The sequence below is a fragment of the Xenopus laevis genome, chromosome 8L, assembly GCF_017654675.1.
Source record: "Xenopus laevis strain J_2021 chromosome 8L, Xenopus_laevis_v10.1, whole genome shotgun sequence".
In the NCBI taxonomy this organism is placed as follows: Eukaryota; Metazoa; Chordata; class Amphibia; order Anura; family Pipidae; genus Xenopus; species Xenopus laevis.
This window is the reverse complement of record NC_054385.1, coordinates 32,413,725-32,557,903: the sequence shown is the minus strand read 5'-3', so window position 1 is coordinate 32,557,903 and position 144,179 is coordinate 32,413,725. Positions and strand designations below refer to the sequence as shown.

At 41.8% G+C, this 144,179-nt stretch overlaps 2 long non-coding RNA genes across 2 annotated transcripts; both read right to left on the bottom strand.

Moving 5' to 3' along the window:
• Positions 1-41,582: 41,582 nt before the first annotated feature.
• LOC108705513 lies at positions 41,583-132,808 on the bottom strand. Its single transcript, XR_005963299.1, has 16 exons — positions 132,783-132,808; positions 125,647-125,703; positions 125,253-125,361; positions 117,116-117,193; positions 115,304-115,458; positions 115,138-115,189; positions 103,698-103,814; positions 102,094-102,199; positions 101,117-101,219; positions 98,258-98,383; positions 95,750-95,843; positions 95,593-95,646; positions 95,421-95,474; positions 94,445-94,557; positions 89,306-89,452; positions 41,583-41,990 (listed from the first exon to the last, which is right to left on the bottom strand). It is a non-coding gene; the product is annotated as an uncharacterized LOC108705513 (long non-coding RNA).
• On the bottom strand, positions 63,644-82,244 carry LOC121396995. Its single transcript, XR_005963315.1, has 5 exons — positions 82,204-82,244; positions 81,883-81,960; positions 80,468-80,626; positions 79,776-79,938; positions 63,644-63,679 (listed from the first exon to the last, which is right to left on the bottom strand). It is a non-coding gene; the product is annotated as an uncharacterized LOC121396995 (long non-coding RNA).
• Positions 132,809-144,179: the final 11,371 nt, after the last annotated feature.

The following is a 144,179-nucleotide window of genomic DNA, read 5'->3' as shown; positions in this document are numbered from 1 at the left end:
CCTGTAGAGCTTACTAAAAAACTGAATAAATAAAAAATCACAAATAATAAAAAATGAAAACCAATAGCATATTGTCTCATAATATCACTCATCTTACTAAAAGTCAATTTAAAGGTGAACAACCCCTATAATGCTTTAATTGTTTTTTTAGTAGACTTATATGCTAACTACCACATTAAAGGGGTTGTTCACCTTTGAGAACTTTTAGTATGATGTAGAGAATGATATTCTGAGACAATTTGCAGTTAGTTTTCATTTTTAATTATTTGTGGTTTTTGAGTTATTTAGCTTTTTATTCAGCAGCTCTTCAATTTGAATTTTAAACAATCTGGTAGCTAGGGTGCAAATGACATGGAATATGAATAGGAGTGTGCCTGAATAGAAAGATGAGTAATAAAATGTAGCAATAACAATACATTTGTAGCCTCACAGAGCATTTGTTTCTTAGAAGGGGTCAGCGACCCCCATTTGAAATCTGCAAAGAAAAAGGCAAATAATTATAAAACTATAAAAAAAAAAATAATGAAGGCAATTTGAAAAGTTGACTAGAATTGGCCATTCTATAACATACTTAAAGTAGATGAACCACCCCTTTAAGTACCAGGTGAGAAAAAGCAGCAGCAAATGTTTCTTATATGAAGATGGGTATTTCACCCAATGCAGCATCTATTTAGAGCCCTAAATCTTCCATTTTTCTCTTTCAAAACGGCCAGTTCTTTTCTATAGAATGGGATATTAGATGAGAAGGAATAGAGGCTAAATAGTAAAATCTAAACACAATGGTGAATTACTGAGAAGGCAGTCCCAGAGCTAGAAACTCTAAAGGTGGCCATACACGGGCAGATAAAGCTGCCGATATCGGTCCTTTATGGGGGCTTCCGACAGGTCTTCCAGATCCATATCTGGCCACAATATCGATCATGAAGGTTTAATTGTTCCACCGACTGACCTGTCGGAAACCCATTGTTCCCCTAGGGCCGGATGTTCAGATTACCCCAATATAGCCCTGCCGTTGGTGGGAATATCGGTGAAAGATCCGCTCATTTGGCGATGTCTCCAGATGAGCAATCTCTTCATGTATGGCCAGCTTGAGAATGGATTACATTGCTGACTTGTAGGGGACTTGCTGGATACTGCCGGGTACATATTTCACCCTTGCAACACTTTAAATATTGAATAAATACACGCAGCATAGCTCTACATCAGTATCTATAGCTCATTTAATGCCTTGGATTCTAAGGGATTGCATTCCTTCACCTAATCCCTCGGGAGGGAGACAAGAAGAGGTAGAACTGTTTTGTGTAGCAAATAAAACAAAAGCCTCCATTCTCCCTATTTTACTCTCCGTTTAAGCAGCCAAGGAAATAGAGTATCCCACTTCCCTTTGACTATAGGAAGTGAAAAGCAGAGCTTGTCATACTGCAATGTACTGTCCTCAGGCTCCATCTTGGCAGGGGTGAAGGGTTACCTTTGAACAGACAACTGTTTAATGTTTGTTGGGGCAGGAGCTTCCGATGGCAGGAGCTCTGGCACATATTAGATTAGAAGTACTTCTATGGGAAGGGAAGCCGCAGATATCCTGAGCAATAAGCTGCCATTTCTCCAAAGGTGAACATGAAAGTAAATATTTGTACTAAAGTACAATAAAAGAAACAGTTATTTTATCATGGACACCGGCAAAAGCTCTGCATCAGGTTTAGGTTACACTGTAGCATAAACATATGCTGTAGGTTTATGAGATCGGGGGGTTATGTCTAGCCCTTATTGTTCTAACAACTCCCATCATCCCCCTAAGTAATGAACTTGGGTTGACGTCCTTGCCTTTATCTATTTTATTCATAATTTTGTTCACCGGTTTGCCAGACCATAAATCAGCATTTATGCTCAACATGCATTGCCGTGAGAAAGTGCTCCTTCGCCCTCCTTTACATAAGCGAGTCTGACAGAATTTGCGGTGGGTCAAGTGGGATCGTTTGCGTTTAGATTTGTAGGGAACGCCAGGGAAGAAAATTCAATTTGTTTGGATGTAACTTGCAACAGATTTGATCTGCGAATAATAAGGTCTTGTTTACACCAGATTTTTTTTTTGGGGGGGGGGGGGATTTAGAAAACAGATCAGACCAACTTCATATCGAAATAAAATTCAGGGAGGAGGGTGGGGGTTTGGAAAATCCCCTTGCGAGTAGCTCAGTTGGATAACGTACAAGATCAGTCCATGTATGGCTGCCTTAATATGAGCCACAAAAAACACTGGTGCAAACAAGACCTAACAGACATATCTAGTTCAGGTTTATTTTAAGGACAAACTGAGTGACAACTTATTAGGCACCTCCAAGAGACTATGGCCTCTGTTATGATCCAATCACTGATCTGGGTCCAAGTGATTGGATCAGCGGATATGGCCGAGCACATAGATGTCCATATCAGGCAAGGGTTGTCTTCTTTGGAGACCTGTCCAAAGGAATGAATCGCTTGGTCACCCAAAGGCACAGGGAATACCTGGGAAGATGGGAGAAGGTAGTAGTGGTGGCCTGTCCTGCAGAAAACTACCCCAGGGGGATAATCCTGCATCAGGTCAGGTACTGATGGAATACCCACAAAGTGGTCAGGTTTTGGGCAGAATTTCCAGATTCCCTTATCATGTGAGTAGCTTGTGGGTGGTTGACCCGCCTGGGAACCCGGCTAAGGTGCAGAACTGGTCCCTCCCGCCATGCCCAGAGGTTAGTGCTCAGTTTGTCCCATAATCCGAATTAGGCTCTGGAGTGAGGTCACTTCAGATTTTGCGGGCCCTGGGTCAGAAGCTGAGCTATTTGTGGGCTGGGTAGCAGGTCGAAGTAGGGGAACATACTGGGTTGTGGGTGCAAGTCAGGTCCATGGTCAGCAGTTCTGGGTCGGGCACGGGTCTTTCACTTTCCTATAATGGTATCACCTAATATATAAATTAATTTGTTGCATACATTTATTAAAGGGATTGGACAGAAATAGTGACCTTTCTCCTTGCACATGAGTGTTCATTATTAGTTAATGGGCCCCACCAAACTATGACCAGCCTTAAATTCCTGCCATTTCCAAGCTAATTCGTGACAATTATTACTTTTATTACTATTTTTTATTACTTTTTTTTTATTACTTTTTATCTATTTAACAACTGCAGGGCATCCTGGGAAGTTTCAGTCACCCATTAAGGGGTTAACGTCACAGCATCTGCTACACAGCCAAAAGAATCCACAAATCTTTCTGTTGGCCAGGTTTGACTTTTTGTTTTTGTTAAGAAAAAGGGGGGGGTATTGTTTGGGTTAAAATAAACTAAATTGAATTATGTTCTCAGAACGATGTTACAGATAGGAATCAAAGATGCAGGGGGAACCAGTAAGCTGATCTGTGTCTCTAGTAGGAGATCCCAGATCTGACCTGGTCTAGACTCCACTTATTGTCTTAATTAACGTCCCTAGATCTTTCCCTTCCCACTCACTGCGCTACACTGGCCCTTAATAGTGGACAATCATGTAGAGAGGCATTCAGTAAGAACTCACAATAATAGAATCAGTTATGCTGATAATGTTGATAATGCTGATAATACTGATTATCAACAAATACGACCCGGTTGCACTTGCAACAACTCAACTGAACATTTCACATGTCACACCCAGGCTGTCAGCACTGCTTTGTGCATCAATATGCATGAGGTGCTCGCACACATGGGTGCCCATAAGCCTGCCACCTGCCCATACCCAATCCAGTATTAGGGTTGCCATTTGCCCGGATTTGACCCGGACAGCCCAGTTTTCAGAAGGGTTGCCCGGGTCAAGACAGTCTGGCCGGTTTTCCAAAAAAGGAAAACCAACAGGATCTCCATCATAGCCAGGCACACGCAGGGGCGCTCTGACAATGAGGCAAGTTGAGGTACTTGCCTCAGGCGGCAGCGCCCCCCTGGTTGCCAGGGGCGGCAAAAATGCCGCTCCTGGTAACTAAGAGTCAAATTTCTGGTTTTCAAACCTGAAATTGGGCTATTCTAGTGGATGTGGACCCCCCCCCACACCCCTGTCCGAGGGGAGTACCGTGGGGGAGGCGGGGGCAGCAAAAACAAAGGCCGCCTCGGCGGCAAATTGGGCAGGATCACCCCTTGGCACACGAGAAATAGCAAACCCCCACCTGCAATGACACTGACCTGCCCCAGTGACATCATGGCCCCGTCCAGATTGTGAGCCGCACAAAGGTGGCAACCCTATCCCATACCTCCCAACTGTCCCTTTTTTGGAGGGACAGTCCCTCTTTTTGACAGCTCAACCTGCAGTCCCTCATTTGTACTGGAAAGTTCCTATTTTCTCTGGACTGAACAGCCAGAAAAAGAAACAAAGTTTCTAACTTAATTGGCTTTTAGCATAGAGCACAGAACAGCTAACAGGTGCAAATAAGATACTTTGTAACAATTTTGAGACACAAAAAAAACAGTTTAGATAAGGAGAATTATTTTCAAACTTTCATAACCTGCCAAATTTTGTAAAATTAACATGGTAATTAGGGGGGTGTGGCCACAGAAAGGGGCATGACCAAAAATTTCACTGCGCTACGTGCAAAAAAATATTGTTGTCCCTCTTTTTACTTCCAAAATGTTGGGAGGTATGCTATCCGGTAACCACCTCCCTGCAAGGTGAGAAAAAAAAAAAAGACCCTGAGCATATGGGTGCTACCCATTTTATACACTGCCATCTGCTGGTCAGTTCTTGAACTAGTCTCCAAATACTCTGACCCTGAAAGAAAAGTCACTTGCTAGGGTTTAAAAGGGTTGTTCAACTTTCAGTATTATATAGAGCCAGAGTGCCCATACTTTACTAATGATCTACATTCATAAAAGCATTGTTACAATTAATGTTCCATGGAAAATATTACTTAAATATTGATTTATGAGAAAATGTATATTGTTATATTTAACAACTATTTATGTAACCTTAACGGAAAAATCTGAATGAAAACATGAATCAGAAGGCAATTTAGACAAGTTGTTTGTTGACAGTGTCTTGAGATCTACTGATCACCAGCTAAAGGTCTACTGGTAGACCCTGATCTACCTTTTGGCCACCCCTGACGTACAGAGTGATATCCTGAAACAATTTGCATTTGGTGTTCGTGTTTTATTATTTGTGGTTTTCCAGTTATTTAGCAGCTCTCCAGTTTGCAATTTCAGCAATCTGGTTGCTAGGGTCCAAATTACCCTAGCAACCATGCCTTATAGAGCATTTGTTTTTTAGATGGGGGTAAGTGACTGGAATGAGTTAGGAGAAAGCAATTACTTAAAACTATCAAAACAAATAATGAAGACCAGTTGAAAGTTGTTTAGAACCGACCTTTCTATAACATATGTAAAGTTAACTTAAATGAACCACCCATTTAACAAAGGACCGCCTATGGTGACCAAACTATTGGGGAACTACCTGAGAAAAATGCAGCTAAATTCTTAGAGTCTCTATGCAACAAAGTTATAATTATGCACTCACACAACTAGTCATGGACTGCAGAGAGAACTTTGTCTGCACACTGATGTAGTTCTTGCTTGGACAACATACACACTGAGCACACAGCCACAAGGGGAGGATTTACTAAGAGCAGTTACCTGCACCAACCAAGTGGACTTTGCTTTCAGTTTTTATTATGTTGCAGTCTGATCAAAACTAATTTCTGATTGGTTCTCATGCACACACGGATTACAAGATGTTAAAAATAACCCTACCTACACACACATGTATCCTTGTAAAGCAGGTGCACTCAACCACGTGGTTGACAACTCTCTAAAACTTTATTCGAACTTGCAGTGCCATAGACAATATAGCCAATTCCCCACTGATAAACATGGTTGCAACAACGAGAGGACACTCTTCCTCAAGCATCTCCTTTATAATCAGGGAGATTTGCTCTGATGAGCAGTCATACTTCAAAACACTGCCACCAAAATGGCAATACACCTCCTATACTATTACCCCTGACTACATTAAGATGGCCTAAGAAGCCTATGCAAAATGGAGTCAACCCAGATACCACCAACACTGCCAACCCCAAATGACAACAACCACATGAACCATAATAAAGACTACTTGCCCCATAGCACATAATGAAATCTGTAGTAAGATACAACTAGTAGCTGCTAATCTGGAGGTGTGACAACTCTAAGTACTGTACATTCAGTTAACTGCAATTTTTTTGGCGTGGCACAAGCCCAGGGAGTTCACTGTTGCAGAATCTAGATTTCTCTAATTCTCTGGCATTTTAGTTATGGGTTACAGGACTGGGACTGGCTGCATTTATACTGTACAATCGCTCATGTTATGTCATTCACAGGGGAAAGTCTCCCTGACTTGCTGGAAGAGACCTTGGCAGAAGTAAGCCAGACTAGGAAGGTTTCCCAGTTAGCTCAGTATTTTAGAAACATTAAAAATGGTAAGAGGTCGAGTTTTATTCTAAATTTAAAATGGAAAAAATATGGTAATGTTTCAGCAGCTTATTCTTCGGTGTATGAGCCAAATGTAGGGCACAGCTGATCATGATCTAATGTGATCATTGTAGTTCTTGCTTGGACAACACACACAACCACAGGGGATCATCATGATCTAATGTGATCCCATCATTGTACCAGAGACAAAAGAAGTGCAAAGAAGTGCTAGCTTCAGCAAACAAATTAATTTGCTAGTGTATGGGCAGCTTTAGGTACATGAAAAGTGGGGCAATTATAAGGGATGCCAATGGGAGTTGGGTCCAATACAGGGTCCTATGGCAGAAGGGATTCACCATCCATAGATAAGTTGGGGTTCAGGCAGATGGTGGTGTGTGTGGACCAAGGTGGATTGGAGTGTGGCCAAGCATGCAGTTTAATTAGTGGGCATTTTCTTTTCATGTGGTCCCCATTCTACTTAGTTGGCAGGGCACTTACCCAGGGGGTTCCAGACCACTGGTGGGGTAATAAATTGGGCTGCCTAGAAGGGAAAACAGCCTGCTAACTAAATAGTACAGAATCGAAAATAGCCACTTGCCTGGGACTTTTGCTGCCTGGCTGGTTAAAAATGATGCTTGAGTTTAATGCAAATAGGAAGAACAATAACAATATAGGAAGAAGCTGTTTTCTTCCAGACATGGTGGCAACTTTGAGTCATCCTGCCCATGGGGTACGCTTGTTTGACAGGAGCAGTGAGGGTTAAAAACTAACCTTTCAGCAACCTGCAGTATGTCCAGTGTTGCCCCTCCACTGACTGCTGTGGTCAGGCCCGGATTTGTGGAAAGGCCACCAAGGCCCGGGCCTAGGGTGGCAGCAATTTAGGGGGCAGCATGCGGTCGAACCACACCCACATTGGTTCAGAAACACTGGAGATCCGCAGGAAATACAATAGTTTTTTAAATTTCCTGTGCCCCAATACCCATTGCTCTAGTCCCAATGATGAAAATTTGCACGAATAAAGGGGAGGGGACAGGGGCGGCAAATGACAGTGGGCCTAGGGGCGCCTGCTTTGTAAATCCGGCCCTGGCTGTGGTTTCATTGCTGGCACCCTGAGCCCACTATGTTCCAGAAGAAGGGATACCTGCAGGCTACAATATTTGCAGTGTAATCCCTGCAGCCTCTGAAGAGGTGGAGATGGTCAGGTGAGGTGAGACCAAGCAGTTAGAGAGAGATGCACAGATCATTATCATGGGGCACCTGTATATGTCCCAGCATGGCAGGATCTACTTATCAAACACTGCTTTGCTACTGGCACTTTATTCCTTTAATACAGTAAATGTGTCTCCTGCCAAACATCAAAAAATTTTGCGGTAAATGGGTAGTGGGAATTACAGTATAAAATCTCTTGGAAACCAGGCCCAGAGTTTAAATGAATCTTTATTACCTGGGCCAGGTTTCCACGGCAGTTAGTGGTAACCCTGTAACACTCATAAGGTATTTATTGCTATTTTGTCCTGTATCCACAGAAACGCTCCACCCACAGCCTATGCAAATCAAGACAAGTAACCCACATGTACAGTACAGGGGTAGGTTTAGTGTAGGGAAGAGAGGGGGGGGAACAGTTAAAGGTACAGTACATACTATAAGCTATACTGTGAAGCAGCAGTTATGTCCAGCTGTTGTTCATTGGGGCAGGGACTGAAAGATGGACAATTTCTAACTATAAATATGTGGAAGTTGCCATATTGCTATTTCTTGGCACTTGACAGTTATTCAATGGGGAACAGTTAATACCAATGGCAGAGTGCGCCAGCAAAAATGTTCTAAGGACCCCAAAAACGCAGGGGTGCCTGGAGTGGATTGCGGGGGGCAGTGTAGAGTAAGCTGCAACTGCATATGGGGGGGTTCATAGTTACATAGTTAAATTGGGTTGAAAAAAGACAAAGTCTATCATGTCCAAACCCTCCAAATGAAAACCCAGCATCCATACACACACCCCTCCCTACTTTCACATAAATTCAACATACCCATACTTATACTAACTATAGAGCTTAGTATAATTCATGTACACCAAGTGATGGGTTGGTTGGTGAGTGGGGCAAATGGCATTACCTTGGGTATCAGTTCTACTGCTGCTAATCAATCAGGGCCAAACAAGGCCTTCTTTAATCCTGGATACCCTACCAACTTCAGGGTCCTCACAGTAGTCACCACCATAGGGGGTAGACATGGGCAATTTTGTGGTTCTGCTTTCAAATCCACCCAAGCCACAACCCACTGTGCATATTATTTTCTCTTCTTGCGGCCATTATTGGAGCCAGGGGGAGTTCAGGGTGCAGCGCCAGGGTTTCGGGGATCTGATCTGGGTTGGCAGGGCCACAGGGTTTTTTCCTCGACCCTGAACTGGACATAGCATGTGTGATAGACCTGGGGCCCTGACCAATAGAAATGATGTATAATCTGCCATGTATTATACAATACCTTGATGCTATATAATAAATAGATAATAATAATGTGAGGCTGATATGATTTTTACACCTGGAGGTATTCAAGTCTAAAATGGGGCAGTGCCTGCAAATATGTCTATAGCTAGAGACTGTATAATTATATCTATCTATCTATCTATATATCTATATATCTATATATCTATATATACACACACACATATATATACATATATACATCATCCTTGATAAAGGCCCAAATGGGGGCCGAAATGTTGGAAATGCATCTAAGAATAAAATAACACTGTTTTATTCACTTAAAAATTGTGTGCGAGTCCTTTTATCTTCACATATATATATATACATATACATACACACACACGCAAGAATTCCAAAAAGATTCACACTCACAGGTCTTATTTATATAAATAAAAAAAAGTTTTTATTGCAGAGCTTACAGCCTAATGGCATCGTCCCGCCAGTTTATGTATATAATGCATCCATGTTTGTGATAAATACACTTTGAGAAAGGCCTCTGAGGAGAGGCTGTAAGCTCTGCAATAAAAACTTTTTTTTATTTATATAAATAAGACCTGTGAGTGTGGATCTTCTTTGAATTCTTGTGGATAAAATTACGGATACTGCACCCAGGCATATGAACTTTTTATTCGAGAGTGCCGGCTTCCCTATCAGTCCAGATGAAGAAAGTTATAAAATAAAATAGTCATTATATTACATATCCCCCATATTGCCCCTTACAGGGAAGGATTGGAATCTCATCCCTTCCATACCATCTAGATATTACAAGGGATAAAATGTAAGCAGCAAAAAAACATTATTCCCAATACAATGGTTTAGTATGAGGATGTCATAGATATAGAGTAAGTACAGAAGGGGCGAGTTGGCAACCTCTGTAATGAACTTCCAGCTACCATATTCCGCAGTTTATAATGGCTAACCACCAATCTACCCTTTAAAATAACTTTTTGTGCCTATAAACTCCCCAAACTCCATTTGATTGACGATTAAACAAACACACACAACATCAGAAGTCTCAGCGCCTAACCATTAATCTCCCTAAGAATATACAGATGGTTTTTTAAGTGTTAACAATTGTCTCTTGCATTCTCACACATGTGCTTTCTATTAGGGCTGTGAGCCTTTGCCCAAGAACTCATAATCCTTAATCCCGCAATTTATGAGGCAATCGCCGGAGTGCAGGTGACAGCATCGGGAACTACAAGTGTTCTGTGTACTTATTTGTATTTTCATTTATTTCAGGTTGGGGGGTTAAATGAAGGAGCAGCAGATTCCCATAGTATGAAAACACAGGCATTGCGAATATTCTGTTCCAAACACACATAAAGAAAAGCTTCAACAGATTCTAAGAAAAGCACATTAAATTTATATAAAATGATTTAAATCACTTTATAGCTTTCATTAGCATACTCCATCGTTTAACGTCTGGTGTGTGCCCCCTAAAATATTTGCAGGTAACATGGGCTAAATAGGTTTCAATCTTTGTTATAGGGTGCACTACATGGGCATTGTAGTACAGGTATAAGACCTCTTATCCAGAAAGCTTCAGGTTTTCCAGATAAGGAATCTTTCCGTAATTTGGATCTTCATACCTGAAGTCTACTAGAAAAGCATGTAAACAGTAAATAAACCCAACAGGTTTGTTTTGCTTCCAAAAAGGATTAATTATATCTCAGTTGGGATCAAGTAAAAGGTACAGGTATAGGACCTATTATCCAGAATGCTTGGGACCTGGGGTTTTCCGGATAAGGGATCTTTCTGTAAATTGGATCTTCACACCTTAAGTGTACTAGAGGATCATTTAAACATTACATAAACCCAATAGGCTGGTTTTGCCTCCAATAGGGATTAATTATATCCAAGTTTGGATCAAGTACAAGCTACTGTTTTATTATTACAGAGAAAAAGGAAATACTTTTTTAAATTATGCATTATTTGCTTAAAATGGAGTCTACAAACTTTCTGGATAGCGGGTTTCCAGATAACGGACCCCAAACATGTACAGATAGCTCCAATAAATAAATTTAATAAAATGATTGATTGTTAATCTGTTGCATACAGACAGTTACAAGTTACCCACGTGGCATCACTTTCAGTTCATGTATGCCTCCCCATCTCCAGCTCTAGCTCAGGTTAGCTGGTTGCTATATTCAGACTTCTATAGCAACTGTAGAAATCTAAGCACTCCCATATTAGATGTTATTTGCTGCCTTCATAAAAAGTAAATGTTGTAAAGCAGGGATCATTAACCTATGGGCTATTTAGGGTGGGTTTCCATAATCTCATTTAACGCCCTCATACAAAAGACAGTACAGGTATGGGATCTATTATCCAGAAAGTTTCAAATTACGGAAAGACCATCTCCCAAAGGCTCCATTATAATCAAATAATACATATTTTTAGTAGCTTGTTCTTGATCCAAACTCAGATATAATTAATCCTTATTGGAAGCAAAACAATCCTATTGGGTTTGTTTAATGTTTTCATGATTTTCTAGTAGACAAGGTATGAAGCTCCAAATTATGGAATGATAGGTTATCCGGAAAACCCCAGGTCTTAAACATTCTGGATAACAGGTCCCATACCTGTAACCGTATTAATTACATTAAGACCATCTCCCATAGACTCCATTTTATTCAGATTTTTAAAAATGACTTCCCTTTTCTCTGACCTGCAGCTTTCATGAGCCACAGGGTATGTTTTTGTAGGTACAGGTATGGGATCCTTTATCCAGAAACCAATTATCCAGCAAGCTCCGATTTACAAAAAGACCATCTCCAGTAATAATAATAAAAACAGTACTTGATCCCAACTTGGATACAGTATAATGAATCCTTATTAGAGGTAAAGCAGTCCTATTTGGTTTAATGAAGGTTTAAATTATTTTTTAGTTGACTAAACAAATGGAGATCCAAATTAGATAAAGATCCCTTATCTGGAAAACCCAAGGCATTCTGGATAACAGATCCCATACCTGTATATAGAACCCATGATGACGACTCAACCTGACAGGGAGAGACTGACTGCAGGATCTGAGATACAGTTATTATTCTGTGCCATTGCATCTCCTGTAACTACTCATTCAGCCGACTACCTTTAGTATATAATGGAGATGCTCCCTGTGCCAAACATTTTCCTACAATGTGCAAATGGGACAGCAGCTCACTAAGGGAAGGGGGTTCACAAAAAAGTCATTAAGGCAAATTTGTAGTCAAATGTTCATTTACACCAGAAAATAATTAAATGCCACATTCACAATAATCAGAACTTTAGCTTTTCTTTTACTCCACTCTATTACTCCAAATTGTGTTAGCTCAGCTTTTACTACACTGAAAAGCTGGGGTATAGTGATTTCACCACCATTATGCTGTGTTCTACATTATTAATGCCAGCAAATGGGTTTAATAACTCCAAAAAACATACATCAAATTAGTGTAAGCTGCACTCCAGCTGTGATGTTCTGAAACAATTTTCTAAAACCACTGTATCATACCTCCCAACATTTTGGAAGTAAAAAGAGGGACAAAATTATTTTTTTTTGCACGTAGCGCAGCAATTTTTGACCACACCCCTTTCTGTGGCCACACCCCCTAATTACCATGTTTGTTTTGCAAAATTTGGCAGGTTATGAAAGTTTGAACATATTTCTCCTTATCTAAACTGTGTTTTTGTGTCTCAAAATTGTTACAAAGTATCTTATTTGCACCTGTTAGCTGTTCTGTGCTCTCTGCTAAAAGCCAATTAAGTGAGAAACTTTGTTTCTTTTTCTGGCTGTTCAGTGCATAGAAAAGAGGGACTTTCCAGTACAAATGAGGGACTGCGGGTTGAGCTGTCAAAAGAGGGACTGTCCCTCCGAAAAAGGGACAGTTGGGAGGTATGCTGTATTCACAAGTGTTGTTCACCTTTAAATGATCTTTTAGGGCTCTTACAGACGATCGTTTGAAGCTGCGCTCCCCTGCGTTGCGTTTTTCTGCGTTCAACCGCAGGGGAGTGCAGGAGTAGACGCATTCTCAATGGGGCTGTACTCACACAGGCGCATGTAGGCGCCGAACGCAGGAAAAATGCAGCATGTTGCGTCTCAACCTGCGTTCGGCTCCTATATGCGCCTGTGTGAGGACAGCCCCATTGCAAAAAACTGAATGCGTCTACTCCTGCGACTGAAGGCATAAAAACAGAACACAGGGGAGCGCAGCTTCAAACGCGCGTCTGTAAGAGCCCTTAGTATGATGTAGTGAGTGATATTCTAAGACAATTTGCAATTGGTTATCAATTGTTATTATCTACGGTTATCGTGAGCGTTTTATTCAGCAGCTCTCCAGATTGTAATGTCAGCTATCTGGTTGCTAGGCCCAAATTACCATAGCAACCATGCAATGATTCAAATAAGAGACTGGAATATGAATAGGAGAGGCCTGAATAGAAAGACGAATAATATTAAGTAGCAATAACAATAAACGTGTAGCCTTACAGAGCATTTGTTTTTAGATGGGGTCAGTGACCCCCCAATATGAAGGTTGGAGTCAGAAGAAGAAGGCAAGTAATTTAAAAACTGTAAAAAAAAAAAATTAAAAAAAAGGCAAATTGAAAAGTCACTTTATAACATACTAAAAGTTAACTTAAAGGTAAATCACCCCTTTAAGAGTTTGATATACTGTAATTCCCATGTAGCTCCAATAATACTGTCTTACTCCAGTTTTACTCCATTTTAAGAATTCCCCCCAGTAGGCTCAAAAGCATTAGGTACCTAGCCATAGGGGCAGTGTTCTCAGATTTCCCAGACTCCCCTGTGAGACTCACCTGTAATCCTTGTGAGGCCCAAGTAGACTCCATGCTTCCCATACACTACAGGATCAGCCATTGCTTCTTCACAGAGTCTTTTCTTTATCATTCACATTAATGTCTTGTAGCAACTCTGCACAATCTGTGTTTTCCACTTAAAAATTAAGCTCAGGGTGATGGATACATCTGTGTGTTCATATCACATTGGTGTTGTGCATGCTTGTGTTGTCGTGTTTCCATATACACTTGTGAGTACAGGTTAGAGAGAACAGTGTTCCATTTCAAACTGAAAGCCAAGGTTGTGTTCTACAACCCAATCATCCCTTAATAACAGCCACCTGTGAAATCCACATGCCCAGTGACTGATCACTAATCAACAGAGGTGCCTGCTGCAGGCTGCAATGAGTTCTAGGAGGCCATGGATTGTGCATCTGAAAAAGAAGTCATGGCAGTACATAAATGATTATACCCAAAGGCATTTGTATTTTTTGCACACAGCAAATACATGTACAAACAGCCCTGCCCATGAACCTATATACATGGATGTTCATATCTACATTCCTGTATAGGTATAGGACCCATTGTCTGGAAACCCATTATACAGAAAGCTCCCATAGACTCAATTTAATCCAAAGTTTTAAAAATGATTTCCCTTTTCTCTGTAGTAATAAAACAGTACCTTGTAATTGATCCAAACTTAGATATAATGAATCCTTATTGGAACCAAAAGCAGGGTTTATTTAATGTTTACATGCTTTTTAAGGTATGAAGATCCAAACTATGGAAAGATCCATTATCTGGAAAACCCCAGCATTCTGGATAACAGGTCCCATACCTGTACAGTGTTTTATGAGTTCCACTGCACTAAAAGGCAGGAGTTAACAGGCCCCATTCTACTCTATGGGGAATGTACCCAGGGGAGCACACTGAAATGGTGAACACAGATACAAATGGACAGGAAGAAAGAGCAAGAATTATACAGGTATAGAATATGTTATCCAGAATGCTTGTGACCTGGGGTTTTCTGGATAAGGGATCTTTCCATGATTTGGATCTTGTCTCCAAGAAAATCATGTAAACATTAAATAAACCCAATAGGCTGGTTTTGCTTTCAATAAGGATTAATTATATCTTAGTTGGGATCAAGTACAAGAAGGGTTGCCACCTGGCCAATAAAAATGATGGTTGATCCCAATGTTATTAATAGGAAAAAAAGATAAATATATATAAATGCCGGTATTTTTTTCCGGAAAAGGTGCCAACCCTAAGTACAAGGTACAGGTTTATTATTACAGAGAAAAAGGAAATCATTTAAAACATTTGGATTATTTGGATAAAATGGAATTCTAGGATTAGAAATCAGTTTAAGATACAATAGAACACTACCAGTACTTCCTTATCTGATAACACAGAGCAACTGGACTGGGGAAGAGATAAAGAGGAGCACAGTGTGTAACTGCTTTGCCTGGCAGATGTGATATACAATGTGGCACCAGGTGGTTGGAATTGGCAGAAATCTGCAGATTTACAGGAAGGCCACTTCCATTGCATATTGATCTCTGTGCCCACCAGCAACATAAGTAGTTTTGATTATGGGGCCCTAAAATGACTTTGAGGGCCCAGTAACCTGTATATTCTTATTCAGCACAGCAGGTGCACTTTATACATATGCTGCACCCTTTCTGCTCCTGCCCCGTCCTCTTACATCACCAATACTTAAATGCCAGTTTCCAGACTGCCAGCTTATCAGTCGTAAATGAGATTTTCCTTAGAAACAGGGCTTGTGTGGCTTTAGCCATAATGAAGAACTATGTCTGTTTTTCCTCTCCTGTATTGACATGCTATGAGGGCTGAATACGCAGGTGCACAGCGTCCAAAGCAAATAAAACTGCTAGTTCTAGCGTTTGTAGAGCCGACAGGTGTGCCCACTGTCCCAATCAGTTCCGCCAAGCAGAGAAATCTCATTTATGCTTCCTTTTTAGCCATAATCAAAACATATGAAACATCCACTTTAGATGCGAGGGCTCTGTTCCTATTTAGACAGCTAACAGCAGGAAGGTAAGGCCGTCGGTCACGGTTAAATCCAGCTGAGTCTGCTTTTAGCTCCCCCACATACCTACAGGTCACTACAATAAACATTTGTCCTTATACGGTCTCCTGGGGCCACAGCTTTTCCTTGGTATTGCTAACAAGCTTTCAGAAAACCAGATGAGTGAAAAAGAAATCCCAGTGCCTTTCATATTTCTGATGGAATAAAAGCTTTGGCGCAGCAGGGTGGGGGCCACCAAATGCATTTCCTACCCCACCAAATCACACTATGTTAACTGAGCTCATTCCCTAACCTAATTCAGGTCTCCTGTGCTGAAAATTACAACAAATCAGGGAAATGTCCTAAATCAAGCCCGGAGCTGTAAACCCTTGAATCAAATCAAAATGTGATGCTTGGCTGCTAAGTGCCACGGGCACAGACAGCAACAAGTATTTATCCAGTCTTTATCCAATGCTGTGTTATCACCAAGTACCATGTTCAGTCTGCGGTCAGTCTGCAGCCCTGAAAGCCATGGCCTCTTATCTTGTCCTGTCCCGCTGGACAACTACATTATACTGGTTGTCAGGGACATTTAATCCACACTGCTCCAATTACAGCTTCCAGCATCCCAGAAAAACCTTTAGCTGCTTGGAGCTTGGAGTTCTGAAACAGCTGGATGTCGACAGGTTGGATACCCCACATTAAAGAATAATTCTATGCACCTTTCCAACATATATTTATTAAACATTTGTTTATATTTTGGAGGATCTTACTACCAACACCAGGGTATGAGTAGTCAGGGAAAGCAGTGGAGGGAATAGTAAGACAGACACTACTTGTTTTGATAGCAACTGAAGCCATTGCTGGAGTTGGGGGGGTGCAATGTTTGATAACTGCATTGGATTAGTCAAAACCAACAGCTGATGGGGCATCTGAAGGTGGCACAATTATATGGATACGCACAGGGAATGTTGGGAGGCTGATGCACAAATGGGCCTTATATACCCAGTCTTCACAATGGCATACCCTGATCAATTCCCTGATCAATGGCCATTCTATCTTGGTCTTGCAAAGGGAATGTAAAGGCCTGTAGGGTATGGATTTTATTATTCTACTCTCCATCAGTGCTGCTGGCTCTTTAAAATCTGATGATTATTAGTAGCCCTTTGTCATCACTGGGCACATTTGCACCTGGGCAGTAACCCATGGCAACCGGTAACATATTTGATTTCTTTGTTCTACCTGCAACTGTCTGAAAATATCTACTCACTGCCCAGGTGCTAATTTGCCCACTAGTATGTTCTGTATTAAACGAAAGAGGTTCAAACACCTGCCCAGTTCTTGGCTTACGCACTGGGCCCCATGAGCAGCAGTTATAGGGCTGCAGAGTGAGGGGCTGTATTTGTAGGGCAAGGTGGGACCAGTAGCACCTTATACAAATTTAAAGTACAACTCCCAGTCCCATTAAGACTGATGTTTTTGGGAGTTTAACCGTAATTTGAAAAGTCTGTGTTTCAGTAATAGTAGCCTGTCACCCGTCAAAGTCAGCTTTCCTCCAGGCAATATCAAAACTCAAGACAAACCTACTAGGAAGGGAAGACTCCCCCACCATAATGAATAATTAAAAGAAAACATTTGTCTTGGAGAATTAGGTCAGGATTAGTCTGTTATCCAACCCATCCAGTGTACAGCTCTGGGAATTGCCTTCTGCTGAAAGGAACAATATAGCAGCAGAGGGGTTAACGTTTCACCCAGGGAAACGGCCCCATTATCTGAGGCTGGCATCTCTCCTCCGCTGGCTGCAGCCTCCCAGCACAATGCAGATCTGTGTAATCAGCAGAGGGAGAACATATGGGCCCCATTGAGAGCCAGCAGCCCATCCAAAGGGGCCTGTGTTGTTCTTGGCATCCTAACCACTGACCACAGCACTGCCTGCAATGAGCGGCCTCCTGCGGGGAGGGAAGCCTGGGGATCAGGCCGTCACTAGAAAATGCTGTGCTATACAATTGATATCTAATGGAGCTGCAGCACATTAACAGCATTTCTACATTGAAATTGACAACTTGCTGTAGTGGGTTCTATTTAACAATGGCAACTTATCATTAAGGGTCAGTCCACACAAGCAGATTCGGGGAGATTAGTCGCCCCAGCAACAAATCGCCTCTTCCTCGGGGCAACAATCTCCCCGAACTGCCTACCCCCTGCCCTCCGCCGGCTAAAATGAAAATCGCCTGCGGCAATGCACACGCAGCGTTTTCCGAAGGAAACTTCGCCCGACTTTGGAAAATGAAGCGCCATGTGCGCATTACCGCAAGTGATTTTCATTTTAGCCGGCGAAGGGAAGGAGGAAGGCAGTTCGGGGAGATTATCACTCCAAAGAAGAGTCTATTTGGCGCTGGGGCGACTAATCTCCCCGAATCTGCTCGTATGGACTGAACCTAAAGCTGGCCATAGACGCAAAGATTTTCGGAACGTGTGTGGAAAGTCCGGGGGAGATCAGTCGTTTGGTTGATCGGACAGTTTAGAAAATGAAACGTTGAGACGCAACATGCTGCATTTTTCCTGCGTTCGGCGCCTACACGCGCCTGTGTGAGTACATCTATTCCTGCGCTCCCCTGTGGCTGAACGCAGAAAAACGGAACGCAGGGGAGCGCAGCTTCAACCGCTCGTCAATAAGAGCCCTTAGGGAGAAGGCACACAGAGCTACCAATAGCTGCTACTTGTTTGTGGCTACAAAATAACATAGGTAGTGTCTTAGTAAAGCGAATTATCACTATTGTCTATTTTGTAGCCATGACAAGTAGCTGCTAATAGTAGCTCTGTGTGACTTTGTGCTTACAGGGCTGCTGTACCAATTCTCAGCTACAGCAGCAGACAATGTTGTTCCACTCCTCTCCTACTTCAAAGCATAAAGCTCCTGCACAGTGTTCTGCCCTGAGCTTCAAGCTATTTGGGAGGAATATGCTTCTCTACAGCAGTTTACCTGGAAATCAATGCAGAAGGCCTGTGCTTTCAGATTGACAAAGTGTTTTAAATCCCCGCTTCTGCTGCAGTCTCTAAAGCCAGGTAATGTGTGAAGGGATATTAAAATAGCTTTGTAAGTAGGCCCCTCTTTGTGTTTGCTTGTGTGAGCTTAGTTCTGCTAATTATGTCACTTACATGCTTCCTGTTATTAAACCTCAGCAGGTTGGTATGTGGCTACGGAGCTCCTTACATAATCCCATCACTGTCCTTCCATGTCAAAGGATCTCTGTGATGATCCAGTCGTGAGTCATGCTAAATAAGGGCTTCACAGATTGAAAGGAGCATTAATAGCCGGCCACAAATTAGCCCTGTATGGAAAGGCAGGCTGGAATGTTCATGTATAAACAAACCCGGGACATATGAAATTGGGCACTTCTACAGCAGAGAGAAGGGCAGATGATGTGTGTTTTTCCAGCCGCTGTATGATATGATAGAGGAGGGAAGGGAGGTCAGCCTGGTGGGATTTTGTTTTTGGACACAGGGCCTATGAGGGGAAGAATTTGGGAATCCCCAAAATGAGAAAAAAATCCTATGTAAAATTTGGTTAGCTCAACGTGCTACAAAACTAATGTTAAACTGCAACAACTTCCATCCTCTAAACACTACCACTTGTAAGCAGGGCTCGGGACCTTGTGTTTTCTGGATAATGGATCTTTCCATAATTTGGATCATCATACATTAATGTGAACTTTTAGTACGTTACAGAATGGCCAGTTCTACGCAATTTTTCAATTGGTCTTTATTATTTCTTTTTTATAGCTTTCAAATGATTTGCCTTCTTCTTCTGGCTCTGTACAGCTTTCAATTGGGGGTCACTGAAAAACAAATTCTCTGTAAGGCTACAAATGTGTTGTTATTGCTACTTTTTATTACCCATCATCTCATTGTTGGGTAGAGACTCTGAGAATTAAGCTGCATTTTTCTCAGGCAGTTCCCCAATCGTTTGGACACCATAGGGGGTCCTTTGTTAAAGGGGTGATTCCCATTTAAAACTTTTAGTATAGCATGGCTGATTCTAAGCAACTTTCCAATTGGTCTTCATTTTTAAAGTTTAAGCATTTGCCTTCTTCTAACTCTTTCCAGTCACTGACCCATCTAAAAAACAAATGCTCTGTAAGGCTACAAATTTATTGTTATTGTTACTTTTTACTACTCCTATTTTATTATATTATTCAGGCCTTTTTCTATTCATATTCCAGTCTCTTGTTCAAATTAGTGCATGGTTACTAGGGTAATTTGTACCCTAGCAACTATTTTGCTGAAACTGCAAATTTGAGAGCACTTAATAAAAAGCCAAATAATAATAAAAAACTACAAATAATAAAAACCAATTGCAAATTGTCACTCTACATCATACTAAAAGTAAACTCAAAGGTGAACAGCCCCTTTAAATCTACTAGAAAATCATATCAACATTAAATAAATCCAATAGGCTGGTTTTTCTTCCATTTATTTAATTATATCTTAGTTTGGATCAAGTGCAAGATACTGTTTTATTATTGTAATGTGCTCTGTGCTGGAATTGTAAATGCCCTTGATCAGCATGTCTTTCTAATAAATTCAGATGCACAATCCATGGCAGCCTAGAATTTATTGTAGCCTGCAGCAGGCACCTCTGCTGGAAATCATTTTTTAAAATTTGGATTATTTGGATAAAATGGAATCTATGGGAGACGGCCTTCTGGACAGGTAATGTGCAGATTCTGGCAAATACTGCTGTGAGATGCCATAGACATGAATAGACATGCTTTAAGACATGCCATAGGATATCAACAAGACATTAATGATGTCACATTTCTGCAGTGGACAAGGTAAGATTTACAATTGATTCAGAATCTATCATGTGACGTGAAAGTGGCAAATGAAAGTGGATCCTGGATGTCAGTGTCTCTGGTGAAGAGGCTGGATTTAAGGGTCAGTTTCCTTACTAATATTAAAGAGGTTGTTCATCTTTGAGTTAACTTTTAGGGGCAGGTTTATCTTTCGAATGAAAAAAAGTGAATTTTGAGCTATTTTTTGTGTACTTCAAATAGGTAATAGTCCAAATTCGATTCAAATTTGAAAGAAATTTAAAAAATCGAATTTCGAAAATGTACGGTCTCTTTAAAAATTCGACTTCAACCATTCGCCATCGAAAACCTGCCGAATTGCTGTTTTAGCCTATGGGGGACCACCTAGAACCTATTTGGAGTCAATTGGTGGACTTTGAAAAATCAAAGTTTTTTTGGGGATCAACCGGAAAAAACTTCAACTTAATTTCGGTTGGTCTTTTTGAATTCGAATTTAGAAGTTTTTTCAATTCAAAATTCGATCCTTGATAAATATGCCCCTAAATGTGATGTAGGCAATTTCAGCAAATTCCCCTAGCAACCATCCATTGATTGAAAGAAAAGACTGGAACATGAATAGGAGAGGGCCAGGATAGAAAGATGAGGAATAAAAAGCAGCAATAACAATTAATTCTTTTGTACCCTTACAGAGCATTTGTTTTTAGATTGGGTCAGTGACCCCCACTTGAAAGCAGGAAAAAAAGGCAAATAATTAAAAAACTTCAAAAATGAAAAAATAAAGGACGATTGAAAGTTGCTTAGAATGAATCATTCTATAACATACTAAGGGGCAGATTTATCAAGGGTCGAAGTGAATTTGAGGGAATTTTCATAGTAAAAAAATTCGAAGTAATTTTTTGGATACTTCGACCATCGAATAGGATACTACGACTTCAAATTTACTTCGAATTCGATTTGAAGTAAAAATAGTTTGAATATTCGACCATTCGATAATCAAAGTACTGTCTCTTTAAAAAAAACTTCGACTTCAATACTAATTAAACCTGCCGAAGTGCTATGTTAGCCTATGGGGACCTTCTACAACCATTTTCTAAGTCTTTACACATCGAAGTAAAATCGTTTGATCATACGCTAAAATCGTTCAATTCAAATGATTTAATCGTTCGATCGAACGATTTTACTTCGATCGTTCGATGGCCAAATTCGGTGAAAAATACTTTGACTTCGATATTCAAAGTATTTTAATTTGATGGTCGAATTTTGAAGTATTTTACACTTCGAAATTCGACCCTTGATAAATCTGCCCCTAAAAGTTAAGTTGAAGGTGAACCACCTCTTTAAGTGTATAGGAGCAGTACCCATGCGTAATACTCATTTAAAAAGTTATCAATTTAACATTTCACCATTACCGCTGAGCACTAACACCCACTAGAGCCGATAGATTTGTTCCACTGCTCCAAGCAGTCGAATAAATGTTCCCGAATTTCATTGAATCGGAGAAATGTCGAAACGTTCCTGCCAGTTCTAAAAGTTTAAAGGGATCCTGTCATTGGAAAACATGTTTTTTTCAAAATGCATCAGTTAATAGTGCTACTCCAGCAGACTTCTGCACTGAAATCCATTTCTCAAAAGAGCAAACAGATTTTTTAATATTCAATTTTGAAATCTGACATGAGGCTAGACATTTTGTCAATTTCCCAGCTGCCCCTGGTCATGTGACTTGTGCCTGCACTTTAGGAGAGAAATGCTTTCTGGCAGGCTGCTGTTTTTCCTTCTCAATGTAACTGAAGGAGTCTCAGTGGGACATGGGTTTTTACTATTGAGTGTTCTTGTTGAGTTCTTTATTGAGTGTTGTGTTGTGTTGTTGATGTACCAGGCAGCTGTTAGCTTGTGTTAGGGAGCTGTTATCTGGTTACCTACCCATTGTTCTTTTGTTCGGCTGCTGGGGGGGAAGGGAGGGGATGATATAACTCTAACTTGCAGTACAGCAGTAAAGAGTGATTGAAGTTTATCAGAGCACAAGTCACATGACTTGGGGCAGCTGGGAAATTGACAATATGTCTAGCCCCATGTCAGATTTCAAAATTGAATATAAAAAAATCTGTTTGCTCTTTTGAGAAATGGATTTCAGTGCAGAATTCTGCTGGAGCAGCACTATTAACTGATTCATTAAAAATTGATTTCCCATGACAGTATCCCTTTAAATCAAACTGTAGCTTGGACTCTTTTCAGGATTCCCCAGTTCCATCTTTGATAAATCAGCCCCTTTACTTGTTATGTCAGCTAGAGGCAAACATAGTCGATCCATGTGAGAATTTCCCCATTGTGATAATCAGAGCTGCCAAAATAAAATTATGAGCTCATTCGTATGTTTTAAAATGACACAGATGAAAATAATTGAATGGTTATTACGGCATAACCATATGGCGCTCACGCTGCCCCTGCAATGTGAACATACAATCTGAGAACAAAGCTGTTTTACTCAGATGCATTAACTGTAAAATTTGCTCCTAAACTTGCTGTAGCCAGGCCGTCATGCAATCCCACCGAGAGGAAATGTGTTTATATAACATCATTTTTATTTTCAGGTCCTTGCTATTACCATGTAATTAAACCATGAGCGGCGGTGTTTAAGAAACATTCTTTTTGACGTTCAGATACGCTGTGTATAAAATGCTGCTCAAAAATTCCTTTCGCTGAGAACACATTTTTTTGGAGGGGGGGGGCGGGGTGATATTGAATGTTTGCAGATTTTATTTTAAAAACATTTTCAATTTTCAAGATGTAAATATTTTCCCCAAGTGCATGAAATATATACACTGCATTTTTTCCATTACAGAAAAGGCTGGAAAATGCACTAAATCCTGAACTTTTTATGACACAGAAAAATAAATCATGAAAATTTCAAAAGTTTTCTTTGTAGTGTGGAAATAAAATGTTTTTTTTTTTTAAAGAGTAAAAGACGCTATTTTGTCACGCATATATTAAAGGGATCCTGTCATGGGAAAACATGTTTTTTTGAAAACGCATCAGTTAATAGTGCTGCTCCAGCAGAATTCTGCACTGAAATCTATTTTTCAAAAGAGCAAACATATGACTTGTGCTCTGATAAACTTCAATCACTCTTTACTGCTGTACTGCAAGTTGGAGTGATATCGCCCCTTCCCTCCAGCCTAACAACAGAACAATGGGAAGGTAACAAGATAGAAACTCCCTAACACAAGATATCAGCTCCCTGGAAGATATAACAGCACTAAATAGTAAAAGCCAAGTCCCACTGAGACACATTCAGGAGAAATAACCTGCCAGAAAGTAATTCCATCCTAAAGTGCAGAAACAAGTCACATGACTGGGGCAGCTGGGAAACTGACAAAATGTCTAGCCCCATGTGAGATTTCAAAATTGAATAAAAAAAAAAAATCTGTTTGCTCTTTTGAGAAATGGATTTCAGTGCAGAACTCTGCTGGAGCAGCACTATTAACTGTTTTGGAAAAAAACATGTTTTTCCATGATAGTATCCCTTTAAGGTAGGTTTAAGAGGAACTTTCCTGTTTAAAATGAACGTTTACGGCTTTGGATCCTGATAAGAAAAATTTACAGAAATAATATTTGCTTTCTTATTAAAGAGCAACTTTTTGGTCTTCTGATGTGTTGACATTCTTGCTAAATCCTCAGCGCTTGCCCATAGTGATATATGTATAGGAATTACTCCATGTAGGGACTGTAAAAAAAAAAAAAAAAAAGAAAGAAACGTAAAATCCAGGGGTACATAAAAGCCGTATAAAAATATATTTCACATTTACTACACAAAACTGGTGAAAATATGCAGAAAATTCAACAAGGAAAATTCGCCAGCTCTGAAGTGGTGGCATTTCGCAACAAAAAGTCATTAAAATATTTTTCACTTCAAAATAACTGTAAGTAAAAGACTTTTCTTGGGAAATGTCTCAAAATAAATTTGCCAATTGTCTCCCCCAACAAAAGATTTGTCAGAGGTCAAGTCTTGCCACAACATTGTGGCACCCCTTCAAAACCACACCTCTTCCCTCCCTCCCACTCCTCGCATGCTCTGCTTCTCCCAGGAGAACACTGGTCATGTGCACCAGCAAAGAATATTTCACTTTAAGTAACCAGGAGTGCACTGCGCTAAAATTGTGAGGCACATATATCAGGAGCTGAAGTGCCCCATACAGAAGCCCAGCCTGCCAACTGCAAGTACCAGTCCTGTTCCTTGTACAGTATATGTTTCATTGCTGGCAAGAACACTGCCACTCAACCCCTAATATCCTACCTCTAACCCAGTGATCCCCAACCAGTAGCTCATGAGCAACATGTTGCTCTCCAACCTCTTGGATGTTGCTCCGAGTGGCCTCAAAGTAGGTGCTTATTTTTGAATTTCAGGCTTGGAGGCAAGTTTTGGTTGCATAAAAAACAGATGTACTGCCAAACAGAGCCTCAATGTAGGTTTATAATCCACATAAGGGCTACTAAATGGCCAATCACAGCCCTTATTTGGCAGCCCAAGAAAATTTCTCATGCTAGCGTTGCTCCCCAACTCCTTTTACTTCTAAATGTTGCTCACAGGTTCAAAAGGTTTGGGATTCCTGCTCTAACCTATGGCTGCTATAGATTTGCTAGGCCATCCTAAGTGGCTTCTGAGCACTTGGGGAACTAGCGCCACATATTGCCAAGGGTTTTTTTTCACTTTGGTAACCTGAGACCTAAAAATAGAGCATTTGTAAAGAAAAAATGTTATCCGAGACCAAAAAACAGAGTTTTGTAAAGAAAAACTGTATCCAAATTATTTGCACTAACATACCTCATTTTCATCTGTCTTTTTTGTGATAGAACTGAGAAGTGGCCCTTGCCTAAACTGAACAGGAGCTGCCAGTATCCGACTAGGGTACGTAAATACATAACCATTGACAGCACTCCAATTTTCATTAAAACCGCCTTTAATATTTGCAAAAATTTGCATAGCAGTACAGCAACATGGTGCAATGTTTTGAGTGGCACTCCACTCTTTATCAAGCTTTATCAGACTAGGGTACAACAGACCAACCAGAAAACAACACCAAGGTCCCACCACCCCATAGCCCCCTGACCAACACTACACACCACTGCCTAATGGCCATTACCCCCCTGCTGCACCACATCATGGCAGCCACCACCAACCTCCCCACTGACAAGTCCAGGCGGTGAAGTAGAGCCCAATAGGATCAGGGTCCCATGGAATTTCTCCCCAGTACAGCTGATACATTCAGAATATTATTAATGTAAACTGCAAAAGTGCTCAGAAGAATGAATCATTCTACATGAATTTATGCAGTAGAGTTTTACTGAGCAGAAACGTCACTACCAAATAAACAGATACAAGCTTTTTGCAATGCACTCATATCTGAAATGCTGAGAATCCCCAGTTAATCAACCTGCCGTTGCTTTTTTCCCACTTTGAGCAGAAATGAAGCTGTTTCATATATTGGTGATCGCGGGAAACATACACTGGATAATCAGAGTTATACTCATTAAAGCTTGAAATGTCAATTAGTCAAAGGAAAAATGTGCAATTTCTGGTTCACTTGCAGGTTGTGGCTAATAAATGCCAGACAATACTGTTTCTTGGCAGACTTAAGGACATAGTTCTTTTCAGTCAGCATATGTACATTATTCGGTAAAATGTGAGAATGGACAAATGTGCACTTATCCTTATTAAAGTGAAAGCCAGCCATCCAATCATTTAATATCTGCTGCACCAGAAAAGGGGGTATCACTGGGAACAATAGTTCTTGTTAGAGCACTCCAAACCTTCAGAAAACAGCTTCCATTACAGGCATGAAAATGAATCAGGGTCCTAAAGGGCCACTCTTGGGCCCCCACCAGTTCTATTCTTGCCCTTTTGGGTACTGGCGCTGTGCTCCTCCCAATGACTAGTTTACTACTGACATCTGGTCTGTGCCTGAGCAGCGGCAGGACCGGCCCAAACACCTGTGTTTATCCTCAGCATCACTTCATTTTATATTGGAACATTTTACGTTTACAACACCATCTCTAAACAACTTCATAAACTTGGAGTTCCTTGGGAAAATATTCAGAGGTCCTGACGTAAGATCCGCAGAACTCCCTTGTGATATGCAATGCGCTTATTTGTGTGCACTGACAATACTGAAAATATGATAAATGGAGTTGAAACCATTATTACTTTGCATCCGCTTGATTTTAAAGGGACATGGGGATTATAGGCAGCATCTGCCACTTGTTTCCAGGCATGCCTTGCAATTATCATCCAAAAACTAAATTGTTGGCACAAATACACCTACTACTAAAGACTCACCAAGTAAAGGGATGGCCCAGGTGCTCCAGCCCCAAGCTCTCAGCTCAAGGGAGCAGATATAAACCGTATAGCAACAAAAGATTAAGGGTGTAGGGCACACTGGAAACCACAACAGCTCAGACCAAAAGTTAAAAAAAAGGAAAATACTTTATTGAATAATCATCTCAAGCCTGACGCGTTTCGTGTCCACCTGACACTTAATCATTAACAATTAACCTGGGTTGTAGGTAGGTGCCATTAGGGTTGCCACTTGTCCTTTTTTGACCTAGACAGCCCGTTTTTTTGTCCGGTTTTGTCTGCCCGGTTTTCCAGGAAGGATTCCCTATGATTGACGAGGAGATGGCCAATCACTGATCACCACATTATAGCCTTGCCCTTGACGGCACAATTCTGCCCCATTGCATCACGCCCCACCCCTGGAGTTAGACAGAGCAAAAGGTGGCAACCCTAGGCGCCATGTTCTTTGCCAGTGTCGGACTGGCCCACTGGGATACCAGGAAAACTCCCGGTGGGCCCAGGTGTCAGTGGGGCCCTCTTGCTTCTATTTATTTGGCCTATTTTTTCATGGCCATTTGCTATTTAAGAGGTTTAATAATGGAAGAATTGAGTATAGTATGTAGAGATAAAAGACTAGGAGAATAAAAAGGATGAGTGAGGAGAGGAGGAATAATAGTTTAGAAAGTGGGCCCACGGTCTAAGGTTTTCTGGTGGGCCCCTGGCATCCCAGTCCGACACTGTTCTTTGCACATCATCTGCTGCTCCCCTTTTAATAAACATCAGTAAGGTGTATGGAAGGCTCAAGTGATTTCACCTTTGAGCTAATATCTACTGGTATGACATGGAGATTGATATTCTGAGACCGTTTGCAATTAGTTTTCGTTTATTATTATCTGTGGTTTTTCAGTTATTTAGCAGCTCTCCAGTTTGCATTTGAAGCAATCTGTTTGCTAGTGTCTAAATACTGGAATATGAGAGCGGAATATGAATAGGAGAGGGTCTGACTAGAAAGAAGAGTAATAAACAGTAGCAATAAACAAAACATTTGTAAAATCTGAAGCGAGTCAGCAGAAAAAGAGGCAAATAATTATGAAAAAATAAATAATGAAGACCAATTGAAAAGCTGCTTAAAATTGGCCATTCTATTAACAGAAGTTAAATAAAAGTTAACTTAAAGGTGAACCACCCCTTTAATATTGCAACAATAATTTCCACCACTCTAGGCAGCAAGTAGGAAGGTCAATAAATTTATAGACATGTTGGATCTCTTTGTATATCTGACCTGCACCTTATTCATATTAAATATGGGCTGATCTAAACCAGGGAGACATGGATAATACCTCCTCCTGAGCTTTAGTGAATACAGTGCTAGAGACCCAGAGGATGGAGAAACTCTTGCAGATCTTTATTTTATTTTCAATTTTTATTTTTCAGTTATGAAATAAATCATATCTGGTTGCATAAACATTTTCAGGAGCTGCAGATATTGGACAATCCCCAGTCTGCAGGAGATGTCGCAACCCTTTAAAGGGGTTGTTCCCCATTAAATGAACTTTTCGTATGATGCAGAGAGTTATTCAGCAGCTCTCCAGTTTGCAATTTCAGTAAATCTGGTGGCTAGGGTCCAAGTTACGGGAGCAAGAGGCTTTTGGCAGAGAGCCCAGAATACGTGGCAGCTGCACTTAGATACATTTGTAACAAGTTAAAATAAGCAATGTTACAATAGTAAAAAATGAAGATAAGCAGATCTCTTGGGGAAACTGCTACTTGCAGCTTAAAAGGCAATTCACCTTCATTAACAAAACTGTAATAACACATAAAACCTGACCCTAAAACCCCCCATGATGTTTTTCTTTCCATAACCTGCCAAAATTTGTAAAATAGATGTGGTATTTAGGGTGTGTGGCCATAAAATGGGCGTGGCCTGAACAATTTTCTCTATGCTCTGCACAGCAAATCTTTTTGTCCCTCTTTCTATTTCCCAAATGTTGGAGGTATTTGAATGACATTAATGTAAATGACATTTTGGGCCCAGGAGTGCAAACGCTTGCTCCATCAGCACGAGACAGGCTTTCTAATAAATGTATGACTCCTCCCCCTTTTTCATAATACACGCGGTATTGTACTAAAGGCTAAGTTAGTCTGACAAATTTACTGTTTAACTAATGATTCATAAAAATCGGCTCAGTAAACAGTGTGTGTGAAGCAGAACAGTGTTATTTCCAGCTATTATTACATCATGACACATACCAATCCCTCAGCAATGGGTGTTAGGAAATAAAGCTCAGCAAATATTTAGTCTTGCACTAAAAGCAACATGATTTATGCATTCTATCACTGGCTAATGTGATACCGGGAACAAAGGTGCTTCATTTGACTGCAAACAATTACCCCGGTGTTGAAAGGAACACAGAATCATCAGTAACTTTATTTATACATGTAATTGCGATTTAACTCTATTGCTATTCACTGCACTGCTGGTTCTGACTATTGAAACAAAGTAACAGGAGCTTGATAATTAAAGGAAATGTAAATCCTTGAGACAGATGAATGTTCAATTGCCCTGAGTGCTCTTCTGCATTTACATAAATTATTTCTATTTCTAATGTAGTCGTTTTTAATAAAATGAATAGAAACAACAGCACCACCTGCTGGTCATTTGAAATGAACAGGAAAGTCTTGCTGCACTGCTCAGAGAAATGTCCGACTACTTTTCTCTGCTCATACTTCATTTTCTGAACCTGTTTCAGATTCATTTTATTAAGGAGCATTATTTATATAGTGATTTTGAACAATAGATTGAGAATCAAGATACAATTATCTCCGTGTTTTGCTCTGTTAAATATAGAGAGAAAAGTTTTTTCTTTACCTTCAAAGCTGACACTTATCTCCCATGAAAAAAAGACACTGACAAGTTTATTTTTGACTTCTGCCAAGAAAGCTTTATTACATTTTTGGTTGCAAAAAGAGTGTCCCTCATTGTCGGGTACCATTTCTTTTATGAATCAACTTTGTTGGCAGGAAGCTTTAAAAGTAAAATCAAATGGGAAAAGCTCTATAGAAGCCTTTACACTTATATGGTCTCCTTACTTTGAATCCTGTGTTTCTAATACTAAAGATCTAATTTCTAGGTTTCTTTAATAAGGATGTAACAGTACATTCTGATTTTCATGAAACAATGGGTTTTTTCTCTTTCTTTATTCCTTTTCTTCTTTTTTTTTTTTTTCTTAACATCCACTGGTTTAGTTAAATTTTTCTTTTTCTGTATTTATTAATTAATGTTATTAATGTTTGGGGGGAAAAAAGCATGCCATTGTATTTATTGCAGCACATTCTCTAAGTCTGCTTGATATATGTGGTCATGTTGATTTTTCTGGTTTATGTAAAAATAAAATAAATATTTTGAATTACAAAAGGGTCATAGAGTCACGGGAGGAGGGGGTCATTCTTCCACTGTATAGAGCACTTGTAAGGCCCACTCTAGAATATGCCGTACAATTTTGGTCTCCATCACTCAAACAGGACATTATTGTATTAGAGAGGGTCCAGAGAAGGGCAACTAAGCTGGTGAAAGGTATTGAAAATCTTAGCTATGAGGAAAGACTGGCCAAATTGGGGATGTTCACGCTGGAGAAGAGGCGCTTAAGGGGTGATATGATAACTATTTATAAATATATAAGGGGTTCCTACAATAATCTCTCTAACGCTTTATTTAGAAGAGAGAGATTCCGCCTAAATATATGGAATGGGTTTTTTTTACAGTGAGAGCTGTGAAGATGTGGAATTGTCTCCCTGAATCAGTGGTACAGGCTGATACATTAGATAGCTTTAAGAAGGGGTTGGATGGTGTTTAGCAAGTGAGGGAATACAGGGTTATGGGAGATAGCTCATAGTACAAGTTGATCCAGGGACTAGTCCGATTGCCATTTTGGAGTCAGGAAGGATTCTTTTCCCCCTCTGAGGCAAATTGTAGAGGCTTCAACTAGCAGTTAGGCAGGTTATATGTAGACATAATAGAATCTCAGGTTGAACTTGATACATGTGTCTTTTTTCAACGTATCTCATTGTGTTACTATGTATTTTCTCCTGTGGGACTGAAAACATTTTTATAACAATCACAGCAGCCATGACAGGTGCACTAAATATGTTTGGACTCCAGGAGATCCCAAGGTAAATAGCCTCTTGTCTCCCACTCGTGAGCCTGCCTCCCTGCTAGCAGAGACAGCCCCCAATCCCTCACTCTCTACCATGGACCTCTCATGCTCCCCATTTCTAGGAACTAAGAGCAAGCCAAGGCATGTGGATGTTAATATACAGTCATTTTTTTTCAATTGGCCCCCCTACAGCCATGCCCTAGGTAACTGCCTACCTCAAGTTTTGGCCCCAGGTGTAACTACCATACAACAGACCCTGTGAGGGGGACTGAGACACCCAAACAGTCACAGGGTCTGCTGTAGGGTTTACTCTCTCTGGCCTGGGAAAGAGACTTCCGGTGGCTGAACTTGCAAGCCGGAACCCCCTCAAATGTTGCTGCTACATGTATGTACAGAGACGCACCTTCTAGAGAGATATCTGCCCATGGAGTTTGAATACAGCCCAGTACGTGTTCAATAGTGATGAGTGAATCTGTGCCATTTCACTTGGCTAAAAATTGGCGAAACTGCGAAAAATTTGCAAAACCCATTGTAGTCAGTAGGTAACAATCCAAATGCATTAAAGTCAATGAATTTTTGGCACAGCTTTACAAAAAATTCACAGATGACAAAATGCAGAATTTCCCAACGAAAAAAATTTGCTTATCACTAGTGTTCAATATTTTAAACAGAGTCCAGTGCTAAGAGGTGAGTGGTTGATCAAGGTGGGGGTTGATGATTTCTCTTCTGGCTGCAGGACATGGGATTCCTCTATTAGTTAGTTACAATTTGCAGTTGTAATAAAAAAAAAAAAACAAAAAAAAAACTTTACTTGCCCTTTATGACATGTATAGTTGACAGATTAGGAAATATAACCCACTCGGTGCTACCATACTGTTTAGCAAATATGGGCACTGAGGACAAAGGGGGCATAACTATAAGTGAAATCACTTTACCCAGCAATGATACAGAACTTCCAGCCTGGCGGTTGAAGTAGAACTCGGAGCAGTTGAAAATATACAGCTTTAGAACTTTTTTGCACTGCTGCTAGTCTAAAAGCAGCACTTAATAGATCCCTACTATATTTTCAGGAGTCTTTGATTCTATCGGACAAAGCTCCATGTTCCAAAGCAACAGAAGCCAATAGAGAAGCCAGAAGTGATGTGGGGATTTGTACTGGGCTTAGTGATAGGGCCCTGCCTATGTGCTTCCCCCAAGACTGACCCTGACAAAGATTCACATAAATATACACCACGCAGGATCTGGTTTCACAAACAATCATGGCTTTGCAGACTGTGCATATAAACAGCCGTCTCTGCACTAGACTCTGGATGGGACGACCCACACACGGATGTTTGTTATTTGGGTCCTTGGCTGCAGGGGAAATGAAGTTGGTAAAAAGTTCCAGCTCCCACTGATTGCTGGGTTCCTATCATAACATAAGACGGTTTAACCCCTCCTGCGCTGCGGGGCCTTTCAGGGAAATGAAGTGACCTTTTGTTATTCCTGCAAACAGCTTTATACACCACCCAGCTGGATCTATATACAAATGATGCCGGGACAAGTGGCTTTGCTGTCTCTCTAAGAGGCAAGGTGATAAGTGATTCTCAGCAGGGCTGCTTTGCATGGCTTGAGTGATGATCTGCAGGGAGTTTAGATTCTACTGACTGAAGTCTATATAAATGTGTAGCTGGCCTTCAGTATTCAGCACCTGCATCATGGTTGGCCACTGTGCATGTTCCACGTGATGGCCTACCTGAATGGAGAGGATAGAGATGGAAAATACACTTAGGGGCAAATTTATTAAGGGTCGAATTGAAAATTCGAATTCTAGAATTTTTTTTTTTGGTCAAAACTCTCAAATTCAAATTGTGAATTATTCAAACTCAATTCGAGTTTTAATTCAGATTTGAATTTCGAGATTTATCATACTCTGCCCCTTTAAAGGAGAAGGAAAGACTATTGCCACTTGTTAGGCACCCCCAAGTGATTGTATTGACTTACCTGAAACCTCGGGCTGGTGCTCCTATCAGCAGAAAACTGCACCGGCCTGGGGGTTATATCAGTGAGCACCACAGAGAGATCTTCTTCCTGCTTCCTCTTTCTTCGCGTGGTTGCGCATGCACAGTAGAACGAAAAGACAAACTTTAACTAAAACGTTTGACTATTTAGTTTTACTGCGCATGCGTTTGCCCAGGGAAATTTGAAGAAAGAAGATGCTGGAAGAAGATCTCTCCATGGTGCTCGCTAGAAAAAGCCGGCAGTGCAGTTTTCTGCCGATAGGAGCACCGGCCCAGGGTTTCAGGTAAGTCAATACAATCACTTGGGGGTGCCTAAAATTTGGCAACCCCTAGTGCAAACAGACTTTCCTTCTCCTTTAAGAACTTGGATTTGACTGTTCGCCAATGGAAAAGGTCCAGAGTCCAGGGAAATTCGACCCTTGATAAATGCACCTCTTAAACTGATAAATATGATACAACAAGTCCTGCAAATCCAACAACCCCGTTGACTTTATCTGGAGCAGTCATTTTTGTTGCAGTATTAGCACAACATCAAGCATTTTAATCCAAGTAAATAGAGCAAAAGCAGAGGGAAACACTACGCCTATGGCAGACATGGGCAGAGAATAGGCAGGAATACTCACTTTGGCACAAATGATCCCCATATGACTGCCCCATGTGATGTATTCTGGAGCTCATAAACCAGGGCCTTGGGTGCCAAGTGCACAGTGGTTTGTGCCCCTGTTTTGCACTCGGCACCATAATCTGCACTTAGTAAATTAGTTCTCCCATGTCCTATAGGCCTTAGATATTTGGGAGTTTGCCCAATGATGTCAACTCAACTGTATATTTAGGAGTCATCCTGATTCAAATTCCCCTCAGCAACAGTCCACTGTCAGTAATTTGCACCCATAATCTAACTTACTTGCTCCATTGAAATGTTTAGAATTGTCACTTGAAGTGCTCCAATATCAATCATAGTTGTGGAGCAGGGAGAACGGTAGGGGTGCAGAGCAGGCGTGACCAAGATGCACCAGGATCACCATGGACCGGGTTGGCATGTCTGTGGAGGGAAAGTGAGAACCATTTCCCTTCAATTTTCTGTCCGTGCATAAACAGACATCAGTAGAATTATAATAACAAAAACAGGGCCATTTTTTTCTATATAGGCACCCTAAGAGTGGAGGAAGCCCACAGGTGCCTAAAAATCCCCAGTCCTCCATAGGACACAGCAACCTCTGAGAGACAAGCTGGAAGTAACCTCCCTCCCATCAGTTAGGAGAGGGTGCTGTGCCTTGGGCTGCACAAAATATTACTCTGGCACTGAACAACACTGTATTTGGGACACATGCCCTAGGTATGAGACCTCCAACAGCCCCCTCATCAGGGTAAGAATTTTCTGATTTTATGCTTCTTCCTTTTAGGCATCTAAGGGCTGCCCCTAAATCTCCTACCCACGGATTGGGCCGTTGGTGCCTAAATATAAACAGCCCTGGCTCTGATAAGAGATTGAAACCTCTCTGTAGGATAATAAGAAGCATAAAAACCTCTCTGTAGGATAAGAAGCATAAAAACAATCAAACAAACCTCTTTACAGCTTCATTAACCCACCCCCCAAAAATAAAGATGTTTCCCTTATATAAGAGCCCTGATATAATTACTAATTGTCTGTGTGCAGAGATGGCAATGAAATGCTTGCTTATGTAAACATTATATAGTAAAATTAAAGTAAAGTTTACCTTTAGCAGTACTATGGCTTCTGAAGCACATACAATATATTTGCCAGAGCAAATCAGAATGCATTTCTATGAACAGGATATCTTTTAAAGGGCCACTTTGTGTTATTTTATATCCCCTTGTATTTGTTCAAGACTTATGAAGTAGCAAAAGTGTATGGGTAGAAGCATGTCAGCTTTAGTATTTCCCAGCACTATTTTTCATTACCATGGCCCTTTAACAAGAACCTTTTTTTTAATACGAAATCCAAAAAAAATCACTGACTGTGGATTAGGTATAAACCAGTAGAGTAATAGTCATAGTTGGCCCTTTAAAGTGATTCAAACGGCTTTCTGATTCTCATGACATATGTACAAATGTGGCTCCCAGGTTATAATGGTAAAAAATGAAGCTTTGAGTCTTTTGCACTGTAATGCTGAAACAGCATCGAGAGAAAAATAGCACTGGCCGTATGGAGATTTAAATCACCCTGCAATCCAAGGTCCATAAATTTACAGCAGCCGCTCTCCAGCTTCTTCTTAGTTGGTAACTAACAGTGTTCCCAATAAATCTAGCGCCAGCACCCTGTGCAACTGGGCCATTAAATATGGATTGTGTTTAGCACTGTGCCCCTTAAATCATGGCTTCTCCACACCAGTCCTTTAGACTCCAGCAGGGCAGGTTCTTACCTGATCATGGAGAGCAAAGGTGATCAATCTGAAGAACAATTGGATCTTTCCCAACGACTACGGTAGTAATTCATCCATGTCATCCAAGTGAGTCTGAAAGTGAAACTGAAATGTTTTTATTGAAACCTAAATGGAAAATCTGAGAGGTAGTACTACAGGGGACTAAAGGTGGCAGGCAAATAAAAGTTGCAAACAGACAGAGTTGGCAGCTTATTTGCCCATGTATGAGGTCCTCCAATGAGCTTCACCAATCGATATATGGGTTGAAAATTGGGCAGATAACAATCGGACAGGTTGATAAAAAAACCTCCAACCTTCTGTAGTCCCATCATTGTGATCGATTGTTGGGCACTAGAGCCTAATGATTGGACAGCCCTATATCGCCCACCTCAGGGTGGACATATCAGGGAAAGATCTGCTCATTTAGTGGCGTTACCATCAAGTGTATGGCCAACTTAAGCTATAAAAGTGAAAAAAAGTGAATTAAAAGCAATACTCTATCCTTAAATACTGTACATGTCAGACCCCAGACTGTCAATCTGTGGGTTCTGGCAAATGCCAGAGGTGTAAGATGTAAGATGCCATAGACAGTCACTATTTATTGGGCCTGTGGGGGCTGTTTGGGCCTATGTGTACTTAAAATGCCAGGGCCTAATGCCCTACTATGACTTATTGCAGCTCTGATGAGCCCCCGGATTTGTGGTGAGGCCACAATGGCCCAATGCCTAGGGCGGCAGGAATTCAGGGGCGCCATGCCGCCCAGTTATGAGAACAGGAGATGCACAAATTAGATACATTTGAATTGTTACAAATGTATCTTATCTTCTGTTGTGGCTGTTCTGTTAGAAACTTTGTTTCTTTTTCTGGCTGTTCAGTGCAGAGAAAAACAGGACTTTCCAGTACAAATGAGGGACTGCAGGTTGAGCTGTCAAAAGAGGGACTGTCCCTCTAAAAACGGGACAGTTGGGAAGTATGCCTGAGGGTGCAGCCACAGGTGTTGTCCCGCACCCTCTGTACCACCAGTAGTTATGCAACAGGGATTAGTGTGAGAACCCTTATTTAATAGGAATACTAACATTTATTTACAGAAATAAAGAGCCTTTAAGTCTCCCAGAGCTCGGCAGCAATCCCTTGGGAGACAGTCTACTTGGGGTTGACTAGAAAAGGCCCACTGGATTCTCCTGTACCACCGTCCCAGGTTTTATACTTCTGGTCTGGTTTATTAAACCCATGTAGCAAAGGTGTCCAAGGTTTGGCAAGGACCCCTGCTGCTGGGGTGCAAACCTGGTAGTAGATGCACATTGTTTGTTCTTGTGCCTTATGGACAAGTTACTGTTCATGTCTGGAAAAGCCGATGAGGTGTGGGCTTGAAATACAGCAAAAATAAACGAGTAGCAGCTGCCAGACATCTTGGTGGCAGAGGCTGTAGCCACAGCATTGCTTCTTTATGTTAACCTTGATTAATGACAACAGTTTAAAGAGGAAGAAGAACTGACAGCTGCTCTCTTGGAATCCTTTTCAAATACTCGTAGTCTTATTCCATGCAACCTGGTGGGGAGGATACAGAGCTACACCTCTCCTGCCCATAGATAGTATATAGCAGATAGTTGTCTGTCCCTGGCTCAATGTATTTCTGCACACATATGATCTCCTATCAACAGTGGCTAGGTGATGAGTGCTGCATGGGTAAAGGCCGGACACAAATGGGTTAAGAGGAATGGATCTAAATTAATCTATCTTAATGACGGAAATATGCTGATTGACTTTTTTTTCACTCATCCCTGGGTCAGCAAATGTTGCTATATCTATAGTATCTCTGGAAACTGGAGTTGCAGGTAATGAGTGATGGTTTTTATCAAGTAGGAGACTTGCCGGTCTAATTAAACTTCTAATGATCAGAGAGGAGGAGGAGGGAGGGGAGTACTCAAGGTGTTGGTAGTAAGTAGGTTATTAAATGCTTTGTTGATCTGCAGGAGTGAAAAGGACAGAGAACATTCTACAGACCTTTATATACAGTAAAAAGATTATTTTTAAGATGTCGTGCCAGTCGCTGGCTGTGAGAATCATATGACATGCTCTGAATGCTTTTGGCTGTTTGAGATGATCTGCATACTCCAGCTAACAAGGATACTCTAAGATGATTGATAGGTGCCTGACAATACATGTAAAATGAGTGGGGTCCCGGGATGCCTTAAGGGTCTTCTGCAGTTAAACAAATAAGAGTAGATTCCTGGCAGTACAATAATCTCCAGAGGGTTAGAGATTTCTGCATCTTCCCACTATTACAGAAGTTTCTCCCTGTATCCATATTAAATCCTGGTACTCTGGTTCCCTCCCGTATTACCAAAACCCTACAGGCAGGCAACAGATGAATTGACTTGTCATCATAATCATTATCTTATTTATATATTGTCAGCAAGTTGCACAGCAATAGCTTTATAACAAATAGGTCTTACAATACAGAATATGATGGATGAAGGATTCTAGGGAAATGTGGATTGGGGTAGGGACTGATGAGTAATTATACATTAATACATTATTAAGGATCAGCCCATTTTTTCACCTGATACAGTTTTGCAGTGAAATTTGTACAGATATGGGATCTCTTATCCAGAATACTCGGGACCTGAGGTTTTCCAGATAAGGGGTGTTTCTTTTATTTAGATCCCCATACCTAAAAATGTATGTAAAATTGAAATACACCCAAAAGGATTATTTTGCCTCCAGCAAGGATTAATTATATCTTAGCTGGGATCAAGTACAAGGTACTGTTTCATTATTACAGAGATAACGGTATCATTTTAAAAAATGCTAATTATTTGATTAAAAAGGAGTTGGGGGATGGCCTTCCCATACTTAGGATCTTTCTGGATATTATGTTTCTAGATGAAGGATCCCATACCTGTATTAGATTTTTCTTATGCATTTTGCTGGCCAGAAACAAATAAATAAGCACAGCATTATTAAAAATTCTTTATGCTTTTTTCGCTGGAAAAGAATGCATTTTTTGTGCTGGGAAAATGTACCGTTAAAAATGGCCACTGACGAATGCATTTGATGTGAGAAAAATACCCCCTGACTCCAATGCATTTGGCACAATTTTAGTGAAATTTCAACCTTCTGTGAATGTTTTCAAAATGTCGCTCATCACTATTTATAATCTTTATTATGCTCTGTGTAAGGCATTGGAGCAAATTCACTAAACGACGAAGTGGGTAAGGCTAGCAAAAATTCACCAGCGTTACATCATTTTGCCACTTCACCAATTTACTAAAAGTGTCCCTGGCGAAAATTCGCTAGCGAAGTAGATAGACTAGCGCAACTACTCAGCCTCCGGGGGGGACATCATTTTCAGGACTCCGTTTTTCACTGGGTCCCCCAGGTTTCCATCTCAAGTTGTCAACTGTTTGTTAAGAACAGTGGTATAACTATAATTTTTAGAGCCACAGCAAAATCTTGTTGTGTTCTCATTTCCCTAATTTTCAAGAATATCATCTGTTTCAATCACATTTATAGACACTGGGTCCTCTGTACTTCCGACGTCCCCCATCAGCCTCTGGGTCATTACCATCTTTGGTTGTGGCATGCTTAGTCCATCACTGGCATTCAAAGTTTTTGGCAACAAGGGTATTGAGCTGATTGGCTCTCTCAGGAAGTTCTGCAGATGTTTAAGGTTCCCAGGACGTTCTCCATTCAGCCCCTTTATCAGTACCAACAAGTCACCAGCAGGAAAGAGAATGAATGTTAGTGCGCAGCCTTGATAGCAGCAATAGATACTCCCTTTTGGCTTTTAGCAGTGAAGCATTGAGATCCGATTTGATAAATCTTGGTTAAGTGGTAATTTTCTGTGCAGGGGAATTCAATTATATTTGTTAAAAGGCCTGTGAGTTATTACGAGAGATACGGAGCTAAGAGGTCACCGCCAGCTTTCGCTCGACTTACCCTTCTTGTATCATAATCATTTCAAGATGGATTAATCATGTTTTGAAGCATTTCAATAGTCATTGTACAAATATGTTGCAGCCACAATGTTTGGGAAGCAGATTAAACAGAAAATAGACAAAAATAATAAAGACCAATTCCTTGCGAAAGGTAAAAGCTCCTGCCATGATTCTCTTTGATGTATATCAGGATTATAGAAGCTGAATCTGCCTTTTACCCCATGGGCAGCGCCACTATTTTCCTTCACCCTAATATATATCAAAACAAATAGGCCAATCTCAGTCTCGGAATTCCATTTTTTTTTTTAATATCACCAGATGTGAACTGTGAATTGTTCCATCTTGATTTATAGTATTTATATACGGGGCATGCTATCATCAAGCACTGTTTAATGTCACAATGCAGATTATGCGATTCTTCCTCGTGTGCGTTAACTCCGAGCCACTGGAAGTCATTTCTAAATTTAAGAAACATATGTTACCCATTTCGCCGTCTTTAGCAATGGTTGGTCAGACCTGCAGAATGCAGTAGTTCATTAAATAAAGTTTATTTAAAACTGATGCCGGCGAGGCTGATATCGGTAAGACAAATCTGTAGCTCGGTTATCTCGACAATTGTCTTATGTAAACCGGGGCTTATGATAATTATTCTGTATCATAACAACTTATTTTTTTCATGGGCTCTGAAAGATTGATTGTAGGACCTCCAAGCTTTTGTATTTTGTTAGAAAGTGATTTATGCATGATTCTACTCGAAGAGTGGCTTCTGACAATCTGTCTAAGTAGCTTTCTTCTTTTTCCCACAATCCCCCTTTATTTCTTCCTTGTCACTTTGATAAGTGTCTTGCAATGGGACCTGATCAAATACACAAGGGATAAGGCCTAGGGGCAGATTTATCAAAGGTCGAATTTTCGAATTTATGTATTTTTACTCTAATAAATCCAATATACACACAACTCGAATATCTTATTTAAGATAAAAACCAATGTTACTGACCCAAAAACTCGAATTGAATTCTGAAAAAACTTATGCCAGGAAGGATAATAACATCTTCAAATGGGTCAACAGAGCTCTGCCATTGACTTGTGACTGAATTCGACAGGTTGTAGGTGGCAAATATTAGAATTAAAACTGTTCCCATGGTTGAGGTGTGATAAATCTCATGTTCGAATTTGCATTCGGGTTGATATTTACCATTTGAACCTTAATAAATCTGCTCCTTAATGTCATTGGACAAAAAAAAGGGAAAGTGGAGCTTGCCATTAAACATTTTGAGCCATTAGCCAGGCAAGCATTTGTGTGGAGTATGCGTAATTTACGGTAAGCAAACCCTAAATCTCTGGGGTTGCCAAGCGATTCGAATTCCTTTTTTAAAAAAAAAAATGCAGTGGACCAAGAAAAAAAGTATTTTACTTAACTTTTTTTCCCACCGGCCTAGTATGTTTATGAGCACCAGCCTGGGGATAAAAACCCAACAGTTTGATTCAATGGGGGGCACTTTGTAAAATATTGGCACCCAGCCCCAGTGAATTGGGGTTTGCATATTCTTTAATAATGCCATTAGTTAAATACTGCCCTTTTATTTTTGCCTAGGAAAGGAAATGTATTAAGGGTCCTTCAGGGGTGATCCTGGCCCCTCTGCCCAAAGGCGACTTGCTGCTGCTGCCCCGTCTCCCCCCCACTGCACTCACCTGTTGACGTAAGATGGGGTCCATCATGCTAGCACAGAATATATATATACAGGTATGGGACCTGTTATCAAGAATGCTCAAGACCTGGGGTTTTCTTGATAATGGATCTTTCTATAATTTAGATCTCCATACCTTAAGGCTTCTAAAAAAAAATCATTTAAACACTAAATAAATAAAATAGGATTGTTTTGCTTCCAATATGGGTTATTATATCAAAGTTTGGATCAAGTACAAGGTACTGTTTTATTATTACAGAAAAAAAGGAAAAAGTTTTTAACATTTTGGATTATTTGTATAAATTGGAGTCTATAGGAGATGGCCTTCACGTAATTTGGAGCTTTCTGGATAACAGGTTTCCAGATAGTGGATCCCATACCTGTGTGTGTGTGTATATACATATATATATATATATTACTAGCACAGTGTTTGCACTCATACCGGATTAATCACGATGTTCGAGGGCAATGGTCAAGGTTTATCATATAGGTTAAGTGAAGGACCAGCACTCCATTTCAGTGAACAATAAATGTGTTTATTTATGCCTATCCAACGTTTCAGCCCACATTAGGGCCTATATATACTAAATATATATGTTCATATATTTAAGAATTTTAGATTCAGAATTTTTCAGGGGGAAAATAAAGATTTTTAAGTATAAAACACTCAATTTAATTTATCAAATGCATGAAGTTAACAAATAGTGAGAGAGATGTATTTTGTGTGAGTGGAATTGCCTGCGTGTATTTCGAGGAGGCACAGGCTGAGAATAAAAGCTGTGTGGTGCTTGTGCCTTTACCTTCACACATCGGATGTGACAGTTTCCTTCAGTGCTAGCAACACTTCAGAATTTCACTTTCAAACGGTTCCTTTGAATTTGGGCCGCAGCCAGTGCCAAGAATACCGTAGCGCCGCATTTCTTCCCATTGTGTGTTCCTTGCTGACAGGAGAGGATAGCTTTGTGTCTGAAATAGGATAAGGAAATGATCATGGCAGTGAGATAGAGAAGAGAATCAGTCGAGGTTTGCTTCAACGATATCATGGTGGATCCAATAGGAATTTTAACTAAATAAACTTTAACTGAACTGTGGGAAAACTTTGGAATTAAATCTTTAGTAAAGTGCAGAAGTGAAATGTTTTAAGTAATGGATTATTCTTTTTTTCATCAACAATTAGGCCACTTGTATGTTATGAATTTAATGATGCTTGAAAGTAGTGTTGGACTGGCCCACTGGGATACCAGGAAAACGCCTGGTGGATCCGGGTGTCAGTGGGTCTTTTGTTTCTAATCATTTGGCCTATCTCATGGTCATTCCCTATTTCTTTATGGGGAAAAAAGAGGCTTAATAATGGAAGAATAGGATATAGTAAGTAGATATAAAAGACTAGGAGAATAAAGAGATTGAGTGAGGCAAGGAGGTATAATAGTTTGGAAAGTTATCCTCAGCCTAAGGGTTTTCTGGTGGGCCCCTGGCATCCCAGTCCGACACTGCTGGAGAGCACAGTGTTATTTACATGATATACATATGGGATCTTTTATCCGTAAACCCAATATCCAGAAAGCTCAGAATTACGGAAAGGCCATCTCCCATAGATTTCCTTTTTCTCTGTAGTAATAAAACAGTAGCTTGTACATGATCCCAACTAAGATATAATTAATCCTTATTGAAGGCAAAACAAGCCTATTGGGTTTATTTAATGTTTGACTGTTTAGCAGACAAAGTATGGAGATCCAAATTACAGAAAGATCCCTTATCTATACAACCCCAGGTTCCAAGCATTCTGGACCATACCTGTATAAGGCACCTATGTACATATTGTTACCAGTCACTTAAAAAAAATAAAAAAGCATGGTAACACTTGTCTCTGTTTCTGGTTCCCATCCTTTGTCTCTTACTATTAATCCATGGATGCACATTTCCCTATCACTAATGTATGACAGAACACGGAATAAAAGGGATGGTAAATGTATTCCAATGTGAGATCATGAGATGAAGCAAAGCATTTTGATTGTATATGAGACAAAACTCTTGGAAGACATATTGATTTGCAGGCAGCAAACCAAATATAATTCAGAATGCTGACATTTTGTCCTCAAAGGCTGTATCCACAGGGAATAAGTAATGAACATTTTCAAAGACATTACTGTAAAACCATAAGTGTCGTAAGTGTGACGGGAGGTAGAGAAGCTTATTTGGTGACCTGTGGCCACATTACCCACCAACCTGCACCCCAACCACAATCCGTCCAATACACAGATCCCACTAATGGACTCAAATGGACTAATGGATTTCTTTTTAAGGCTTATGCTCCCCATTGGGTTCCCAAGGCTTTAGAGAAGTAAACTGTAATATTTGCATTTTACTTGATGCAAATATTTAGGCATTGCTACTGTTCAAATTAGGGTGCCAACTGCAAGTTTACTGTAAAGTGAAAAAACAGAATGCCCTGCTTTTAGATAGTGTCTCTATCTGGCTTCCACCATTCCTTTGACCGCTCAGTTCTCCCCAAACAGGCCTCCATTAAGAGGACACAAGATGATTGTCCAGTAAGCGCATTTCTATGGCCACCCGGAGCAAACGGAGTTGCAACAAAAAGGAACTAGCACAGAGCACCTTAAATAAGTCTTAGTCTGGGTATGTGTCATATATTTCTGGATTAAAGTACATTTGTCATGTCCCGGTGCCCATAAATGTCAGGAAGACTTCACTGCAACTGTGGAAAATGTTATTGTTATTGAATACATCACTTTGGTTAGTGACCGAATGTTTCACTGATACAGGCCTTTCCATCATTTGGATCTCAATACCTACTACAAAAATCATTTAAACAATAAAAAACTCAATAGGATTGTTTTGTCCCCAAAATAGATTTGTGCATTTTAGTCACCATCAAGTACAAGGTGCAAAACAACAAATCTACTTTGAGGGAAAAAAAGAAGAATTTTCACAAGACAATATTTGTTCAGAAGTATTATTTTTGCTTTTTTATCTCCTCTTATTTCTGAAGTGCTTTGCATCTGTTACAATTACAGGAAGGTAAAAAACTGCAAGAAAAGTGTCAGACTGACAGATAACACCTACGTAGAATGTGTTATTTGTGCCGAGTTGTACTGCTAGAAAAAGAACCAAGCACATAGTGTTGCTTCACACTCAGTTTGGCTATATATGTGTCTTACATGAAGCATCTCCTATATACATTTACTATGGAACATTCACAAACACCTTTCAGGAGCATAACAATTCTTCCTTACTATATCTATGAAGATTTTTCATTTTCTTAACTATATCTATGAGATGTTTGCTATTTAAAAGGTGACTGGTATTTTCTACCTTCTGATTGGTTGGGATGGGTTACTGCTATTGGGCAAATTTAGCGTTTTTTATTACATAACCCACTGAGAGTATCTGGATAAGGATCTAGTGATGGCAGATCTTGAGGGGTAGCATCATTAACAATATCAAAGTAGACTCAACACTGGGCTCTATTTATACACAAGAACAATGCTGTCCACCTTCTGTGGTACCGAGGGCGGGACTTTATCTGGTCTACATGGTGGAGGGCTGATAATGGAAGCCAGTGTTGACCACCCCTGCTCCCACTTTAAACCACACCCATTTTACCACTAGACCATGTCCACATTAATGGTGGTAGCACACCAAAAAAAACAAATGGTTGGTACTCACTGCAGAGATATCACTTACATGTGAAACAAGTTTATTAACGGATATTTAGACATACCCATAAATCCATATGCCCTCATCCTCCTCTGTGGATAACACAGCTCCCCCAGTACATGATTAAACACCTTGGGGTGTCCTAACAAGTATTTCCAAATGATAACAAACCTCCAACAGGTTCACCTCCCACAGGGAAAGTATGGCAAACACAGGCAGAGTATGACACACACAGGGAGCATAGGGCAGTCAGAGTATGGCACACACATGGTTTATATAAGGTTGAACAATGTGGGCATTTTCAGTCTGGGTCTAACGTGTGGACAGTACAGGGCTTTAGGGGTGTGAACAATACAGGTGTTATACAGGTGTGAACAAAGCAGGGGGATTACAGGTGTGACTTTGAGGTGTAATCAATGCAGGGGCCAGTTAATCTGAATACTGATACATTTTAAATTTAACACAAGGTAAGCAGGCATACTTTCATGTGGGGGGCCACACATCCAGCCCGTGGGTCGCCAGTTGGAAAGCACTGCACTAGACTATTGCAACTTCAAAAATATATATCAGTGATCACCAACCATTGGCTCACCAGCAACATGTTGCTCACCAACCCTTTGACTGTTGCTCTCAGTGGCCTCAAAATAGATGCTTATTTTTTCGTTCCTGACTTGAAGACAAGTTTTAATTGCATAAAAACCAGGTGCCAAGTAGAACCTCCAGTAGGCTGCTAGTCCACATAGGGAATACCAAATAGGCAATCACAGCTCTTGTTTAGCACCCAAGAAACTTTTTTCATGCTTGCGTCGCTCCGCAACTCTTTTTACATTTGAATGGGGCTCACGGGTAATAAAGGTTGGGGACCCCTGCTGCATATGGTCCAATGTAGGCAGACACATTTATAGCCAAATGTATCCATACGCTCCATTTAATATGACATATATGGCAAATCCTTACCTGAAACAGTCACTGCCAAGTTCCAAACTGTCTTAGCACAAGAACTATTCATACAGAACATGGGGTTGTTATGGGTGATTGCAGGCCTTCAAACCTAAGATCAGCATGTGCAATGTCATGTATCAACTGAAGTGGTGTAGGGTCACTGCCATTTGAACTATGGGAAATGCACCCTCTGGAGTGATAAACGGCATTTCACCATCTGCCAGTCTGATTGAATTTTCTTGGTTTGGCAGATACCAGTATAACACTATACTATAAAGTTTGACAGAGGAGGAATAATGGCAAGTCACAAAAGTTTTGTCCGGTATTAGTAATCAATCAACAGGTAGTATTGGTTCTTCTTTTAGAAAGGAAGCAGCTGATTGGTTGCTATTGGCTACTAGACCTGGAACAGAAGGTCCCCTTTTTGTTTCTTTTTTATTGAATGTCCCTGTGATTTGCCAAGTGCAACTTTCTGTATAGTTTAGCTCTAATAAATACTGCCCAGAGTGTTTATCATCAAAGACCCACTCTTTTCTTGTCAAATGTACTACAGGTACGGGACCTGTGATCCTGAATGCTAGGGTTTTCCGGAAAACTGATTTTTCCGTAATTTGGATCTTCATACCTTAAGTCTACTAGGAAATCATGTAAACATTAAATATCCCAATAGGGTTGTTTTGCATCCAATAAAGATGATTTTTATCTTTGTTAGGATCAAGTACAAGGCATTGTTATAATATTAATGGGAAACAGGAAATATTTTTTAAAACTTTGAATTATTTGTTAAAACGGTCTTCCTGTAAGTTGGAGCTTTCTGGAAAATGGGTTTCCAGATAACAGAGCCCTTTACCTATAATTATATAATGCTACCTATACAGTATTATATACAATATAGTATTATAAGCCACTAAATACTCTGTTTTGATTTAGATGGAGTACTTATGTAGCTTTCTATTTAAAGCCTTCCCCGTAAGCATTCCTTGAGGACTATTTTGGCTAGATAGAAGTCCATCCCGAATATGAAATATTAATGACGGGCCATAAAACAAATGGGGAAAATGGCCGACAGGCTAAGCCAAATTGTTTTTTATCAACTGTCAGGTTCTATTTTAAACCAGGAGAGAGAACATTGAAGGAGACAGCAGAAGGAAGCCATTATGAAGGATTGTGCTGCCGGGGCAGGTCCGTGTGTTAGAAAGTGACTGTTCTCTTTCTTTCTCCGTGCTGATTCCACATAGTCAGATTTCCATTAGCCATATATTTCTTATTTCTGCTGAACTCTGAGGCAATTTTCCTCCTCCTGCGTCCTCGGTGGAACAGCAAAACTTAAATACCTTTCACATAACAGTCAGAGGGTAATTGCATCAGTGGAGATGGCTCTGGCAACTTGTTAATTAATGCTCAACTTTAATTAACTACAAACTCAACACTTGTATAACTTACCATGGTGCAGGGCCCTTGGCTCATCAGCTCTGAGGAAATTGTTGTGAGTGGGCAAAGAGGATGAGCAGCGCAGCCGCCTACAGCTTAATAACAGCTGACAAGCCTAATTACCAATATTCTCTTCGTAACACATTCAAAGGCCTAGCGGAGCTGCACATTTTTATTTATCAACCCAGCTTCTTTCTCCCAGAGATTGTTACCAGCACATTCCTTGCTGGGCAGAAACCAAGCTAGTTTATAGCTAAACAGGACTCCAGCAGGGACAGTTGTAAGAGCATTCTCCAGTGCCAGGGCATTAATATCATTAACACTAAAGGACTGGGTATAAGGGCTGAGCCATTACTTGTTGGTGTGAAAATATTCATAACAGTCAGCCGCCTAGGAGAGAAAGAGGGCCAAAGACCTTGCTTGTGCATCTATTTTTATTTCTTTAAAGGCACAACATGCACCTAAAAACACCTTTGCTAAAAATGAGCACATCAAATAGAACTTGTGTTGAAATAACATTCTATTGTTTTTTTTTTGTTTTTTAAACTGCATTTTTTTTGCCATAATAAAGCACAATTTTAAAGTCAGGCTTTGTTCACTGAACTCACCTCCCCCTATCACTTTGTTCAGAGCTCCCTCTCTACCTTCAAAGGAGACATTATGTAAAAAACAAGAATGTACCAGCGCATTATACTCTTTTATATAGGAATTTGCTTTAAAAAATGGTGTTTCTGGTTACATTATTAAACATTTCTGCAAAAAACCCTACTAGTCCCGCCAATCAGCAGATATGTTGACCAGATAGGGAACTGAAGCCTGTGTGACTGTCGTGGTGTTATTGGCTGTCCCCAGGGCCGGATTTGGTTTGCAGTCTTAGCGCTCTTCCGCAGCGTACCCGCGCTATCGCACACGCCTGAGCACTGGGGAGCTGTGCGTCCCCAGTGCTCCTCAGCAAGCGGCTGGACGGTACATACTGCCTCTAATAATCTGCTGTCCTGGACCCGGGCCTTTGTGGTCTCACCACAAATCTGGGCCTGTCTGCCCCCCCCCTACAGTCTTCTGGCAGGAGTCGTTAAGACACACACACCCTTCATCTGAAACAGGGACCATAGCACATCTATAGCGAGCTCCAATACAGGAGCCATTTTTAAATATAATATTATCTTACACCCCAAAGTGAAACTAGCACCATGTAGTGTTTTATATTGCCGACAATATTAGGATGGGTTGTTACTTGTACTAAATGTCTCTTTTAAATAAACAAACCACTCCTTTCTCTAAGCAGCAGCCTTTGAGCAACTTATTATCAGGGGCTTCTCAGTAGACTGGTAATTAGTTTCATCACCTCCTCTGAAGTTCCATGGGATCAGGATGTGCCAGGAATTACTAAAATGAATTTGGCTTCATACTCTTGTATAGTACCAGAAATAACAAAAAACATAGATTTTTCATAAGTAAAACAAAAGGCAAAAAGAATGTTAATCTCAAGCCCTATTCATTCAGGTGATGTTGAAAAAGGGTGTATACTATCCATATAAGGACAACTAAAGCTCACTACCTCCACAACCTTTAGACGGGGAAGATCTTTGTTTCTGAAGATTCCCCCATTGTATAAGGACCAGCACACAATATACTGAACAGTATACTGTATATCTACAAGGATATAAGCACTGAAGTCTTACAATGTACAAAAACACACAGGTATATACTTTATGTTAAAGGGGGATTATCGCAAAATGAATGAAAATGTAATTTAAGCTTCATTATTCTGAAATAAGAAACTTTTAAATATAAATAACTGACTTTAGCACAAATCCTGCATGTAGCGAGACTGGTGAGTTTAAAAGAGTTAATACATCTTTCATTCAAAATCAGATGAAGAAACAGATGCTGAAAGTGGGAGAATGAAGAGAAACTGGATTATTTAAGAAATGGCGCATAATTCTTAATTGATTATATTTAGAAAATTCTTATGGCAGTAGGATGAAGCTTATATTAAATTTTCACTTCCGTGATAGTTCCCCTTTAATAATAAACAGGGATCAGCACAAGCAGGGCTTTTAAATCATCAGTAAAATATATTCAGAGTTTTGGCTCTGTCCCAATACAAGACTAATTAGTAATTCCTTCAGATTCATGTTGCATGGCAGCATAGAAATCAATGTATTCCGCATCAGAATTGATCACAGATTTAACCAGTTTCTGACAATTCTCCTTTAGTTTAGCGTCAGTCCTTAGTGAACTGAACATGTGCAGAGTCACTGACACTCAAAAGACCCAGACAACTTTGAAGGCCTGGATCATTACTGCTATAGGGCTGCTAAACCTCTGTGCTGTACAGTAAGTTTTAAAAAAAAAAAAGACAGTAAGTTTTGTATTTAAAATGCAGAATTTCTAGCCATAAACTCTTTATTGGCTTGTCCTTTAATTGGGAAGTTTTAAGCTGTACATGGATAGCATATCTTCTATCCCTCAACCACAGTTCCTTCCCATAGACTATTATCCTCACTGCTACTATAGGCACCATCTCTCCCTATTATACCTTCAATCCCACAGCCTCTGTCCCTTCCCAGAGACTATTATCCCACTGTTACTATAGACATCATCTCTCCCTACTATACCTGCTATCCCACAGTCACACTCCCTTCCCAGAGACTATTATCCCACTCAGGGCCGGACTGAGAATTAAAACAGGCCCTGGCATTTCAGGTACACAGAAGCCCAATCAGCCCACACAGAGGCCCAAACAGCCCCCACCAGCCAACTAAATACTGACTTTCTATGGCACCTTATAGCAGCCCATCTGACATTTGCCAGAACCCACAGATTGCCAGTCCGGACCTGATCCCACTGCTACTATAGGCACCATCTCTCCCTAATATACCTGCTATCCCACAGTCACACTCCCTTCCCAGAGAGTATTATCCCCACTACTGCTATTCGCACCACCTCTCCCTAATATATCTGCTATGCCACAGTCACAGCCCCTTCCCAGAGACTATTATCCCACTGTTACTATAGGCCACCATCTCTCCCTACTATACCTGCTATCCCACAGCCCCTTCCCAGAGACTATTATTCCCACTGTTACTATAGGCACCATCTTTCCCTACTATACCTGCTATCCCACAGCCAAAGTCCCTTCCCAGAGACTATTATCCGACTGTTACTATAGGCTCCATCTCTTCATACTATACCTGCTATCCCACAGCCACAGTCCCTTCCCAGAGACTATTATCCCACTGTTACTATAGGCACCATCTCTCCCTACTATACCTGCTATCCCACAGCCAAAGTCCCTTGCCAGAGACTATTATCCAACTGCTACTATTGGCACCATCTCTCCCTACTATACCTGCTATCCCACAGCCAAAGTCCCTTGCCAGAGACTATTATCCCACTGTTACTATAGGCTCCATCTCTTCCTACTATACCTGCTATCCCACAGCCACTGTCCCTTCCCATAGACTATTATCCCACTGTTACTATAGGCTCCATCTCTTCCTACTATACCTTCTATCCCACAGCCACACTCCCTTTCCAGAGACTATTATCCCACTGTTACTATAGGCACCATCTCTACTATACCTGCTTTCCCTTATCCTCTTACAGGTGTTTCTCTGCATTGCCTGCACAGACAAAAGCTAAATTTGGGGTCAGTCACTGGGGTTTCCCCACACTCTTCTTACCTACAACTACTGCTCTGCTGGGCATCACAGTGGCAGGAAAAGTGTTAATATGTCTGCAGCAGGTTGATAATCCTAATTCAGATTGTTCTGATTTAGTTTTTATGGCAATTCATTTTCGTCTGAACGGTTATAATAATATGTGTAGGAAATGAGAAGTAATGTGTCCAGATGTGTCCTGGTAATGTGGATGCCGGCTGGCAGTCCCTGCACCAATGCAGATAGCAAGACTGATAGGCAGGAAATCACTTTATCTCTCTGGGTAATGAGATTACTGGTCGTTTGTGGAGTTAGAGCCTGTCACACATCCGGCTGCTGCTATTACACATATACAAGATGTTAAGAGATGATAACATCCCACTGGGCTACCTAGCCTCCCAAAGCTGCACACCAATACATTTGTTTCCCTTTATACAAAAAGCATCTGACTTTAATGTAGATTACTCTATTAAGGACGATGAGACATTGCTAGACCAAAAATCACAGAACTCATGCCCTGGTTTGTCTGTACAGTGCCCCACACTGTAATGCAGGTGACATACACACTCATTTGCTGCCAATGTGCAGTTCAAGGTGCCATTCATTGTGTACTTTTTATGTCCAGCAATTTGCAGTGCAATGAGCAAGGGAGCACATTGTGTATAATAAGCACATAAGAGGCTTCCAAGAAAATTGACACACAATCTTTGCACCTCCTTCCTAGAGACTTGCACCTAACAACAGTACATGTATGGGACGGGTTATCCAGAATGCTCAGGACCTGGGATTTGCCAGATAAGAAATCGTTCCTTGATTTGGCTCTTCACACCTTGTCTACTAGAAAATCATTTAAACATTAAATAAACCCAATAGGCTGGTTTTGCTTCCAATAAGGATTAATTATATCTTAGTTGGGATCAAGTACAAGCTACTCTATTATTACAGAAAAAAAATAATTGGAGTATCTGGATAAATTGGAGTCTATGGGAGCCTTTCTGTAATTCGGAGCTTTCTGGATAATGGGTTTTCAGATAATGGAACTTTCCAATAGGCATCAAAAAGTGTATGTTTGTGATTTATGCTGATGGTTTTAGCTCATTTGGGCTCGTTTGTTGATATGCAACTTTGGACCATGAAGCTTTGGGAAGTGGCATAACTAAAGTTTTGGGGGCCCACATTTTTATGTATTTTATTTATAACTACATATAAATACCATTCCTTATCCACCAAGAGAAAAAGCTAAAGATTCAGTATTTGGACTGACCTCATCTTCTTTTCTCTCCCTTTCTACTTTGTACAGGTATGGGACCTGTTATCCAGAATACCTGGGGGTTTCCGGATAATGAATCTTTCTGTAATCTGGATCTTCATACCTAGAAAATAATAAAAACATTAAATAAACCCAATAGGCTGGTTTTGCTTCCAATAAGGATTAATTATATCTTAGTTTGGATCAAGTACAAGCTACTGTTTTATTATTACAGAGAAAAAGGAAATCATTTAAAAAAAAAATTGATTATTTGGATAAAATGGAGTAAGTTATTTTTATCTATTTGCTTCATTCTCTCTCTTTAATCAGCCCTCACTAGAGATAGGACCGATTCTTTATATCTTTACCTGTCCCTCTCTCTTTCCATCTTTCTTTTCTAAGCAAACATCTGACGATTTTATGTGAATGTAACGAATGCTTATCTCTTTGAATATGCTAAAACTCAAATAAAAACTATTGAAAGAAAAATGGAGTCTATGGTAGTAGATTCGGACTTTCTGGATAAAGGGTTTCCGGATAATGGATCCCATACTTATATTTCTTTCTTCAGTCTGTGCTTCCTTCCCCAATTTCACATATTTTCTCCTCCTCCTCCATCTTTTCCCTGCCATTCTCCCTCGTCTATTTTCCTCTATTATTCACCCTTTTGTTTTCCCCCCTTCCCTGTTTCTCATAATATTAACCCAATTCCTTCTTTTCTTAAAAGGAGCACAGACCCCACACAACCATCAATGTCGGGTTTAGAAACCAGAAGCCAGTGGAGAAGTTTAACTGATAAGTCACAGGAAATAAATCTACTTAGTAAGGAAGACATTTCCTTGTAAACTTAAATTAAAAGTGACTGTCAGTGGGACCAGATCCAAAGGTATTATAAAAGTTTAGGCATACACCTGTGTTTGATTAAAACCTGCCAATGCTCCTGACTTTGTTTTATTGGTATATAAATGTATGGTTTTATATTTATTTGCTTATTGGACGTGTTTAATCAGTCACTGTTGACAGCAGTTGTTACAGATAATTGGATAAAGTCATTGGAGAGTTGAGTACTTGTACAACTTTATAAAATAAGTAGTAAGGAACAGCGCCGGGATATAAATCATATCAGTAAAATCTTGAGATCCTCGGTCTGTTTAAATTGGATGGGATCAAGGAATTCAAAGTTCAGTGGAGGAATATGTTTTTTGAGGAAGAAGAAAACTGCATGGGTCCGTTAGCGGATGGAAGAAGATCAGACTACTTTATTGAAAGATTTCCAGAATTCTCTAGCTGGTTAAAAGGTGGTATCTGACGCAAGAGGGAATAAGCGTTTGGGATAGACTTATGGCTTATCAGGGACATTTTATTAGGATGAAACGTTAAACGTAAATTATACTATATTCTTGGTTCCATGTATAGTATTTCCCTTAAGAAGAATAAAACATATGGAATAGGTTTGGAATTTTCCTATGTCTTACCTTTCAGTGACACAGAAGAAATGGTCAGATAAACCACCAAGTCCCTTAGTGTCCATTATATTCCATGTTCCATTATACTTACACTAATTAAATATTAGGAAAGGCATAGCTGCCATTTGTGGGGGATGAGGGATATGGGTGGAGAGGGATTTTTGAGAAATCAATCATGATAAGAAGGGGGGACTTGGGGTCCATGGGCCTTAAGGGATGTCCTTCATAAAACGTTCCAGAATACCTTAAAGGGGTTGTTAACCTTTAATGTAACTTTTAGTATGATATAGAGATCATTTGTGGGTTTTTATGAGTTATTTAGCTTTTTATTTAGCAACTCTCCAGTTTGCAATTTCAACAATCTAGTATCTACCCTAGTAACCTCTCATTGATTTGAATAAGAGACTGGAATATTAATAGGAGAGGACTGAACCGAAAGATGAGTAATAACAAGTATCAATAACAATACATTTGTCGCCTTGCAGAGCTTTTGTTTTTTAGATGGGGTCAGTGACCCTCATTTGAAAGCTGGAAAGAGTCAGAAGAAGGCAACTATTGAAAAAAAAACTATAAATACTAAACGTTAACTTAAAGGTGAACCACCCTTTTTATGTGGCGAATAACCTAGAATAAGTGCCACAGTAACCCTGGATGCATTATGTTAAAAATATGTGGAATCAGAAACCATGTTTGTGCCTATTTTTATGTTAGGGCAGTAAATGCACTAGGCTAGATGATAAAGCATGTTCCTTAAGGGCTAACCCTTGTTTCATCCAGCAAGATCTGTTGATCAACATGGCACCACAGAGCTTACTGTAGGTTTTAGGGCCCCATTAATGCCAAACCCACAAATATCCAGCTGCTGACGGCTGTTGGGGAATACAGGCATAGGGCCTGTAATCCAGAATGCTCTGGGCCTAGGGTTCTCTGGATACGTGGTCTTTCCATAATGTGGATCTCTATACCTTTAGTCTGCTAAAAATAATTCAAACTTTAATTTAACCCAATAGGCTTGTTTTGCCTCCAACGAGGATTAATTATATTTTAGGATTAAGTACTAGGTACTGTTTTTTATTACAGAGAAAAAAAAAAAAGGTTCAAATGTGTGAATTTTTTTTATTAAAATGCACCTCGTGGAAGACGGCCTCTGGATAATAATGGGTTTCTGGATAACAGATCCTATACATGTACTGGGAAATAGAGTGAAACGTGACCGTTAAAGTAACAGAACCTATGAGTAAAATACAGAGTCAATGGTGTCCATTTTCTACAATGTAATAATCACCTGCAGCAGAAACAACTTCAAATCACTCCTGTTCTTGAAGATTTTTAGTGTACTTATATTTTAGTCACTATTCGCAAAATTGTTCTCTGGTCCTTGGCTTGCCACCAGAAACACCTTCACTCTGCAGACATTCTGGCCATCCCTCTGTATCCATTTAATTACAAACACAATTACAGCTTTAGCTGATGTGAAGTACACATGTAACATGATGAATGGCTTTGTAATAGCCACCGATCGGACATATGTCATTTCAGACTGGCTGGGCCATATTTCTCCTGCCTCTGTGGGGTATTTCCCTATATTGAGATGTTCCGACAGTTGGGGAAAAAATATCCGAGATCAATTGCAAGCACTTGTCTTGTCACATTCCGGTTAGAAAGGTCAGCCGCTCCAGAAGGTACATTATGAGAAGGCCACAGGGGAGGGGAGGTTAATGCAGGGGACTCCAGCCGGAGTAATGATTTTAAGAACTGTGGGGAGTCTTCATACAGCACAGATTCTAATGGTGTCATGGAGGGGGGTCACAAGGTTGGGTCTAGCAGAACGGATTTCCTATTCACCGTAAGCAAACGGAGACGGCACCTTTAATCAAGGACTGGCTCAGATGGAAAAGAGGACGAAATCATTTGGTTTTGTGCTCATGGAGTATTTGCAAAGGTCATTTATGTTTCCTGCTAAAGGGAATCAATATCAGCTTGTTAATTATAGAGGAACTCTCTGCCCCCCTGTGGCCTGGCATGGTGTTATATTACCGAGGCATTCTTCTCGCCCTCTGTTTTTCAATTTATCCTAACAAGTCATACTTAAGAATGCTTCTGAGCCCCCCATTTTTGAATGAGTCTCATAGTAAATGGCGGTCCCCCATTGCTCATCCCGCCATCACTTTTCATGCCTTGTCCCAATCGCACGCTGTGCTGTAAAACTATCCAGCTTGACTCAGGCTGTTTTTTGGGAATGGACGACTGCGAAGCATCCGGCTTGATTTCTCAGAAGCAGCTGCAGTAGATTATAACAACTCCCTGCAGCTTTGGAATCTCTGCAGCAGTCTGGCCGCAACAAGCCATAAATTCTAATTAGAAGTCCTGTAATAGTCGAACTATCCAGTCTTTCAAGTTGTGCATGGGAACTTTTGGTTGTTTTTTCTTTAATAGGTCAGACGTAGTAGAGGTGCAAACAGCGGCCAAATAACTTTGCCTGTATTTGTTACCTGTATGACATTGTCACTTTGACATGTCGAGTAAGCAGCCTTATCCTATGTGAGAATGAGACCCCCATTCAGCCATATCCTCTGGGATCCTTGGTTTAGAGTACATATACCTGGTACTCTGCTCAATAATGACAGCAGAAAATCAAACAGAAGCAACAGATTCAGGTTCTCAGAGAGCCTCCCCTCAGTTAAGCCTCTACCAGTAGTTGCATAGCCAGGTAAACTTTTTTTACTGGGTAAAGGCTATATTGCTTTGGGATCCTTGCTAGTGTGACACCTCAGTAATGGAAGAAGCCATCATAGTCATAATTGGTAACAAGATAACAGATCCTGACAACATTCGAGGAAAGTATGACTTAATTCTAAAGCAATGTTGTGATCTGACTCATAACTCAAAGTGTCTAATGCTATCTACCTCATCCCAGCAAAAGACCTGAAAGTCCTCTATGCAGAAGGCCTGGTTATACAGTCATATCTGCTGCATGATCATAAACTGATTAGTAAGCAGACATACAGCCTACTGTCTTCGGTTTGGAAGAAGCGAGGCAGTAACCATATACACAAGTGATGATGAGTAACGATCTATTGTTTTATTGGGTCAATTCAGCATTGGACAAAACAGATCTATAAATAAAATACATTTACAAGCAACTGCAAAACCTAACCTAATTTTCTAATTTTCTTCCGTTCTACAAAACCGGATTTTAGGTTGAGGAACCCTTTAAAGCAGAGGAGGTATCTATAAACTATGATGACCCAGGCAGAAGGCGAAAGACAACCAAGAATGCAGACCAAGTGGCTGCTTGTCAGATCAGAAGCATAGACAGCCTACTAGGAGGCCTGGGTATAGTACACCCCGGACTCCACACACACAATATATGAAACATGACAACCTTAAGTAAGTGATTTTTGGCAACATCATATCCCTTTCCAACCAAGTCCTATTACACCCAGACCACAACCTGAATCCTTTGCTCCACAAAATCCTGAGACTCCCCAAAATAGAGCAGTGTGGACTTCTACGTGTGTGTGTATCAGACATCTTCTTAATTTACAATCAACATTCCCATCTTTCTATTTGCAAGTTATTGGCTACAAACCACTGCAAGGCATAGTCAATTGAAAGATCACTTACATCCGCTAAAAAAAAAAAGGGATTTATTTAGTATCATAGGACAAATGTGCAAAGCAACCACAGAGCAACCAATCATCAATTTGTTTTAACCAGGCTGCATGAAAGAAAGTCATGGTTACTATCGGTTACTGCACTAGGGCAAATTTGCCCAGTAATAGTAGATGAACCCTATTCAGTTTTTCATTACTTAGTTCATTATAGTCTAGGGATGCACCAAATCTAGGATTCGATTCAGGATTCGGCCTTTTTCAGCAGGATTCGGCCAAATCCTTCTGCCTGGCCGAACCGAACCCTAATTTGCATGTGCAAATTAGGGGCGGGAGTTAAATTGTGTGACTTTTTGTCACAAAACAAGGAAGTAAAAATAGTTTTCCTCTTCCCACCAGTAATTTGCATATGCAAATTAGGAATCGGTTCGGTATTCGGCTGAATCTTTTGTAAAGGATTCGGGGGTTCGGCCGAATCCAAAATAGTGGATTCAGTGCATCCCTATTATAGTCAAGTATAATCATTAATTTCTGTGACCTAAAGGAGCAAATCCAGTATTTAAATCCTGGTCTGATCTATTTACATTTTAATATTTATATAGTGGAGTTTACAATCTAAGCTGCAAAATATGTCGGCGCTCTATTAATACATGTTAATAATAATAAAGGTGCCTATCGCATTCACACAAACGATGGTCTGTTAAGTCAATAGTTTAAGGTCTAAAACAAACTGAGTGAGTCTAAGGTATTGTGCCCAGCATGCTTTTTTTCTCTATATAAAATCACTCCCTGACTCCCTTCCATTTTTGTTCATGGGAATTTATAGCGCTGGTGAATTAAATTGACCGCAAAGGAGGGCAGCAGGAGGTGATTTTGGCCTCTATGGCAAAGGCTTATAAAAAGAACTATAATAAAGTTTATTTCAGTGCAGTGTGTTCAGCACCATTTTTTTATTAGAACAATGGACATTTGGTAAGAGAGTGGGCACCTTGGAGAAATATTTTGGTAAAAATATTGTTTTTTTTTTGTATTACAAGAAAACTTTATTCACAGACAATAAACAAGTTTACGGTAGACATGTGAGTAGGTGTTATTTCCAAATGTCTCAAAAAGTTGTTAACTTTTGCAGATCAAGATCAAGTATATTAGAATACATATCTAACAATAGAATCAGATAGAGAAAAAGAAAGCAGGGTGTGAAAAGGGAGGGGAGAGAGGGGGGGGGAGCTTGAAGGCAGATATCCTGCATGACCGTTTGAAGTTACAGTTTCTTATGTATATACAAGTAGGAGATCCAGGGCTGCCAGGTCAAGATAAAATTATCTTTTTTCCCAGCTAGGTAAGAGGTCAGTTCAAAAAAAAAAAAAAAATATTGTTTTATATACAACAAGGCTGTCCACAAGTTGTTGCTGTTAGGGGAGCAAGGGGCGGGTGGTGAGGTTTATCTAGTCAAAAATTTGCCTGTGTTGTGGGGTAATAAATCCCTAACGGCCCAACAAACAAAATGGCTAAAGGCCACTACTAAACCCCAATGACCCACAGCATGACCAAAGTCAGAAATGTTATAAGTGCAGAAGGAATTCTGAGAATGGATAGGAAGGAAGAGGTGGTTAAAGAAGGATAATAGAAAATTGGATGAATATATAATCGCAATGCTAATTTTATACTTATTAAACATATTGCTCACTGTTAGATGCTAGACAGATCCTATTAGAGCATGATACATTTAGCTTTTCGATTTTACTGCCTTCCCTAAAATTGCCAGAGAAGTAGAAAACAGTAGTTAAGAATTTATAGGCCTCGGTGATAGGCAAATCGGCTGTTTTAATTCCGTTCTTGGGCCATAATCCGCAATGTAATAGAAAGCGGCGAAAATGAGAATTCCTTTAACGATCGGTTTCCTTGTGTGCCGTGCTTTACAATCACAGGGCTGCTGGTTAATGTGTCCATGTACGGCTTTACGTCTGCTGCGTTCATCTACGGTAATTAATATCGCATAACGGACAGTATTGGAATTATCTGCAACAGAGCTGAATCATTAATTGGGCAATTTGTATGTTCATGAAGGGTTGAAAATTTGCATTTTGTTCTATCTACAATGCACAGTAAATTCCAATATATAATTAATCTTATTCCGAAAGCACAGGCAGCAGAGCTGACATGGAGCTCACGATGCTTCCTTGAACTAGAAACAGTTTAGAGTCAATATAAGGTTCAACCTGATGGATTTGTGGCTTCTTCTAAGCTCAGCTGCAATCTTCACTCGAGGCTCTGGAATTTTGTGCATAAATGTTATGACTTACCAAAGGGGCTCTTACTTTGTTTCCAACAAACAGAGATTAATGAGGCAGTGCCCTCTCTATAGTAAAGCTGAGTTTATGTGACTGGTCTCTTGCTGACTTGGGGAAAAAATATGTCTGGAGCGGTCACGAAATTAGGAGATCTCGCAGCTGTTTGTGTATTATTTTATAATCCTTGACTTATCACTTCTAGGGCACAGGCAGGGAGCCACATGGGACAGGCAAGGAGACACATGTCTGTTCTACATACGATACATGTGTTCCTCTCGTTAGAATATGGCTTCTCACAGGGGTCGGATTTTGGTTCCAAGCGGAGCACTTCCAAAGAGAACAAGTTTACAGGCTCTTTTTTATTAACACGTTTAACATGCCTGTTTCATAGTGTTACACGTTAGGTGCTCATAAAGTTTAACTGCATTGTGACTCAGCCAAGCTTCTTCCTAGAAATATGGCAGAGCCATGAAGTCACTATGGAAGAAAACTGTTTAAGAACAGACACAGAGATGCCAACTCCCTGTATAATACCTCTCATCCGGCAGCTATCTGGAAAGCATCATCAGCGGCCTTCTCTCCTCCAGCATTTCCTTATGGGGTTCTCACCTCTCACAGTCAGAGAAAGACGCCCAGAAGGCTGGGAACTGAAAATATTTTTTTCCCTTGAAAGGCCAAAGAACGAACTTCATGGGGAGGCTGGATCTGGAGTGTAGAAAACAGGAATCCAGAAAAAAGAAGGGAGTGGCATGGAAAGCCCCAGAGATTTGTCACACAGGGAAAGGCATTAGAAAGTCTCAGCTGACTCCAAAACTGTTATGTGTCTTACATTAAACTGCCTATACGGCTTCAGAATCTTTAGACAAGCCCACACACTGGTGTTGCACCAACACAACCAACCTGTAATCTCCCCTACAGTGTCTGTAGACCTGATTATTTCTCTAATTGCCATATTGATGCCTAGAATGGTAGCTGGATTAGCAGGCCTTGATCACCACTCCTGATTATTAGCTGGAAATTCAAAAAAGGAAAACAAAATGCAATGCATAAAAGTCATGGGCCCATGCTCCCACCCCAAAAAAAATTCTTGAGAAGATGATTTATTTTAATTATATATATTAAATTCAATAAGCTCCCCTTGTGGCGTTACTATACCTACAACCTGCAGCCCACCCCAAATTCACCATTGGGTGTGCTGCCTCCAAATCCCTAGCGCAGTGCACTAATAAGCCAAAATGGCAGTACAGTATGAGCTGGCACAGGCATTTAAGGACAGAAACAGACAAAGATGCTGACTCCTGTCCATAGCAGATACAGAAAAGCAATGAATACAAGAACAGTAGAGAAATTACAGTAAAAGAGAGAGAAAGGTCACGTTCTGCCTGACAGATTTAGCTAAGCTTCGAGAAGATGGTGGGAAGCGTTTTCCTAATTATCTCAATTCTCAATAATGTTATCCACTTTCCCAACATGCAAGCAGGCAGATTCAACTTGGACGGAACCCTCATATTCAAAAGCAGCCAAATACCAGCTAAGAAAATCTCATGCAGCATTTTACCCTCCAACACACACAGACACGTACAACTTTCAGTATAAATATTTCATCCGTCTCCATCTGCAGCCCTCGGGGCAATGTTGTGATCTGACTCATAACTCAAAGTGTCACAAAGTTACATCTGCTCCAGACAAGTCTGCCGTGCAACAGGATCTCCCATGGGATAGGCACGATGGAACCAGGCACATGCCTACCCGAGTCTGCCCTCTCTTCTAGGGCACACACAATGAGGAACAGAAAAAAGCCTACCTGAATCTGTCGACTCTCATAGGGCACACAAAAGAGAGGATCCAAAACAATGCCTACCTAAATCTGTTGACTCTCCTAGGGCACAAACAAATAGGAACCAGAGAAATACCTACCTGAATCCGGCGACTTTCCTAGGGCACACATATTGAGGAACAAGGGAAATGCCTACCTGAATCTAGACTCTCCTAGGGCTCACAGAGGTATGGACCAGGACAATGCCTACCTGAAACTGCCAACTCTACAAGGGCACACACAAATAGGAACCAGAAAAATAACTGCCCAAATCAGCCAATTCTCCCAGGGCACACACAGAGAGGAACCAAGAACCTGAATCTGTCAACTCACACACCTCTGCCACTATAATTCTCTACTTACTCATGGATAGATTGTCAGCTCTTCAGTTGAGTCATCTTCCAGCACATTTAATTCTCCAAAGCATTGTTATGTTTTCAACTAATTATAGTATTCTTTACTAGGAAGACAATCTATTCATTCAAAGTCTAGCCATTGCCTTCAGGGGAACTAAGTAGACTCTTCGTTTTGCAGTAAATGATAATTTCCTGTGGAATGTTTCTCTTTTTTTATATAAACAGAATACTATCTGACCTTTGCATGGGCCATGGTATATTGGAATATGGAAGCTACTTACAATATACTGTTCCGCCAAAGGAAATAAGAATACAATGAAGGTCCATTATTAACCATTTTTTATCTATGTTGAGGTGATTGCCAGTGAACTATCACACCATCTGCCTAATATTACAGCCAAAATACAATTTTCTCTATAAATGTGACAAAAATAAATTAGATCATTTCCATAATGGTTAAGGTTTCAATGCAATCTCATGATAACAATCCAAGAGCTGCTTTGGAAGAACGCTGTGTAGAAAGGAACAGCAGTGTCTGACTGGCCCACCAGGAAAATTCCCAGTGGGCCCAGGTGTTAGTGGGCCCTCTTGCTTCTAATTATTTGGCCTATTTCATGGCCATTCCCTATTTTTTTAAGGGGCTTAATAATGGAAGAATATAGTATAGTATGTAGAGATAAAAGACTAGAAGAATAAAGAGTTAAGTAAAGAGAGAGTAGGAATAATAGTTTTGAAAGTGGGCCCACAGTCTAAGGTTTTCTGGAGGGCCCCTGGCTTCCCAGTCCGACACTGAGGGACAGTAACCCTTATTCATTGAATATAAGATCATTTAGCACACTGGCAACACCCAATCAAACACCTGCCATGTGTTGAGTCAAACAATGTTACAATTAATAATGACAGAACATGTTGGGAGCAGTGTCGGACTGGCCCATCAGGATACCAGGAAAACTCCCGGTGGGCCCAGGTATCAGTGGGCCTCTTGCTTCTAACCATTTGGCCTATTATATGGGAAAAATGTGTAATAATGGAAGTATATAGTACAGTACGTAGATATAAAAAAAGACTATGCGAATAAAGAGGTTGAGTGAGGAGAGGAGCAATAATTGTTTGGCAAGTGGGCCCATAGTCTAAGGCTTTCTGGTGGGCCCCTGACATCCCAGTCCAATGCTGGTTGGCAGTACATTAACTAAAGGGCCACAAATGGAGGGTACAATTCTGCACATTTTACCCCAGAATTCCAGGTTTTCACAAATGTGTACTGATATGTGCCGTAGGTGCAACGTTTACCCATAAATGAGAAGCATTTTCATTCATGTGCAAAGTCCATAGAAGTGCAAGGAACATGTTTAGGTGCAAGTATCTAATCAATGGTGTCAATATACACAATAATTGCATGCACTTTTGTGCAACCATCAGAAATAAATCCTACAATGTGGGATTACCCATTGTATATGTAAAAGTGCACACATACAAGCTAATTTAACTGACAGACAGCCACAGTCAACATATTTCCCCCCATAATTCTGAGAATTCACACCAGCAGGGCCGGAACTAGGGGTAGGCAGAGTAGGAACGTGCCTAGGGCGCAAATCTGGGGGGGGGGGGTGCCAGGCACGTACCTGCTCTGTCGCCTACCCCATTGTCCGGTCCCGTCTCTCCCCGACTGGAGCTGATACCTTCTCCACAACTGCGCTTCTGTGCATGCGCGCTTGCAGGTTCTGGCATGCACGCTCGAGTGCAGGTTTGCGCATGAGTGTAATTTCGCGCAGTCGCACTCCAGCACGCACTCAGCCGGTGTCGTGGCCAGCCAAGTTGCCTAGGGCGTCTGGCCAGGTTGGACCGGCTCTGCACACCAGTGTACTGCTATGCCCAAGGGAATGTGTGCCAATAAGTGTAAGCATTGCCATTACAGTGCAAAAGTCTAAAAGGGACATTTAAACATATAATTGTGGCACTACTGATGAGTAAAGTTGAAACGGACCAGCTCAAATGAAGACACAAACTCGGAGGCACTGAGCACCCCATCTACTTAAAGTGACATGTGCATATTTTATATAAGTACAGGTATGGGACCTGTTATCCAGAATGCTGGGGACCTGGGGGTTTCTGGATAATGGATTTTTCCGTAATTTGGATCTTCATACCTTAAGTTAGAAAATGATGTAAACATTAAATAAACCCAATAGGCTGGTTTTGCCTCCAGCCAGGATTAATTATATCTTGGTTTGGATCACATAAAAGGTACTGTTTTATTATTACAGAAAAAAAAAGATTAACATTTTAAAAAAATGTGCATGTTTTTAATAAAATTGAGTCTATGGGAGACAGCTTTTCCTTAATTTGGAGCTCTCTGGATTTCAGGATAACAGATTCCATACCGCTATCATGTATGTCTGATTTCCCATTCATTCACCTACAACAGAACATATAGAGATGGAATGCAATTTGGAGCTCTCTGGATAACAGGTTTCCGAGTAACAGATCCCATACCTCTATCATGTCTGCCTGATTTCCCATTCAGTCACCTACAATATAACATATAGAGAGATGGAATGAAATCATGGCCAGGGCCTATGTTTATGCCATAAGGTTCAAGCTATGTCATTGTACAGCAGGGGTGTCAGGGTTTTTTTGGGGGAGATTTTTGGCCAAAACCCTGTCACACCCTGAACATACCCAGTTACGCCCCACTTACACTTAGCTATGCAGCAACGATGCCAAAATAAATAATGGACAATGCTGGAAAACACTGGAAAGATTTGTTTTATAAGACAATAACTATGTGTAATTATCTAAGGTCGTTTAGTTCTTCTGTGGGAACGAGTAACCTCGGAGCAGAGTGCCGTGTAAACAGTGGCAGCCCATGTCAGCTGCAGCATCTGTGCCACATTATATTTCTTTAATTAGGACTGGAGAGGGGAAACTAGATACTCTTTTGAAATGGAAGCGTGTGTGTGTGTTTCGCTGAGCATCTAGGTCTGAAACAGGGTGTCAATAACTGTGACTCGCTCTGTTCTGTTTAATGGGAACTTGTAAGTGTGATTTAAATGCGCCTGATGGGATTTACAAACAGTAGCCCCATTTAAGAGCCGCCTGGTCATAATGAATTATGGGGGAAGTCATACAATACCCCGGGCAGATTCTAAAGTCCTCTTGCTCGCTCTATCTGCCATTAAAGCCTGTTTCACTCACACACAAGTTCTGTAACCAGTTCACTGCCGGGTTAAAAATAAGAAAAGTTGAACTCTTGTGTCACAAGTTTGAGGGGTGTGTGTATGGATGCTGGGTTTCCATTTGGAGGGGTTGAACTTGACGGACTTTGTCTTTTTTTCAACCTGATTTAACTACTATGTATGTAACATGTGCTTCTTGACAATTATATAAACTGCATGTTTTAAAATACCCTCCAAAATTCTTTTAAACTAAAGGCAGACTTTACAATTTCAGCAGAGGATCTGACTGCCTATACTTTCCCCAATCAGCGGATATTTAAGTTGATTAAATGAAGAACATGGACCCAGTACAACCAGGTTATTTCTTATTTATTCATAAAAATCTACGGTATTTTAGTCCTGAAAATCATCATAAACCTGTTTGCCCCAACATGCTAGCAAATGTATCTAGACTGAACATGCAAGGAAACCGCAACTTGCCCAGAGTAAATGATATTGTCACTATGTCATGAAATGTAGCCAGGCATACCTTTCTATAAGAAATATAAATCTAGTTCTAGTCAATCACTCTCAGCAGCTGCCAACCAATTCATACTTCAGGCCTGTTGCTCCAATTGGCAACCATAATACAGGTATGGACCTGTTATCCAGAAGGCTCAGAGCCTTCTAGAGAAGGGATATTTCTGTAATTTGGATCACCATACTAAAAAAAACAATTAAACATTAAATGAACCTAAAGGATTAGTTTGCCTCCAATAAGGATTCATTATATCTTAGTTTGGATCAAGTACAAGGTACTGTTTTATTATTACAGAGAATTTAAGCAAATCTGAATAATTTGCTTAAAATGGAGTCTATAAGCGATGGCCATTACATAATTCAGAGCTTTCTGGATAACAGATCCCATGCTTGCACAAACAACAAATATGGGAATTTTTGTTGCTTCAGAATTTCAGAGATTTAATGAAATGATATGGCGCTGCCCCCCCCCTGCAAAGAAACTTCAAATGGGACCTGGCAACCTACCCATCCCTTTGCCAGCCCTTGTGCCATAGTTTGCAGCAGGGGACGCAAATTTTTAAGGGGCAAGAACAGCTATAGAGGAAGCTGACCCCACAGTCTGTTCTCCCAGCGACCACAGGGTCTGCTTCGTCTATAGTTACACCACTGGAAATAGCCTTGAATTCTGTATCCCTGACCCAGTAATATGAATGGCACACAATTAGCAGGAATTCAGACAAATGGGTGGCAGGGTGGCACAGAGGGTAACATTGCAGCGCTGGGGTCCTGCATGTATGTTCTCCACATGTCTCAATGGCTTTCCACCAAATAAGGAGTTTTTTCTTGTGGATTTCAGCTAAATCGGCCCCTCCTAGTAATATGAAGCACAAATACATTAGTAGGGACACACAGTACATGCATATGTGGAACAACCTATTATATGTACAAACCAGACCAAGACTGGCAATCTGTGGGGTCTGCCAGAGGGGCTGCTGTAAGATGCCATAGACAGTCATTTAATGGGCATGTTTGGGTCTCTGTGTACTTGTGATGCCAGGGCCAAGTTTTACTCCAGACCTGGTGCAAACGGATGTATCACTATGTACAGTACAACATGAGAGGAGCAGAGGACAGGCAATATTTGCTCACCACAGCTATGACGGGATCAAACCCATCAATAATAAACATACTGTGGAATTGTAAAACAGCCAAGAGCTGTCGGAAAAAGCAATACCAGGGGTAGCGTGTAGGCACATGAGAGTTCTCGCTAAGCCGTGTTTTACAACAATTACAGGCCATTTCCCAGAGATTTTACTAAGACGTTCTTTACAAGAGACCTTAAGTGTCTGTAAGGGCGCATTATTGCCGTTTGACCTCTGACACAGCTCAAAGCTCTTCAGACCTGAGAGAGATTAATGTCACCAGGAGGGCCACTTAGAGACAGAGAAATGGGAGTAGCCGGGGTCCCCAACCTGATGGTTAAGCCCTCAGTCCAGTTAATAGCAGATCTATTTCTTAAGTGTACAGTAGGAGCGAGCCAGCCTTGAACGAAAGGGAGATACCGCTCCACTGTGAATTTAACATAAACCTTTCTTCTATGGGAAAATACATGCAAGCCTGCCCTGTGTACCCCAAGGGCATTTGTCAGGGGTGGAAACCCAAATATAACTGCATATAATAATAGCAAATTCAATTCTTTTACTTTCCAATATAAATTAATTTCTTAATGTTTTAAAGTGGGAAACATAATTGCTATTGAAAGCAGAGTCTGCCTTTTGTTATTTTCTGCACTGCTGGTCCTGACTACATGAACTATTGAAACAATGTTGCATTTGTCAACCCTGCCAGCCAGGGCCGCCATCAGGGGGGGATAGGGGGGGAGAGTTGTAGGGAGCCCAAGGGTAAGGGGGCACGGCCACGGCACACTTACTTGATTAGCCGGCCCCCCATCTTTCTGTGAGCTTCTGACTTTGGGAAGGCATGGACGTTTATGGGGCCCTGGCCACCAATTTAGGCCACCAATTATTTTTTCTCATGTGGGGTCCTACCCACCAATATTTTTTAATGGGGGGGCCCAGGCCACAAATGTTTTTTTTTTATCGGGGGCCCTGACCACCAATATCTTTTTATTTTCTATTAACATGTGGGAACCCTAGTCAACAATATTTTTTTTACTGTGTGGTGGGGGGTGGACCTGTGGGGTGGGCGGACCTGTAGGTGGGGCTTGCGGTGCGCGCAGCCCATTGGGCCCTGGAAATTTTGTCGTATGGGGCCCTGCGATTTCTGATGGTGGTCCTCCTGCTGGCAACTAAGACTCCATTTGAACCGATTGATGCACTGTTTCTATACTGGGATCAGGGGAGATCATGAAGCTGCTTTTGCCCCTCTCCTGCTTCGCGCTTAAAGGAGAATACAAAAAACCTTCCCCTCATACCCTACTTAGACCCCCCGAGCATTAAGGAGCACCCTCTTGCACCCCTTAGTGCTTTTTTATGCTCGGGGGGCATACTAAGTGCCCCTCCTGTATTGCTTGCATGCATTTCCTCTGGGTACTCCAGTTTCTGCCAAAAACATTCAGGCAGGTCAAATGGCTCCTTATAAAATTGATCCTAGAGTATGTGAATGTGATAGGGACCTTAGATTGTAAGCTCCACTGGGACAGGGACTGATATGAATGATGAATTATTTCTGACTAAAAATCAGAAAAAAAACATTCACAAATCTGAATAAAAGTTCTGGGTGAAATCCCGGAATATTCATTTTATCTCATCTTACAACAGCTCTGGCAGTTATATAACTTGTTTATTAGGACGTAAATATTTAATTTGCGCTTTCAATAAAGAAAGCTCTAATTTTTGGCGCATTACGAGCCCCGGAGAAAAGTCAGCTAATGGCGTACTGAGTTATCTGAACATCGAAGAATCTGTCAGAAATAGGACTTTCCCTCCCTTGATTTTCCATTATTTAATTAACATGTTTACTTAAGAGCAAACTCTACAAAATAAGTAATTACATGTCGAGCCAACGGATCTACTAGGCAGTGACCGCAAAATTGCAGCACTGATTCATTTGCAGTTTAATTCTGACATCTAGTGGCAAAGTTGTAAATTGCAAGTCCTCGTTGGGGCAGCTTGACTGAAGGAGCCTGATGTTAATTTCTGTTTATGTAATGCTTTATACATGTTCATACAGATTTAAGTAACATAGTGCCATCTCTACATTGCCCGAGTGTCAGGTGCATTCACTTCTGTGTTTTATATTTTGCATTCTTAGAACTCAACTCTGGCTGGTACTTCTAACGCCCCTTTGTGCTGTGCTGGGTTTGAGTTTGGCTCACTGTTTTACTACATAACAATGGTGGCTGGTAATCGCCTGTGACCTGCAGATTCCTATCATGAAGGGAGATGGATAGGCTGTGTTTCTATGGGAGATCAACAGCAGGGCCAGATTTCAAACCAAAATGCCTCTCGTACCCCCCAAACACTCACACCCCTACTCCTGCCATTCACTGATCACCAGCACTGGGGACAGAATAAGTGGAAGATTGAAGAGACTGTCAAATTCTCCCACCTGGTCCCCAATTCAGATGCATGTTTGCCGCCCTATTCCCAGGCCTTTGTGGCCTGCCTACAAATCCAAGTCGGATCAATGGGAAAACAGACGTCAATGGCAACTGCATGTAAAATTGATCACATTGCTCTTCTTAACACATTTGCCCATACCTCCCAACATTTTGGAAACAAAAAGAGGGACAAAAAAGTTGGCGTATGTAGCGCGGCAACATTTTTGGACCACACCCATTTTGTGGCCACACCCCCTAATTACCATGCTCATTTTACAAAATTTGGCAGGTTATTAAAGTTTGAACATATTTCTGTGCTTTTTTTCAGTTATTACAGTTTTGCTAATGAAGGTTAAATGCTCTTTAAGCTGTGAGTCTAACTTCTCCCAAGAGACCCGTTATCTTATATTGTTACAATTACTTATTTGCTTATCTCAAAATTGTTACAAAAGTATCTTATTGGAACCTTGTGGTTGTTCTGGGCTCTCTGTCAAAAGCCAATTAAGTTAGAAACTTTGTTTCTTTTTCTGGCTGTTCAGTGCAGAGAAAAACTGGGCTTTCCAGTACAAACGAGGAACTGCGGGTTGAGCTGTCAAAAGAGGGACTGTCCCTCTAAAAACAGGACAGTTAGGAGGTGGTATGCATTTGCCATTCACATGCTTTATTTTTTTTATCCTAGTTTTTCGAGACGATAGCCGTTTTAAATGGCTAATATAATGAATTTGTTGTTCATTTCCGCTGACAGTCGGTTGAAAATGAATTATTTTTAAAACGGCTGTTATCTCAAAAATGAGAAAAATAACAATGAATGTAAATCGCAAAAGTGCTCAGAAGGGCAGATCTGATTCATTTCACTGTTTATCTGTTTTAAAGGTTAATATTTCCTTTAAGCCGGATACCCACAGGCATATATAAGGCTCTGAGTCAAAACAAACAATGTTTGGAATCATGCAGAGACCCACCTGAAACGTTGAAAAAGCCATTTGCCAATTGATCACATTTATTAGCAAACCGGGTCCCTGGAGCTTTAGTTTGATGCAGTTAAATGAACTGTGAATCTCCTCCCATTACAGAATTGAATCAGACCTTTAAGTGAGTAACTATTTCATATTTCTAGGCATGGACTGTACAGTTCAACTGGATTCCAACGTCCATATGGCCGTGGTTTTCCTCGCACTGTTTTAAAATGTGCCAAAATTTCCTTTAACCAGTTTCAGGCAAATGCACAGACCCTAGCAAACAGCGGCACGATTGGGTTTCTGACCCCTCGGAGCATGAATGGCATCTGGCGCAATGGGTAAGCGGCTCCTTTAAGAGGAAAAGGAGTGAAAGATGATAGTGTCCCATTAAAAGCGATTAAGTTATGCAATGGGTTTAATTAACAAAAAAAAAGATCCAGGGCTTTATTGTCCGGGAGTAAAAAAAAAAAAAAAAGCAAATCTGACAGGTTTTTCCTGTATTCTGGCAGGTCAGTGGGCTTTAAATGCATTAAACATGAAGTCATCTCTTCTTTTCTCTTATACAGCAGCATTGGACATACAAACTATATGTATTGTAACATAGTATATGTGAAGGCTCTACAAACTATAATGTTACATGTAACTGTATTAATATAATCATCGGAGCTGGGGAGTGTCCCCTATGTTCCCTGAGCCCCACCAGGACCCTGATCATTCTCTTAAAGGCAACTGCTTATTAAAAACCCAAAAGTTGCACCTAGACAAAGAAGAACGAAGTGATAGAAAAGCCAATATAAACTCCTGCTTCACGGTCTGGCTTAGAGAGCATTGAAGGTAAAATGTGCATTAAAATATAATTTCCCTTTGGGAGCAGGTGAGTCGAGCTGGCGGCCCTCCAGCTGCTGTGGGTTAATAAAGCTATTGACTGGCTGTAGATGCCATTAACTGTATCCTAATATAGCTCAAAGAAAGAGTGCTTTACATTTTTGATTGACACGCTATAAAGCCAATAAGCTTAGAAAGGGAAGTGATCAATAAGCCATTGAACTCAGGAAGCCACTTGCAGGGAACAGGTCTCACATGGAGCCTCCTAACCGTTAAACTACAACTCCAAGGGGTCCATTCACTAAGTTCAAGTGAAGGAATAGAGAGAAAAATACTCTAATTTCGAGTCGTTTTTTGTGCTCCTCGATTATCGAATTGGCGTAAATTCGCCTGAGTAGAATGATTTAAATAGATAGAGCGCAAAAACGCTGCGACTATTCGCCCATTCGATAGTCGAAGTACTTTCTCTTTTAAAAATACTTCGACTGCCTACTTCGCCACCTAAAACCTACCGAATTGCTTTAAAAGCCTATGGGAAAGTCCCATAGGCTTGTTTTCTAAGTTTTTGATCAAATAAAAAGGCATTCGATCGAATGAAAATCCTTCGATCGAATATTCGCCCATTCGACTATTCGCCAGCATGTAAATTCACCCGAATTGCCTATTCGATTCCTCAGAAGAATTTCGAGGGATTTAACCCCTCAAAATTCGACCCTTGATACATCTGCCCCCAAGTGTCTAATTCTAGACTCTTATAAAGTATATATTCTCCATAGATCCTTCCCTTGGTCAATGCAAACCCTTTCCTGACACAGTAGAAGTGGAACAGTATAGGAGACAACGTATATTGACTTAAAATCATATAAGAACCATCCTGTACTGCCATTAATACCTTTTTTTTTTATTGAGATATTCAAGAAACCCAAGGGTTACAAGCTCATCGATGAGGCCATGTACCAAATATACATTTCCCGGTCAGGCTCTTTCCTATCTCACAGTATTTTGTATCTTCCCCTCATGAGCAAATGTTGGTAAGACGAGAGGCTTGAAGGAACCAGACACTCCACGCTTGGCAAATTTCATTGTCTCAGGTGTCACAGAACTCGTAGACCATGTAAGAAGGGACATCTGACAGGCTCCCAGGGAAGTGACACACTGTCTGCTCTTGTATGGAGGACCGGCGTAGAGCGTCATTAATCTCTATCACTGCCCCTTATCTCTGCCCGCTGAGCAGGTTCTGCTTGTCTCAGCTGCCCAATAGTCTGGGAGTCTCAACCTTCATCACCTCAAATAATAAACCGGTGTCAGTCCTTCAGCAGGTCAGTTCTCCACTTGCCACCACCCCAGCATTCATTTGGCACAAATCTCAGTCGTCATGCCCTCATTCTCTTCTAACTTTCACCTGCCATCACTAAAACCAGCATTCTGGTAAATACAAATATCAGACCTCTCTATCACTCTATAACTTTGCCTCCACCATCACCTTTGCTAAATGCACTGCAAAACTTCTCACCATCATCATAACCTGCTGACCACACAGTAGGGACGCAACCTTCTCAGAACAAACGATTTGGCAACTGTGAAACTGAAATTTTCGGCCAAAGATAAATTGTTTCCCCCCACCCCTTGGATCCCTCCAACAGAGACTTCTTTAATACTGAGGGTCATATTATCACATAAATCCACAAACACATCAGTAGGGGCAGAGGGAGTGCAGCAGCAGTACAGGATTAACTGACCCCCTTTTCTAAAACACAGACATCAGAATGCAGATTGATTGTGAGTCTGGATTATTATTTATTTGCCTGCCATTCAACCCAATGCCTCTACTTTGCTAGGGTCATGTACCCGATATAGCCGGCCACAAGGACACTCACCAGAATAACAAGTTTGTATCTGCAGCTGAAAACAACAAGGAAAGCTAACAATTTTGGACAAATTTATTTTACTTTCAATTGCAGGGGGGAAAACTTATGGTGCCTCTGCAATTTTGTCTGGTCCTTGCCAGCAGTGTCGGACTGGCCCACCGGGACACCAGGAAAACTCCCGGTGGGCCCAGGTGTCTGTGGGCCCTTGTGCTGCTAAACTTTTGGCCTATTTCATGGCCATTCCCTATTTCTTTGAGAACAAAGATGGTAAATAGATGGAATAATAGATTATAGTATGTAAATAATAAAGACTAGGAGAATAGAGGTTAATTGAGGAGAAGAAGATTAATAGTACTGAGAGTGGGCCCCTTTTCTAAGGTTTTTGGGTGGGCCTCTGGTGTCCCAGTCCGACACTGCTTGCCAGGGACAAAAGGCAGGGGCTCTGTGGTTACACATTAACTACAATTGCAGTGTAACAATTTATATAAAATCTAAGAACGTATGTACATTGCTAAAGTGCTCAGATCTCTGATAGCATATACTGTTTGTGCCCTTTAACTCTCCTTGAATTCAGTCATGCTTTATGGCCGATATGTTAGCTATCTCTATAGCAGAGCGTCTGCGTTGTATTTAGGCCTGGTGCCACCCCAAGCACCTTACAGTGACCACCAAGTGGGCAAAATGACATCAAGCATACTGTGCGTAAAAACTGTCCTGTGAAAATATCACCCCCCAGAATTCCCTCACTGGGCCCTGTACCCCACACCCCCCATGCTGCACTGCCGGATAGCTCTCCAGGATGGCTGGACGGGATTTTATTTTATTTTATTTTGGGGAAAAATGTCAAATTTAACTCTCTCTGTATCTGGAAAGCCATAATCCAGAAAGCATCTAATTACAAGGAAGAATCTTTAAACATTATTTCCTTTTTCTCTGTATATAATAAAACAGTACCTTGTACTTGATAGGAACTAAGCTGCATAAATTTATATTGGTGGTAAAACAATCCTGTTGGGTTTATTTCATGTTTAAATGATTTTTAGCAGACTTAAATGGTGATCCAAAGCAGAAAAAGACCCCTTATCTGGAAAAGCACAGGTTCCAAGCATTCCTGAGCCAAGTAGCTTGAAGGTGAATTAGGTCACTGCCCAAAAACTCTCACCAGGCCTGGACTGGCAATCTGTGGGGTCTGGCAAATGCCAGAGGGGCTGCTATAAGGTGCCATATAAAGTCAGTATTTAGCGGGCTGTTTGGGCCTCTGTGTGGGCTGATTGGTTCTCAGTCCGGACCTGACTCTCACGCACGGCCTCTTCCTCCTTGAACCTCCTAAGCTGGGAGAAGGGTTATTATTTAGTCCCTTTTCTACTTTCCAGTGCAAGAATGGATAATGATTTAAGCATAATCTGTCTATACGCTCAAGTGAAAAGTTCTTATTATAGGGGGTGGATATTTTGGAAGCAGGCTTTTTGTCATCTTAGGAAATCAGTTTAACCAAGTAGATGGTTTAATAAGGTGAAATATGTTTATATACTGTAGTTGTACATTGACCCTCTAAGTCAGTGCACTTGGTTTATTTCCTGCCTTGCCTTGTTTTGGCAAATAACTTAAGCAGACCCTGAGGGATCCAAGCAGCTGTCAACTCTAAACATAATCTGAATGGAGTATTCAGATTTTTGACCCATAGAGAAATGGGGTGCAAATATGGTTGAAAGCCATAATATTTCCAATAGAGGAAATGCAAAAATAGATTTTTGTGTGCTCAAAAATTGTTCAAATATCTAAGTTAAAAGGAATGAAAGCTATTACACAATCAAAATGCTTAGAGCCCATGATCACGGTGCAAAAGTCTTCAGGGTACAAACACATACTTCTTTCCCTCAGTTTGCTTTCTGAACGCCAAGTTGTTGGCCTCCCAGAGTGACCCCTGTTATTTGCACTGACTGTCCGACCTGTGCAAGCCCTTGCACAGTTTACACAAGCAGATGGATCTTTTGTGATGGCCCAGCTTTGCACAAAAATCCTTTTGAAGAGTTGATCTGGGCTGTTTCTATTGAGTTACCTTGAAGCTGAGAGCAGTGAATGGAAGGTGTGAGCTGCATTATGTGTAACTGGACTCTCTGCTATGCAAGCCTTTGTTACCTGAGGGTGCGGAGACAACAATATATTGTTCTCATCAATCACCTTTTGTGAATCATATCAACTTTTCATCTTTACACTTTACTTTCCTTGAAGGACACAAAGCAGGACTGAAGCCGGGGCTATGAGAAACATATTCACATGTGAAAAGCAGCGTGTAGGGGGGAAAAAATAAAGACCAGTAAATAAGCTCCTTCCTCCCCCAGCTCCCTAAATAAGAATCTGCCTGAGTAAAGATGTAATTACTTGTTACACCAAACAGCTTTAAAAGTCTCAGTTACACAAGGCCCAGTACTGGGAGCAGGTAAATATATAGCATGAAATAAGGTGTGCGAAAATTGAAGGGATTCCTTTGTGTGGGGGATTAAGTTCATAAGCACAAAATCGTAGGGTAATAATAGGAAAACCACTCAACTAAAACAAGGGGCAAAGTAATTTATCAATTAACATGCCAATAATGCTTACAGTCATACATATGCCTTACCACCTTCCCAAGCCCCAACAGCTACACAAGGCCACTTTCTTTCCTGTCCAAGGAATGTTACCATATTCCGATATACAACTAAAGCTGGCCATAGACGCACAGATCCTATCGTACGAATCAAGGATTCGTACGATTTTCGGATCGTGTGTGGAGATTGCCGACATCGGTCGTTTGGTAGATCCCGCCGGAGCCCATTGCACATCGTAATCGGAACGTTCAGCCATACAGATTACCCCCGATATAGCCATGCTCGTTAATGGAATATCGGGGAAAGATCCGAGCGGATCTTTGCGTCTATGGCCACCTTAAGGATCTAGCTGGGTGCTAAAAGTTACTGCAGAAGCATAAGGCATAAATAATATAATATATAATTCATAATAGCAAGCACTATTGCACACCCTTCCAACAAGTTCAGTATGGAGTGAAACAATGATTTGTATAACAGCCGGGCACTGGCTAGTAATGTCATTAACAGCAGTGATTGAGAACAGTCCAACCATGGTCCCAATACCGCTGATTGACTTGAGTCCCACCATGTCTCCCATACTACAAAACCAACACACACCACCGATTGACTAGAGTCCCACCATGTTCCCTGTGCATCTTAACCAATGCACTCATTGACTAGTATCCCACCATGTTCCCAATACTTCTAAACAAATGCACACCACTGATTGACAAGAATCTCACCGTGTTCCGCATACTTCTAGACAAACGCACACCACTGACTGACTAGAGTCCAGCCATATTCCTCATACTTCTAAACAAATGCAAACCACTGATTGACTAAAGTCTCACTGTGTCCCCCATACTTCTAAACAAATGCAACCACTGATTGACTAGAGTCCCATCATGTTGCCTGTACTTTTTAACCAATGCACTCATTGACTAGAGTCCCACCATGTTCCCTGAACTTTTAGACCAATGCACTCATTGACTAGAGTCCCATAATGTTCCCCATACGTCAAGACAAATGCACACCACTGATGACTTGTTCCCACCCAAAACCTCCATACGCTATTCCTCTTGTACTTTCATGTAGCACATTCCCACACCGGAAAATCACAGGTTTTAAACAAAATGTAGCCTGCTATGGCTAAATATAAGGATAACTATTGATTGCACTCTGCATACAACCTCAACTTTAATTGGTCACTTACTCCTGGGTGACGTCTCATATACTTCACAATACACAAAGGCCATGAATTATCTACTAAATATTTTCCTATAAACAGAGATGCCATTTGTGTCACATGGTTTCTTTACCTCTTATACCGGATATTGGTTGTTTTTGTATGTAAATCTGTATGTATAGTGTATATACCATTCATTGTACAGTGTCTGTGCTTTATACATTTGTGTTAATAATAACAACAATAATAATAATATAGACTAGAGGTCTTTTGTGTATTGTAAGAAGTAATTCATCCCCTATTTTAAGGTAAAATGATATTAGAATCAACTTGAAGTTCCATGATCTGTGCTTTGTCCCTTTACACAGCCGTAGAATGCCTTGGTGACGTATACTTTATAGATCGAATAGGAATTATTTTATCCTGTAAAGGCTTTGCATGAAGCCTGCAGTTATAATAATAAGGAGCTACTGAGTCAGATCCATGTTAGTTCACTGTCTGGCTGAATTTGTTACTGATCAGTAAATAACTGAGCAGCCTAGGGGAAACCATAATCCTACCCATATTAGTATGTAATTTGCATCTACCTCTAAGCCCAGCATCCTTCTTCTGGCAAGCATTATGGACAATGTGGCATGCCAGCCAAGAACAATGTATTGGGCGAGCGTAATCTTGGCCCACAAGCTCCCTGCCGCCTGTACACTGCCAGTTTGCCACCCTGTGGAACCTTAGCATATTGTTGAGCTTCCTCCAGAGTATTGTGAGCATTCATACTTTGCACTGGCCATTTTGTATTCCTTGGCATTGCCAATGTTGCTTTGGCAAATCTCTGATTCTCTGGCCATTGTGTATTTTAAATGAGCACATTAGCCTTCCCCTGGGCATTGTATGTATTCTTATTCATTGGCATTGCATGAATTCCGTGAGTAAAATGGATACATGTGTGTGATAAAGCTGCACAAAGAAATAATGTATGGCAGAAGAAAACATATAGCAAACTAGGGAATATCACAAAGAAGCAGAAATGCTAATGCTTCTCTATGCGAGAGACCCTATTGCTTTACTGCTGCAAAGGGAAAATGAATAAAAAGCATGGCGTGTGCCTGGCACTACAATCTGTGATTCTCAGGCCCCTTTGTGTTATCCATTTTGTGTGCATAAAACAGACTTTGCTAACACACTTTAGGGTTACATCAGATAATGCTAGAGGACTAATTCTAGAAGGCCATTAGAGTGACCTGAAGGTTATGGAGGGTCTGCTCCCAGACGCCAAATACATCCCAACCCTAAAACATTACAAAATGAGAGAAGAGAAAATCCATAACTATTTCCCAAGGAAGATGTCAAACAACGAGCAGCAGAAAGGATGGACAAAAAGAGCCGGGGCCGGGTGATATATCACTGTCACATCCATCTGTCTTAGTCCAGGAAGGACAAGTCTCAAGTAACAAAGTGACAAGAGCCCATCTGGAGCCACAGTCTGGAGATGATGGGCACGGAACCAGGTGCTCCCATTAGCCCCAGTTCCACCCCTACCAGTCCTGCAGTGTTTCGTTGCATCCTCAAAGTTAAAGTCACAGCACGGCACCCAGCGGGCACATTCCGTAGCTCTCACCTTTGTGCTGCTATCATTCTTTTTCACATTTCTTATATATTTTAGTGTTTCAGGAGATGCCATAACCAGAAAGCAATGTCTCAGATATTCCCTCCAGGTACAATGTAGATGTTCAAGAGCCAGAGGGGTTCTTTTTGAATCACTGTAATTCACTGAAAATAAACACTACTCACAGCAGAATGAAATATTGGGCAAGATTTACCACTGTTTAGCAGCGGCCCCCAAACTTTTTTGCCCCATAGACCATAGTAAAGCCAGAATTCTTTGCAGGAACCAGGGGGTGGTGGCAGTGGGCCGCGGCCTGGCAGTTGGGGACCCCTGCTGTATAGGGCCTTCTGATGGTCCCACCCAACCGATATATAGCCAAAAATTGACCACATGCCAATTGGGCAGGTTTCATTTTCCAGTTGATTGAGGTCCCCCATCTGCAAGTTGATGCTGTCCTCAATCAACTAATAATCTGATTGTTGGCCCACAGGCCAAACCCTCAATCAGGCCAATATGTCCCACCTAAAGGTGTTCATATTAGTTAAAGATTCGCTCATTTGGCGACCTCGGTAGCACCCCCCCCCACCCACCCCTAAAAGAGCAAGTTTTGTAACTTTTCATACTATTTTGCCCAGGTAAGTACCAGTAACAGATTAGGTTGTGTTGCCCATAATATACAATAGGAGCCGGTAGAGAAATGGCAGCTGTTAGGCTACTGGGATTTCTCCGGCCCTAATCTAATGGCCACAACGCAAGGCTCAGACCTTCATTTCCTTAGACTTCCATGCTGAACAGATAATGGCTTGATGGAGCAATGTTCGCTGGGATTCATTTTCTCACAATAAACCTTACTTCATCTCCTATTTACCCGGCCATCCGTCATCCCAGCTATATCCTTTACTGCTGGAAACCCGATATTCAGTGACTTCACAGGGCTGCTTAAGAAAAGCCTTCATACTGCGGCCCATGTGTAGACGGAATGGCTGTTTACAGCAGTAATGCATTAAGGTATTTAACCCTTTACACCTTTGCATCACAAAAGCCAAGCTGCTTGAATTTACTATATCATTAACCCTTTAGCATTTGGTTGTTCTCAAGGCTACAGTAACAAGCAGTGTAATCTGTACTTATCTTATTAGTGTTATTACGGGGCCCCCGTAGTTAAAAGTCGAAAAAAGGTAAAGTGTTTAATTAAAAATTGTTTTTCCTCAAACCAAAACTGACCTAATTTAATATTAGTTGGAAAAAGTTTAATTTTTACTCTTTTCTGCTTTTAAGCTCTGACCTGGCATGATCCCATTTGAGTCAACAGCAAAAGGATTTAAATGATTTCTTTTTTTTTTAATCTAATTTTTTTTGTCTCATGCACATGACTCAGTATTGAAAAGACCCTGCTAATATCATGGAGGTGTGACTTGAGCACCCCCTGCTGTTCGTTGAGAGCAATGGTCAGGCAGAACAGTATAAAGAACAATATACAACAATAAAGAAATAGTTAGCCCTTTAGATTAACTCCCTCCTGCCGTTCTCTTTCAGTCTCTCAACTGTACAAAATATGTCAAAAAAAAGAAGAAAAATATTCCAGAAACTATGTTTTCTTGTAGAACAGCGTCTAAAGCAAATGGAGAAAGCAAAAAAGCAGGAACAAAATATGGTGTAGTATTTTCAACTGTTGTTAAAGCACCCTGTGCTGGAAAAGTAGAAGTTAAAAATAAAAAACAAGAAATGTTTTGATGATGTGGATTTCCATTTAATGAGACCTTTTCTTTCCATCCCAAAGTGTGTGCAAACGAAATTGGTGTTCTCTGGATCCTTCACCAAGTATTAGTATAATTGCCTACTTACAAGATAGTGGCAGTTATATTGCATGTAGTTTAATTCCCCATATTCTCCTCCGCCAGCCACCGTTAGGCTCCCAGGTAGGAATACAAAAATTGGATTTTGCAATAACATTTTATTAAAAAAAATTTTTAAGAACATTTAAAATTTCACTCACATTTGTTTGTAAGGTTGTCACATATAGGCAAGTATATGCTGGCGGTATCCCCAGCTGTAATGCAAAGGAGGAGGTTGTGCTGGCGTCTCTCTCCCTCGTGGTGTTCTCCCCGTAGCCTGCCTGTGACGTCACTTCCGATGCGTTTCACCGACCAATCGGCTTCCTCAGAGAACAGTATAAAGATACAGGTATGGGACCTGATATCCAGAATGCTCAGGACCTGGGCTTTTCTGGATATGGGTCTTTCTATAATTTGGATCTCCAAGTCTACTAAAAATCAGTTAAACGTTAAATAAACCCAATTAAATTGTTTTCCCTTCAATAAGGAATAATTATTCTATTATATACAGTACTATTGGGATCATGTACAATGTACAGAATCCAGGATTTGGTTCAGGATTCGGCCTTTTTCAGCAGGATTTGGTTTCGGCCGAACCCTTCTGCCTGGCCGAACCGAATTCAAGTCTAGGGGTGGGGAGTGAGATTGTGTGACTTTTTGTCACAAAACAAGGAAGTAAAAAATGTTTTCCCCTTCCCCCCTAAATTGCATATGCAAATTAGGAATCGATTCGGTATTCGGCCGAATCTTTCGCAAAGGATTCGAGGGTTCGGCCGAATCCAAAATGGTGGATTCGGTGCATCCCTAGTTATTATTACAGATAAAGAAATATTTTTTAAATGTTTTGAATTACTTAAGTAATATGGAGTCCATGGGAGATGATCTTCCAGCTTTCTGGATAACATGTTTTCGGATAACAGATCCTATACCTGTACATTAGAGAAGCAGGAAGCATCTCTTGAAGCTTTCCTGCTCAGTTCTGTGGTTCCTTAGAGAGATAACAACAAGAAATCTAAGGGAAACATGATGTTCATTGCCACAGTGTTAGGAAGGGCCCTCTGAGGAATTTTACACAGGTTATATAGTATGGTACATGTGCCCTATCATGCTGCCCAAAGCAAGTAACTCTTGTAGCTGCTTCTGATCACCACCCTCCTCTCACTTACCCATTTGCACCACCCAAACTCCCCCATCCCAGTTCGGGAGTGAGAAAAGAGATAAATCCCATTTTTTTAGGGCGGAGGAAATGTTCCTCTACTTTCGCGCCCTACGAACATGCCTCTTCATGCCCTGACGTTGGGCACCGAATATATTTATAATACACATAAGGGCTTATACATAACTATATTTTTAAAATTAGAACGCACTGAGAGAAGCAGCTGGCTCTAAGGAAACACAAATCTAAAATTCTCCTGGAAATGCTGTTGAACTGTAACTCCCAGCAGTGGGTGTTAAGCATTGTACATTAACATTTCTGAGGACTTTGTAAAACACACAGATTGTAATTGCAAGAGCCAGGATTTCTTTTATGAGGATCGGGATAGCCAGCTACAGCCATTACGGGTTTAATTAAGTTGTTATAATACAAGATGGCAGGCAGAAGAGATTCCTACAATAAGTCAGCTCAAACATTGCGTTTTTATTATGGCATGCCAAAAGTATGGACGACGTACTACACTCCATTATTTAAAGCTTTTTAACGGGTAAATAAATAATATAACAAAAGTGGTTTCTTTTGGTTGGGCAAACATAGTGCAATGGATTGGAAAGGATTTGAAGTGTTTTACTGCCACCCAGAGGAAGCAGACATGCTTGTTAAGATTTCAAAGGCAGTTTTTGACAGCTGATAAAAGGCACAATACCGCCCCACTGGAGGTGCAATATAAATAGAAGTACAGACTTATACATAAATCTTACTTAAAATGTTGATAAAAAAAACACAAAATGTGAACAAAACGAGTTTTGATGGGCACTTTTATGTGCGGCAATATACATAGCGGTTTTTCTACTTAGAACCATCGCCTTCTTCTTTACTTATTTATCTGCAGCCCGGAGTGAAAGGCAGACATGGAAAATTGGTTCCGCTCAGTCAGCATTAAAAATGTGCATTTTCCCTGCAAACATCCGTTCACAGATACAAAGCAGAGAATTTTCGGAGTCACGCCAGCTCATTTAGACACAGGGCATAATTGCAAAGCTATTGCCATGTATTTGCAGCTGTACTGATTGGCCGTGACAAACCAAGTATGAGATAAAAGAGATACTAACCTTCTGTGTATTGGGAACAAGGAAGGCCAATGACAGTATGTAGCACAGGCAGGATCAGGATGTTACCAGTGGTAAGACCTGGGGTAAAACAGATTTTATATGAGGAAATGATTGATATAAAATAGAATTACATTTGCTATAGCTTTTATGCTGTTAAACTTCAACTCCCAGCATGCACTAATAATAACAGGATGTTGGTGAATGCTGGGGGGCTATATTTCGGGCCTGGACTATGATTCAATAGAGGTCTTGGCATTTCAAATACACAAAGGCCCAAACAGCCCCCCACCAGCTCAATAAATAGTAACTGTCGAAACATACCTCCCAACTGTTCCGTTTTTCGCAGGACAGTTCAGATTTTGACAGCTCAGCCCGCAGTCCCGGATTGTTGTTACTTAAATGTCCAGACTTTCTCTTTGATCTCCTGCAGTGAACAGCCAGAAAAAGACACAACTTAATTGCTTTTGGGCAGAGTGCCCAGAATAAGTGGCAGGTGCACTTAGATACTTTTGTTACAATTTAAGATAAGCAAAGAAACAATTGTATTCAGTGATTTGAAGCTTAAAAGCCAATTAACCTTCATAAGCAAAACATATAAAAAAAACACACAAATGTGCTCAAACTTTCATAACCTGCCAAAAATAGGCATGGCCAAAAATGTCAGCGCGATACGCGCAGCAAATGTTTTTCTCCCTCCTGATATTTACAAAATGTTGAGAGGTATGTCTGTGGCATCTTCCAGCAGCCCTTCTGGGATTTGCCAGAATCTACAGATTGAGCCTGAAAAGAAGGGCTACGGGTTGGGCAACGTTGATATAAAGTATATGTGTTGCCAGACTAGAATTAGAGAGAGACATTACCCACATAGGTGTTTAAGGGTAGAGGTTATTCCTTGATGAAGTTTTGTTATACTGACAGGACAATGGAAATTGCACTGTTTGACTATAAATAAATAGCCACTATTTAAAGGGGTCATACAAGCTAAACTTGAACTTAATGCTATATTGTTTTTAGAGTGTTTTTAAGCACTTTTCATGGCATGATAAAGTTTTAGCTGTTCTTACACTGCTGATATATTAATCTATAAAATTACTGTGTAACCTGAGCGCCCTCTGCTGTTCATGCTGGGCGACAGCCAGAGAGAACACCAAACACTTGCTTCCCCCAGCGGCACTTTATATATATCAACAATTTTACATTAAACGGTGCTTCACCTTTAACTTAGTTAAATATGTTATAGAATGCATTATAGTTAAGATGCATTATAATAGAATTTTATAATGCATCTTTCTATTCAGACCCTTTCCTATTCATATTCCAGTCTATACAGTGCTGCACAATATGTTGGCACTCTATAAATACATGTTAATAATAATAATAATAATTATTATTAACATCAATGCATGGTTGCTAGGGTAATTTGGACCCTAGGAACCAGACTGCTGAAAATATAAACCTGAGAGCTGAGGAAATAACTCAAAAACCACCAATTGAAAACCAATTGCAAATTGTCTCAGAATATATAATAAAATAGTTTGAGGAGAGCACTCAGAAGCAGGTCTGCTGTGATCAAGCTTTATTCCAAGACTACATATTACACAACATGTTTTGTGCTTTGCGTGCCCTTTCTCAAGTGTCTCAGAATATCACTCTCTAAAGCAAACTAAAAGTTCATTTAAAGGTGAACAACCCCTTTAAGCAATATTTAATCGGCATGCCCCCTTTAAAGGAGAATTCAACCATTTAGCCAAAAAAAACATACCCCCCACCCCATGTAGACCTCCTTCCGTCCTAGGTTAGCTGCCCCCGGGAAATGCACCTAACTTTATACTTACCCCTCGGTGCAGATTCAGGCATCAGACTTTACTGCAGTCATCTTCCGGTTCTTCAGCAAGCTGAGTGGGAGACTGGGTGAAGAGGCACATGCGCAGTTGGAGCAATGGTTTGTGAGAATTGCAGATGCACCATAATGGGCGGAAATTGCCGAAGCGCCAGAAGAAGTCACGAAGACCTGGAAGATGGCTGCGGTGAAGTTCGATGCCTGAATCTACACCAAGGGGTACGTTTAAAGTTAGGGGCATTTTCCCGTGGAAGGAGGGAGCTCGGTCGGGGGGTTTTTTTTTGGCTAAATGGTTGAATTCTCCTTTAAGAATCGCTGCCACTCATCATTGGTGTGTAATGGGTTAACTGAACTATGATAAATCTTTATTTACACTGCAGTGCTTGATAGAAGACATTTCAAGCCCCCATATTACTCTGAGAGCTGCGACTAAAAAGCATTACGTTTGCACCGGTGCAGTAACTAATACCTACCAATAAGGTGTTTAACTCTAAACTGATGATCAGTAAATGCTTCCTGCTGATTGGTTGCTATAGGAGATTAGAACAGTAGCACATTTTGCCCATTTTATTCCATATCTCCATTTCAGTGTTGGGCATATAATATAAAATTAGAGAGTGTGTGACAGTGGGAGCTACTTTATAAAATACTGCTTTACTGAATGCTTGATACAGGCAATTACGGTACAAGTACTATACAAGTAAGTTCATAAAACGTTATATTTATTCTGTAGAATGCTTTACCAAACAAGAGAAAACAGCTCTAGAAGCTCGCTCTGTTTGTTTAGGGTAGCAGCTGCCATATTAGCTTGTTGTGACATCACTTCCTGACTGAGTCTCTCCTTGTTCACTCATAGCTCTGGGCTCCTTTTACAGCAGGGTGGGAAGGAGGGAGTGGGAGAGGAGCAAACTGAGCATGCTCAAGCCCTAGCCCTGGAAGTTTAAGCTAAAAACAGGAAGTCTGATACAGAAGCCCATGTGTACACAATAGAAGGAAAGAAATGCTGTGTTTCTTTTGACAGAGAACTCAGAGGTGTATTTACATAGACCTTTCTGATAAAGCTTACTTAATTTTAGCTTTTCCTTCTCCTTTAGAGTCATACATCATATGCACTGCTAGTTGTTAAACCTTGAGGATCAAATACATGCCATGTCTTTAAACAGAGACATAAGTCATCTTTGAAACTTTAAGTGATACTGCTTTAGCAGGATAATAACCCTGCACACAAAGTAAAGTCCAAGCAGAATTGGTGGGTAGGAATGGGCTTGATAAAACTTGACTGATCTGCACAGAACCCTGATCTCAACCCTAAAGAACACCTGTAGAATAGATTGGATGTCAATGTGAGCAGGTTTGATCAATATCACTGCCCAACCTCTTACACATGAATGCAAGCAAATCCTGCCAACATGTTCCAGCATCTAGAGGAAAGCTTTTCCAGAAAAGTAGAGGGTAAAGGCTATTTTAGCAGCAAAGAGAGGAGCAACTTCATAATATCCTTAGAAAGGCAGGTGCCACATTCTTTTGGCCATACATTGTACTTGTTCATTTACAGTTGCCACCACATCTCTCTTTAACACAATCTCATTTTAAAAACCACATGCTGGACAGCTGATGTTAATCGGCAAAGATTCTATGTGGTCATTTAGAAAACCAATATGTACCCAAAAACACAACCAGTGCAGGTATGCAAATGGGAACTAGCCCACGTGGCTTATAGTGCTAAAAAAAGCTGCACCATTATTTGACGAAATAAACCACAGCAGTGTCGAACTGGGCCGGTAGGCCCGGCCTCTTTTGGGCCACGCCGGCCCAGATCAGCTCCCTGAACTTATTCTCCTCACTCAACCTTTATTCTTCTAGTCTCTTTAGTTATACATACTATGGTGCAAATTCACTAACCTCCGTAAATTTGCCAGCGACGGCTTCGCTCACACCGCCACACTTCGCCAGGTGTAGATTCGCCAGGACAATGCTAATTCAGTAAAATCCGAAGTTACGTCCAGGGCGCCAAACTCTGGCGAAGTTGCACTAACGTTACTGCACTAAGCGATGTGAAGTGCTGGCTAATTTGCATACGGCGGGGAGTTAAAAGATAAATGGACGTACATGTTGCAGCAAATACATTACACTACAAAAGCCCAGGGAAACCTTAATAGAATTAAATAGAGTTGTTATATTGCCCTATACATGTGCCCAGTGTATATGTGCCATATGTTAGGAAATGTATGGGGGAGCCCGGGTACACAAAAAAAATTTTTAAAATTCTTTGCAGCCTATCACCCTGAAAAAACTAAAAGACGAAGAAAAATTAAAGAAGCCCTATACATTCCATTGCACTTCGCCTGGTCTGAGCTGGCGAAGGCAAGTCTGGCAGAACAGGTAACGTTCAGTAAAATGCGCATCTTAGTGAATTTGCAAAGTAATGCTCTTTCGCTAGAGCAAAACTTGCCTGGCGTAAGACTGCGAAGTAGCGCTAGAGTCTCCTTTGTCTCCTTTGCAGGCGAAGTTACACCAGCGCCCGTTCGTAAACCGGCAAAGTACCAAAATGATAATGTAGCAGCAACTGGAGCAGCAGCAGTGATTGAATCCATGGCTGAAGAATTCATGGATCAAAAAGATATGGCAGCACAGGAACTGCACTGACTCAATAGGCCACACTTACAAAGCAATGCTCTGTGTACTTAATAAACGATGTATGTACTGCACATCTAAGCAGAAATAAATGCCATATGAACATTACTCTTATGAACCCTACTTACAGGGTACACTTCCCCTTTAAGAGCAGGGAACAGAGTTGACTTCCTTCCTAGTGCTGTGGCAGTTGGTTCAGTCCGTTGGTTGCCATCGTGGTGAGTGGTAAGTGTATATTCTCTCTGGGAGAGATTCTTTGTCAAATAATGCTTATTTTAATGAAAAAATAGGGGAAATTGTTGGGTGACATCCCCAGACTAACAGATATTGATCCTCTTACTGATTTTAGTGAATTTAGAACATTTTCCCAGAAAATGGGTCTTTGGAGACGCCTTTAATCTTAGTGCTGGTTGGGAGATACAGACTCAGGATTTGGCAGCTATACAGGACTGACAGCAAATTTACATGTTTTCTACAGTAACTCCATAAGAAGGTAGCATTTGGGGACCCCTGTGCCTCATGATAAAATACTTATTTTTATGCCCAGTATTGACAAGCTCCTTAGGGTTTTGCAACTCAGCCCCTTGGGTATCTGCCCTGCTCTTATGTACCAGCCTTAACATGTAACTGAATTTAATGGAATAAATAGCAATGCTTCTTCCTTTTACACATTAACATTTATTTATAAGTCTCATGGTTTAAGAGCAGAGATGATAAGTGACATTACCCATAGGGATTTGACAGTTGGTTTGGTCCGTTGGTTGGTTGGAGTGGTAAATGTGAGAGATTTTCTGACCAATACCCTTATTTTAGTAAAATAATGGGGGAGGGGGGATAGTTGGGGGACAGACAAGCGGATGTTGATCCTCTTACTGATTTTAGAGAATTTTCCCCTAAAATGGGATTTGGAGATGCCTTTAATCTTAGTGCAGAGATGAGAGGTGACTTTACCCCAGGGATTTGACAGTTGGTTTGGTCCGTTGGTTGGTTGGACTAGTAAATGTAAGAGATTTTTTGACAAGTAACACTTATTTTATTAAAAAAAAGGGGGGAAATAGTTGGTTGATGCCCACCCAGACAAGCTGATGTTGTTCCTCTTACTGATTTTAGAGAATTATCCCCTAAAATGGGCTTTGGAGGTGCCTTTAATATTAGTGCTGGTTGGGAGACACAGACCCAGGATTTGGCAGTTATACAGGACTGACAGGAAATATTAACTTTTTCCCACTTGGAGTCCAGATAACATATGGGGACCCCTGTGTCTCACTATAAATACTTTATTTGTGCTTTGTTTTGCCCCTCTGCCCCAGGTTTCTGACCTGTTCTGATATAACAACCTTAACATGAATTTATTGGAATACATAGAAATGTTTATTGCTTTCATGTCCTTTCCCTTCAAATGTCCTGGCTGTGGAGGGGGGGGGGGCAACAGGGTACATGGTAGGGAAAGCATTGATTACAATAATAGGCAAAGGGGGTAGGCAAAGATGAACACTGGACAATCTGCACCTGGCCAGTGATCTTATGTACAATACATTAATTCTCACTATACCAATGCTCATTTCTGATTGGCTGCTGTGAGGTACTGTATTGTATATAGTGTCTGTGTAGGGTAAAATGGGCAGATCTCTGCTTTCCTCTGTACTTTATGGGAAATATTAAGTGTTAAATGCATTTTCATTGAAACTAATTTGTCAATTTATTCTCTTCCCTATACAGATTGCTACAGTGGACGGATTGCTTTTTTAGCAAATTACCAGCGAAACAGCATTGTTTTTTTCCTGGCTTCTCCTTAGTTCAGATTTTAAGATTCTTTTCTGAACATATATAAGGAGAGCCAGTAATTAAAGAGGGAGACCCTCTGGGGTACCCCGGCCTTGTGCCAGCCCCTCTACCAAAAGCCAGAACATCTCAGGCTTTTTTTTTTTTGTTTTTTTTTTAAACATCATCGGACATCTGAAGAGCTTGTTTTAAGAGGTATTCTTGCAAATCCAATTGATAAAGTTTATGATTTCTTTTACAGCAAACCTGCCCTAAATTATGGGGGAGGGGGGCGATTTGTAAGGTCCCACATCTCTTTCCCAGGCCTGTGCTCGTCTTCTTCAAAAAGTGAAGCGCACCTACACAGGGTAGTTTTCTGCAGGTCAGACTGGTAATCTAACTGGCCATCTAGGGGGAAGGATTAAAACTAGTGATGGGCGAATTTGGAGCTAAACGGCACCATTTTTTTTTACACCAGCAAATTTTTGCTGCGGTTTCGCAAATCGCGGGAATTTGCGCCTTGCGAATAAATTTGACCCATCACTGATTAAAACAGACAGGGACATGGAAATTCGAAAGAGTTTAAAATTTGACTAACTTCTTGATATTTTGAATGGTCACTCCCAGACTTGGAGTGATAGCTATTGTTTGGTTGCTAGGGCTTAATTACCCTAACAACCACACAGCAGTTTGGAAATAACATTGGGAGATGAATAGTAGATGGGCTGAAAATAAATAATGACACCAGTAACAAGAACACAACGTGAAAATGATAGCACCACTTTGTACCCAAATCTTGCCTAAAGTAAGTGTCCATGGGGGGGGACAAATACTATTATTAGAAACAAACTAGTGCCTTAATCCCCAATTTTTGGGTTGTATAGCTCCATTAAAAAGAGAATATTTAAAAACGGTTCTTTTTTACTTACTGAAAATCTGTTATTGTTTAATGATGTCGTTTTACTTAATTATTATGGTAACATTTCTGAAATATTTATTGCACAGAAGCATTTTATCTCATTTGCACTTGATGCACATTATTTAACATAATCCTTGGTCCTTAAGGCAACCTTTATTATTAGACATTTTATGTCTCTGCATTTCACTCACCGCCACTCGCAATTAGTGTGCAATAACTGATTCTAATATTTTCTAATATTTCCCAGAAATGTCTTTCCCTTTACTAACCTGTAGAATTTTGTATGTAAAACACATGAGGGGATCCGCCATTATCTCTGGAAACTGCATTCTACTTCTGTACTTCTAGTGTTTAGGCCGGATCGCCCACAAATCCACGGTTTTGTTAGGGCACAAATGCCCCCGTGTTCCACAGCCCTAATGTGATGTAAAACAATAGTTTTAATTTTAATTTAATTTTAATTAAAGGATTCCTATTATCACTCATACTTTCTTGATATGTAAACATACCTTTAACAGATGTAACAGCCACTTTTCCAAAATTTAACCCACTAATCCAATATTATGCAAGTAGAAAAACTACTTTCTGTCTGTTTTATCAACTCCATTTGCTATGTCTTATGTTATGGTGCAGGGACACTAATCAGAACAGAGCTGGTTATGGGAAGCAGGCACATTGGGTACATGCAGGGAGAAGAGGATTCTATGGGAACATTAAGATGACTGAGGTGCATGATGGGATGCCCTGATCATGACATTATAAGCAATATAAAACTACATCTTATTGACATCATTTCCCCCTCTATAATATGTGTAAGGCATCACTCTTGGCGGTAGAAGTTCAATATTGCTCATTATACTTTTAGCTCCAGCTATTCTTCAGGGGCTTAGAGACTTGGGCTTTCCACAGTGCAACACTGCTGCTATAGTTCCAGAGGTAAAACAGAGTGGCAAATAAGCACATACCATGGCTAACACTATATGGCTATCTAGGTGGAGATTTACAATATGGAGAGGTAAATGGGAATCAGAAAGTTTCACACTTTGTGAGCAAAATATTTAATCACATATATTGTAAGAAAGTTCTAATGAGTTAGGTGCCAGAGTGATGTGTACTTGCACTTACAGGTACCTGCAGGGGGCTTGCTGGAATGATATGCTAGGGGTATATATTCACAGACTTACAATTGCAGCTGCGCTCTGGATACTATGGCTTAATTACCCTAACAACCACCCAGCAGTATTAAAATAAAATTGGAACGATGAAAAGTAGATGGGCTGAAAGAAATACTAACACCAGTAATAATAAACTCTTACAGTTTGGTGTTTGAATAATTAGCATTTTTATTTTGTGCACCGTTAAAATGTTGATCTATATCTCTCTCTCTCTCTCTCTCTCTCTCTCTCTCTCTCTATATCTATCTATCTATCAACCAAGAAAGTCCAGACAACTTGCTTGTTCATCAAGAAAAAACTTTTATCAAGCAAGTAATAAGTACAACGTTTCGAAGCTCCCGCTTTTTTTATCAAGCTTGATAAAGAAGCGGGAGCTTCGAAACGTTGTACTTATTACTTGCTTGATAAAAGTTTTTTCTTGATGAACAAGCAAGTTGTCTGGACTTTTTTGGTTGATATATAATTTGTCCTTTGGACTAGGTCACAAACCAGGGTTAATCTCCACTCCAAATGTCAGAAAAACAAAACAATAGAATAATTTGATCCTATAAAACAAAGTGCAAATCAAGGGTTCACTTAACACCAATACTGATGTGGCCACAACATTTTGCTTTTAACACAACTCCTATGAGAATAGTGCAATAAGCTAAAACCTCCTCAGTGACGAGGTAGGCCTTACACTGCCAGCCCTCCCATTTTTGAGGTAGCTTAATATGCAGAGTTTTAAGCCAATCCTTCAGCCACATCCATCATACTGCCCCCCCGTACCCATGCCAGTAGCCATCCATACTGCCCCCTGTACCTGTGCAAGTAGCCATCCATTATATGCCATCATACTGCCCCCTGTACCTGTGCCAGCAGCCATCCATACTGCCCCACTATGCCAGTAGCCATCCATCATATTGCCCCCCTGTATCTGTGCCAGTAGCCATCCATACTGCCCCTTGTACCTGTGCCAAAGCCAACCATCATACTGCCCCCCTGTACCTGTGCCAGCAGCCATCCATCATATGCCATCATACTGCCCCCTGTACCTGTGCCAGTAGCCATCCATACTGCCCCCCTGTACCTGTGCCAGTAGCCAACCATCATACTGCCTCCCTGTACCTGTGCCAGCAGCCATCCATACTGCCCCCCTATGCAAGTAGCCATCCATTATATGCCATCATACTGCCCCCTATACCTGTGCCAGTAGCCATCCATACTGCCCCCCTGTACCTGTGCCAGTAGCCAACCATCATACTGCCTCCCTGTACCTGTGCCAGCAGCCATCCATACTGCCCCCCTATGCCAGTAGCCATCCATCATATTGCCCCCCTGTATCTGTGCCAGTAGCCATCCATACTGCCCCCTGTACCTGTGCCAGCAGCCATCCATCATATGCCATCATACTGCCCCCTGTACCTGTGCCAGCAGCCATCCATACTGCTCTCTATACCTGTGCCAGTAGCCAACCATCATACTGCCCCCCTGTCAGCAGCCATCCATCATATGCCATCATACTGCCCCCTGTACCTGTGCCAGCAGCCATCCATACTGCCCCCCTGTACCTGTGCCAGCAGCCATCCTTCATATGCCATCATACTGCCCCCTGTACCTGTGCGAGTAGCCATCCATACTGCCCCCCTGTACCTGTGCCAGCAGCCAACCATCATACTGCCCCCCTGTGTCAGCAGCCATCCATCATATGCCATCATACTGCCCCCCTGTGCAAGCAGCCATCCATACTGCCGCCCTGTACCTGTGCCAGTAGCCAATCATATGCCATCATACTGCCCCCCTGTACCTGTGCCAGTAGCCATCCATCATAACACCCCACTGTACCTGTGCCAGTAGCCAACCAAACTGCCCGCCCTGTACCTGTGCCAGTAGCCATCCATACTGCCCGCTGTACTTGTGCCAGTAGCCAACCATCATACTGCCCCCCTGTACCAGCAGCCATCCATCATATGCCATCATACAGCCCCCTGTACCTGTGCCAGCAGCCATCCATACTGCCCCCCTGTACCTGTGCCAGCAGCCATCCTTCATATGCCATCATACTGCCCTCTGTACCTGTGCCAGCAGCCATCCATACTGCTCTCTGTACCTGTGCCAGTAGCCAACCATCATACTGCCCCCCTGTGTCAGCAGCCATCCATCATATGCCATCATACTGCCCCCCTGTGCCAGCAGCCATCCATACCACTGTACCTGTGCCAGTAGCCAATCATATGCCATCATACTGCCCCCCTGTACCTGTGCCAGCAGCCATTCATACTAACCCCCTATGCCAGTAGCCATCCATCATATTGCCCCCCTGTATCTGTGCCAGTAGCCATCCATACTGCCCCCTGTACCTGTGCCAGTAGCCATCCATACTGCACCCTGTACTTGTGCCAGTAGCCAACCATCATACTGCCCCCTGTACCTGTGCCAGCAGCCATCCATCATATGCCATCATACAGCCCCCTGTACCTGTGCCAGTAGCAATCCATACTGCTCTCTGTACCTGTGCCAGTAGCCAACCATCATACTGCCCCCCTGTATCTGTGCCAGTAGCCATCCATATTGCCCCCTGTACCAATAGCCAACCATCATACTGCCCCCTGTACCTGTGCAAGTAGCCATCCATTATATGCCATCATACTGCCCCCTGTACCTGTGGCAGTAGCCAACCTTCATACTGCCCCCTGTACCTGTGCCAGCAGCCATCCATACTGCCCCCCTATGCCAGTAGCCATCCATCATATTGCCCCCCTGTATCTGTGCCAGTAGCCATCCATGCTGCCCCTTGTACCTGTGCCAATAGCCAACCATCATACTGCCACATGTACCTGCAGCCATCCATCATATGCCATCATACAGCCCCCTGTACCTGTGCCAGCAGCCATCCATACTGCCCCCCTGTACCTGTGCCAGCAGCCATCCTTCATATGCCATCATACTGCCCCCCTGTACCTGTATCAATCCATACTGCCCCCTGTACCTGTGCCAGTAGCAATCCATACTGCCCCCCTGTACCTGTGCCAGCAGCCATCCACACTGCTCTCTGTACCTGTGCAAGTAGCCAACCATCATACTGCCTCCTGTGTCAGCAGCCATCCATCATATGCCATCATACTGCCCCCCTGTGCCAGCAGCCATCCATACTACCCCCCTGTACCTGTGCCAGTAGCCAATCATATGCCATCATACTGCCCCCTTTACCTGTGCCAGTAGCCATCCATCATAACACCCCACTGTACCTGTGCCAGTAGCCAACCAAACTGCCCCCCCTGTACCTGTGCCAGTAGCTAACCATCATATTGCCCCCGTACCAGCAGCCATCATACTGCCGCTCGCCCCCTGTACCAGCAGCCATCATACTGCCCCTGGAACCAATCTTTACCTGTGCTAGCAGCAGCCAAAAATAAATTAGATCATGCGGCCCCCCACCCCTCAAGTATCTATGTACCTGTGCCAGCCCAGCAGCAACATTAAAAAAAATGGCCCCAAATCTGTACCTGGCTGTGCCAGCAGCAGGAACCTTCACAGTACAGAATCCAATCTTCAGTGCCTGCAAACAGTGTGCAAGGCTGCGAGCACTGAGCCTGACTGAGCCACACCAACGTGCCTGTCCACCAACTCTCTGTCGTGTAGGCGCCAGTGGCGTCACTAACGGGCGTACGTGTGTGACGCAAGACGCGATGCGCCACCAGGCAGCTCTTAAGCTGCAGTACTAAGTTGCCGGCAAGAGGGAGAGGGTGGGCGGAAGTGCTGGAAGGAGGCGGGAGGTTTCGCCCCAGGCAAGAGTGCCATGAAAACTATAAAAATAATTAAAGTAAATAATTAAATAATCACTTAAAAAAAAAAAAACCTAAAAGAAAAACAAAAACAAAAAAATTAAAAAAAAAGTGCGCCCCTCACTGATGGCACCCTAGGAAGCCGCCTACTCTGCCCACCCCTAGTTCCGGCCCTGACACACACTGGCACACATCGCCAATTTCAGTAATGTATAACATTTAAACATATATTTCTAACATCAACAATGGCAGCTGTGAAATGATTGGTTGCTCTGACTAATCCAGTTTAAATCAATGGGGATAAGAAGTTTGATATGATCATAATATTAGCACTTTGCCCATATCTGCTTCCATTTCCCTACCTGCTCAGGTGTGTAGCTGTGAAGTTACAGAGAGGTGCTTGTCTTCTGTTTGTGATTTACCAGCACTTGTATTCTTTATCTCCACTAAAGCAGTGACTTATACCAACCTTTCTTTTCTTGTACAGGAGTTTCAAGATGGGCGCCAAAGTGTGTGGCATCTCATGTCGGCACCGGCATACTGAGGTAAGGCAGATGGAAATATAAAGCTGTTCTTTTATACCTGACAAAATAAAGGGGAACTGTCAATGCAAAGAGAAGAGCCTTAGCTTACAATAAATATTTTTTAACATTTCTCTGATGTTCTTCACAAATATCATCATTGTACAATATTCATTATAGTTTGGGAGAATATCAAGAGCTTAATAATTTTTTCAAAATTTTTTCCATTCTCTATAGACTTTTGACATCAGTCAGTCTTTTGAATTTTTGGGGCCCTCGGTAAGTATGGGTAAGTATCTTTTAGATACGAAGCAGGAGCTGCTAATAAACATTCAGAAAGAAATGCGGATAGCAGCAGGGGCGGAAAAGCTGTTCCATGTCACCAAGGACAGGAAGACAAGAGCCCGGGTGAAGGAGCTGCGGAACAGCAGCGAGAAAAAGGTGAAAGATCTTTACACCTCTCTCCACAAGCTGAATGAGGAGATAGTGCAGTGGAGGGAAGAAGAGAATGATCCAGGTGAGATATAACAGTCTCTGACCTCTTTCCTATTGCTATTATGTAGGGAACCTGTGTGCCATCATAACATGAAATCCTTATATCTCTCAAATTTGCTCTATTTTCAGAAGCAGTAAAGGAGACTACTGAGAATGCCGGAGACGGTGTAGCATTCCCAACAGACGTAACTGAGCCTCAGGTTCAAGTTATTTCAGAACCCGCCAGTGATTCCTCCAAAGTGAGTACATTACACTGATTCTATTCATTTTTTGGGCTTAACACAAGCATTGCCCTTTTCATTGCCACATTCATTAATTGCACACTTGTCCCTTATTTGATGGAGCATCAACAGGATGATTCTGCTGAAGAACCTGTGCCAGAGGTAGAAGAGCCACAGGTGCCATCAGAATATTATTATAGTGAATTACCTGCAGCTGAAGAAGCTGAGGAGGCAGAATCTGTCAACCTGGAGATACAACAGCCTGAGAGAGAGGAGGAAAAGTAAGATAGCATTTAATATGTGAGGCTGCAGTTTAGCCTGCTTTCTACTAATGCATTAGAATGAATATTAACCTGTATTATATTATTATAGTGACTTACCTGCAGCTGAAGAAGCTGAGGAGGCAGAATCTGCAAACCCAGAGCTACAACAACCTGAGAGAGAGGAGGAAAAGTAAGATAGCATTTAATATGCGAGGCTGCAGTTTAGCCTGCATTCTACTATTAACTGTACAATTGCATTATAATAATCTTTTACCTCAATTAACTAAACCCAATAGCGATGTTGCAGAGAATGAGGAGGAAACATCCCAGAGCCCTCACCTTGAGGATAATATTCCAAAACCAGAGTGCTGCAAAGAAGAAGCGACACCATTAGAGGAGGCTGAAAGTACACAGTAAGACACTAGAAATTGATACAGCCATTATATTTATATATATATATATTTATATATATATATATATATATATATATATATATTTATTTATTTATTTTTTAAGTTACACAAAACACAATTCCTGTTTATTTCCTTTCAGGGTGCTACAGTTCAGCAGTTTTGCAGCAAGAGACTTTCGGCGGATTAATGTTTTAGGTCGCGGAAGTTTTGGAAAGGTAATTTGATTATGTCTTTAATTAGGACTTGGATATTTAGCTGCACATACAGGGTAACAATGACACTAAACCTACTCTCTTATTCCAGGTTCTTCTTGTAGAGTATCTACCAGCAAAAATCTACTGTGCCTTGAAAGTGCTGAAGAAGGAGAACATAGACTCCACTGAAGAAATAGAAGAGTGAGTATATAGCGTATGATTCAAAAAATCTAATAGGCCTTTTATTTAGACATCTTTTATATACTTCTCTTTTTCACTTCACTTCTTTTCACCATTGTTACCATTGGATTTTGCACTATGCTGAACTAATTTTCTCTTTTACCTTTCAGGATTTTAACAGAGAAGAAAATCGGCCAACTAGTCAATCCACACAACTTTATAGTGGATATATATGCGACATTCAATACGAAATACCTGCTGTTCTTCGTCATGGAGTATGTACCAGGAGGCACCCTAAGAACTCACCTGAAGAAAAGTGGCCACTTCGACCTAGCGACAACGAAGTATGAATAAATTACTTTTATACATAACATCCTGGAGTTTCAGAAGACTGGGGAGGATGATATAACTTGGAGAGTGTTAGGCTACACTAAATATTAAGATTCATATATGAATGCCCCAGTGAACTTTGGAGAAGCCGCACACCACACACTCCCAAAGGTTCTTATCCTGGTGCCCAGTGATAGAGGAATCGTCCACCTCACAACAAGGGTAAGAAGAATTTCACTGGCACACAGGAGTTGCAGTAGCAGGGCAAGCCCTTGCAATTTTATTATGCAGTAGTGCAACATTTCGGGGTCACGCTTGACAAAGGGGCGTGACCCCGAAACGTTGCACTACTGCATAATAAAATTGCAAGGGCTTGCCCTGCTACTGCAACTCCTGTGTGCCAGTGAAATTCTTCTTATCATATATGAATGCAGCATATAATGACCAAATGTATTTTCCTTATCTTTTCAGGTTCTATGCAGCATGTATAACGCTCGGTCTTGAAGCCATACACGCCAAGGATGTTATACACAGGTAAGAGTTAATAAAGGGGTAGATACCTTTAGTAGTTACTACAACATGGGGTTTTTAGCTGTTGCAGGACAGCTACAGGTTGAAAGTCACTACTTGGATGGCTGAGGGAAGAAAGCATTTGTTGTGCTTGGTTTATCACAGCAATGTTAATGTGTCATTATAACATCTCCCTTTTGTTTCAAAACAGAGATTTAAAACCGGACAATCTCTTAATGGATGAAGACGGATATATAAAAATTGCAGATTTTGGATTGGGCAAAACAGGTAAGGGGGGCCTTATATATTTACTCTGAGCAAAGGGTATTCATTTAGGGCATACTCTGGCCTAAACACCTGTCTTTTTGATTAAGGCATTGGATATGGAGACCGCACCAACACCATGGTCGGGAGTCCCGCTTATATGGCGCCGGAAATAGTGATGGTGGAGGAATATACAAGAGACGTCGACTGGTGGTCTCTTGGAGTCATCGTATATGAAATGCTCCTCGGGATGGTAAGAAAAAAGCACCAATGGCCAGTTATGATGGAAGTAACACAGAAAGAAATATATATTATTGTTATTTATCTAACCTCATAAAAAACTTTCCCATAAATTTCAGAGACCCTTCATTGGATATGACAGAGAATTCATATATGATTCAATTGTGGAGGACGAACCATGCTACCCCGCATCCATGGACTCTGGAGCATTAAGCTTTATATCAAAGGTAAGAAGAGTTAAGTTTATTACAGTGACCGCTTTCTAATTCTCTTGAGTTTCCCCAAAGCTTCTGTACATGTAACTGCTATTTTCTGTTCTTGTAGCTGTTGAAGAAGAATGCAAAGGAGAGACTGGGTTCTACCCCGGGAGATGCTGCAGATGTAGCAGAACATCCTTTCTTCCATGTAAGTCCCCTGTCTCAATTGTCCAAATAACTCTAGGATCTGATGGGCTATACCTTTGGATATTATCCACAATTTATAAAAATGTCTGTAAAGACCCTTTTTCTCTAATAATGACCATTTGTTATGGTGTCTACTTTGCAGGACATTGACTGGGATGACATTATTGAGAGGAAGGTGTTGGCTCCGTTTATTCCAAGCCTGGACGGACCGGAGGATGTGAGATATTTTGAAAAGGAGTATACCGACCTGCCGGCGAATCTGACGCAGCCCAAAGGACCCCCTCTTGAAATGGCCAGCGAGATAAATGAAGCCTTTCAGGACTTTGACTATTCAGCTTTTTAAGTCCTACGGGGATGATGGGTAAGAAAAGATCTGAGTAGAAAGACAAGTAGCACAAATCAGAAGAAGATATGTCTAGCATTAGGATTCCTTGCATTATGGTTGCAGGGGCACTGATAAGAGCAGTGCTGGTTATGAGAAAAAGGTACACTGGGGATATGCAGGGAGAAGTGGATTCTATGGGAATATTGATCCCTGAGATGACTAATTCTGTATTAGGATTCCTTGTGGTATGGGTGCAAGGGCACTGAGTAGAACAGTGCTACAATTATGATTAATATGCCAATAAGTGTTAAAGGGTTAACACAGTGATACCACTAGTTAAGATGAGAAAAATGTGCATTGAGTTTTTATGTTATTTTATTTGGCTTTTACAGGCTGCGTTCAGAAAAGGCAACAACTGACAGCTCCTTCGATTGTGTTTTCAAGTAAGAATGCTCCAATTCCACCAGTGCCTTCTCCTCTATACCTTATGTTTCTATCACTATTGCCTTCCATTTATGCTACTGCAGTTTCAGTAACAATGCATCTCCTTCTATCCACCATAATTACAACAGTGATGCCTCAACTTCCATCTGCTGCAATTCAATCAGCGATGTATGCCCTTCCTTCTACTCCAATTATACCAGCAGGGCCTCCCCTTATTACACTGCAATACTACCAGCAGTGTGTCTCCTGTCACCCATCACAGTTCCTCCTACAGTGCCTCCACTACCACTGCAGATCCTCCTGTGGTACTTCCTCCACTAACCAAAATATGGCATCATAAACAGAAGCAACTTTAAGCCACTCAGTAGATATTGCATTCCTTTTCATTCCATCCATCTGCCTGCAGAAGCCGGGATCTGTAAGCTGCCGGGCTCGAATGGAATGGAATGCAGCTACTACCAAGTAGACTCACAGTGCTTACGTGTATGCCGCCATATCGTTTCTGTTTCCCTAACAAGCAGTGCCTCTCTTTTACTTTACTGCAATATCATTAGCAGTGCCCCACTTTTACTAATTGCAATTCCATCAGAGGTACCTCCACTTAATACCAAAATATGGCATCATAACCAGGAAAACCTTTAAGCCACTCGGTACATGCTGCATTCCTTTTCACTCCATCCCTCAGACTGTAGAAGCCGGGTCTGCAGGCTGTTTGGGGACCAATAGAATGAAGAGGAATGCAGTATTCACCTAGTAGCTTAACGGGGCTCCTGTGTATGCAGCCATATTGTTTTCTGTTTCCCTTTCCCCCAGTGGTGCCTTTTCTTTCTTCATAAATATGTTTTTATACACCAGTGCACATTTAAGCCACTCGGTAGATCCTGCATTCCTTTTCACTCCATCCCTTAGACTGTAGAAGCCGGGTCTGCAGGCTGTTTGGGGACCAATTGAATGAAAAGGAATGCAGTATTCACCTAGCAGCTTAAGGCGCTCCTCTGTATGCCCCCATGTTGCTTTCTATTTCCCTTGATTTTACTGCATTTCCCCAGGCGGTTTCTTCTCTTTCTCCCAAAATATGGTTCTATACACTGGTGCACCTTTAAGCTACTCTGTAGATCCTGCATTCCTTTTCACTCCATCACTCAGACTGTAGAAGCCGGGTCTGCAGGCTGTTTGGGGACCAATAGAATGAAAAGGAATGCAGTATTCACCTAGTAGCTTAGTGGGGCTCTTGTGTATGCAGCCATATTGTCTTCTATTTCCCTTAACCTCATTTCCCCCAGTGGTGCCTTCTCTTTCTCCATAAATGTGTTTTTATACACCGGTGCACCTTTAAGCCACTCGGTAGATCCTGCATTCCTTTTCACTCCATCCCTCAGACTGTAGAAGCCGGGTCTGCAGGCTGTTTGGGGACCAATAGAATGAATAGGAATGCAGTATTCACCTAGCAGCTTAATGGCGCTCCTGTGTAAGTCTCCATGTTGCTTTCTATCTCACTTGTTTATACTGCATTTCCCCAAGCGGTGTCTTCTCTTTCTCCCAAAATATGGTTCTATACACTGGTGCACCTTTAAGCCACTCGGTAGATCCTGCATTCCTTTTCATTCCATCCCTCAGACTGTAGAAGCCGGGTCTGCAGGCTGTTTGGGGACCAATAGAATGAAGAGGAATGCAGTATTCACCTTGTAGCTTAACGGGGCTCCTGTGTATGCAGCCATATTGTTTTCTATTTCCCTTGACTGCATTTCCCCCAGCGGTGCCTTCTCTTTCTCTGTAAATATGTTTTTATACACCAGTGCACCTTTAAGCCACTCGGTAGATCCTGCATTCCTTTGCACTCCATTCCTCAGACTGTAGAAGCCGGGTCTGCAGGCTGTTTGGGGACCAATAGAATGAATAGGAATGCAGTATTCACCTTGTAGCTTAGCAGGGCTCCTGTGTATGCAGACATATTTTTTTCTGTTTCCCTCACCCTGCTTCCCTTCATTCAATATGGCACATTGATCCTGGGAGCAAATCCGATTGCCGTTAAGGAGTCAGGAAGGAATTTTTCCCTCTAGTGAAGCAGATCATCTACATTCTCAAGAGGTTTTTCGCCTTCCTCAGGATCAAAAAGCCAAATTAATATTACTAATAAAACTGTGACTTCACAGATTAACAACAAAGCCATTGTGTCTGTTTTTATTCTGGGTAATTGCATCATTTGGCAAGGGTAACATATAGAGGGAGTGAGAGAATGGATCAAATCTGCAATAAAGAAACACTGAAATGTTCAGTACCTGTGGGTAAGAGACAAAGTCCTTCTGCAGGAATGGTTTCTCCAACAAACATACTCACCCTGGAAACAAATTGGAGATTCTGTGTATAATGGTTATTCTTGGCACCATTCCCCATCATGTCATGTATACTACGTGCACCCGCTAGAAGACACATCACAAAACTGGAGGGAAAGAAAAAATTCATTAAAAATATAATCCCCAAACCCGAGTTTAATACAATACTGACACTTCAATGATCGCAAATACGAGCAAATCCTATTAAAAAGGAACAAAGAAAATCATTTTGACTATGTCAATGCAAAGGGATATTCCAAAAGCCAGTAGCCATATGTGAGCAACAGAACTAATTTTCCCTTCATATTCTGGTTTATCAGGTGCCACCCCTTAGGAAATAAAATGCACATGAGCAAACTGTCTCTTACCTTCCCTTACTCTCAAATCCTGAGACTAAATCAGTGAAGGATAAAATGCACAACACAATATTCATTGGAAGATGCCAGTGTGTTAAAAGTTTGCACCTGTCCGTGTAGGGTTACTATGCAGCAGTTTCTCTTTGGGAAACAGAAAATTTGCAGATAAACTCTATAAAGGTAACACATAGGGGTGAGGGGGGCAGCATAGTGAAAGCCACCTCAGGGCAGCTTTGGGGCCAGTCATCACCACAAGTATTTAATTTTATCAGCTGAGCTGGAAAAACCAAAGGAGTAATTTACTGTAGGATTGAAACTCTACTGTTTTTATATCATGTGAAATATAAGGTAATTATATAGCTATACAGGCTGCAATGATTATATTTAAATGGAAAAGGTTTGCAATCAATGCAGTCCATAAACTTACATATATTTAGAAGTGTCCCTGATTTTTAATTGATCTGTTACTCAGATCTGCATTTTTAGGGCTGCTCCCTAATCATAAAAAAGTGACACCCCCATCTTCCTTGTTGCTGGACTGGCACATAATGACAGAAACTGTGTTGCACATGTAGTAGAGCTGCAGCCCACCGGTGTGTATATAGAAAACAGGGCCTGACCTTACATGGCTAATCCAAAAGGTGTGATTCAGTGTCCAAGAGGGCCCAAAATATAGCCAAAAGGAGCCATCTCCTTGTAAGAGTCAGGTAAGTGTTCTCAGACATGCCCTCCTGCAAAAAAAAAACAAAAAAACCCCCCCAAAAACAATAAATTTTTAGGGTTATGCCTATAAGCAGTTTGATTGCTATAACCCCCCCCCCCAAGCCCAGCTCATACCTTTACCCAGGTACTCTAGTAACAAAAAAGGCTTTGGCACTAAGGAAAGAATGGTGGTTTGGCTTTCTTACCCAAGTGGCAACATTTTTAAGTATGAGCTGTCTCCTTGTAAGAGGTTTAAGAGAGAACCTGATGCACTATTATACCCTAGGTAAGCGATGTATACAAAACGGTTACATGGAACGTGCCGTGTTAAATGTTAAAAGTCCTGGATATGATAAATCCAGTACCAAAATTATATATATTGCACAAGACCCACCTACATGGAAGTTAGGTGTTGGTGCTCAAGTGCCCTTAGGTGGGCTTGTGTAACAACACCACATGTTCTCCATTCTCATCGGGAGTGTCCGTACTGATCATCAAATCAACACCATTCAGGTTGGTTACTCAAATCTAACACTGGGGGTAGATATATTTTTATTTATGGCTATATGCAATTGTTGAAAGTGTCTTCAGATGATACTTTGTATCACTCTAAACCTTTGCATAGTGGTGATCTCCATTAGGGACTTGAACACTCTTCGGGACACCTCATTAGACGCCTTACTAACCCTGGAAAGAACAGGGCATATGAACTGTAAGATATCGCAATGGTGTAAATGTTTTCTGGGTATATTTGCAATAGATCCCATATAAAATGCAGGGCAACTTGGGAGGACAAATGGGATCCCTAATCCAATACACAATTGAAGGAAATCTTACATACAGTACTCCTACCCAGGTCTCTGTCAATTGCAGACATCCAATGCATTTGTTGTATGGGGTCTACTATACTCAAGCACTATTGCACAAAATTAAACCTGTGGCATCACCTAATTGGCAAAAGGCCACAAGTACTCTACTGCATAGTGCATGGGAATGAGCGAGGTGTTTCCCACCTTCTTAAATTCTGACCCGATTGCTGCTAATTTGAGCTTGACACCTCCCCAGTAAATATTCCTATTAAGGCTTTCTTTTAAGCCAGAAGGCTGATCATGCTTAACTGGAGAGCCAGGGAGGCACCCTTAGTCCAGCAGTGGATAAAATTAATAAATGAGCTAAATGTCATAAAAAAAACAATGTATAGGAACAAAGGGCACGGTAGAAAAAACGCATAGCTTTTCCACCGTATTTAAAACTCCATTTGCCTCTGTAGCAGTATAAGACATACTACTAACAGCTTGTGGGACTATATCAAATAAGATTTATTCCCACCAAAACTACCTTTATTACCACTAATATTTATACAGGTATAGGACCTATTATCTAGACTAGTCGGAACTTGGGGTTTTGTGGATAAATGGGTCTTTCCTTAAGTCTAAAACATCATTTAAACCTTAAAGGAGCAGGAAAGGTCTTTTAACTTAGGGGTGCAAAAAGTTAGGCACCCCCAAGTGATGACATGTACTTAACTGAAGCCCAGGGCTCATATCAGAACTGTCCCAGGAGTCTTCCAGCAAGCATCACAGAGCAATCGTCTTCTGGCTTCTTCTTTTTTGTTGCGGCTGTGCAGTAGCGCAAAAAGATGAACTGTAGCGAAAAGATGGGTACCTTTAATCAATATAGGATTGTTCTGCCTCCAGTAATGATTAATTATATCTTAGTTATGATTAGCTACAAGGTAGTGTGTTACTATATAAGTGAAAATGGAAATATTTTTTTAAAATGTGAATTTTTCATTAAACTCAAGTCTATTGGAGATGGTCTCACCACAGTTCTGAGCTTTTGGACAATGGATCCCATACCAGTACTAAATGGCACAAACATCGGGATTTTCAAAATTTATGTAAGCAATCTTAAATATTGCCCATTACATGCCCCACCTATTGTAATGTACCAACATAAAAGATCCTAGATATGATGAACGCCAGGGGTCTGCTGAACAGTTTGATGCCCAATGTGCATAGATGAATTTTTAATCTTCCTTTTTTTACGAAAAAACACAGGGGGTTAGTCCCTGGCTTATGAGTGCCAGTGCCACCCCCCCCTCCTTTGCATCATCACCCCTCCTCTATTCATTGTGGGCCAGTATTTACTGTCAAAAGGTGGCAACCCTAGCTGCTGCCCAAGGGCTCTCTAGTTATCCCAAAAGGGAACTGTGATTTGGTGGGGTTCACTCTGTGCAGCAGCAACAGGTAGCCACCCCCCCACATGCTGAATAATCACTCACACACAGGTACTCATACTTAGTATCTCTCACACACAGGTACTATTAGTATCTCTCACACACACAGCATCATGTGCCAAGGGTGGGACTCAGAAAGAGAGATATTTGTACTTACCGTTAAATCTTTTTCTCTTGTCCTATATTGGGGGACACAGGCACCGTGGGGATGAGATCCTGCAGCTGGAGAATGGACACTAACTAGTTAAACTTGACTCCTCCTTCTCCTGTTCTGGGCTTCATCCCCTGCCTCCTCCTACAATCTCCAGTTTCAACCGAAGAAGGAGCAGAACTACCCAAAAACAGGAAAGAAGTACATGAACCCCCTCAAAACTATGATATAACTCGAACAACTTGAACCAAACTTGGATAGAAGTAATAAAATATTATAATCAGTGTCGATACAGGGAGGGAAGGCCTGTGTCCCCCAATATAGGACAAGAGAAAAAGATTTATGGCAAGTACAAAAATCTCTCTTTTTCTTGCCTAATTTGGGGACACAGGCACCGTGGGGATGTCCCAAAGCAACCCTAGAGGTAGGGACACTGATCCCCATTGTGGTGTTTAACTGATTACAGCCCGTAACACCTTCCTCCCGGAGCTGGCTTCGGCTGAGGCCTGTGTGTGTAGCCTGTAGAAGCGTGTGAAGGTGTGAAGGGACGCCCAGGTGGCCGCTCTGCAAACCTGTTCTCCCGATGCTTGATGCGGAACTGCCCATGATGTATTCATTTAGCGGGTAGAGTGTGCTCTAACCTGTAGTGGAGGCTTCAGCCCTCTAACAGCGTAAGCTCTGATGATGGTGGCACGAATCCACTTAGCTAGAGTAGTCTTGGCTGCTCTGGAGCCCCGCTTGGGCCCATTAGGAATGATGAAGAGGGCATCAGTTTTCCGAACATCCTTAGTAACAAGTATATAGGTATCCAAGGCTCGAACCACATCCAAAAGGTGAAGTTGATTTTCACTAGGATTTTTGGGATCCGGACACAGTGAGGGCACAATGATATCTTGATTGAGGTAAAATTCCGAAACTACCTTAGGTAAAAAGTCCGGAGTAGGTCTGAGGACAACCTTATCTTGGTGGAAGACGATGAAGGGTGATTTGCAAGATTGAGCAGCAAGTTCTGAGACTCTGCGAGCTGACGTAATTGCCAGGAGAAAGACAACCTTTTCTGTCAAAGTGGACAGGGGGATCTTGTCCAAGGGCTCGAATGGATCCTCCTGCAAGACTGAGAGTACCAGGTTAAGGTCCCAAGGAGGTACAGGATAGCGATAGGGAGGGCGCAACCGCGTTGCTCCTTGGATAAAAGTCTTGATATTACCCCTCAAGGCCAACTTCTCCTGGAGTAGGATAGACAAAGCCGAAACTTGAACTTTTAGTGAGCTCAAGGCCAAACCCTTCTGGATTCCGTCTTGAAGGAAGGACAGGACATCTTTTTCTTTAGCGTTCTGGGGGTTAGTACCTCTATGTTCGCACTAAGCAATGAAGGTTTTCCATACTCTGTGGTAGGCCTTGGCAGATACTGACTTGCGTGCCCTGAGCATGGTAGGTATGACGTCCTCTGGAACACCGGCTCTTCTTAACACTAGGGTTTCAAGAGCCACGCCGTTAAATCCCACTGATGAGAATTCGGGTGGACAACAGGGCCTTGAGACAGGAGGTCTTCTCTCTGAGGAAGGTGGAACGGATCGTCTTTTGCTAGTGCCACTATATCGGCAAACCACGCTCTCCTGGGCCAGTATGGTGCTACCAGGACGGTTGCGGTGCCTTCTCTTTTGATCTTCTTGACAACCTTTGGTAGCAGCGCTAGAGGAGGGAAGATGTAGGTCATGGAGAACTGCCAAGGAATCACTAGAGCGTCCACTGCTCGTGCTAGTGGGTCTAGACTTCTGGCCACGAACTGTGGAACCTTGCGGTTGTGTCGGGATTCCATTAAGTCGATTTCTGGTAGACCCCATCTTTGTACAATGAGTTGGAAGACTTCGTGGTGCAGACTCCACTCTCCCTGATCTATCGTTTCCCTGCTCAGATAGTCCGCTATCCAGTTGTCCACGCCTGGTATGTGCACAGCCGATATTGCTGGAACGTTGTTCTCTGCCCAGTGTAGGATGACCTGTGCTTCCTTCAGGGCAGCGGGACTTCTGGTGCCGCCTTGGTGATTTATATATGCCACTGCTGTTACATTATCGGACTGTATCCGAACTGCCTGCCCTTGGAGAAGGAGGGTCAGTCTTTCCAGGGAGTAACGAATCGCCCTCAGCTCTAGAAGGTTGATGGGGAGTAATCTCTCCTCTTGATCCCAAAGACCCTGGACTGTGGTTTGGTCCAGTACTCACCCCCATCCTCGGAGGCTGGCATCTGTAGTCAGAACTGTCCAGTGGTGTGGTGGGAAGGGTCTTCCCCCTGCGGTCAGATGTGGTTGCACCCACCAGTTGAGGGAAAGTTTGACAGTTTCCGGAAGGACTATCCTGCGGTCTAAGTTGTTCCGATCCTTGCGTTGGTGTCGCAGGATGGCATGTTGCAGGGGTCTGGTATGAAATTGCGCATAAGGAATTGCTGGAAAGGATGCTACCATCGTGCCGAGTGTTTGCATGGCAGTTCGGAGAGACACCCTGACAGAACTCTTGAGCGTTCGGATCCTGATTTGAAGGGTGCTGGCCTTGTCTTGAGGGAGAAAGGCTCTCCCTTTCTTGGAGTCCAATATCAGGCCTAGGTATTCTATAGACTGAGTCGGGTTGAGCTTGGACTTGTTGAAATTGATCAACCACCCCAAGTCCGTCACGGTCTGGAGGTCTACGGAGGTATGGTGGAGGGCTGTCATTGCCGATTTGCCTTTTACAAGCAGGTTGTCCAAGTAAGGGATGACTGGTATTCCCCTGAGTCTCAGATCCTCTAAGGCTGCCGCCATGACTTTGGTGAATGTGCGGGGGGCTGACGACAGGCCGAAGGGAAGTGCCACGAACTGCCAGTGTTGTCCGTTCACGAAAAATCTGAGAAACCTGTGGTGGGCCGGGTGAATGGGAATGTGGAGGTAAGCGTCTTTTATGTCTATGACGGTCAAGAACTCGTCTTCCTCCATGGATGCCAAAACGGACTGGATAGATTCCATCTTGAAGTGACATTTTCTGACGAAGGGGTTGAGGTCTTTCAGGTCTAACACTGGTCTGAGGGACCCGTCCTTTTTGGGTACCATGAATAAGTTGGAGTAGTACCCCCTTCCCTTGTCCAACTGGTTGGATAGTTCCTGCTGTGATGAGATCCTGAATGACAGAGAGGAATTTGTTTTTGTTGTGTGGTATGCTGGGTAACCTGGATATGAAAAATCTTTGGGGTGGTGGTTGTATAAAGTCTATCAGAAGTCCCTGTGAAACAACCCGAAGGACCCATTGGTCTCTTATTTTCAAATTCCACACCTCCCGAAAGGACTTGAGGCGGCCTCCTAGGGGAATCCCTTTGGGGATGGGCACCCCCTCATGCCGTATGAGACTTGTCTTGGGATGACTTGGGCGATGTCTTAGAGGGGGCCCAACTGGATCTCTGTTTGCCTTGGTAGCGAGAGCGGAAATTGGCGTTGGGTTTGTCAGTTTGAGTCTTTGTCCTTTGGCCTTGCCGAAAGGGGCGAAAAAAAGGGGCGTCTTTTGAAAGGAGGTCGCTTGGTTCTGGCTTGTGGGAGCAGTGTGCTTTTGCCTCCCGTAGCCTGAGATATAATCTTGTCAAGCTCGGACCCGAAGAGGAGCTTCCCTTGGAAGGGGAGACTGACTAAGGAACGTTTGGATGTTAGATCGGCTGACCAAGTCTTCAGCCAAAGGAAACGACGCGCCGCCACAGACTGAGCCAATGCTTGAGCTACCATTTTAGCTGCGTCGATCGCAGCGTCCCCAATGTAGTTGGTAGCATCAGCTATTTGTGAAAGAAGATTATCTGTAGTCGGGTCCTGGAACCCAATCAGCTGAGCAGATTGTTCCACCCAGACCTCCATGGCCTTGGCGACCCAAGCAATTGCAAAGATAGGTCTAAAGGCAGAGCCGGACGCTGTGAAAGCACACTTGCAGAAGCCTTCGAGGCGCTTGTCGATAGGGTCCTTAAAAGATGCTGCGTCTGCCACCGGGATAGTGGTGTTCCTGGAAAGTCTGGAAATTGGGGGGTCAACCACCGGGGGTGTTGCCCAAAGGTCAGTAGACTCTTGAGGAAAGGGATAAGTCTGAGCGAAGCGTCTGGAAATCTGTACCCTGTGGTCTGGGTGTTTCCATTGGGCTTTGATTAGTTCGTCGAGCTGCTCGTAAGCTGGGAAAACGTAGGAGCTTTTCTTTTGTCTTTTGAATATGTTCTTTGCTGGCTCCACCGTGGAAACAGGTTATTCTATGTTAAGGGTACTGAGAACAGCTTGTATGAGACCTTCCACCTCCTTGGGAGTTCTGGGAGTGTCTAAGTCTGGATCCAAGTGTTCCTGCTCAGAGTCTTCATCTGATAGGGCTTGTCCTTCCTCATCGGAGGGAGAGGAATGCTCCCTTGGAGAATCCTGAGGTGAAGGCGGTGGCCGTTCGGATCCAGAGGGAGGGTCGCATAACATAGTGGGCTGTGATAAGCGCTCTAAGACCCTGTCTAAGGTCTCGGGAATGCGGGCCAAGTTTTGGATGCCTGCAAGTGAGAGTGAAAGGGCTCTAATCAGATCTGACTCAGATGTACTAGCCGGGGGCTGTGAGGGATCTGAAGGTCTGCAGGCCATACACACAGGTTCAGCCGAGGCCGAGTGAAATTTGGCTTTGCATTTTGTGCAAGCTAGAAAAGACACTTGTGTGATTTTGGCCGAGTGAGCTGAGGACTTGGAGGTCCTGGGCTCCTCAATTTTGTCTGCCATTATCCTCCTGAGAGAGGTATAAAAATGTTCCCTTAATGCTCCCTTTTTTTTTTTTTTACTATATGTGGGGGAGGCAGGGGGGTAGGCCCGCAGAGCGAGTTAGGTGTAGGTAGAGGGTGTTCTCCGTCTGTGGAGGTAAGAGAGAGAACAGAGCCTTAGTATTTGCCAGCTAGGGAAACTCATAACATAAGGAAGAGACTTGCCTGAATAGGATGGAGAGAGAGAGAGAGAGAGAGAGAGGGAGATCAACGGCGACAATCTCTAAAGGCCCAGAGAATCACTGCCAGTGAGAGGAGAAGGGTCTGGGTCTTCTGGGTGGAGGAGCGGAACACTCGTGTGGAAGGGCGCGAGAGAGCGTTGCTGTGCGCTGGGAAGCGCGTAGGGCGGAAGTGACGTAAGGCGTGCAGGGACGGACGCGATAGTCAAAAGGCGATGCGGAAGTGTGCTCACGGTTTGGCGCCAGCGCAAAAACACGGTGAGAGAAGAGGGATTTTTAGAATTAGTCTCTATAATAAGAATAATCTTTTGAAACAAGCAGAGGGGGTATAAAGTGAGTGTTGAGTACTCACCTGTGTAGCCAGCTGAACCCGAAAACCCAAATGGATCTCTCCCATGTCTAGAATGTCTCTATGGATATATATATATTTGCATACTAGGTATACAAATGTATATATATATATATATATATATATATATATATATATATATATATATATGACACCAGGCCTAGGTGCATACCGCTGGTGCAGCCTCCGTGGAGCGGGAATCCAGCGTGGGGAGGAAAGATGGAGCAAGCCTGCAGACCTCCGTAAAGCGGGAAGGCTGTTGGATAGGGTTAATCAAATAGCTGGAAAGGCCTCTTGAATGGATCAGTGGTCCCATTGTGGCATGATCTAACCGTAGTCTTTGATCACTTGCTCCAGCCACTAGAATGCGTGTCTTCTCCTTCTGAGGACACTAAACGAAACTGGAGATTGTAGAAGGAGGCAGGGGATGAAGCCCAGAGCAGGAGAAGGAGGAGTCAAGTTCAACTAGTTAGTGTCCATTCTCCAGCTGCAGGATCTCATCCCCACGGTGCCTGTGTCCCCCAATTAGGCTAGAGAAAAGATACAAAGTAAAAAGTATGGAGCTGGTGCCTGGCACCGGTGGATAATCCTTGAATACATACCTGGGTAGAAGTAAAGTTACAGGCTTGTAATCAGTATTTTTGACCTGGTCCTAAGTGAGTTGTTTCTTTTGTCAAAAATGTTTAAAAATATGGGTGGTTCCTAAAAGACTGAAAGAAGAACTTAAGGGACAATTTATGAGTGCAAGTGCAGCTGGAATGTCTGCAGTCAGCTGCTCAACACATCTCATTCATTAAAGAAACCCGCATTAGTGTCAAATTTTAGGCATAGGCCACAGCTTTATCTGGTGAGCAGGATGCTGGAATTATGGGGAACATACTGAATTCTGGGTAAAGAACATGGTGATTGCATAGGCCCCAGCTTCATCTGGTGAGCACAATGATGCTTTAATAATGGGCAAAATACTGAATTCTGGGTAAAGAACATGGTGATTGCATAGTGTAACAGAGTCCTTTGGTGTTATATTCATAAATTCCTAAACCCTGCATATTTCTAGTTATCTTCCTTTCCATATACCATTTATTCAAGGACCTTTATCACCCAATTTATTTTGTTCTGATCAAGTTTTAGTGCCCCATGCCTGGTTTTTAAGGGGTCCCATATATCTAGGGGTCATATAGCAGGTGATATATTCCTGAAAGTATAGAACTGTCTGCAGAGTCCAAGTCAATAGGTGGAGGACACCTGAATCTCACCAAGCTTGAGCACTAACAAGCACAAAATTGTACAACTTTAGGAGAACTACTGGGCATTGCAAGGACACCCAAGCGCCAACCACCTTCTGCCCAATTCATTCCAGGAGCACAAAAAGTTGTGGCTCAGGGCACAAGAAGCAGTGCCAAACAATGTTATGTACATGTTCAATGACCACTTCAATAGCACCCAGTGCCTACAACGCATGTGCATTTCTACTTAAGACAGCAAAAATTAAAAACTTGTGGAATTGCATACAGGGATGGGAGGATGGAGTGAGAGGGTCTAAAACCAGGTAACTCCTGGGAAACCGGGGGGAGTTGACAGCTCTGTGGTTTGGGAGAAAGGAGAAGGCTGCCTTGTGCCAATATTACTGGACTGTCAAGGACCTACCACTAGGTCAAAGCAGATGTTAAATACAGGACTCCCTTGCATGAAAGTGTGCCATGCCTTGTGTCTCATGAACCAAAGTAGGCACAACTGGTGAATTGTGCCCTGTGTAAGTACAGAAGTCTGCAAGTAGGTACAAGCGCATCATTCATTGCACGGTATATAAAAGCAGCTGGTTTATCCGGAGAAATTAAGTCAACTGGCGCTTATCCTTCACTGTTAATGGTAATATAAGTGTCTATTGGAAAAAGCAATCCTCTTATCTCATAGCCTTTGAGGCAATAAGTACAGTAACTGTCCCCCATTGTGTCCCACCCTGCACATACATATCTTTCACAATCCAGTCACTCAATTTTAGTGGCACAAAGATTTGCTCTGGGAAGTTAATAATGTGTATATGGACACACGTCTTAACTGCTGTCAACCTATTTACCATTCACCTAATTATAACGGTGTATATTTCAATTGCTAAATGAACACTGAAGAAACTTTAACATCTACTGATGGAGAAAGGATGAGTGATTTGAAAGGAAACCCTAGAACAAAAGCTTCAATTAACTGCTATAACATGTCTTAAAAGTAGTAAATTAGTGAAGTCAATGCACTGAAAACAATACATACATTTACATCTCCCATACCTATTATCCAAAATGCTTGGGTTTTCCGGATAACTGATCTTCATAAGTTAATCATACTAAAAAATCATGTCAGTATTAAATAAACCCAATAGGCTGATTTTGCTTCCAATAAGGATTAATAATATCCTAGTTTGGATCAAGTAAAAGGTACTGTTTTATTACAAAGAAAAAATAAATAATGTTTTAAAATTCTGATTATTTGGATAAAATGGAGTCTATGTGAGACAGCCCTTCGGTATTTCAGAGCTTTCCAACCTTCATAATCTAAATAAAAACTTGCATTATGTATCCGATGCCTTTATATGAGAGGTCTTCAGTGATTTCTAACGTACACACACATATATATATATATATATATATATATATATATATACTGTATATATGACCATCAACACTGAGTAATCTTGTGAGTGTGTTCAAAAGTGCATTAACAGACTTGAGAAAGGTCCCAACCAAAACTTCACATTGGCTGTTCACACACTTTTGAATACACTTTATATATAAATGTGTGTGTGTATATGTATATATATATATATATATATATATATATATATATATATATATATATATATATAGATATATATATATAGATATATATATATATATAGATATAGATATATATATATATACACCCTTTTGTAGGTTAAGTAGCTTAAAAAAAATATAAAAAAATCCCCATCTTATCTTGCTAAAATATTGTAGCACCTGACCAAATATGAAAATCCTCTGGATAATCAAATAATTACAGGGTTAAAATCTGACAGAAGCCAAACCCACTTGCAGTCAGAAATATGAAAATCATATCAGGTGTTCATTGAACGGGTCCCTGTAATTTGTCCAATTTGCCGCAATTTGGTCCACTGTGTGTTTGTGTGGCCAATAAAAATTCAAATTCAATTATTCTGAGATTACAATGATGAAAACTGTAAATTCATCTGTGGTCAGCTATAAAAATAGCCCACAGGGTGAAATGTCTTTTCAGAACATAAATAACTTATTGGGGGGGAGGAGATCTGTATGTATTTAAAGTCTCACTCCTCCTAATATTCTGTATATTCAGCCAATTGGCCTACAATCGGATAATTCAAAAACGTACCATTTTTTAGCCAAACTGTGCGGATCCAAATATTAGCCCCCTACTTTACAATAAAGTAGTTATCGCTTGCATTCGTTTCTACTTTTTGTCCAATCAGTACAGGAACAATAGAAACCGTTTGGTTGGCCTTAAATGATTAGGGGACACACTTTGACCAAAAAAAATCATAGTTTTGTTCAGAATGATGATTCTTGGAGGAATTTAACCAGCACCTCAACCACTAAACTGATTTTTCTGACTTTTTATCTTTGTGATACAGAATACATTAGAAATTGCAACTTTCTCTGTGCAAATTGTAATACTGCACTCATTAAAGGGCTTGTTCAGCTTCCAAACACTTTTTCAGTTCACTTGTTTCCAGATTGTCCGCCAGAAATAAAGACACATTTATATATTTCTTTCCATTTATTTTACAGTTTTTTTTCTCCAAAACTGAAGCTTAAAGTTTAATGTCCCTGTCTCTGATGTTTCAGTCTGGCAGCTCAGTAATTCAGGTGCAAATTCTGAACTGTTACAATTTGCTACATTAGTTGATCCATTTCTCAGCAGCATCTGTTGAACATTTGCAACTATTGTATCAAGTCTAACAGCTGCCATTAATGAAACTCAGGGATTCTGCTCAGCAGGGACAAAGATAACTAATGTATCAACTAAATGTATCATTTAAGAACAGTTACAGAGTCTGCACCTCCCCCTCCCAGAGAAAATAGAAAGTAATTGGGAAAAGTCTTTATTTCTGGTGAACTGTCTGAAACCAACTGAAACCAAGGGTTGGAAAGTGAACAAACCCTTTAACAGGAACCATCATTTTGTTAGGATGGATTAAGTAATTATAGAAATTAGATAATAAGCAAAGTGTGCTAAAGTTAATATTGCCCCAAATCCCTCCCAAAATACCGCCCCCACTGCATAATAAAAGAAGATAAAAAATGACAGGAACAGACCCTTCTTTGTGGGTAGGATGGCAATTATTCTACACAAGTCTGTCTGTGAATATTTTATTATAAAAATAATATATAAATGTATTATATATACATATACATAGATTAATATAATCATCAGTGTATAAGAATGTTAGGATATTTTATTATACACAGCCATGCAATTAAATGAACGGGTGCGCCATTAAATTTCCCGACTGCATCTAAAGCAGAGATCTGGCCTCTGTATCTCCTGCTGTTCCTGAACTACAACTCTCAGCATGGCTTTTGGACAATGCTGTAATGCGGGAAAAGCCTGAAGATAAAGGTTGCAAATCCCAATATTAATAACTAGAGGCAGAAAGTTATAGCATTTCTTGCAACCTCATAAGTATATAAATATAATGTAACGTGCTAATCAGCACATAAATATTGCCAGTATATTTTATTGAAAAGTCTGTTAACCCAATAACAATGGTAAAACATTGTCTGGGGAAAAAATTCCACACAGCCAAGTGAGCGGGGTGAGTACTTAAGGTTAACAGTTTAATATAATAGTGCTCACTGCTGTGTTCATTTGAAGACAAAGGTATACAATAATACACAATGGCATGTCTGAAGTCCAACTGTAAGACTGAGTACTGTCACGCATCGCTGTAGCATAGATACAATATCCAACATGCAGTCCTACAGCTACACCTTTCAGAAAATCCTAAAACCTTCATCTGTTGTGGCATATTGGGAGTTGTAGTTCTCTTGGGACCCAACTGAGACTTTGTAAATAATATAAAGTATCTGTTTTATGTAGAGTGTACATAGGCCTATCAAGGCTATTACCCACTTTTCTGCCAAGGGCATACTTTGGTTCCTCTGTCTACAGAAATGCAACCTGAATGTGCAGCTACCAAGGAAGAACGTTCCCATTCAGTTGGATGGAGAAACAAAAAAGTAAAGCGATAACAAGCTCACCCCTTGTACCAGTTCTGCAGCAAAGCAGGCAGCAGCTACCAGCAGGCAAAGTCTGCAAGCAAAGCAGAGTGAACTCTTTTAAGATCATTTCGGGGAGACACAAACAACACAACCCACACTATACCCATAGCAACTCTGAACTACAACCCCCAAAAGAAACACTTACCTTGTCACCATCTTTCTTATCACAGAGACGCAAAGTACGAAGAAGTCACCCCTTTTGTCATTCTCCCTTTAGAGTGTTTTGTGCAGGGGGCTCATTGAAATCTTCTCCTTGGAACTTCGCAAACCAAAGTCTAGCAGGGGAAGTCCCTGAAGAACCTACAACAAAAACAGAAGTGATGAGTGAGATTAGAGGTTTGGCTCAAATAAAATTTGTGAGATTAAAGGTTGAGGTGTGAGACCGAGAGCTGCATGACTAATTGCCTATAAACTCTTTTTGGTGTGCTGCCATCATTAATGTGGACATGGTCTAGTGGTAACGTGGCTTTGGTTTAAAGTGGGTGTGGTTTAAAAACAGGGAGTGGTCAAAACTGGTTTCTATTATCGGCCTTCCACCAAAAATTCCGGCCATTGGTACCACAGCAGTTGGACAACAATGCTCTAAAGTGTATTTTTTCACACAAATTGGATGCTAATATGCTGAAATGCTGGGATGTTATTTCTGGGGGATGTATGCTGCTGCGAGTTCCACTGCCGCAATAGGTTCACTACACATTATTCATCAGAAGAGCATTAAAATGAAAGCATTAAATGTAAGGTCATTAAAAAGAGTTGTTCTTGATCCAAATTTTGCAGTAGCGCCAGCAGCAGTGACACAGAGAGCAAAGGAAGTAGAGAGAAAGGAAGGAAGGTGTGGGAGTTAATGAGAGAGCAAGAGCATTTATTCTTTCTGCTGTATCCATAGCCTGTATTTTCAGCTACAAGTATTGTAAGAAACATGCTGCGTACACAAGTTGTACCATATAAATACAAATACACAGACACTCATTTAATTTGATTACCTTACTGCATGTCACTATGGAGTGATGTTTATATGGTGCTTGCACTATGTTTAGCTGCAAGAATGGTTTTGTGACTGGGGATCAGTTAGGATAGGACTATTAGGCCAAAAGTCTTCCCATAATTCCAAGGTACTCGGCCCGGACTGGCAATCTGTAGGTTCTGGGAAATGCCAGCAGAAGAGGCTGCTGTAAGACACTGGCTATTAATTGGGCCTGTGGGGGAGTTGTGTCCTGGGATAGACCTGCTAGATATAATTCTGCCGTGTCACCCTGACCTGTTGCATAATTAACATACAACAGGTCCTGTACAGACATGTCAACTCCCCTATATTTGTCAGGAGTCTCCCAATTTAAGTCCGTTTTCCCCATTCTCCTGCATTAACGGGTCCATCTCTCGCTCTCAATACTTAACCCCCCCCAAAACCAAAATTACCCACTCCATTGCTAAATTTTGAATTTAAAATTGTTTGTTACTGATGAATTGCAAATGCAAATTAACATTTTTATGTAGCTATAGCACACCTTGCTTTTTCTGGGGAAATTACAGTTACCTATATAAAGTCCAAATTAAGTCTGATGAATTGCAGAGACCATCCTGCCTTACTATACACACTAACCCACATTCTCATAAAACCATGTTCCCTAATGATGAATATTATTTCACAGTTGCAGCCACTATCCCTGAGGCTCTCTTGCCTTACTATACACACTAACCCAAAGTTACAGTCACTACCCCGAAGAACATCTTACCTTATTATACACACTATCCCCCTATATACGGCCTCTACCCTGTAGAACATTGTGCCATATACACACTGGTGGGCAGGAGTGTGTGTGGTTGTGTCAGTGAGAGTAATGTAATCTCATGTAATCTCACCCTTCCATCCCCTCATGTACCTACGTACATGAGGGGATGGAAGGGTGAGATTACATGAGTCTGCGAGAAAAAAAAGCACATTATGTGATTTACTTACCTTGCGTCTCCTACATGCAGTGAAAACATTGATCCCTAGATGTTGTCTCAGCCCCCGACACACTCCCAATAGATTGCCCTGGGAGAGCAAATAAGCAAATGAGAAGAAATAACACATTTCATACACAATAAAAGGAAGGCCTATTGGAAAACATTGGAACACTAAAGTAACTGAAGAAGAAACAGATCTGTTTCTCTATAACGTTTAAATCCACATCCCGCTGCTTTTATTTTCTTTAAAGGGGTTGTTCACCTTAAAGTTAACTTTTAGTATGTTATAGAATGGCCAGTTTTAAGCAACTATTCAATTGTCCTTCAATATTTATTTTTAGTAGTTTTTGAATTATTTGCCTTCTTCTTCTTCTGACTCTTCCCAGCTTTCAAATGGGGGGGTCACTGACCCCATCTTAAAAACAAATGCTCTAGAAGGCTACAAATGTATTGTTATTGCTACTTTTTATTACTCATCTTTCTATTCAGGCCTTTCCTATTCATATTATTCATAATAAAAAATGAAAACCAATTGCAAATTGTCTCAACAACCCCTGAACAACCCCTTTAAATTGACTAGCGCGCTCCTCCCAATTGGCGGAGTGCGGGGGAAAGGTGGAGTGCGTTCATTTAAGTTTTGTCATTCGCTATTATTATTGTCCATATATCACCATCATTACAGAGCGGTTATTACTTGTAGTCTAGTATCCTTCCATTTATTCCAGGAAGCAAATCCATTCCATAGGCTGTGACTGTACTGCGCCACATCTCACGTCTCATACATGTTTTGCAGACAAATGTGTAAATACTTTCAGAATGAAGAATGTCTGGAAATGATCTTATTTTATTTAACTGGAACATCTTTGAAATATATAGTGAATAAAGTATCCCCTCTTGTACATATAAGGATATAATAAGTTACCGAGGAGTTTCATGGAACTCCGAGGTAACTTCTAATATCCTCATATTTTGCAACTGGGGGTACTTTATTTATTATAATACACAAGTTTCAGTGAGTCATGTGACAGAAATGACATCAGAACTCACCGTTTATAACTGATGACATCAGATATTGATATAATTTACAAGATATTCATGGCTCTTGTGTATTATATCGAAATACATGGCTCCTTTATCTATACTATTACTTTTTAATATATGTGAACACGAACCAGATACGGGGAGCATCACAACTCAATCACATTCTCACCTCCATGCTGCACGTAGCATCCGTCCCCAACCGGATCAATCCATAGAATTAGAGCAAAAAACGGAGCATTCGGGGAGATATGTTAAAATCTTCAAATTTTAATCATCCAAGTTAAAAGAAATAACAGCGTGTCAAGTTACATCAGATCATCCGCTTTACGCGTTTCATGGCATCTCGCCACTTCATCTGAAGCGTATATGAAGTGGCGAGATGCCATGAAACGCGTAAAGCGGATGATCTGATGTAACTTGACACGCTGTTATTTCTTTTAACTTGGATGATTAAAATTTGAAGATTTTAACATATCTCCCCGAATGCTCCGTTTTTTGCTCTATTACTTTTTAATAGTTGGGGGAGGGTCAGCTTGAACATGGACAGGGTTTTGACATTATGGGGGATAACTATGGGTGACAGAAAATGAGGGAAAATGAGGATGGGGCATTTCTGTCATATTTTTGTCAAGTCAAAGCAATTGATTTAACCCTTCCACCCTCTGAAGACTGAATCTTCCAAAGTAGAGGAGTAAAGTACTTCCCAAGTCAGACCCGCACCCAACTCAAACCCACAGCAGTCGCCCACATTTCAACCTGAACCCCCAACATGTGGGTTTGAGGTCGACCAACACATCACTACAGGGGAAGAGTCAAATATGTTTTGGTATAACATGGGGGCAGCCGTGTGTTTTAGGTGTAGGTCATTTGGTGCAGTATAACTTGATGACAAATAAGGGAAAGAACCCTTTATACACACATTAGAAGAAAGGAGGTTCTGCCTAAATATTCGTTAGGGTTTTTTTTACAGTGAGAGCTGTGAAGATGTGGAATTCTCTCCCTGAATCAGTTGTACAGGCTGATACATTAGATAGCTTTAAGAAGGGGTTGGATGGTGTTTAGCAAGTGAGGGAATACAGAGTTATGGGAGATAGCTCATAGTACAAGTTGATCCAGGGACTGGTCCCATTGCCATTTTGGAGTCAGGAAGAATTTTTTGCCCCTCTGAGGCAAATTGGAGAGAATTCAAATGGGATGTTTTGCCTTCCTTTGGATCAACTAGCAGTTAGGCAGGTTAAAATAGAGTTAACAGTTTGAACTTGATGGAAGTGTCTTTTTTCAACCTAACTTACTATGTTACACTGATTATAAATACAATAATGCACGTGGGGCTGCAGGAAAGCTGCAATTGCCCCATTATCTGTGTTGTTTCAATTGCAATTTCTTAAGAAATCAGCGGTTCTATGATCCGGAAGTCATCTCAACTGACATGTTGTTAGATGTAACACTCACTGCTGAGTTCTAAACTGTCTCTGGAAGCAATATCAACACAAAACAAACATGAAGAACACAGAACAGGCACACAGAATTGCTCTTCCATGAGGGGGTGATCCCCTGAGTCTATTGTGATTGGATTAGTGGAAGAGTTTATATGTCGAGAACTTCCCACACCAGTCAGTTGAACTGAAGAAGCTGCTCGGATGAGTAGTGAAACGTCTTCATTGATTCCTCAGCAAGTCCAGTTGTTTTAAGATTTACCTATACTAGCTTCTAAGTGTCTAACTTTATGAATGTTTCCCATAAAATAAACACATATATCAGAGACATAATTTAGTTTCTGCATGAAAATTTGGACAGTTCAATACCCCCAGAAGACAGAGAGGAATGGTACGGTGGCAATTACATGTATAAATACCCCCAGAACTCAGAGAAAGATGGTAAGGTGGCAATTACATGTATAAATAGCCCCAGAACTCACAGAAAGATGGTACGGAGGCAATTACATGTATAAATACCCCCAGAACTCAGAAAAAGATGGTACGGTGGCAATTAAATGTATAAATACCCCAGAAGACAGGGAGGAATGGTACGGTGGCAATTACATGTATAAATACCCCATAACTCAGAGCAAGATGGTACGGTGGCAATTACATGTATAAATACCCCCGGAACTCTGATCAAGATGGTACGGAGGCAATTACATGTATAAATACCCAAAGAACTCAGAGAAAGATGGTACGATGGCAATTAAATATATAAATACCCCCAGAAGACAGAGAGGAATGGTACGGTGGCAATTACATGTATAAATACCCCATAACTCAGAGCAAGATGGTACTGTGGCAATTACATGTATAAATACCCCCAGAACTCAGAGCAAGATGGTACGGTGGCAATTACATGTATAAATACCCCCAGAAGACAAAGAGGAATGATACGGGGGTAATTACATGTATAAATACCCCCAGAAGACAAAGAGGAATGGTATGGTGGCAATTACATGTATAAATACCCCAGAACTCCGAGAAAGATTGTACGGTGGCAATTACATGTATAAATACCCCCAGAACTCAGAGCAAGATGGTACAGTGGCAATTACATGCATAAATACCCCCAGAACTCAAAGAAAGATGGTATGGTGGCAATTACATGTATAAATACCCCAGAACTCAGAGTAAGATGGTACGGTGGCAATTACAAGTATAAATACCTCACAAACTCAGAGAAAGATGGTACGGTGGCAATTACTTGTATAAATACCCCAGAACTCAGAGAAAGATGGTACGGTGGCAATTACATGTAAAAATACCCCGCAAAACTCAGAGCAACATGGTACGGTGACAATTACATGTATAAATACCCCAGAGCTCAGAGCAAGATGGTACGGTGGCAATTACATGTATAAATACCCCAGAACTCAGAGAAAGATGGTAAAGTGGAAATAACATGTATAAATACCCCAGAATTCAGAGAAAGATGGTACGGTAGCAATTACATGTATAAATACCCCCAGAACTCAGAGCAAGATGGTAAAGTGGCAATAACATGTATAAATACCCCAGAATTCAGAGAAAGATGGTACGGTAGCAATTACATGTATAAATACCTCACGAACTCAGAGCAAGATGGTACAGTGGTAATTACATGTATAAATACCCCCAGAACTCAGAGCAAGATGGTACGGTGGCAATTGCATGTATAAATATCATAGAACTCTGAGAAAGATGGTACGGTGGCAATTACATGTATAAATACCCCCAGAACTCAGAGAAAGATGGTACGGTGGCAATTACTTGTATAAATACCCCCAGAACTCTGGGCAAGATGGTACGGAGGCAATTACATGTATAAATACCCCCAGAACTCTGGGCAAGATGCTACGGTGGCAATTACATGTATAAATACCCCCAGAAGACAGAGAGGAATGGTACGGTGGCAATTACATGTATAAATAAGCCAGAACTCAGAGAAAGATAGTACGGTGGAAATGAAATGTATAAATACCCCAGAACTCTGAGCAAGATGGAACTGAGGCAATTACATGTATAAATACCCCCAGAATTCAGAGAAAGATGGTACGGTGGCAATTACATGTAAAAATACCCCCCAAAACTCAGAGAAAGATGGTACGGTGGCAATTACATGTAAAAATACCCCGCAAAACTCAGAGCAACATGGTACGGTGGCAATTACATGTATAAATACCCCCAGAACTCAGAGAAAGATGGTACGGTGGCAATTACTTGTATAAATACCCCCAGAACTCAGAGAAAAATGGTACAGTGGCAATTACATGTATAAATACCCCCAGAACTCAGAGAAAGATGGTACAGTGGCAAATACATGTATAAATACCCCCAGAACTCAGAGAAAGATGGTACAGTGGCAATTACATGTATAAATACCCCCAGAACTCAGAGAAAGATGGTACGGTGGCAATTACAAGTAAAAATACCCCCAGAACTCATAGAAAGATGGTACGGTGGCAATTACATGTATAAATACCCCAGAACTCAGAGCAAGATGGTACAGTGGCAATTACATGTATAAATACCCCCAGAACTCTGAGAAAGATGGTACGGTGGCAATTACATGTATAAATAACCCCAGAACTCAGAGATAGATGGTACGGTGGCAATTACATGTATAAATACCCCAGAACTCAGAGAAAGATGGTACAGTGGCAAATACATGTATAAATACCCCCAGAACTCAGAGAAAGATGGTACAGTGGCAAATATATGTATAAATACCCCCAGAACTCAGAGAAAAATGGTACAGTGGCAATTACATGTATAAATACCCCCAGAACTCAGAGAAAGATGGTACAGTGGCAAATACATGTATAAATACCCCCAGAACTCAGAGAAAGATGGTACAGTGGCAAATATATGTATAAATACCCCCAGAACTCAGAGAAAGATGGTACGGTGGCAATTACAAGTAAAAATACCCCCAGAACTCATAGAAAGATGGTACGGTGGCAATTACATGTATAAATACCCCAGAACTCAGCAGAGCAAGATGGTACGGTGGCAATTACATGTATAAATACCCCAGAACTCAGCAGAGCAAGATGGTACGGTGGCAAATATATGTATAAATACCCCCAGAACTCAGAGAAAGATGGTACGGTGGCAATTACAAGTAAAAATACCCCCAGAACTCATAGAAAGATGGTACGGTGGCAATTACATGTATAAATACCCCAGAACTCAGAGCAAGATGGTACGGTGGCAATTACATGTATAAATACCCCCAGAACTCTGAGAAAGATGGTACGGTGGCAATTACATGTATAAATAACCCCAGAACTAAGAGATAGATGGTACGGTGGCAATTACATGTATAAATACCCCCAGAACTCAGAGAAAGATGGTACAGTGGCAAATATATGTATAAATACCCCCAGAACTCAGAGAAAAATGGTACAGTGGCAATTACATGTATAAATACCCCCAGAACTCAGAGAAAGATGGTACAGTGGCAAATACATGTATAAATACCCCCAGAACTCAGAGAAAGATGGTACAGTGGCAATATATGTATATAAATACCCCCAGAACTCAGAGAAAGATGGTACGGTGGCAATTACAAGTAAAATACCCCAGAACTCATAGAAAATGGTACGGTGGCAATTACATGTATAAATACCCCAGAACTCAGCAGAGCAAGATGGTACGGTGGCAATTACATGTATAAATACCCAGAACTCAGCAGAGCAAGATGGTACGGTGGCAAATATATGTATAAATACCCCAGAACTCAGAGAAAGATGGTACGGTGGCAATTACAAGTAAAATACCCCAGAACTCATAGAAGATGGTACGGTGGCAATTACATGTATAAATACCCCAGAACTCAGAGAAAAATGGTACAGTGGCAATTACATGTATAAATACCCCAGAACTCAGAGAAAGATGGTACAGTGGCAAATACATGTATAAATACCCCCAGAACTCAGAGAAAGATGGTACAGTGGCAAATATATGTATAAATACCCCCAGAACTCAGAGAAAGATGGTACAGTGGCAATTACATGTATAAATACCTTCATAACTCAGAGCAAGATGGTACGGTGGCAATTACATGTATAAATACCCCCAGAACTCAGAGAAAGATGGTACGGTGGCATTTACATGTATAAATACCCCCAGAACTCAGAGCAAGATGGTACGGTGGCAATTACATATATAAATACCCCCAGAAGACAAAGAGGAATGGTACGGCGGTAATTACATGCATAAATACCCCAGAACTAAGAGAAAGATGGTAGGGTGGCAATTACATGTATAAATACCCCAGAACTCCAAGCAAGATGCTACGGTGGCAATTACATGTATAAATACCCCCAGAACTCAAAGAAAGATGGTATGGTGGCAATTACATGTATAAATACCCCCAGAACTCAGAGTAAGATGGTACGGAGGCAATTACATGTATAAATACCTCACAAACTCAGAGAAAGATGGTACGGTGGCAATTACATGTATAAATACCCCCAGAACTCAGAGAAAGATGGTACGGTGGCAATTACATGTATAAATACCCTATGATGGACTATGATATCCCCAATGTGTCAGGTAACTGACTAGCAGAAAAACTGAAGTCCTAACCTCCTGAGGACACAACTTAAACTGAGGTAAGCTCCGCCTGCTGGCGGTATAGCTAGTGGAGGAGGAGCCAGTCCTTATCTTATTGTTGTGTCCTGCCTCCTAGTGGTACTAGATATACCCCACTGTCCCTGTGTCCCTCAAACTGACTTAGATAAATAAATATATGATTCCTTTATCTATACTATTACTTTTTAAAAGTTGGGGGAGGGTCAGGTTGAACATGGACAGGATTTTGAGATTATGGGGCATAACGATGTATAAGTGTGGCTTTTATTTAATGGGGCTTCATTTTACTTGACCAGGGAACCACGGTAACCAGTGAGCTTATAATTGGGGCCCCCTGGGGGAAGAGGGACCTGCTAATTTAGTAGTATGGAGCCCTACCTTTACTCTCATTTAGGAGCTTAGTACATTTTTAATTCATGAACCAAAGTGTTTTTCCAGCCGTGATGATCATGTATGAAACATACATAGTAAATCAATAAAGTTGGAGGAAATTATACACTGGTAAAAAACAGTATGAATAAGGGAACAATGGGCACAACCAACACATCATATAGACAATTTGTGTGGCTGATTCCGGAAGCATTTCAAACGCAAACAGGTCATTTTACAGAAAAATAAATTCGGTTGTATTCATCCTCAGACAGACAGAGATAAATGTAATGGTCAGGGCCACCATCAGAAATTACAGGGCCCCATACAACAAATTTTACAGGGCACACTTGCACCCACACCACACTAAAAAGGCCACAGACATAAGTGCTAAAAGAGTAATGTGGTGTGTTTTACCTCCAGTCACCAGAGGGCTTCAGTTGATATTAAAACACTGGGTAAAAACCCATTGGTGGCCAGGCTACCTCCCCCACCAAATAAAAAAAAGAAACATTGCTAGCCAGTGTCCCCCCTACAAGTAAAAAAAACATTGGTGGACAGGACCCTCATAAAAGTAAAAAAAAAATCATTGGTGGTTAGGGCCCCCATTACGGGTTATAAAAACAAACATTAGTGGCCCGGAGTTTTAAAAAAATGGTGTTCGATGGAACTTACCTTCTGTCTTTTTCCTCCTTGGCAAATTCTTCATTCTCCTTGGCGGCTTTGTCTCCCTTTGGCGGTTACCTGTGCCCCTCCTAAAACTTGAAATCCACCACCGGGATATCTGTAAATAAAGCAAAACAGAACCAAAATAAAAAAACATGAAAATAAAGCAGATAAACATAGAAATATAAGTAAAGTAGAAAACAAATTTACAATAATATATCCAAATTCAATGAGGCAGGTATTGTACTAATGTTTGTTCTTGAACCATAGTAATAGTGAAAAGTCAAGCACCTCCCTGACAAACGACCAGGGAAGATTGTCTGGGATTAAATAGTAGGTATTAGCATATATTCTGTAAATATTCTGAAAAGGAATGACAAACCCAAAGTATTTAAGTACTAACCGGCTCCCTTGCACTAATCAGTTCCGGACTGTGCCGCACCTCAATTCATTCCATAAACTGCAGGGAAAAAAGTGAACACAAGATGGCGCTAGAGCAAAGGTTCCATAAATCACATCATTCAGGAGTAAAGGGAAATGGACACCAGATGGCGCTGAAGTGACAGAAAAGAATGGGGCTACAGCTTTTAAAAGGATAAATTAGACAGAGAACATAAAACATTTCATACTTGAAGAAAAAACCACACATGTGAAAAGGACCAAAGAAATCTTTAGGCGTAATTCTAGACCCTGACTTGACAATTACATTCGGTATCGACCCACTAAGTAGTGGAATATCATTAAAATGTGGGTAAAAAGGGCCGGAGCAGTGGGAAGGGATTAAAGGCATTGCTCAATGGAGTTTATTAGTCACAGCGGTGGGTACAAGATTGCCCGGAATCATTAGCCATGGGATTAGAGGAGATTTCTTTAGTAACTCCATCCCCTTGTGTCACTTTAGGGGTAAGAGAGGTGAGTTAGATCAAACCCCTGCCTTACATAATCTCACTACTTTAGAGGCACATTACACACAGTGGCGGAACTACCGAGGGTGCAAAGGGTGCGACGGTGCCAGGGCCTGAGCCCCTGCACCCCCGATGGGGCCCGCCGCCGCCCGCAACCAAGTCCAAGAGCAGCAGAGAGCCAGTAAATCGGAGGAAAGCGCCATCGCAGTCTCCATGGTTTCCGCGCTTCCTGCGGCTGCCACTGCCAGTAAGTGTCAGGAGTCTCTGTCTCCACTCTCCCCAATTTTCTGCTAGGTTTCTGGACATCACAGAGGGGTTTGGAAATTGGGTGTGTACGAAACATGAAATTATTTTAGAATGTTTGCCCAACTTAAACTTTAATTACAGATTAAACAAATGTCCGGGATTCATTCTGTTGAAGTTGGAATCCAGATGAGATGTAATACTTTGTAGGAAATGCAGAATATCCTGACTACCTTTGGCATTATTTTCTGCTAGAGGTCGTTCAGTTTTTTCTGCAACTGCTACTCATTACATCTAGTATAGGTGTTTGACAAAGTAGGGCACTCACTCATGGACTGATTCTGTGCCATCAGAATGCTGGATATACTGGAGGAGATGGATTCTTGCTTTCTATGGTATTTATTTATTTCCTGGTATTTATAGAACACAACATATATTCTACACAGCTTTATAAAGAATATATATATACACATACGCCGAAAGCCACAAAGTTTTCTGATTTCTTTTTTCGGAAACTTCATGACTTTCAGGCATGTGCCGTAGAGCTAAACCAGCAAATACTCCTACCGCGCCGCCAAACGCCGGGCAATCCAGGAAGAAGACCGCACGGGAGAAGATGGCGCCTGTGAACTCCGTGGACAGGACCTGCGCCGAGGGGTAAGTAGCAACTTAGCAGCATTTGCCCGGGGGGAGGTAGGCCAGGAGGGAGGGGGGGCAACACAGGGGAGGGATTTTAGCGCCGAAGGGGTTTAGTTCTCCTTTAATAAATCTGCCCCTTAATTCAATTTAATCAGAAGCCATTTAACCTGCCTGTATGTTTTTAAAGTGTGGATGGAAACCACTTGGAGGAAACTGATGCAGACCCAGGGAGAATATGCAAATGCTTTGTAGATAGTGCCCAGGCCAGAAGTGAACTCAAGACTCCAGTGCTGAAAGGCAGAAGTGCTACCCACCATGCTGCCCCTGGTATAGTGTCAAGTGTAGTGGAGGTCATCACCCACCAAATATCAGTCACTCAAAACTGATGCCCAAAGGAACTACAGACAGAGTGATGGACAATACTTGATGGTAACTAAGCACTGTGAATCCATATTGGTGGCAAAATCATCCGGTTGGGTTTAATGTATAAATATTTCTTGGCAGACTTAAGGGAAAACCATACCTCCAGAATGAATCCTTAACCAACAGAGAGTTTATACCATATTAAATGGCTTATTAAAGAATCTTACCAAACTGGAATATAGATATCAGTAAATATTGCCCTTTTACATCTTTTCCCTTGCGCCCCCATTTTTTTTTATTTATAAAGAGGGGGAGGGGGGATACAGAAAGCAAGAAGGAAAGGAAGGGGGAGGAATAAAGTAATACCACCGCAATGTAGATATAATACAGTATACAAGCATAGAAACAGTAAGTCATATCTTAAAACAGAGTAATGCTAAAATATCCAAGTAACTTATATTATACGCCAAATATTAACGCCAAGATATATATTGCTGTATAAAAGAGTTATATCGCCTTTTATTAAACAGTTTAGCATAAATCCTATGAACACGTTTTGAAAACAGGTATGTAAGGACCAATTGTTGATTATTTCAAAGATTTCAGAAAATGCTGCCATGGATACCAAATCTTCCAGTAAATTGCACTTTGATTGTGTGATATATAAGTGATTTCCTCCAGTACTCTTACTTCTTCTACTATTGCTAACCATTCGTTTAACGTGAGAGCTTCAAGGTTTTTCCACTTCTTCGGAATTAGTGATTTAGCTGCCTGAAGTAGTTGTATAGTGAGAGGATTTGTAATCAAGGTATTTGTATTTTGGAAGTAATTTCGGGATTACCAATGTTTATATTACTCCCTGTCACCCGATTTATTGTTGTTAACACTTTGCTCCAGAATCCTTGTAAAACAGGGCAGGTCAACCATATATGCGTGTGATTTGCTTCTGATAAATAACATCTCCAACACAGTCCTGAACTAGCAGGATACATTTTTTTCAGTTGTAGAGGTGTATAGTGCCATCTCATAATTAATTTGTAATTTGCTTCTCTAGTTCTCACTGCTCTGGACGACCTATGCACTGATTTTAGAATTCTAGACCTTATAATTTCCGGCAGATCCAGTTTTAGTTCTTTTTCCCATTCTAACCATGTGGATAAAGGGCTTTGAGACTGATTTTCAGTCAACAGATCATATAATTTTAAGAGCGGTCTAGTGACATCTTTATTTCCTAGCAGGATAATTTCCCATGTTATATCCGGTCTCTCCCAATCACTAATTACAAATGGTTGAATATATCCGTGTAATTGGTTATACCCCAACGTATCTCTCGGGTGAGTGCCCCACTTCTTTTGGATATCTGCCAAGGAAATAATTTTATTCTTTCTAATAAAATCTCCAATTTTCGTTTCTCTATTATTCCAGGTTCACCCCTTGCGCCCCCATTTTATGATAATCTCTGTGCTGCCTCAGAGATCACCTGACCAGAAATACTCTGCAGCTCTAAGTGTAACAGGAAGAAGTGTGGAAGTAAAAGACAGAACTTTGTCCATTAATGGGGGTGCTTCACAATCAAATACACAGTGCTAGGATTGTTTGCCGTTCTCCCGTGCTCTGCCATTGTATGAAGCGAAGGGATGGATTGGATTTCACACACAGACAAGTGCTCCGTCCCCTGCCTCCGCTCACACCGACTCCTAAATCACTACCCACTCTGTGCCCCGCGGCTGCTGCTGCTGCTGTCTTTGCCTCATCTCTATCTCTGAGTAGGGGAGGAGGGAAGACAGAGAGGAAGGTGAGGAGATCGAAGGAGGGAAGCCGATCCACGGGGAAGGAGAGACACAGCTGCTGCTGGATGCCTGTCAGTGAAAAGCCAGGAAGGAGAAATCGATTGCTGCAGTGTGGATGGTCGCCTTTTCTGAAGAGGACAGGAAGTGGATTTTCTGTAAGTTATTTCTTAATAAAGGCTTTGCTTTTTAAAAGTTTTATTTGTCTTGGTGTTTATTTTTCGTTGTGCACTAACGAATTTTTAAACATTTTTTTTTGATGTTACTGGTCCTTTAACTCAAAAGCGAACAACCCCTTTAACTGGCTCATGTCACATAACATGTATGTTTGCCCTTGGTTAGTTTGTGTGCACTGTACAATCCCAGGGGCAGCCCTTAACATTTTTTATTTAGGAATACCTAATGGTACATACTACTCAAAGGTCTATTTCTATGAAAAGGTTTATTGAGATGAAGCTTTTATACATTATATTTTTATAGAGAATAAGATTGTTGGAGAGAGTATAGTTTTCCTTTAATCATCAATTAGTGATGTGCGGGGTGGGTCGATACGCAGGGGTCAGGTGGGTTCGGGCCAACCTTGCTGCTCCTCTTTCTGGTCACAGGTGGGTTTGGGCTTTTCTGCCTGCTCTCCCCGCCCCGACCATAGACTGCTGGCTTCCGACTTCTGTTTTATAGGCTTGCGCCTGTCCTGCCTCTTTTGTGATGTCATCAGTGGGGTGGGCCTATAAATGGAGGGAGGAAGCTGGCTGCGGGTTGAGTTTTTCTAGACCCCCCATTAGTAGTATAACTGAAGTAGAGCCTTTTGCTATGTCAGAGTGTTGCCTTCGCTAATTATTATTGGGTGGCTTTTGGCTGCAAAAATTTTTCCATGCAGCAACTCATATTCATCAATTCAATCATATGTTCCTATGATTTTAAATGATGGCAGATAAAAGCATATGCACCTACTGTATAGAAACATTCCAGAGTAGGGCTCTTTGGCTCCTTTTATCCCTTCTTTCCCTAACCAATACGATTCTATAGATCTTGGGGGCCGTTGATCTTACAATGGAGTTTTATGCAAGTAATTGGGAGAGGTGAAACCAGACAGCAGGTTTGAAGCTTTGCATAATATGGATTACTAACAAATTAAGAAAATGAGGTTGGCCTGTAATATAAGCTGATGCTACAGGGCTGATTATTAAATTCTGGTGCTAATTGCACTGATTTCTGAGCTGGCATGTAGTAATTATCTGTATTAATTACTAATCAGCTTTATATTGTGACATTTCTATTCTATGTGTACTGTATATTTTGAGAGGGTCCCTAAGCTCAGTAAGTGACAGCAGCACAGAGCATGTGCATTGAATCAGCAAAAAAGAAGATGGGGAGCTACTGGGGCATCTTTTGCTTTTGGACAAGGATGTGCACACAAAGGACACACAAAATGATATGCATCCAGTAGTTTCATAGTAGTGTAGAGAAGCATTTTGCCTGAGTTTCAGATTCACAGGGTCCCAACATCTAGGGTTGCCACCTGGCCGGTATTTTACCGGCCTGGCCGGTAAAAATGATGGTTGATCCCAATGTTCCAGCCCATTGTGTGTGTGTGTGTGTGTGTGTGGGGGGGCAGTTGTAAATTCCGTACCAGGGCCCCAAGGGGTCTAGTTACGCCACTGATTACACAAGATCTGTCCCATAATACGTCCTATACATCATTTAATTATTGCTCTCGCTTAACCCATTTTAGGTACAACACTGTATATCAAGTCACTAGTAAAAATTTGCAACTCGAATCCTGTTAACATAAGGGAAGCAGCGTGAGTGGAACTTTAGCAAAATCCCAGAGTACAGGACAGAAAATTACAGTAAAAAAAGTGGATATGGAGAAGAACATGCCTCTATTCCTGAGAACATCTTGCCTTACTACACACACTATCCCATCATTATACTCACTACCAATAAGGTCATCTTGACTTACTATACACCCTATCCCACAGTTACAGTCTCTGTTTATAAGACCATCTTGCTGTATGTACATTAAAGGACTTTATAGACAAATAGCAGGGGATCTTTTTACCCATAAAGTGGATCACCGCACCAGAGGCCACCCCTTCAGACTAGAATTAAAGAACTTTCATTTGAAGCAACGTAGGGGGTTCAGGACAGTGAGGTTGTGGAATGCACTCCTGGGTGATGTTGTGATGGCTGATTCAGTTAATGCCTTTAAGAATGGCTTGGATGATTTTTTGGACAGACATAATATCAAAGGCTATTGTAATACTAAGCTCTATAGTTAGTATAGATATGGGTATATAGAATTTATGTGAAAGTAGGGAGGGGTGTGTGTATGGATGCTGAGTTTTCATTTGGGGGGTTGGACTTGATAGACTTTGTCTTTACTATACACACTATTCCCCAGTAACATCTCATTCCCCTCATCTTTTTTTTCATGATAGTTTTATGGAGTATTCAAGGAAAGAGAATTTGGAAGAGAAAGAATGAGAGAGGAAACAGAGAAAATTGAATCATGGGAAGAGAGAGTGAAGCGAGTGCCAAAGCTGTGCGGCTATCCAAACGGCGGAAATGTGGAAGTGCCGAAAAGCCGAACAGCGAAAGGACCCGAAGCCACAAAAACATCCGAAGCCGAAGTGGCCAAAAGACCCGAAGCTACGAAAATAGCCTAAGCTGAAGTCCTGAAGCGGCGAAAAGACCCAAAGTCACAAAAGGAGGTGAAGTCCTCCTACTGAACACCAATTTGTTTTTTTTTTTAATCCCCTGGCCACCAATGTATTATTTTAATATTCTATAGGCCCCTGCTACCAATGTTTTTTTTTAACCTGTAAGGGGGGCCCTGGCATCAATGTTTTTTAAAAAATATTTTTTGGGGCCCCAATTTTTTTTTAACTTGTAAGGGGGGCCCTGGCACCAATGTTTTTTTTTTTTATAGAACTTGTCTGGGGGGGGGTTTACTTTTTTAGGGCTGATGTCTGTGTGGTCTTTTTGCGGGATGGAGTGGGGCTTGGGTGGAGTGGGCAGGATCTGGGGTGGGGCTTGGGTGCCAGTGAGGGAGGGGCCCAGAAAATGTTGTTGTATGTAGCCCCGTGATTTCAAATGCGGCACGATACATTAGATAGCTTTAAGAAGCGGTTGGATGGTGTTTAGCAAGGGAATACAGGGTTATGGAAGTTAGCTCATAGTACAAGTTGATCCAGGGACTGTTTTTGGAGTCAGGGAGGCATTTTTTCCCCCTCTGAGGCAAATTGGAGAGTCTTCAAATGGGGTGTTTTGCATTCCTCTGGATCAGCTAGTAGTTAGACAGGTTAAAATAGAGTTGATAGAAGTGTCTTTTTTCAACCTAACTTACTATGTTACACTGATTATAAATACAATAATGCACGTGGGGCTGCAGGAAAGCTGCAATTGCCCCATTATCTGTGTTGTTTCACCTGCAATTTCTTAAGAAATCAGCAGTTCTATGATCCGGAAGTCATCTCAACTGACATGTTGTTAGATGTAACTCTCACTGCTGAGTTCTAAACTGTCTCTGGAAGTACCTCCCACAGCAATGCCGGACTAAGTCTGAACCTGTTCTATACGACCAAAGCCATAATCCTTACCATGAGAGTGTCCCAGGGAAATGTCTTGTCTTCCTCTGTCTTCTGATCTCAATTCCATCCCCTGCTCTTTTCTTCTGCTTCTTATCTGCATATTCCTGATAAAGACAAATGTATGAACATTATCAATAAAAAAATACCTATATCAGGATTTTTTTGGACAACTTACTTTTCAAAAGCTCCAGTCATTTTTGTACAATTAGTGTGCTTGCAATTAAGCACTGCTGATTCCACCCGCACCATTCGTTTATAATACTAAATGACAAAGCACAGAGGACTTCACCCGCACAGTACCATAGATGTACTTTAAATTATACACTTCTGGATTCTACCAGCACTGTTCTCTTAATGTGCTTCTCATTTGGCACCCCGGAATATAGCCGCTCAGTTTTCTTGGTGTGCGTGTACCACCATGTACTGTAGGGGAAAGTTTAAAAGTCTCAGCAGAAGTGAATTCAGACTCTCAGCATAGTGTAAACCATTTGCTTCCATCCAAACCAACCCTTCCGCCCATTCACCAACCCGCAAACTAAATGGACCGTCTCCCTGCCTAATAGTTTAAAAATTAGTAGCTTTGTCAAAGGCGGGCGTTTCCCTGCTTGGGTAAAGGGGCGGGTTGCCTGCATGGGTAAAGGGGTGGGCGGGTTGCCTGAGTGGGTAAAGGAGTGGGCGGGTTGCCTGAGTGGGTAAAGCGGTGGGTGACTTTTCTACATAAGTAAAGGGGTGGGCGGGTTACAGGCATGGGTAAAGGGACGTGCATGTTGCCAGCGTGGATAAAGAGGCAAGTTCCATGCGTGGGCAAAGGGGCGGGCGGGTTCCCTGCATGGGTAAAGGGGCGGGCAGGTTGCCAGCGTGGGTAAATGGGCATGTGGTTTCCTGCATGGGCAAAGAGGCGGATTCCCTGTGTGGGTAAAGGAGAAGGCGGGTTTCCTGCATGTGTAAAGGGGCGGGTGAATTGCCTGCATGGGTAAAGGGGCGGATGGGTTTCCTGAATAGGTAAATGGGCAGACGGGCTCCCTGAGTTGGTAAAGGGGCGGGTGGGTTTCCTGCATGGGTAAAGGGTGGGCGAGTTACCTGCATGGGTAAAGGGGTGGGCGAGTTACCTGCATGGGTAAAGGGGCAGGCGGGTTCCTTGCGTGGGTGAAGAGGCGGGTGGTTTGCCTGCATGGGTAAAGGGCAGGCAGTTCCCTGCATGGGTTAAGGTTTGGGCGGGTTCTCTGCGGGGGTAAAGGGGCGGGTGGGTTTTCTGCATGGGTAAAGGGGTGGGCGGGGGGTGGGCAGGTTCCCTGTGTGGGTAAAGGAGCAGGCGGGTTCCCTGCATGAGTTAAGGAGCGGGCAAGTTGCCTGCATGGGTAAAGGAGCAGGCTGGGGTGGGCAGGTTCCATGCATGGGTAAAGGGTCAGGCAGGTTCCCTGCATGGGTAAAGGGTCAGGCGGGTTCCCTGCATGGGTAAAGGGTCAGGTGGGTTCCCTGCATGGGTAAAGGGTCAGGCGGGTTCCCTGCATGGGTAAAGGGGCGGGTTGCCTGCAAGGGTAAAGGGGCAGGAGTGTGCGGGTTCCATGCATGGGTAAAGGGGCAAACGGGTTCCCTGCGTGGTAAAGGGGTGGGCGGGTTCCCTGCGTGGGTAAAGGGGAGGGTGGGTTTCCTACATGAGTAATTGGGTGGGCGGGTTCCATGCATGGGCAAAGAGACGGGTTCCCTCTGTGGGTAAAGAGGCAGTTTCCATGTGTGGGTAACGGGGCGGGCGGGATCCCTGTGTGGGTAAAAGGGGCGGGTTCCCTGCGTTGGTAAAGGGGCAGAACAGCCTCTTTATTAGAGAGAGAATAGGTGCACGCTTTGTTTTACTCCTCTGGGATTGTCTCCCCTGAGGGGCAAGATGTTTACTACAAGTGTTACACGGGTGCTGCTGTGTATTATTGGCACCCGGTGTTCTGGGTCATTATAATTATATCTTCATAATCATTATTAATATAATTATGGGAAAAAAGATGTCAATTAACTCCTGTAGCAACACAGTACTCCACATTCAGATCTCCATGGACTTTGTCAACAAAATGCATGAGGTAAAACAGGAGACCAATGAGACTATGGGGTCCTATGATGTTACATCTCTTTTCACGTGCATACCCACATCTGAGATAATTGGAAGGCAATTAAAAGACAATGTGTGTATGTGTAACGGGCCCGAAGGCACAGTAATAGTGTAGACCAAAGAGGAGACCAGACCAGGTTCGAGGTACAAGAGGGTTTAATCCAAAGAATCGTCAGAATACAGGCAAAAAGGTCAGACCAGGCAGAAGACAAGCGGAATCGTAAGACAGGCAGGAATCGGTACACAAGTAATCAATATAGTAAATAACACCCAGGAACTCAGTAACAGGAACCTATAGTTGGGCAAGGAGTGGAAGGGGAAGTGAGTTTAAGTAGTCCCAGGGTTGGCGCCAATTTTTGACGCGCTTGCGTCAGACGCAGACGCCAGCGTCCCCACGCTGACGCCTTGACGCCGGCGCCCGATTCTGACGCCGGCGTCCGTTCCGTCGCCGACAACCAATCCCGGAATGGGAGGGAGGTGAGGTCATAGACCTGTGTCCAGCAAGAGCCATGTGGTGAGGTAGGCGGTCGCCATCTTGGACGCCATCTTGAGAAGCCGAGGTAGATTCCATTACAGTACCCCCCTCCTTAGGGGGGCCTCAGGACCACCAAGACTAGGGAGAGAGGGAATAATTTATGGAATCTACGAACCAAGATGGGCGCATGGACATCTGAGCTCCTGACCCAGGAGCACTCCTCGGGACCGAACCCCTTCCATTCGATGAGATATTGAAGAGTGCCCCTGGAAAGACGAGAGTCCAAAATCTTCTTCACCTCGAATTCCTGGTGACCATCAAGCAGGACTGGAGCTGGGGGAGAGGAAGAAGAGGAAGAAGACACAGCAGGTTTGAGAAGAGAAACATGGAAAGCATTTGGGATCCGCATCTCAGGAGGGAGTTGAAGACGAACCGCCACCGGATTGATGACTTCAAGGACAGGAAAGGGACCGATGAATCTGGGACCAAGCTTGGGGGTCGGAATCTTCAGGCGGATGTTACGGGTGGAAAGCCAAACTTTGTCCCCAGGAGCATAGGGTGGAGCGGAAATCCTCTTCTTGTCAGCAGACCTCTTCTGGACCTGGGAGCTCTTCAGCAGATTGGAAGAAACAGCAGCCCAAATAGCCATCATGTGGGCAGCCTGATCGTTGGCGGCAGGGACATTGGTGAGGAGAAGATCCTGAGGGAATGCCAATGGATTCTGACCGTATACACAGAAAAAAGGGGATTGATGTGAGGAAGAATGGAAGGCGTTGTTATGGGCAAACTCAGCCCAGGGAAGGAGATCCGACCAATCGTCCTGGCACAGGGAGACATGGCAGCGAAGAAACTGTTCTAATGCCTGGTTCACTCTTTCAACGGCTCCATTCGACTGTGGGTGATAAGCAGAAGAAAATTGCAAGGAAATGTTGAGAGCTTTGCACAGGGATCTCCAGAATCTAGAGACGAATTGTGAACCTCGGTCAGAGACGATCTCGGCAGGAAAGCCATGGAGACGAAAAATGTGTTGGATGAACAGCTTGGAAAGTTCAGGAGCAGAGGGGAGTTTATGGAGGGAATGAAATGAGCCATCTTGCTGAACCTGTCAACGACAACCCATATGACAGTGTGACCGGAGGAAACGGGCAGATCCACAATAAAATCCATGGCAAGATGAGTCCAGGGACGAGATGGAATGGGTAAAGGAAGAAGAAGTCCTTTGGGGGAGAATGTCCAGATTTGGAAGTGGCACAGATGGTACAAGAAGAAATGAAGTTTTTGACGTCCTTTCTCATGGATGGCCACCACACCAGGCGAGAAAGGAGTTCGGTAGTTTTTTCCACTCCGGGATGGCCGGCCTGTTTAGAACTGTGAGCCTGAGAAAGAAGAGACTGACGACAATCAGGAGGAACAAATGCAACCCCAGGAGGAATATTGTCAGGAGCCGAAATTTGAGCAGAAAGGATCTGTGAAGCCAAGGAGGGAAATAGAGCGGCGACGATCTTGGAGGGAGGTACAATGGGTTCAGGATCTTCGGAACAGGGAACTTCAGGAACAAAACTTCTTGACAAGGCATCAGCTTTTCTATTTCTAGAGCCAGGACGAAAAGTGATAATGAAGTTAAAACGGGAAAAGAACAATGACCATCTGGCTTGTCGGGGATTCAGGCGTTTGAGGGATTGGATAAATTCAAGGTTTTTATGGTCTGTAAAGATGGTCACGGGGATGGAGGATCCTTCCAATAAATGTCTCCACTCCTCCAGGGCGAGCTTCACTGCCAATAACTCACGATTCCCCACATCGTAGTTCTGCTCGGGGAAGAAAATTTCTTAGAGAAGAATGCACAGGGGTGTAACTTCCCATCCGAGGATGATCTCTGTGATAAGACAGCTCCAGCTCCCACATCTGAGGCGTCGACTTCGAGGAAAAAAGGAAGAAGAAGCTCGGGGTGTCTGAGAATAGGTGCAGAAGAAAAGGCAGATTTCAAGGATTCAAAGGCGTCCAAGGCTGGAGGAGGCCAGTGCTGTGGTTTACCCCCCTTGCGGATAAGGGCCAGGATGGGGGAGATCTTGGAAGAAAAACCTTTAATAAATTGTCTGTAGTAATTGGCAAAGCCAATAAACCTCTGGATAGCCTTAACACTTGTGGGGAGGGCCAATCAAGAATTGCCGAGACCTTGGCTGGATCCATCTTGAAACCCTGCTGGGAGATGATGTACCCGAGAAAAGGGATGGAGGATACTTCAAAGGAGCACTTTTCAAATTTGGCGAAGAGACTATTTTTTCTTAGGCGAAGAAGAACTTCCTTCACTTGGGAGCGATGCTCGTGGAGATCTTTGGAAAAGATAAGAATGTCATCCAGATAGACGACAACGCTTTGTCCCAACAAGTCTCTGAATATATCATTAACGAACTCCTGGAAGACCGCTGGGGCGTTACAGAGTCCAAAGGGCATGACTAGGTATTCGTAATGCCCGTCTCGGGTATTGAAGGCGGTCTTCCATTCATCCCCTTTACGAATTCTAATGAGGTTATAGGCACCCCGAAGATCCAGCTTGGTGAAGATCTTGGCCCCTCTTAGCTGATCGAAGAGTTCGGAGATTAGGGGAGAGGGTAGCGGTTTTTAATGGTGATCTTGTTTAACCCCCTATAATCGATGCATGGTCTCAGACCTCCGTCTTTTTTTTCAACAAAGAAAAATCCGGCACCAGCAGGAGAAGAAGAAGGGCGAATGAAGCCTCTTTGGAGATTCTCCTGAATGTAGGTCTTCATGGCGGCCGTCTCAGAGGGGGAGAGAGGATAGGTGCGACCCCGGGGAGGCATGGAACCAGGAAGAAGTTCGATCGGACAGTCATAGGGTCGGTGAGGAGGAAGAGTCTCTGCAGAGCCCTTATTGAAGACATCGGTAAAATCTTGATAGGCAGATGGAAGGGAAAAATTGGAAGACACAGAAGACACTTTGATAAGAGGTACGGCAGGCAAACAGTTCTGAAGGCAATAGGAACTCCAGCGGGAGATTTGCATGGATGACCAGTCAATGACTGGGTTATGAGTGCACAGCCAGGGAAGCCCGAGAACGAGTGGAGTTGAAATGCAGTCAATGAGTAGAAAGGCCAATCTCTCCAGATGCATGGTGCCCACTCTTAGAGAAAGTTCAGCGGTGGTTTGAGAGATAATGGCCGAAGACAGAGGGCGGTCATCAATAGCCAATACTCGCAGAGGAGAAGCCAAGGGTTGTAGGGGACCGCATGACGAACAGCAAATCCTCTGTCCATAAAATTTCCAGCAGCACCAGAGTCCAGGAACGCTTGCACTGGGATCTTCTGGGAACCGAATTGGATCTGTGCCGGAAGAAGAAAGCGTTGAATAGAAGGTTGGGGAGGATAACAAACACCACCCAGATAGGTCTCCCCAAACCTACCTAGGTGCTGGCGTTTCCCGGCTTCACCGGACACTCATGGGCGAAGTGCGATTTACCCCCACAATACAGGCATAGACCAGCAGCCCTTCTCCGTAGCTTCTCCTGTTCAGAGAGACGAGCCCGTCCTATCTGCATGGGTTCCTCAGAAGATGGAGCAGAGGAAGCAGAAGCCGCAGGAGTAGGAGAGGGAGAAGCAGTAGCTGGGTTGAAGAGTAGGGGTCTCTGGAAGCGGGGAGCCAGTGTGGATTGGAACCGGGGATACTTCTTCGAACGCTCTCTGTTGAGCTCGACTTGAAATTCCCTCTGTCGGGTGTCAACCTTTACGGCCAGCGCCACCAGATCCTCCCACCGAGAAGGAATTTCCCGGGAGACCAGGTCGTTTTTGATACGCATGGCTAGGCCGTTGTAGAAGGCGGCATGGTATCCATCATTGTTCCAGGTGGTCTCCGCCACTAGTGTGCGGAACTCGATTGCGTACTCAGGAACAGAGCGAGTGCCTTGCTGGATCTGGAACAAGCGAGCCGAGGATGACATAGCTCGACCAGGGGCATCGAAAACGACCCGTAGTTCACGGATGAAGGCCCTGGCGTCGTCAATCAAAGGGTCCCTCTTCTCCCACAAAGGTGATGCCCACTCCAAAGCCTTCCCCTGCAGGCGAGCAATGATGTACCCCACTTTAGCCTGTTCGGATGCAAACTGACCTGGCAGCAGGGCGAACTGGATCTCGCACTGGTTGACGAAACCTCTGCATGCATCAGGGTCGCCACTGTAGAGGGGAGGCGCAGGAATGCGAGGCTCCGATGGTTGGAGTGGGCTTGCAGGAACGGCCACAGGGACCGGGGCCACAGGTGATAATGCCGACAGCTTGTCCAGGATAGCTTCTAGAGCCTGACCGAAGTGCGACTGCTGAGCTTCGTATGACTGCATGCGGGAAGCCAAACCGCGGATGGCGCCACCGACATCAGGTGGAGCTGGAGTCTCCTCCGAAGGGTCCATGGCCCAACTATACTGTAACGGGCCCGAAGGCACAGTAATAGTGTAGACCAAAGAGGAGACCAGACCAGGTTCGAGGTACAAGAGGGTTTAATCCAAAGAATCGTCAGAATACAGGCAAAAAGGTCAGACCAGGCAGAAGACAAGCGGAATCGTAAGACAGGCAGGAATCGGTACACAAGTAATCAATATAGTAAATAACACCCAGGAACTCAGTAACAGGAACCTATAGTTGGGCAAGGAGTGGAAGGGGAAGTGAGTTTAAGTAGTCCCAGGGTTGGCGCCAATTTTTGACGCGCTTGCGTCAGACGCAGACGCCAGCGTCCCCACGCTGACGCCTTGACGCCGGCGCCCGATTCTGACGCCGGCGTCCGTTCCGTCGCCGACAACCAATCCCGGAATGGGAGGGAGGTGAGGTCATAGACCTGTGTCCAGCAAGAGCCATGTGGTGAGGTAGGCGGTCGCCATCTTGGACGCCATCTTGAGAAGCCGAGGTAGATTCCATTACAGTATGTAACTTCTTTGACTTACCTGGAAGGGGTATCTGTTCCTGCAAGCATTGCTGAGATCAGTGATCACAATCTCGACACCTTTAATCTGAGCCAAATCAATGGCACCACGGAAAGAGAGTATTTTCTGGAAAGGAAAGGACAGTATATAATTATAAAGGAACATACTGGGGGAGCTGGTACTGTGTATTATTTGGCATGTGCCAATACAGTTAACAAATAGTGACAGATGTTTATAAACCAAGTGAGAATGAGGAGTTCATTGATATTGGGAAGTTGCTAAGAGATACATTGTTTCAAGTCAGAACCAGCAGTTCAGAGAACAGAAAGAGATTGACAGCCAATCACAATGACAGTTACACATCACTATAAACTTAGTGAGAATGAGGAATTAATTGATATTGGAAAGTTGCTTACAGCTACATTATTTCAAAAGTCAGAACCAGCAGTTAAGAGAACAGAAAGAGACAGACAGGTAATTGCAGTGACAGTTACACATGTCTATAAACCTAGTGAGAATGAGGAATTAATTGAAATTTGGAAGTTGCTTAGAGTTACATCGTTTAAGGGTCAGAGGTACATTGTTTCAGGAGTTAGAACCAGCAGTTCAGAGAACATAAAAGAATGAGGAATGAATGGATATTGAAAACTGCTTAGAGGTACATTGTTTCAGGACTAAGAACCAGCAGTTCGGAGAATAGAAAAAAAATGAATAATGAATGGATATTGGAAAGCTGCTTAGAGTTACATTTTTTCAGGAGTCCGAACCAGCAGTTCAGAGAATAGAAAAGAATGAGGAATGGAAGGTTATTGGAAAATTGCTTAGAGGTACATTGTTTCAGGAGTTATAACCAGAAATTCAGAGGACAGAAAAGAATGAGGAATGAATGGATATTGGGAAGCTGCTTAGAGTTACATTTTTATCAGCCAAAAAAGTTTTTGAATGAGTTCCTCTTTAACCCTTTCACTGCCAGCCAATTTGGCTGATTTGGTACTTTTATTGCCTGACCATTTTTTAACATTTTGCGCTCTTTCACTTTAGGGCCTTTCCTGGGCGGTCTTTTAGTTTACCCAGAAAAACAATATATCATTTTTAGGACAACCTAAGCTTTCAAAATATGCTAGAATTTTAGTGTAAATCCACTTCTGTAAAAAGATATTGGTTTCTAAGTGTCTAAAAAATGAAAGAAAAATCATGTTTCCCATAAATCAAACACATATATCAGAAACACAATTTAATTATGTAAGAGAACACAGCAGATTTGAAAATGTTTTCTATGTCTCCTGAATGCGCCAATACCATATATATATGATCCCGATATCCTTATCATTTAAAGTAGGGAGTATGTTGTCTCTTATAGTATATGAGTAATGCTCAAAGATCTCTGTATAACTCAACCTGCAGCCTCATGACTTTATATGGTCACAGAACCCCTCAGTGAAAGCAAATATCCTTAACATTTACGGTGGGGGGCACACAATCTCTTAAAATACCTGTGTGATACTTAGGGTCCACTGTATAACTTAGTCCACAGTCTTGTGTCTTTTATGGTCACAGAACCCCTCAGTTACATCTAACACCCATATCATTTAGGGGGTACAGTATCCCTTATAGTACCCTGTATCACTTAGCCTGTAGCTCTGCACCTTTACATGGTCACAACCTCTCAGTGACTTCTAATATCCATACAATTTACAGTGGGGTTGCAGTATCCCTTATAATACGAGTAATAGTCAACTGACTAACTCAGCCTGCAGCCATATGCATTTATATGGTCCTGAAACTCTCAACGGCTTTTAATATCCTTAAAATTTACAGTGGGGGTACATTATCCCATATAATACTTGGATGATACTCAGAGTTCCCTCTATAACTCAGCCTGCAGCATTGTGCCTTTATATGGTGACAAAACCCCTCAGCGACATCTAATATCCTTATAAATTACCGAAAGGGGGTACATAATCCCTTATAATACACAAGTGATACTCAGAGATCCCTGTATAACTCAGCCTGCAGCCTTGTGCGTTTATATGGCCACAGAATTCCTCAATGATTTCTAACATCCTTATAAATTACAGTAGGAGTACATTAGTCATTATAATACATGAGTGATCATCAAAAGTTCCCTGAATAACTTCTAACCCCTCAGCGACTTCTAATATATTTATAATTTACAGTGAGGGTTCAGTATCCTTTATAATACATGAGTGATAATCTCCTGTTTAACAAACTGCAGCCTTGTGCCTTTATATGGTTGCAGAATCAACCGCTTAGTGAAATCGAATATCCTTATTATTTACAGTAGGGGGTACAGTTTCACTTGCATCCATCTATTTCAGATAAAGATGTCTAGATGGTCTGCCTGCTTATAAAGGGGATCATTTCCAAGGTGCAACAAAATGTTTTGTTTGTACTTTGCATTTAGCCTTATTATTCACCTTATTATGAATATGCTGCATTCTGAGAGGAAGAGTGGTGAACAGTGAGAGTTTCCAGGTAGCCACATCGCTTGTGCTTCATTCAAGCAACAGGCTAGGATGTACCTGGGTCTACAAGACACAGAAAAGACATAATTAATAACTAACTATGGCAAGTGTTAAGCACAGAGATGCCTTGCAGATGACGTGCTACGCTCTGATCTTTGCAACAGATTTTTAATCTGGCTCTAAATGCTGAGTGCAACAACTGCCCTGGAAGCAAGTGCTCTGTTCATAAAGGGGCACAACTTTACACTTCTTAGTGCTCTTGCATTTGGTCTGGGTAATGATAATTGATCCAAAAGAGTTTAAATTCATGAAAAAAAAAATGAAATTGCCAGATTAGTGTGGAAAAGTGTAGAAGCTATTGTAATACACAAATGGTGTGCATTCTGGGGTTACATAGCGCTGATGTTAAACTGTATAATTTAAAAGAATTAGATCTCAATGCGCAGCTCTAAATAAGGCAGAGCAAATTTCTATATATGTGAAGGGAAGGCTGTGAAATCCTTTTCAGTAGATGATTTTGTTACTGCTAGAGATGGTCCATGGATGGAATATTAATACTGAAACAGGAATCTGACCAATAACTCTACCTTTCCACTTGAAGAGTGATCATGCAAAATATTACATATTCATAAATCATCCTGTGCCAATATTCAGCCTGTGTCTATTCAGCTTTCTTTAACCATCCCTCATCTGTGTTTCTAATATAGTTAGTTAGGCAAAAATGTAATGTATAAAGGCTGGAGTGACTGGATGTGTAACATAACAGAACACTACTTCCTGCTTTTCAGCTCTCTAAATCTGAGTTAGTTAGCAACTTGAGGGGGTAACGTGGGACATAAGTGTTCAGTGAGTTTGCAATTGATCCTCAGCATTCAGCTCATATTCAAAAGCAAACAGTTATGACCCATGTGACCCCCCTCAAGTCACTGATTGGTTACTGCCTGGTAGAAACCAAGAGAGCTGCAAAGCAGGGAGTTGTGTTCTGACATCCAGTCATTCCAGCCTTTATATATTACATTTTTGGCTAACTAATGTAACTCTAATCTGGGCTATCCAGACCACAAGTAGTTAATTGTCCAGCTAATGGTAATGAGCATGGGTTACATTGGACTCACACATCAGGATCAGGGCCTTCGTTAAGTGGAAGTCTCCCATAAAGGTGTAGTGGAACTACAACACTCAGGCTACTGTACATGACATAGAAAAAAGATTGGATGACAGGAGGTTCTTAGGGTGAAACAAATGGATGGTTTATTTAGCACAAGCAAATGACTACAGGTTTACTCACGTATGAAGAGGTATTAACATATCACAGTTTCAAGTAGATAGAGGAGGATGATACAGCAATGAAGGATGTGACTCCCATAAGGCATAGTAGTCAAGCGTACATCAATTCCCTCAGGCAGATACACCTCTAAGTGGTC